The sequence below is a fragment of the Astyanax mexicanus genome, chromosome 15 (genome assembly GCF_023375975.1).
Source record: "Astyanax mexicanus isolate ESR-SI-001 chromosome 15, AstMex3_surface, whole genome shotgun sequence".
NCBI lineage: Eukaryota > Metazoa > Chordata > Actinopteri > Characiformes > Acestrorhamphidae > Astyanax > Astyanax mexicanus.
The window spans coordinates 46,409,977-46,525,291 of NC_064422.1; the positions used below are offsets into that span (position 1 = coordinate 46,409,977).

A 115,315-nucleotide genomic window follows, 5' to 3' on the forward strand; every position below is an offset into this window, starting at 1 on the left:
GAAAGAGAGAAAGAAAGACATACACAGATTGAGAGAGAGAGAGACAGAAATAGAGAGACAGAAAGAGACATACATATAATCAGAGACAGTGAGACAGACAAAGATAGAGACAGACAGACAGACAGAGAGAGAGAGTTTAATGGTCAGTATTGTGTGTATAGATGTATGTATATACAGTGTATGTTTATTTGTTATATATATATATAATTCAGTACTGGACAGTTTTGTGATGGTAAACACTGGTGTGTGTGATTGAGTCGTGTGTGTGTGTGTGTGAGTTTGTGTGTGTGTGAGTGTGTGTGATTGAGTCGTGTGTGATGGTGTATCAACCGTGGATCTGGTGAGGCCGTAGTTTGGCTGCAGGGCTTTTTAATTACAGTTAAATAAATAGGGCATCCACCCTGCCCTCACGCCAGCCTGTCCTATATATCCCTGACCAATCAGAGCGCAGAGATCAGATATAACATCACATACATCAGATTTTACTCCTGCTGCTGTCTGACCGGTCCGTGGTCCATCTATTCACACTGCAGAGGGTTTATATATTTAATAATACACTGGAAACTCAGGCCTGATTTAATATAACACTTCATCTGATCATGTGACTCACGCTCAGTATTGATTGGTCAGCGCAGATCTGCTCGTGACAGTATTGATCGATGTTCAGTAGCGTGATACAGTAACCCACAATCTCTACTGTAGATCAATCACTCGCTCGATCTGCAGGGTGAGAGAATGGGTATTATTATTTATTATAATAATAATAACATTTCACTATATAAACTAATCTTACACTTAAAAAATATTACTTTAATAATTTAAATATATAAATATAAATATATTTATATAATAGTATGTTACAGTATCATAGATAACTGTTGTCAGGGGGAAATTATTTACAATTTATACACAATTTATATAAACCTGCAACTTTTCTTTACTACAAGTTTATTAAACTGGGATCAGAGAAAGACAGAGAGAGAAAGAGAGACACACAAAGATAGACAGAGAGAGACAGACAGATAGACAGAGAGACATACAGATAGACAGATAGGCAAAAAGAGAAAGACAGATAGACAGAGAGAGAGAGACATACACAAAGATAGAGAGAGACAGACAGATGGAGAGAGACATACAGATAGACGGATAGACAAAGAGAGGAAGACAGATACAGAGAGAGAGAAAGAGAGACATACACACAGATAGACAGATAGACAAAGAGAGTAAGACAGATAGACAGAGAGAGAGAAAGAGAGACACACAGATAGACAGAGAGAGACGGACATATAGAGAGAGAGACAGATAGACAGAGAGAAAGAGACATACACAAAGATAAACAGAGAGAGAGAGACAGACATATAGAGAGAGAGAAAGAGAGACACACACAGATAGACAGAGAGAGACGGACATATAGAGAGAGAGACAGATAGACAGAGAGAAAGAGACATACACAAAGATAAACAGAGAGAGAGAGAAAGAGGTACAGACAGATGGAAAAAGACAAACATACAGAGAGAGAGAGAGAGAGAGAGAGAGAGAGAGACAGACATAAAGACAGAAAGCGACATACAGATAATCCGAGACAGAGAGACAGACAAAGAGAGAAACAGAAATACAGATAATCAGAGAGAGAGAGAGAGACAGACAGACAGATACAGAAGAGAAAGAGAGACAGAGAGAGAGAGTTTAATGTTCAGTACTGTGCGTATAGATGTATGTATATACAGAATGTTTATTTGTTATATATATGATTTTGTAAAAATCTTTATTTTAGTCTTTACTTTAATTTTTGATCATTTTGCTCACAACTGTCACTTATTTTGTAATTAGATGGCAATAGTGTTGTAACTTCACATATAACAATAATATATTCTTTTAATCTTGAGAGACAGACAGACAGCGAGATGGACAGACAGACTATCCTATTCTATAAAGAATATATTTTATAGAACTCTATTATTTCTATTTTAGAGAGTCCTATTTTTTGGCAAAATTTTACAGACACTAAACAAGCTGTTTGTATTTGTGTATATTTTACACAGTGTGCCACATATTTTGGAATTAGGGTTTTATATATTTTTATATTAGTAGTCGTAGAACTTATTCTAAATTTCATAATACTCTATAACATTCTATAGCAGTACTGTATACTCTCTACCTCAGTACCTGCTGTGTTTATGTATGTTATAATCTGACACTGCGTATATATATATATATATATATATATATATATATATATATATATATATATATATATATATATATATATATATCATAGCATGTTAATATCTTAACTTTACATGTTGCAAAAACTTTTTAGCCCACAAGAGGGCAGTGCTGTATTAATTCACACTCTTTACATCTATCCTTTCATCTGCCTGTGCTTCATTTTTTCTTTTCTTTTCCTCCCTGTCTTTCTCCTCTTTACTCTTTGATATGTCTGATAAATGATAATCAACAGTGCACTAAAAACCTTAAATCTGAGTGAACATTAATCAGAGATATCACAGCAGCCTGTACAGATACCATAGCAACCCACACAGATACCAAAGCAAACTAATATACAGATATCACAGCAACCCACACAGACACCACAGCAACCCATATACAGATACCACAGCAACCCACACAGATACCACAGTAAACCATATACAGATACCACAGCAACACACACAGATACCATAGCAACCCATATACAGATACCACAGCAACCCACACAGATACCACAGTAAACCATATACAGATACCACAGCAACCCACACAGATACCATAGCAACCCATATACAGATACCACAGCAACCCACACAGATACCACAGTAAACCATATACAGATACCACAGCAACCCACACAGATACCACAGTAAACCATATACAGATACCACAGCAACCCACACAGATACCACAGTAAACCATATACAGATACCACAGCAACCCACACAGATACCACAGCAACCCATATACAGATACCACAGCAACCCACACAGATACCACAGTAAACCATATACAGATACCACAGCAACCCACACAGATACCACAGCAACTCACACAGATACCACAGCCACTCATACAGACACCACAGTAACCCTTACAGATACCACATAAACCCCTACAGATACCACAGTAACCCATACAAATACCACAGGAACCCACGCAGATTCCACATCAACCTATACTACAGATGCCACAGCAGCCCATACATATACCACAGCAGCTCATACAGATAACACAGCAACCTATACAGACATCACAATAACCCATACAGATAGCACAGTAACCCACACAGATACCACAGTAACCCACACAGATACCACAGCAACTCACACAGATACCACAGCCACTCATACAGACACCACAGTAACCCTTACAGATACCACATAAACCCCTACAGATACCACAGTAACCCATACAAATACCACAGGAACCCACGCAGATTCCACAGCAACCCATATACAGATACCACAGCAGCCCATACAGATACCACAGCCACTCATACAGATACCACAGCAACCCATACAGATACCACAGAAACCACTACAGATACCACAGGAACCCATACAAATACCATAGGAACCCACACAGATTCCACATCAACCCATACTACAGATACCACAGCAGCCCATACAGATAACTCAGCAACCTATACATATAGCATAGTAGCCCATACAGACATCACAATAACCCATACAGATACCTCAGCAACCCACACACTCTTTATCATGTTTTACTACAACAAAAGACCATTTTGCACCGGAGTTCTCCTTTAATAACGATGATTCTGTACTGGAAATCACTGCATTAATAACAGAAACCCCCGTCATCTGTCACTTAAAGTACTTTGCACTAGGTACATTTTTATACATATTTTTGATGATGCTGTTTTGTCAAATACACCATGTACCATGTACTGGAAGAAGAACAGAGAAAACACTACTGTCACGACTACTTTCACACTGTTGTTCTTTGTTAGGAGCTTCTAAACAAGAACTAATGGGACAGAAAGCTGCGGGAGAGCGGAGGTGAGTCAAAAGTCAATTTTACACCAGAGTTCTCCTTTAATAACAGACTGTACTGATTCTGTACTGAAATCACTGCATTAATAACAGAAACCCCCGACATCTTCTTAGCTTTTCAGGTAATTCAGGTTGTAATTAAGCATCTGAAAGCAGTGAGTTATGAGTCCTGTGAGATGTCATCATGGATCCGGGTCTCTGCTGCTGTACTGGATTCAGAACCGAGCTCCCTGAAGTCCTGCTGAACTCCCTGAACCCGGCTCTAATAGATCAGCCTCATTACCCAGCACACAGAGAGGAGCAGGACCCGTCTGCTGGAGATACGTGTTGTTCACTGCAGTGACAGGAAGTGTGTAAATTGATAGTAAATTGTCCAGATCAAAGACGACACAAGTCGAGTCACAAGTTCACGTAGAGATCCCGCTACAGAGAGGAAAAACAGCAGAGGTGTCGTACAGGTCGAGATGATCAGTAACAAACACACAGCGGTCTGATTAACACACACAAACACACACACACACACCTGCAACTACACACCTGAACCTACACACCTTGGGAAAGGAGTGAACAGAGTAATAGACAGCATGGTGAAGGTGTGTGATGGATGAGGGCTGGGAAAACAACTGCAAATTGACCTGATAGGTTTACATTCAGCACTCAGAACTGTCTGTCTAAAATCGTCTATTCTTGTTTTTATGTGAAATACAGCGGGTCTCTCTGAGTTGTTTATGATGCTGCACATGATCAAACTCTTCGTCTTCCTCATTCTCTGCAGCAGCTAGTAAAAGAAAATATTCAGAAAAAACGAGTCGATCAGGAAAAGCACCGTGTCTACATCAACCTGTCAATTAGTATTCATGGCCCCGCCCACATCGTCTCGGGACCGCCCACAGACGGAGCTGAAGCCGGGCGGCGACGCCGTCTCGTCAGATAGGAGATAACTAACAGCGCTAGGAACAGCATGCAGTTCATTCCTGTGTTATTTGTGTGAATAACACATCAGTGTTTATATACTTTACCCAGTAATTCAGAGCTAAGAAACAAATGATTAGAATTAGTCTATGGAGGAAAAACACCACCAGCCAAGTACAGTTGAGATAGATAGGTGTTTAGATGTTTAGAACAGTTCTGTTTACACTAGTTAAAACTTTCTGAACCTGGACTCTACCCACCTCTGTGTGTAACTATAGGTTTAAATAGGATCTCCGGTGGATTTGGTGTTTTACAGAGACTCTAAGACTAGGTCAGTGGCTGAACTGCACTTAGCAGGCCATTATTACACATGTTGTAAAGTAACGCAAAGTATCGCAAAGACTGTTATTAGTGTAAAAATGTCTTTATTTTTTATTCGTTTGTCTTGCTGCCTCGCAGTGCTATTAGCCAATCAGAAGTGATATGTGTGCATGTATGAATATTTATGAGCAAGAATTGAAATCCTATCTTTTCTCCTCGCCCACTCCTCCACCGGACTAAAGCAGTGTTATACCGGATCACCGGAGCACTTTCTTTCACAAAAAAACAACCAGGCATCACATGGCATTCATTCATACTAGAGACACAACTATACATTTTAAAATGAATAAAACAAATAGGTTGGATGCGGAAAAAGATAGCAAAATTAATTCTGTAGAAATATTATAATATGAATTATAATATGAGATATTCTCAGCAACAATTTTGCAAACTGAGCTTTCAGTCCTTAAATATCACAGTATAACTGGTGTCATTTAATTATAAAGAGTTAAAACACAATCTTCTTCTGGTCAATGATAGTTATTGTCATAACAGTAGTTATAACAGCACATTACTTTCCTACTTTCCTTTAACTGAATGATAATGGAATTAATGTATAGAATTATAATGAAATGCGTTTTTAGTTTTTTTAATGTAAAAAGTTGTCTCAATTTTAAACAAAAGGAAAGAATAACTTCGAATTTCTAACTTTCTTCTAAAGAGAAGGAATTATTTGTTGGAAGTTCTTAGTTATTTAATTAAAAACAGTCTTTTTTATTTTTCTTGAGCACCTTCTCTGGACTGAATAGGATTAATCAGAACAGATAAAATCTGAACTGTACTTATTTCAGCACTTCAGGCTCTCGGCACTCGGCTGAAGCAGTATTAAAAATTCTAAATAATCAGAGGTTCAGAAAGCTTTCAGCAGCTCGGCTCGTACAGAGGAACAGAAGCTGAGTGTGATTTATGAGATTATCCTGACAGAGTTCGGCTGGGTTGCGAGGAAAGACATGCAGAGTAACTTCCCCTCCATAAATAAAGAGAAGAGAATGCATGATTACAGTCAGTAAAAATGTGTCCGGGTCGGGAACAGAACCGTGGAATAAATGTTTGGCCGTACAGAAACGATCCGCCGTCTCTTTTGTTTGGAGATGAAATGTTTGGACTTTGCTTTAGAGTCGTAGTGGAGATGTTTTTCTATATAAATGAACGACGATGTGGAAATTCTGCTGTTTGATTAAAGACCTTCAGTGAACGGGCTAATATGAGAGTAATGCTAATGCTAACATGAGGAAAAACAAGATAAAGATTTGGATCAGTCAAGAGTTCAGTGGTTTTTCATTAGTTGTTCTGCATTGTAGATTATTGTTAAAGTCATCCAAACTACTATAATTTATCTACAAGGTTTGGAGAATGAAACTGAAACACCTGGTTTTAGAGCACAGTAATTGATTGTGGTGACGGACAGTTCTGGTGGAAACAGGAGAGTTGAGGTGCACATTGAATTCTGCGTGATTTGATCAGCCGTGGTTTTATGTTTTTTATTGGATACAATCCGGGTTAGCACCCGAACATCCCTTTCAGACAGCTTCCTCTTACAGCGTCCACAGTTAATCCTGTTGGATGTGGTTGGTGGTTCTTGGTGGTATGCTGACATTACCCTGGATACCGTGGCTCTTGATGCATCACAAAGACTTGCTGTCTTGGTCACAGATGCTCCAGCAAGACGTGCACCAACAATTTGTCCTCTTTTGAACTCTGGTATGTCTCCCATAATGTTGTGTGCATTGTAATATTTTGAGCAGAACTGTGCTCTTACCCTGCTAACTGAACCTTCACACTCTGCTCTTACTGGTGCAATGTGCAATTAATGAAGATTGAACACCAGGCTGCTCCAATTTAGCCATGAAACCTAAAATCCCACAATAAAATGATGACAGGTGTCGCAGTTTCATTGTCCAACCCCTGTACATTGTAGCCTCAAAGGTATAATATTGGTCTTCACAGGGTCAGATATGATCCTCTTTAAAGTACAAAGTCTTTAATCAGCTTGCTGGTTTTGCGGATGAGAGTCAGCGGGCTAGAGAGATAGTAAGGAAGCCCCTTAGGACTAATATTTATTAATATTTCTTTCAAAAATTTGTTTTAGTGTATCATAAAAGGTACAATTTAGAAACAAGTAAATGGTTTACATTTTTACATTATTACATAAAATCCATTGTTGACGTACTGTTTTGCTTACTTTATTGAGGCATGGATTACTGATATATATCTGAATATATCTGGTCCATGTGTTTATTAAGTGTTATTGGTGCTTAGGAGTCAGTTATGTGTAAATGATTAATAATGGCAGTATTTGTTCTTATAGAGCACAATAAACAGTTATGTCAGCACCCTGTTTTTAACAGATTAGATTATTAAGCATTATTAACTATTAGCTAATTCTACACGTTATTAGTGTAGAATTATCCACAGTTTGATCTATGTGAGTTTGGTAAGGTTATGGCTGTGCTGGAGTTTATTAATATTGAGTTAATAAGGGGTTAATAAATCACTAATAGACGTGAAAGATGTGCACCATTGATTCTGTTCACCACTGATTAGAGGCTAAAAAGAACAGAATAAATATTTAATCAATCACAGACCCCTAACTAAGCACCAATAACACTTAATAATACAGAATAAAGCCTAATAATAAGTAGTGAATAAATCATTTACAAACGTCTAATTAAGGCTTTATTAAGAAAATAATAAGACATTAATAATATATGTAGGAATATCCACAGCATTTCTCTGCATCAGATTTTGATCATCTAATTGTAGTGTGTAAGTTGTTCACAGGTGGTTATTTAAGATTTCCTGTAAACCTGTCTTAAAATGTAAGAGATATTGAACCTCGGTTAGGCTGGTGGGACGGCTCGAAGCGGGCGGCGGAAAATTTCCCTTATTTTTAAATCCAAAACTTGACAGGTATGATATAAGATACAGCCCCAGTGACAAGCTTTACCTACAAGCTTTAACTACAAATCTGTACCTATTTTTCTTAGTTTGTTTGCGGCTGAAAAGCAGCTAATCCTTCCATTGTGTTGTGGGTTTTTTTTTATATATATTTTTATTTCAATTTTTTTCCATTTTCTCCCCAATTTATATGGCCAATTACCCAACCCACTCATTAGGACCCCCCCTATCACTAGTGATGCCCCAACACACCAGGAGGGTGAAGACTAACACATGCTTCCTCTGATACATGTGAAGTCAGACACCGCTTCTTTTCGAGCTGCTGCTGATGCAGCATTGCCGAGCAGCATCACAGCGCTAACGCTCGGAGGAAAGCGCAGCGACTCGGTTCTGATACATCAGCTCACAGACTCGCTGTGCTGCAGACGAGAGCGCCATCTACCCACCCGGAGGGAGCAGGGCCAATTGTGCTCCCTCTGAGCCCCGGCAGCTTGATGGTAAAGCTTCATGAGCGGGATTCGAACCTGCGACCTCCCGATCATAGTGGCAGCACTTTAGACCACTGGACCACTCGGCGCCCCCTTGTTTTTTTTGCGAATATATAACGATAAGTGCAGTGATTGGCTGATACTGTAGATGCTGAGGACGCTGGATGGACGCTGTGTCAGAGGTTAAAGACGGTGAATAAATTGAATGTGATCCAATAATAATAAAGCTTGCATAACTGCCACATATACCTAAACACACACACACACACACACACACACACACGGCAGGTGAAATAACACTGATATCCTCTCAGTAGCTGTACTGTGATTAATGGTGAGAATTATGGCATATGATGGGAGGAGGGGAAGTCTTTGCTGCCTGGGTTTTGTGTGTTTGGTGTGGAGGAAGACCAGCTCAGAGCCAGATTATAAAACTAACACCATATTGGTTCAATATATAATAAATACATGGTGAAGCATGAAGTAACTTAAAAGTGTTAAATAAACCAAAATACTCTGTGAAGAAGTATTTAGATGCTCTTATCTGTGGAGCTGTTTGTTAACTTGTGGTTTCTGAGGCTGATAACTGAGGCATTAAGTACTGCTTAAAGTGCTCCTTAGTGAAGTTTTTTTTTCAGTAGCATTAAGGTGTACACAATATGTTCATCAATATGCAAAATAGTACATTTACAATTTCATACTTCAAGTGTATTTAAAAATGTATTTAAAAAACACATACTTAAATCTACTTAAGTTTGCAGAAGTTGTATATTTAAATATAGCTTAATTACAACTGAAATATACTTGAATTGCCAAAAGTAGTTCCAAAATATTATGTATTTAAATACATATTTGAATTTTAATTTGCATGTTACATTTAAAAAATATACGTAATGCACTTTTCTTTTACAAAGGTTCTCTGATTGATTACTTCTAGAATAAAGAAAACTGGTGGATTTTTAAAAATATTTTAATCCAACCCATTGCACTGACAGTGTTAACTATGAAAGGATGTGTTGTTTAGCATCTACATATACAGCTAAGTAGTTTATTTTTTTTTCTTCTATTATCTATTGTTATCTTTTGTTATCTATAGTTATCTTTTGTTATCTAATGTTATATATATATGTGTTTTTCTGCTTTCTATAAGCTGGAGTTATTCCTCCTGTTGTAATGAGAGCAGACAGACATACACTGGCTATACTTAGTCCAATTTACATTCAGCTCACAGCCTGATGGAGTTCAGATACTCAAACCCCCAGAGCCAAATTAACCCCTGAATTGCTCCATAAATAACACCAGAGCTCGGTTAGAGGAACCGTTTGCTAATTAGTGCAATTATCCTGCATGAAGCCGTTTATGGTATCAGAAATGTGCACTTCTAGTAGAGATGTGCTGAAATAATTGGTGGAAAAAGGACAATAAATACTGAATACATAGTTTTAACCTCAACATTGGACGTCATATGTAGTTAGCTACCTTGAAAAACACAGCAAATGCTAAAACTAAGTTAGCTCAGCTGATATTACAATCCTAGTCCTGTACAGCTCATATTAGCCACGGTTGTGAACATTCAGCGAGCAGTGATGCCCTCTGTGAGTCATTTTGTTTGTGCTGGCACCATTGGCAGACGGCTGCAGGACATTAGGATGACTGGCATTAGCACCACATCAACCTCGCCAAAGACTGCAGTGATGTTGTGCTGGACTGTTATGTAGAGACTCACAATTGCAGTGGGTCATCTTCAGTAACGAGTCTAGTTTTTGTCATGTTGGAGACAACCAACGAATCTGTGTTTGGAGGCACCTTGTTCAGCACCAAGATCAACGATTTGTTTTTTTACTAATTACACATCCAGAAGGTCTGGTATCATGGCGTTATTTTTATTATATAATATTTTTATTGTACAATAATAAACAGCCCAATGCTACGTTAACGCCCTCTCAAAACACTATGCTAATATATTATAGAAAATGTGTGGGATGCTATTGGACGCTCCATCAAAACTCCTATGCCCCTACCGCACAATCTGCAGGAACTGTGTTAAGAAAATATTGGAGTTATTATGGGATGGATTTTCACAGGAGGAACATGAGGAACCTCTACAACTCTACAACTACATGCTGGCATGTTGTAATATCAATAAATATTGTCTTTATCAGTCTGAATTTATAATCTTTTATTGTTTCTAATACCTGTTATCTTCCTTCTGAATGCAACTATTTTTTGTATTTTTTGCACTTATAATATAAGCTGCACTTAAAACACTTAAAAAATGTGAAGTTTCTTCAGCAGTATTAGCATTAGCCGCTAACAGCTCTAAGCACTAGCTCTTTCGCCATTCAGAGGTGCGTATTATCAGACTGTAGCCTGCTGCTAACCCCAGCTAGCACCACTGGAGCAGTATTAGCATTACCTGCTAACCATGTTAAGCACTAGCTCATTCGCCGTTAAGTGGTGAGTATTATCGGACTGTTGCATGCATGTTTACTGTTTTAAAACAAGCTACGTGGGACGAAATCTGTGAATCTAAGCTTACTGTAAATAAACAGAAGCGCTTTACTCACCCAATTAAACACTTTTCAGGACAGAAATCTGTGTAGAGTAACATCCAGCTCTCGTTTTTTGTGTAAGAATTACAATTTTGTTTACGTAACTTAGCTTAGATTTACAGGTCTTGGCACCCTACGGCGAGACCTGCTGAATTAGAAAGAAAACATGGCGACACCCCTGTTCCTTACTAGTGTCACATAATGTGTCTTATAATCCAGTGGAGATTGGGTTTTTATTATCGAAATAGGACCTGCCTGCATTTTGCTGCACGAAAATTACTTGTTCAAGCTACATTTTTAAGTGTTTTAGATTATGGGGACATTATTTATATGCATGCTGACTCCTCCTTACTTCGCCGGTTAGATCCATTGTACCACAGTTCTTTACGTTTTATATCTAATTCATTGTTCCGCACACATCATTGTGTACTTTATGATTTAGTGTCATGGCCTTCTCTGAGCTTGAGGAGACAACACCACTGGTACATTTTTATTTATAAAGCTCTGTTGGGTAAACTTCCTTCCTACTTGTGTAATTTGCTGTCACGTTTTACCAGTTCTTATGATTCTCGCTCTTCCAGAAGGCTGCTTTTGAAGGTCCCCAAAATTAGCTTAGAACTGGGCAAAAAAGCTTTCTCCTATTTTGCACCGTGGTCTTGGAATAACCTTCAAAGCAAATTACATCTTAATGATTTGGTCTCCTTCAGTAATTTTAAAACTTTGTTAACAAATTCTGTGGCAGAAACATGTAACTGTTATTCCTAAGCTGCATTTGTGTCTGATTTCGAAATTCTATGTAACTGGTTGTTTTTTGTCTATGTTGAATGCCATTATGCGAACTGTCTGATTGTACTTTGTCTGTAACTGGAAATGGTGTGCCACCTTGGCCAGGTCTCCCTCGAAAAAGAGATATTAATCTCAAGGGATTTCCTGGTTAAATAAAGGATAAATAAAAATAAATAAAATCCAGTGTGCCTTATAGTGCAAAAAATACGGCAGATCCTGTAAGTCCTGCAAATTGTGAGATAGACGGAGTTCTGATCCAGTCGTCTAGAACATCTCAGTTCAGTTCCTGTAAAATTGGCTTAGATTCTTAATTTTTTCTTCTTTTCATTCAGTTGCTGGCTGTTCACTCTCATGGTCAGTCATGCTGTCAGTCTGTCTGTTCAAGAACTCTTCAAGAACTGTTTTATAGAGACTTAATTTCCCAACACCAAACTTCCCTGTCTCCCTGACCACATGACGCTATGGTGTTCCCACTCTCCAAGTTACTAATTGGCTCCACCTGTCCTCCCTAGTATATATACCCCTCTTTTTGCTGAGTTCATTGCTGAGTATTGAATCTAGTTTTCCTAGCTCTTCTACGATGCGTTTCATTGTTTTGCCTACTTCGTTTTTAACCATTTTTGTATTACTGTTTATCCTATTTTGCCTTGCCCATTCTATTGATTACCTGTTTCTGACTGTTTTCGTGTTTTTGGACCTTTCTTTTGCCTTCTCCGTTGTTTTGGATTTACTGTGTATGACCCTGCTTGCCTGACTACTCTGTAATCAGGGTTTATACATGTTTTAACCAGTTAATTTCCATTATTTTTTCATGACTTTTCACATCATCAGTGCAGACATGAACAATAAAACAAAAAATCAACTAGAACTATAATTTAAATTGATTATAGTAGGCCTAAAATAAATCTGATAAAAATAATGACATCATTTTTAATAATAAAATGTGTGTCAGATACTGAGAGCTCCACTGTGTAGAGTTAAATTACTGAATTAACTCTGGGCTGACGTATTTATTAACTTAAAATAGATTTTATCCATCGATAAACTGAAACAGGAACATTTGTAGACCAAATTTCCATGACTTTTCCAAAACGTTCTGGGTATTTTTATTTCTCCAAAACTTATCCAGGCCTGGACATAACTATTTTCAAATTTCATGACTTTTCCAGTTTTTTTTATGACCGTACGAACCCTGTGTAATAATCTCAGTCATTTATATCTGCAAGTGTCTGTCCTTAATCTGGCCTGCGTGAGATAATAAATCTTTTTCATTAATTTAAATATATTCTAGGGAGAACTGCAGCACCATCTTTTCATCTAATTCTCACATCCAGCAGCTGATAATTGCCGGTAACACTGATCTTTGTTGAAACATGTTGCTAATCAACAGTCACGGATAATTGCGGGTGTATGTGTGTGTGTGTGTGTGTGTGTGTGTATAGGTGGAGGGTACATATATACATCTCATTAGAAACTGAGGACCCCTGGGCTTAGTCCGGGGCATGCCTGTGCATTAACCGGCCTGTGATTATCCATTACTCTCTTAGTGATGTTACAGCCTGAACTGTGGCCAATATTCTGTCTGTTGTTATAGAGCTGAAAACACGTAACCGAGTCTCTGTACGTTTAATTTGGTTCAATTAGACCCTGATTTACTATAAATACACTGCTGTGGCTGTTGTCATGCAAAAATACTGATAAACAGACAAAATATCCACACACACACACACACACCAAAAAAACCTCAGACTACAGGCATGTTTATCTACATTCTAAACAAAAGGCTTCAGTATAGTAATTAAATATTTTTTTTGCTGCTAAATAAACACACAGTGCTTTTACAGACTGTATTGCTTCAGTTCTTTAGTTTTATAGAACAGCCACAATGCAATAATGTCAATTCTATATGTTTATTGATTGGATTTAGTGTGTTCTTACTAATAAGAGGGACTTGCACTTGCACCTGTTTTTTCTTGCCTGTAGAAGTGAATATAAAATTGATTTGAGGCGGCAAAATAATAGTAAAGTATAATATTATTAAACTAATAAGACTCAAATAATAAAATCTGCTCTGTGGTGGATCTATCCTGTGGGGTACTGTGCTAGAGCTCATATCAGGCCCAAAGATTCAGATCCGACCCGGCCCGAGCCCGTGCACGTTCTGCCCTAGTCTGATCCGACCCATATACTGTCAATATGAGCCTAAGCCTGATTTAAACCAGACATTATTTTAGTAAGTAGAGCGTTTATAAAACTGAGCTTTTTAAAAATATATTTTAGGGCTGTTTGAATGAGCAAATTCTGTTCAGAATGATGATAATGATAAACATTGCAACACTGAAGAAGCATAGACCTGTTATTTAATAAAAACACAGCGCTGCAAGTGAAGTGCGTAATGTGGACAGGGCTGTTTTTTTTTTACTTACTGCAGAGAATAATAAACTAACTGAGTATATTTAAAAACATATATTTACTCTACTTGTTCCTTATGATTCTTAACATTTTGATTGCAGATTTTACTACTTTATTTCACTACCAATAATGATTGGCCCCTTTATGATTATTGTGACCCTTTATTTAGAAAAATCCCAGATCTGACAATGGTCCTGAGTATTAAAGAACAGGGTGAAAGGAGGAGAATATTAAAGTACAGAACAACAGTCTGTACAGATTATATTATACAAATAAAGAGTGAATTATATGATCAAGAGTGTATACATTTATAATATATTTCATATTCACTGAATTGTTTTTCATTGTCTTTATGATTTCTTGCTTTCCATCCAGGCTTTCACTCATTCAGCCCATTCTTACTTCTTTAATCTATGGAAGTCATCTGTCTCTCTCTCTCCCCGTCTCTCTCTCTCTCTCTCTCTCTCTCTCTCTCCTCCTCCTCTCAGCTCGCTCGTCTCTCTCCTCTCTCACTCTCTGGCTGGCCGGCTGCAGTGATGTTCCTGCTGTTCGCGTTCCTTCGCTTTTTGTCCCTCTCTTCATCCTCCTCCTCTTCCTCCTGCAGGACTCCTGGACTCGGGATCGGGCGATAGGGCTCTGGACCGGGTCCAGCCGGCAGATGGGGACCAGCGTCCAGCCCTGAGGGTAAGAGAGAAGTTATATATTCTATATATATTCTATAACAGCAGATAAAGATATCAAGTTTCTTTGATTTTACCAAATTGAAAACCTCTGGAATATAATCAAGAGGAAGATGGATGATCACAAGCCATCAAACCACCAAACTGAACTGCTTGAATTTTTACACCAGGAGTAAAGCAGCATAAAGTTATCCAAAAGCAGTGTGTAAGACTGGTGGAGGAGAACATGATGCCAAGATGCATAAAAAAAAACGTGATTAAAAACCATCAGGGTTATTCCACCAAATATTGATTATTTCTGAACTCTTAAAACTTTATGAATATAAACTTGTTTTCTTTGCATTATTTGAGGTCTGAAAGCTCTGCATCTTTTTTTTTGTTATTTCAGACATTTCTCATTTTCTGCAAACAAAAATGCTCTACATGAGAATATTATATACTATATAAAATCTATATATACTATATATTATAAATATTATACATAAGCTAAACAGACCCAGTGCGACTAAATGTAATGCAATTAAAAGCATGCATATGTTTCTGACTGGTAAAATGATATGTACATATTATATATTATAGTAAATGCAACTTTATATTTGTTTTAAACATGTTTACCAATAGGGAGGGGATGTGCAGAAAATAGCATACTATAAACGTAACACAGACAATATACAATTTCAAAATACAAATATTACTAAAGACCCGTCAGAAAAGAGCATTTAAATCAGATAACTCATCAAGAATCTACAAAATCCTGAAAAAACTCATATAATTTCTCCCAGTTACTGATTGTTAAAAATTTAGCTTTGTTAATTTTAGCTGTTAAATATTCCATTCTGACTATATTTTGAGAGCTAGAGATCCAGAAATTCATAACTGAAAGCTGAGGAGAAATCTAAAGCTGCAGGATCGTTTTCTTGGTGGCTGTAAAACCTGCAAAGAAAATCTTATATTTTTATTAAAGGTAACTGAAGGTGTAAATTATTTTTAATAGAACTTTCTCGAATTAAAGATCAGGGACCACTTTGCCTAAATTGTGCATCACTCCATGAATTTCTCTCGCAGTCAGACTGTCTGTCCAAATATTTGTGCTCAGCAGCAGAGCTGTTTACTTTACAGAGGCACGTCCGTTAATTGTACATCATTTTATTCTGCTTTTGACAACTCCAACAATGAGCTCTTAAAGTACCTGACTGTAAGAGCAAACACGCTCAGACACTGCAGTATAACTTAATATTAATATATAACTGTAGAAAAGTGTACACAGATTATTAATGTTATTCACGAGCTTCATTAAGACAAATCCAAAATTATATTCAATTATTTAAAAAAACTGTTTTAATCCACTCTCTAAAAACTGTATATGCAGATTAAATAGATTAAACAGTCATATTTAGTTGATTTTTGGTTAGAATGTAGTTTTTATGTAGATTATTTGCCTGTTTGAATGGTTCCACATATTGGTGTAAAACCTGTGTGGTTAAATCTTTTTAAAAACAAAACTTTTGAGTTTTTTTATTAGAGTGTAAATCTGTGGACTGTATAAATTTTGCTGGATTGGTGGAAAACATTTTTAAGATGTCTGTTATAAGGAACCTTTTACAATAAAGTGGACCAAACGATAAATTACATTTAAAAAATTCACCAAAAATGAGGGTTTACACAATATCAGTATTATATTGACGTTTCTGTTTAGTTTACCCTCATCGTTTTTTGCCTGTGGTATATATGATATTTTAGAAATATCATTATTTGAATTGGTGGAAAACCTTGTTAAGATGGGACAATAATGGCTCAAACTGGGTTTAAAGAAAATATTTTTCAGAATTATAAAGAACAATTTCACTTAGAGTGTTGCCCGTTAAAAATATAAAAATAAATAAATTGTTCTTTCTTATATTTATTTAAATAAGCTAACTAGTGGACCAACACACTTAGCTAACTAGCGATATAATGTTACGTTATAATATGATGCTACACCAAACTGATCACATTATTGATTAAATATCTTCAGATAACTAAATCTATATAAATGTACTGTACACTACACTAACATACGACCACTAAGCTAATAGCCTAGCTTAGCATTAAAAAGACAAGCTTAGCCTTTGCACACTGAGGTAACCACCACTAGCATATGACCACTAAGCTAAAAGACAAGCTTAGCATTAGCACGCTAATGTAACCACCACTAGCATATGACCACTAAGGTAAAAGACTAGCTTAGCATTAACACGCTGAGGTAACCACCACTAGCATACGACCACTAAGCTAAAAGACTAGCTTAGCATTAACACGCTGAGGTAACCACCACTAGCATACGACCACTAAGCTAAAAGACTAGCTTAGCATTAGCACGCTGAGGTAACCCACCACTAGCATACAACCGCTAAGCTAAAAGACTAGCTGCCTTTCTTTACAATTTCTTCACAATCCACTGTAGCTTTCTGTGTTTATATACAGTTATGGAGGATATATAGATTATCTAACCTGCTGTAGCTTTTTATGTTTATATACAGTTATGGAGGATATATACTGTAGAGTGCAGAGCTTTTAGACAGATGAAAGCGACTTTTTTGGGTCATTTTGACATTTGGCTCATTCAGCTTGATCTGAAATATTTGTTGTTCTGAGGGTTAAAACAACGAGAACTTTTATTTCTGGAGGTTGATTTATTACCCATGATCCCTTTTGCCCCTTTATTTTTATCCTGCAACCAAAAGGCTTTAAAAACACACAGACCTCCCTGCAGTGATTTGTGCTGAAACTCGGGCTGCTATTGGACGGCAGCGTCCGTCTCCTGTGTTATGTTGTGTTAATGGCCTGCTAACGGACGGCAGGAAGCCCAGAGGTCACCTTTGGGGAAGTTGGGAACCTTTACTCCTTCAGCTTTTGGGATTTTGTGCTGAGCTTCTTGGAAAACATGCGTCTTGTTTTTCGGGCCTTTATGTAATCTACATTAAGTACTGCACATGTTTTAGACACACAGGAAAATCATTATAACCATTTAAAAGGTCTTCATTTGCTTTAAAAAAATGAATACATGCATGGAAACAAATGAGGATGCCCTTATTATACTAGCAAAATATAGTTAAAGCAGGAGTCTGTAAGTTTGTGACATTTGTAGACCTCTCTGGTGAAAATGTATAATTGCACAGAGCATGAGTATTGTGAAGAGTACTTTTAATGCAGGTTAATTTTGTTGTAGTAAAACATGATAAAAAGTTCTTATCTTTGATTAATAGCACACTTCCGTTCTCCCACAGCGTTCAGAGATCCAGAAATTTTAACAGCTAGCTTCAGCTCTGAGCGCCGCCATCACTGTACTGATAATAATACAGCCATATATATACATAGACTCCACATAACCTGCTTCGGCTCCTACGAAGTCTGTGTATATATATGTCTATGTTATTATCAGTACAGTGATGGCGGAGCTCGGAGCTGAAGCTAGTAGTGTTATAGGATGTAAACAGTGGTGTTTAATAAGCTTCTTCTGCACTTTTTAAGTTATTAATGCCTCGTTTTAAATATCAGGGCTCTCTGGATTCTAGTAAGGAGGTGTGGAGCTACTTTTAGCTGGATAACGGTGTAAAAAGTGATTTATCAGGGTAAATTATGCCCCGTATCTCCCAGTCTGAAGGGTGTTTTTTTGGAGAAACTGTTAAAATTTCTGGATCTCTGAACGCTGTGGGAGAACGGAGGTGTGCTATTCATCAAAGATAAGAACTTTTTATCATGTTTTACTACAACAAAAGTACATTTTACACCAGAGTTCTCCTTTAATGTAAGTAAACTTCTGTGTGTAATATCTGTACTTTTAAGTTTTTAAGTTTGTTCATCAACATAGAGAGTAATTCCCTCCAATTACTTGTTTGTGTTTTGGATCATTGTCCTGCGAACCCAAGTACGCCTGAGCTTAAGGTCACAAACAGATGGCCAGATATTCTCCTTCAGGATTTTCTGGAGGAGAGCAGAATTCATGGTTCTATCTATTACCGCAAGTCATCCAGGTCCACCATGTTTTACGTGGTTTAGTATGATGTTCTTTTTCTGAAATTGTTAGTTGTGTTAGCTTTACTTCAGATGTAACGGGACACACACCTTCCAAAAAGTTCTAATTTTGTCTTGTCAGTCTAAAGAATATTTACCCAAAGCTCTGGAGATCATTAGAACGTTAGTTGGTAAATGTGAGCCAGGTGGTTGTGTTCTTTTTGGTCAGCAGTGTTTTTTTTTAACTGGAATTCTCCCATGGAGAGTAAATGTTGTTCTGGGTTCTTTTTAATGGACCTCCTGGATGAGTTCTTCATGCCCTTTTGGAGTAATTTTGTTCGGTCGGCCGGTCACTCCTGGGAAGGTTCACCAGTGTTCCATTTGTGTTTTCTCCATTAGTGAATAATAGTGAATCACTGTGGTTCTCTGGAGTCCCAAAGCTTTAGAAATAAATGACTTTCTTACCTTTTCCAGACTGATAGATGATCAACAACTTTGTTTTCTCATCTCTTGTTGAGTTTCTTCAGATGGGGGTTTAATAATAATGTGCTGCTTTTTGAGATCTTTTATCTGCTTCATGTTGTCAGACAGATTCTATTTAAGTGATTTTTGATTCTACAGGTCTTGCAGTAATCAGGCCTGATTGTGGTTAGTAGTGAAATTGAACTCAGCTTTATAAAAAGTGTTATTAATCACAGTTCATTTATAATTTGTGTAGCTAAAGGGATTTCTGTAAGGGTTTTAAAGAGATCTCAGGATCCCCAGGTGCAGAACCAGGCGTATACTGTATACGTCTGTCAGTGGTTCAGGAAACCCGGTGTTATCTATAGTTGTGATCCAGCAGCTGGTTTGGCTAATCAGTGATGTATTGAGGTGAATCAGGAGCTGCTGCTGCTGGTAGAACCACAGTAATGTATATAGTGTTTATCAGTGCTTATCTTTATTAAACATAACTGTTATATAATAAACTATGACATCCTTTTGGATGCTTAAGTGTTTCTTCTTTCTGGAGAGGAGTAATAATCCGTATAATCCTGTTTAGATTTATAATCCGAGTTAAAATCCTGCTGAGTTATTAAAGTTCCCACATGCTGACTGATGCTCCGTTGAGTTAAGAGGACGGTTCATCATACAGGATGTATTCAGGATGTCAGCATGTCATCAGAGCTCAGCGCCTGGCCCACAGTCTTTGAAGGACGAGAACGATGTTTTCTTAAAGTTCATGGGTTCAGATGTGGAGCCCCATGCCTGAGGGCATCCAGGCAGCTATTCAAACAGGAAACCAGCATCTCCAACATGATCAGATCAGTGGGAAAATCAGTTCAAAGAGAGTTTTGGGGAACTGGATGGTCAGGCATTGGAGAGAAATCCCCTCAGTATGCCGTAAATAGCTCACCTTCAGCTGCCAGAGCCCCGAGAGAGCACAATAGGGCCTTGCTCTGTGGGTGGGTACAGTAGATGACGGTCTTTTCCCTGTGGATGTGGATCAGCACAAGGCTGCGTCTGTGAGCTGATGTATCAGAACCGAGTCGCTGCGCTTTCCTCAGAGTATTAGCACTGTGATGCTATGCGGTAATGCGGCATCAGCAGCAGCTCAAAAAGAGGCGGAGTTTGACTTCACATGTGTCGGAGGAGGCGTGTGCTAGTCCTCACCCTCCTGTTGTTGATGTATGACAAGTGATGTGGGATATGCAGCTGAGTAGCAGATGAATGTGTGAAACAATCAGCCAAATAAGTAAAAAGTAAGTTAAAAAATTTAAGAAAAATGGGAAAAAAAGTAAACATACTATATTATGTATTGTATACTATATTTAGTCCAGTTTAGTCATCTTCGCCTACATATGTGAGCAGAGTCTCCCTATACTTTACACTAATTAGTCTGTAGGACATTGTTAGGTTGGATTTGCTTTTTCAGATGTGGTAAGAGAGAGATCTCAGCACAACATCTCTTCTTTTTCTTCTTTTATTGTTTAATGGATGATAATAGCCTGACTCTATAAATTCTGAAAAGTCTGAATCGACCAAAAAGTGATTCACGCCGCAAACATTGCTGTTCCCATAAATGAGCTGCTGGAGCTCCTTCACAGTGTGAACGAGCAGCTCAGTTTCCTCTGCTGAGACAGACAAAAGCGTTGCGTTGTTTAAATACGAAGGCGCCAAAGTCAGAGCTCCCCTGGCTCTTAAAGGGAATGATGAGCAACTGGCACACTGATTGGTTTATTTCACGTTAAGCCCAAAATTAACCACACCCATGATTAATTAATAGAATTAATACATGCATTTTGCGTGTTTCGCAAGGTATACTTTTTCTGTCGTTACGATAGCAAAGACACACTGACACTCCCCAAACCCAGCTGCACAATCCGCAATTTAACAGTGCGCTATAGATCGCTAAAATATGGCCCTAAGAAATTCTGATTAGATTGATTTAGGCCGAACTATTCTGATTGAGACGTCTCTACTTTACCTCATAGATCATTTACACAGTTGGGATCTGCTCTGGTACCACACTATACTGGAGCATGTATCACTCATACTGATCTGTTCAGCCTGTAATGATGAGATCAAAGCATCACGCCGCCACCACTCACAATACACTGGAAACGGATATGAACCGGTATGAATAGCACCCTGTCTCAGATTGCTCGCCGTGCGGTTATACCGCTTCACGCTGTGAGTAACCACTGCTATTGTTCTGATCTGAACAGACTCATCTGTGGCCTGTCGGGTCCGGTCTGTCGGGCCGTTTGGGACGAGGCCAGAAGGAGCCCGCCATCCACTCTATCTTTAGTCCCTCGGTTCTTAATAATTCATGATGGAGCATAACACCTGAAACAATACCCATGCTCAAGGGCACCGGCATAACTTCACCATCACATCAATACAATAGGAGAACAGAAAAAGAGGAAAGGTTTGGTTAGAAAGAGACAATGAAACTGAAACAACTGTCATCATTTTAGTGTGGGATTTTAGGTTTCATGGCTAAATTGGAGCAGCCTGGTGTTCAATCTTCATTAATTACACATTGCACCAGTAAGAGCAGAGTGTGAAGGTTCAATTAGCAGGGTAAGAGCACAGTTCTGCTCTAAATATTGCAATGCACACAACATTATGGGAGACATACCAGAGTTCAAAAGAGGACAAATAGTTGGTGCACGTCTTGCTGGAGCATCTGTGACCAAGACAGCAAGTCTTTGTGATGCATCAAGAGCCACGGTATCCAGGGTAATGTCAGCATACCACCAAGAAGGACCAACCACATCCAACAGGATTAACTGTGGACGCTGTAAGAGGAAACTGTCTGAAAGGGATGTTCGGGTGCTAACCCGGATTGTATCTAAAAAACATAAAACCACGGCTGATCAAATCACGCAGAATTCAATGTGCACCTCAACTCTCCTGTTTCCACCAGAACTGTCCGTCACCACAATCAATTATTGTGATCTAAAACCAGGTGTTTCAGTTTCAGTGTCCAACACCTGTATTTTGGCATGTGATTATGCTTGTAGAAACTCTTATAACTGCATTATAATAGAGGCAAATAAAGAGAATTACAGTGCCAGTGAAAAGTCTGGACACATCTTCTCATTCAATGTTTTTTATTCTTACTAGGGGTGGGCGATATGACCCTAAAATAATATCATGATATTTCATTTTCACTCTTGGCGATATGACAAAATACCGATGTAATGATGTAGGTTACCCCTACCTATTACAAATACATATTTGTATATATACTTACCTGTTACTGCATACCACTGTTTATACTTACCTTCAGGGTCCTAAAAGAGTACCAGTGGATTAACTTGTGCCTTATACTTACCTGGGTGAGTCCAACCTCTGTAGAAGGGGAGGGGAAGGAAAAGACCTGAAACTGAACATGTATAGTAATAGTTATGTATATAATTATGCATTATTATTATTATTGTTAATATTCTTGTTATTGAATAAGTATGCCATTCCTGTTTATGTATTTAATGCTTTCGGTGATTTCGAAAGTATTTCAATTGCTTGTTTTACCTGTAATTGTTATTGGTATATTCTGGGGCGGGGCTACCTGTATATATACCCTCTTAAAATGGAGGTAAGGGGTCTTCTTCCCTAGATACGCTGAAGTAAGCAAAACCTGGTTGAAGGGATGTACATGGTTTATACTAGACTTTAGACTTCGCAGTCTGGGTCTTATTCCTCTGTTGAGAGGCTGTTTACTTTTGTGTTTTTCTTGTTAATTTAATTTATTTTTTTTTTTGTACGTATCTGCGCGCTGTAAATATTTTTTTTTTCTCTTCGTGGTGGCTGGCAATAAAAAGGTGACGGGACTAAAGAAAAATCTTCGCTTTCCTGCTGTTTTAATCTGGTGTTCCAGACCAATCGCCCAACGCTACCCATAAAGAGTGTCTTATACTACTTTTTGTAGTTGTGGGATAACGCTTTATCACAAATGGTGGCAGTGAACTTTGTTTTTTTTTAACTCACGGGGCGTGTGGATGGCAGTGAGGCTATGGCTCCCAAGAAACCCCCAGTCACCCAAACGCAACCGGATACCTGCGAGAAAGAGGAAGATGCACCGTCCTCAGCGCAGGGACCTGACCAGAGTGCAGCGGAGATTGCTAGCCTCCGGCACATGCTTCAACGCTTCATAGACGTCCAGCAGCGGAAGGACGACGAGCTGCGGAGAGAAGCGACAAGGCAGGACCAGAGGTGGCGCTCGCTACAGCACCAGTTCGGGCTTCTGCAGGAGGAAGTCAGGAAAGGTCAGAGGGGCGCGCAGCATGATCCGGAAGCGCAGCGCTCCACAACAACAACAACTGCGGCGGCAGAGCGGACAAGAATATACAGACCTGTTGCAGTAGCAGAGTCGATGAGTGTGACGGAGGGAGAGCACACGAGGTCAGCGCCGGTAGCGTGGCCGAGGCTCCCACAACTTAAAGACACAGACGATATAGAGCATTACTTTGTGATGTTCGAGCGGCTAGCACTAGCGGCTAGGTGGCCGAGAGCGGACTGGGCTTACCAGCTTGTCCCTTTGCTGGAGGGAAAAGCTAGGGCGGCCTATGTCGCTATGGACATGGCTGACATAAATGACTTTGAAACTGTTAAGGAGGCTATTCTCAAGAAGTTTGAGATTAACCCGGAGACATACAGGCAGCGTTTTCGCAAGGACAGTGTTTTAAAAGACGAAACGCCGAAAGAACTTTTCACGCGGCTCTCTGGACTCTATGAGAGGTGGATGCGTCCGACTGGGAAAACGAAGGAGCAGATCGGACAAACCGTCGTCCTCGAGCAGTTCCTGGACATGATTAACCCAGAACTGAGGAGCTGGATCATGGAACGCAACCCGGCTTCCCCCCAGCAGGCGGTCGAGATGGCTGAAGCCTTCATCACAGCACGGCGAGCGGAGAGAGACTTCCACCTTGGACGATCGTTCTCCAACAGACAATCCAGTAAGTTTGAGAGGCGTGATAATTGCAGTGGTTTGGGTCAGCATAGATCTAATGCACAGTGGCGTGGTAGCACTAAAGCTCCAACTGAAAAACCTAAAATCAGATGTTTTAGTTGCACCCAAGTAGGGCATAAAAGTAGTGAGTGTCCAAACCCGCCTACTAGCTCTAACCAACTCTGCTATATACCCAGGAAAGACAATCCGCTCATTACAACTGACAGCTGTAATGAAACTACTGTACATGTTAATATACAAGGCAAGCAGTACAGGGCTTTAGTAGATACAGGGGCGAGCCAGACTTTAGTTACCCATGCATGTCTTGAACATCTTGACTATAATCTGACAGGGAAACTAAAGGTTAGATGTATTCATGGGGATGAACAGGTCTATCCTACTACCGAAATTCACCTTTCAATCCAGGGACAAACTTACCTGGTTAATGTGGGAGTCGTTCAGAATGCTCCATATTCTGTTATACTAGGTAGAGATATTCCTATTTTGATTGATTTACTAAACACAAAACAAACTGGCACAGCTGAGGTTATGGTAGTAACCAGGCAGCAAGCTAAACGCACAGCTGAAGAGACCGCTAGTCTGCTAAATGAGCTACCCTATGCTGCAAAACCCAAAAACAAAAAGTCTAAAATGCAAAAAAGACAGGACAAAGTCAAAGGCACTAAAGTGAGTGAGAAGCTAGGGCAGCCTGCTATTGACATTAGCCTGCCGGCTAACTTTGAACAGCTACAGAGTGACGATGAAACACTTAAACCGCTTTTTGCTAAAAGTGTAGCATACGGTGACAACCGTGAGGAAGGCTGCCACTTGGCTGTAAAAGATAATAAGCTGTACAGAGTCGCTGATCAGGGAGAGCAGCTGGTACTCCCATTAAGTCTAAGAGGGGAGGTCCTTAAAATGGGTCATTCAGATCCCTGGGCAGGTCATTTTGGCCAAGCAAAAACGTTTAGCCGTATAGCGTACAGGTTCTACTGGCCAGGCCAGTACGCGGACGTGGTTAAATTCTGTAACAACTGCCCAGAATGTCAGCTCACATCAGCTCTAAAGAAGTCAGACAGGGTACCTATGGTGAACATGCCTATAATTGACGTTCCATTTTCTCGTATAGCTATGGATGTGGTGGGTCCGTTACCTAGAACCAAAAATGGCAACCGCTATATTTTAGTCATCCTAGACTATGCCACAAAATATCCTGAGGCATTCCCTCTCAAAAAAGTAAAAACTCGCCAGATTGTCAATGCTTTAGTTCAGCTTATCTCCAGGGTAGGCATCCCGAAAGAAGTCTTGACAGATCAGGGCACGAACTTTACTTCAAAGCAGATAAAGGAAGTGTATAGTCTGTTAGGCATTAAAGCTATCCATACCACTGCATGGCACCCTCAAACTGATGGATTGACTGAGCGCTTCAACAAGACCCTGAAACAGGCTCTGAAAAAGCTCACGAACAGCAATGGAACAGACTGGGACACGTGGCTACCCTATGTTCTGTTTGGGTACCGTGAGGTCCCGCAAGCTTCCACCGGCTTTTCTCCATTTGAGCTGCTTTACGGACGACAGGTGAGAGGCCCTCTGGACGTCCTGAAAGAAGCCTGGGAGGGAGACAACAGAGAGCAGAAGCTGAACATTTTAACCTATGTTCTAAAGATGAGAGACAAGTTGAGCCAACTGACTGAGAGTGTTCGTGCTAGCATGGAGAAAGCACAAGAACTGCAGAAACACTGGTACGACAAGGCGGCAAGGGAACGAGTGCTACGGCCTGGACAGAAAGCGCTTGTCCTCCTTCCCACCAGTGACACTGGACTTTTAGCCAAGTGGCAGGGTCCATATGTGGTGCACAAACGCATTGGGGAGACCACATATGAACTGCACACCCCAGAGCGGAAGAAGAAATTCATGCGCTTCCATATCAACATGCTGAGGCTGTGGCGTGAACCAGAGGCCACATGCTCAGACCAGCTGTGGATAAGGGCGGTGGAAGATGAAGAGGAAGTGATGGAGCAGTACTTCCCCACTGAGAGTGCAGGAGCAGTTCTTCCTGTGGTGTCTCATCTGCATGCGCAGCAGCTGGAGGAGTTACTACAGGTAATTCCAATAGGGCTCTTCTCCGTGGAACCAGGACGGGCCACGGTGACCCAGCACCACATCAGACTCACCAAGGACGAGCCGATTTGTCAAACCACCTGCAGGGTGCCAGCACGACTCGTTCCTAACCTGAAACGGGAGGTTGAGGAGATGCTGAGGATGGGGGTCATCGAACCTTCAGACAGCGAATGGTGCAGCCCGGTCGTCCTAGTCCCAAAGAAGGATGGAGGGCTAAGGTTCTGTGTTGACTTCTCCAAGCTAAATGCTGTGTCGGCATTTGACCCCTACCCGATGCCAAGGGCAGATGAACTAATAGAGCGGTTGGGTAAGGCCAAGTTTTTATCTACCCTTGACCTTTGTAAAGGATACTGGCAGGTGCCACTCAGCCAGTCATCCAGGAAGGTGACAGCATTCAGAACACCATCTGGGCTGTACCATTTCCTGACGATGCCTTTTGGTCTGCATGGCGCTGCAGCAACCTTTCAGAGGATGATGGACAAGGTTCTCAAGGGCACGGAAGACTTTACAGCAGCTTATATAGACGATGTCGTCATTTACAGTTCGTCCTGGACAGAACATCTGGAACATCTGCGCATTGTCTTCAACAAGATTGCTGAAGCTGGTCTCACTGCTAACCCTGCAAAGTGTCATCTTGCTCGACAGGAGGTCTCATACCTGGGCTACATCCTGGGTGGAGGGCGAATACGACCTCAAGTGGACAAAGTGGAGGCTGTGCAGGTGACACCACAGCCTACGACAAAAAGGAGGGTGCGCTCTTTTTTAGGTCTTGTGGGATGGTATCGCAGATTCATCCCCCATTTTTCTGACAGGGCAGCTCCACTGACGGACTTAACCAAAAAAGACATGCCACAAAGGGTTAAGTGGACTGAGAGCTGCGAACTTGCTTTTGCGGACCTTAAACGTGCCATCTGTTCGGAACCAGTTTTAACCAGCCCAGACTTTGATAAGCCCTTTGTTGTTCAGACTGATGCATCCGGCTTGGGCTTGGGCGCTGTGTTATTGCAGGGTGAAGGCGAGGATCGAAGGCCTGTCCTGTATATAAGCAGGAAACTGTTCCCAAGAGAGGTACGTTATTCTACAATTGAGAAGGAGGCTCTTGCCATCAAATGGGCCCTTGACTCTTTGAGGTACTATTTGCTTGAGAATGACTTTGTTTTAGAGACTGATCACAGGGCGTTGCAATGGATCAGACGGATGAAAGACTCCAATGCTAGAATCGCGCGGTGGTATCTGTCACTGCAGCCTTTTCGTTTTAGTATAGTGTATACTAAGGGCTCCCAGAATGTGACTGCTGATTTTTTGTCTCGCCACTGGGATGGTGTCGAGCTTGGGGAGGGGGGTGTGTAATGATGTAGGTTACCCCTACCTATTACAAATACATATTTGTATATATACTTACCTGTTACTGCATACCACTGTTTATACTTACCTTCAGGGTCCTAAAAGAGTACCAGTGGATTAACTTGTGCCTTATACTTACCTGGGTGAGTCCAACCTCTGTAGAAGGGGAGGGGAAGGAAAAGACCTGAAACTGAACATGTATAGTAATAGTTATGTATATAATTATGCATTATTATTATTATTGTTAATATTCTTGTTATTGAATAAGTATGGCATTCCTGTTTATGTATTTAATGCTTTCGGTGATTTCGAAAGTATTTCAATTGTTTGTTTTACCTGTAATTGTTATTGGTATATTCTGGGGCGGGGCTACCTGTATATATACCCTCTTAAAATGGAGGTAAGGGGTCTTCTTCCCTAGATACGCTGAAGTAAGCAAAACCTGGTTGAAGGGATGTACATGGTTTATACTAGACTTTAGACTTCGCAGTCTGGGTCTTATTCCTCTGTTGAGAGGCTGTTTACTTTTGTGTTTTTCTTGTTAATTTAATTTATTTATTTTTTTGTACGTATCTGCGCGCTGTAAATATTTTTTTTTCTCTTCGTGGTGGCTGGCAATAAAAAGGTGACGGGACTAAAGAAAAATCTTCGCTTTCCTGCTGTTTTAATCTGGTGTTCCAGACCAATCGCCCAACACTACCCATAAAGAGTGTCTTATACTACTTTTTGTAGTTGTGGGATAACGCTTTATCACAACCGAATTGCAAAAATTAAAAAAAAATTGCAGTTAAAGGGAAACATGTAAAGAAAATGTTATATAACCACAGTTTTTTGGTTTCAGCCTCTAAAAGAACAGTCCAGTAATCAGTATTGTGAATACACTGTATCAGCCTGTGTATGATCAGCACAGGACCCTGCTCACATTTTTACTGTGGTCCCAAGCAGGTAATAACAGCTCAAGGGCATATTCAGTGTCTAGCGGTGCCTGACTGATCAGCTCAGTCTCTGATCAATCAATCGATGGCCATTCTCATGACGACTCAAGGTGACACATCTTTTACTGAGTCTGTTAATCATGTTTCTCTTTTATGCCAATTTATGGATTATATTCACTGTTAAAAAATAATTAGCTTAGCAAGTAATATTATCTAATTCAAGTCATTTCTTTCTGTCTCACTAAGCATTGTGTAAAGGTGAGATTATTTTGCTTATTATAGGAATAATGATCTTAATCAGTCTTGCATAGAATTTTCACCTTATTTTAAGTCATTTAACCAGTCGAGTTATTCTTAGCTGGAAGTTAAGACAAGAAATCAGCTTTTTTTTGCTTGATTTAAGTCTTACTTTGCTCATTTTGAGATTTTAGATTATCATATTTTAAGAAAAATATATTTTTCAGATTATTGACATTGCACATAGGTCTTATATATCGATTTACATACATACATAATATTTTATTCTAGTTTTTGCCAATGATTTTTTTCAGTGCACCTATAAAAAGCGCTAATGTTTAATTATTATTTTTAGATTACCATATACAGCTCATTTACAGTTCCCCAGTGTTGAGAACTGGGAGAGTCAGGAGAACCAGTCTATTCAGCCTCAGTGGAATTACTGTAATCTTCTCGCCCAGACCTGCAGGGCACAATTATAACAGCAATTATAGCAGCAATTATAAGGTGACAGTAGAAGGATGGGTGTTCTGTCCGCTTCTGCTCCTCCGTGTGAATCTGCCACCCAAGCAATAATAAACCCCAGTGATCCCAGTGCTCTCCTCCAGCAGTACTGGTGTTTCTGCTCGTAAATCCCGCTGAGATATTGTCTTTGTGTCAGTGGGAGAGAATGAATAGCCTTTCTATTCGGTTCAGTTCAATTTTAACGACTCCTGTTCTGTGCTATAATCACCCACCCTCAACCAGCACTACAGCTTTAATCCTGAATCCAACAACTGCAGGATCAACCAGTGCCTTACTGAGCTTTTCTGATGGTTTTTAAACGTACACTATAAAACAATCCTTGTAAATGTTATAGTTAGTTTCATTCTCCAGTAAAAAATATTCTCCAGTAAAATGACAGTAAATCCCAATGGAGAAGGGTTACAGCACATTACTGTATAATAACAGCAGTAATTTACCTTTTTAGAGTAACTTTTAGCCTTAAATCTTTAATTACCAATGAAGTACTTTTAAATTATAGCTATTTATACATGATAAAGAACTTCACTGTATATGAGCAGTAAAACACTTGCAGCAGAGACTCTGCAATTTGCGCAGAAATGGTAACTTGCTCTTATAGCCTACAACACTGTAGCGAGGAAGTCATCTACTACAAGTATATTGCCCTGGTAAGCAAGACTTCACACTGATGGTTAGTTAAGGGTGGTGGGAGGTGAGATGTACCTTTTTATTACATACTAATAAATGGTTTTAGCGATTTTAGACATTTTTAGTGGGTTTTAGCTTTTGAATTTACATAATATTTACTCAAAATATGGGTGACTTTATCCAAATAAAGTGAAAACACACTGTTCCCTTAAATGTATACTTCTACAGACTATTATTGGGTAAAATTTCAGAAGCTTCTGCATGTAGTAGTATAGGGACACTATTTTAGACTATATAGCTATAGGTCTAGAGCTATAGAGTCATACATCGTGCACCGTGCAGCTTGATTTAGGGGCGTCAGTGTGTCTTTGCTATCGTAGCGACAGGAAAAGTACACAAGGCATGTAGGCTACGTAATTCTCTTAATTAATTATGGGTTTGGTTTAGGTGCAACATGAAGTATAGTAAAGTTGTGTAGTCGTTCAGTCACTAAACTGCAGTGTGAAACCAAAACTAACCGTAATAAATGCAGTACAGAATACAACGTTTGGTTCACTACTCTTTATACAGGTTCTGTTTATACTGGTGCATTCATTCCCTCTTTAATCCCCCCTCCATTACTATTGTTCTGTGTCTTTTTCTCATGTGTATATATATACACATATAAATATCTGTGTCCTTGTTTTATTGTACAGCACTGTGTAAAGGTTTTAAGCACCAAAGCAAAGTACACTAATCCATTTATCTCAGCAATATGAGTGTTTTTACCTCAAAAAAGCAGCACATATGATTTAAACAGCTGCAAATAAACATAAATACAGTAAAACGTAAGAAGGAATAATTCTCATTTTTAACTATAAGTATGTTTTATATATCCTGTGAGCCGAGCTGAAGAACAAAGTGTAGAGACTCCAGATTTCTCCTGGATGCTCCTCAGCCAGCATGCGTTTATTATGTTCAGTTCCGTCAGCAGCTCACCTGATTTACCACATTTACCAATTTATTAATTTACCAAACCAGGTGTTGATTAATATGATGAGAAATAGAAATACAGTAACTCTATTAAACTCAGATTAAGAGGAGGAAAGATTATGAGATGTTGTTTTAAGGAAAACTTTTAGCTTTTTGTAAAATTTTGTAGGCTGTTTGTATTTATTGTAATGCTGTAATGTGTTTTACTGAGATAATAAATAAACACTTACTGCACAGATAAGAAGCTTTTTCTTTACTGAAATTCACACAGGTGCCTAAAACATTTGCACAATACTGTACATTTAGTGTCTGTCTTTTTTAATATTTATATTTTTATCTTGCTGTAATTGTTGTGACTTTGGGAAGAAGAGTAATGTAATATCAATACTCTGTAATTCCTGTACATATGCAGTATTGACAATAAAACTACATGACTTAAATCAGTCCAGACCTTCAGGTGTGAAAACTCCCCAGTTACAATAAAAGAAGGCGTGGCAGTGAGGAGGTGATTCGCTGCAGCAGATTTCCTCCGGTGTTAAAATGAGATAACGGGAGGCGGAGCATCATTTACTGCTGTTTTCCTTTACTGGGTCAGAGCTGAAAGCAAACAACCAGACTTAATGTATGACGTCCATACCGTCCAGCAGGAGGGGGCAAACGAGGGAACGAGGTTAGAAAGAGAGAGAGAGAGAAGATAAGTGCAAACAAAAGACCAGGTCCAGGTCATCTAGGTTCATCTGCTGCTGTGATCTTGTCTCTGAGGGAGCGATGCTCCTCCGTCAGGTCAGGCTCTGTTCTGACAGCGGCGTCGTGGCCGTATGTAAAGAGCATGTAATGACCATTCTAAAGTCATTAGATTTTTCCACTCTGCTCTTTATTTCCCACGTATCCAGGTGGATGTGACGTAAAATCATATTTGCTTTTGGTGTTGTATCTGCTGGTTCTTGGATAACCTGATCTAACCGATAAAATATATACAGGGCCATCTAAAAAAAATAGAATATCTTTGAAAAGTTACTTTATTTCAGTAATTCAGTTGAAAATGTGAAACTCGTATATTATATAGATGTATTAAACACAGAGTGATTTATTTTAAGCGTTTATTTCTTTTATTGTTGATGATTATGAAGCTTACAGACAATGAAAACCCAAAATCAGTGTCTCAGAAAATTACAATATTATATAATAAGACCAATTGATACTTTTGGCAGTGTGGGCAGTGTGCGAAGTCCTGCTGGAAAATGAAATCTGCATCTCCATATAAGTTGTTATCAGCAGAGGGAAGCTGTAAGATATGAAGTGCTGTAAGATTTTGTGGGAAAACAAAACTGCACTGACTTGACTCTCCAAACTATCACTGATCATCAGTAAATTTTACATTTAATTTAAAGGAAATTAAGGGAGCAGAGTCTGGAGGAAAAGTGGAGAGACACACTGTCCAAACTGCTCAAGTTCTAGTGTGAAGTTTCCTCCAATCAGTGATGGTTTGGAGAGTCATGTCTGTCATCTGCTGGTGTTGATCCACTGTGTTTTATTATCAAGTCTAAAGTCAGTGCAGTTTTCTAATTCTAATTCAAATTTTCTGAGACACTGATTTTTGTAAGCCAAAATCATCAACAATAAAAGAAATAATATATGAGTTTTACATTTTTTAACTGAATTACTGAAATAAAGTACCTTTTCAAAGATATTCTAATTTTTTGAGATGGCTCTGTATTTTAAAAGGATAATACTTGTAGTTGTAGTGATGTAGTCAAGAATGCTAGAGATGAATCCCAAAAAAAACTTTAAGCCAGTGGTCTCAAACTCATTTTATCTGGGGGCAGCTGGAGGTAGAGGCTGGACCGCATCAGGACAAGAACTCACTGAACACATTTTCTTCAACACATTCTGCCATGCCAGGCGTTCTGTCGAGTTATGCTACCCACCCATATGTGCTTTCCAAAGACACTGCGCATGCTAACGCTAACCTACATTTTTATTATTATTTCTCATGTGTTTTATAATAATTCTGTTTTTCTAGTATTTTTGTGCATTTAACAACCTGAACTCACCGTCATAACACTGTAAAAGTAATTATACAAATATTATCTAAAAAATATACAAAAACAGTTCTCCGCCGTGATTGAAAGGCACCTGTTCTTTGTGTGTGAAGTCGCAGCCTGCTTTTCTCTGATTGGCTGGACGCAGCGCGGTGGCTGGATTCATTTGAATAAAGTTGAGCTCTGCTGAACTTTTTGCCAGCGGGCGGAGTTGCGCTCAATGCAACACAACCCTTCATGCAGCGGCTGTGGGTTGGTAGACACGTACTGTGACGGGGAGAGCACTGACACTAAAATAATTTAATTTCAAATCGCGGGTCACAAAATATCGTTCTGCAGGCCACGGGTTTGAGACGCCTGCTGTAAGTGCTTAAATAGTATAGTCTAAACTACACTTCATTTGTTGTAGTGTTGATGTAGTGTTAAATACGTAAATACGTTCAATAATTCAGTTCAATTTTAATGCTTTTAAAAGGTTTAACTGGCACTTACAGCGCCAGCCTTATCACACCTCTCTTAATAATTAAATTATTCTCCTTATCTTAAATCTAGTCAACCCTCAAACTGTATTGTGAAGATTTGGAACACCAAGGCGCATTGTGTTGCTCATTGCAATTTTACACCAAGCCAACAGTCAATTTTCACTTGTTTAAACAGCAGCAGAGCTTCTGAATGTATCTACACTGATGGGCGTGGTGTTCTGGAAATGAGGTGTGTTCAGGTACATTTCTGGAGTTTTATCTTGTTTATCTTGGTAACAGAAAACACAGGAGCTCCACTGACTGAATACAACCTAGACAGACGCCAACAGTCAGACGTTCATCGCTATCTCGGTAACACAAGCGCTGTGCCGAGCCGAGCATACACCCCCACTTATTACACACACATGAACACACAGCAGCACAAACCCAACTTTTACATCAACAATAAACAGAATAGTAAATAAAATAACATTGCTGTTCCCGTAAATGAGCTGCTGGAGCTCCTTCACAGCGTCAACCAGCAGCTCAGTTTCCTCTGCTGAGAAGAGTTTGTTGGACACGTCCAGGTAGCTGCACCGTTACAATAGCAATCCACCAAAGACAGAGCTCACCTGATCTACTCTTAAAGAGAATGATGAGCTCTTAAAGTGACACTCTGATTGGTTTATTTTACGTTACGCCCAAAATTAACCACACCCATGATTAATTAAGAGAATTAGTACATGACTTTTGCACGTTTCAAGACAGTCCTGTCTCCTGTCTGTACAGGAGGATCTGAAGGGCCATGGTCAGCTGGCATAATGGCACGGTGCCCACCCACCAGGAGGAGGAAGAGAGGGCGGACGAGTACCAGAAGTCTGAGTGTGTACTCGGATACATCCCCGTCATCTACTACAGCACCCTCCTGTGTGTGGGAGTTCCAGGTTAGTACCACTGATAAATCAGAATCAGAATCACAAAAGAATTTAATATGATATTCAAAAGTATGAAAAGTATCTCCATTCATTATTCTGTAGGTAGAAGTATAGATATTAGGGTTTAATAAAACATATTTCTGTAGAAGTTGAAGAAAAATCAACTCAAGCTTTTTACTCTTTAAGTAAAAGTGTTTTAAAAAGTACTGGTTTTAAATCTACTTTTAAAGTATAAAAGTAAAAGTAATGTAAGGGAAAAAAATCAATAAAGCCATTAAGAACAAAAGCTTAGGCCACGCCCACAGAGTCCTATAGTGCACTCCACCCCCACCCCCCCCACCCCCAAAACACATTTTACCAAAAGCCATAATGTCTATAATAATGTTAAAATATTAAAATATTAATGTTGATAATATAATTTGGGATTTTGTCCTAGACTGTTCTCTAGTGTTTCAGCTGCATATAAAATTATATTCAAACATTACATAAAAAGCTTTCATGATTGATAAGGAACATTACTAAAAAATCATAATTGTAATTGTATTAGAAAATATAAAAAAATAGTAAAAAGTAAATCTGCTAATGTCAAAATATAATGAATTAAATCATAAAACTGTCTCTTTCCTGAACTTCATTTTTAAATCAATATTTTCCTTAATACAGTTTGTGTCTCCAAACCTTTAGTTTCATTATGTTTGTCTAGTTTTTATGTCTTTATTTTCAAACCTGCAGAATTTGGGTTGATTCCTGATTGATTGTTACTGATCTGGAATTATTAAGTGGAGTAGAGAGAAAACAGGAGCTTCTCCAAGTGTCCTGTAGGAGATTTCTAACCCTCAAGTTATTTTACTGCAGAGAATAAGGATTTTGTATCACCTACACCTGTAGCCTGTATACGGAACAAAGCATGTTAAGGGTTTAAATGGAATTTAAAAAAAAATGTATATACTGTATGTTCAAACAAGATAAAGGATTTAATAGGATATCTCCTATATAGTGGGTAATACATAGAGTCTAACACTGAAAACTATCTTGCCTTGTAGTAGGCCGGTCTAGATAATTACATTTATTAAACTTATTATACAATGTACAGTATGGACATAACCTAAATGATTTTATAGTTATAGTTTTATTATGTAGGATATTTAAAAATATATATATTACAATGTCTGAAAATATACAATGTCATTAATTAAAAGTGCAGGGCTGTTTGAAAGGGTGTAAATGCATTATACTTGCATTATACTCTTTTATTATCATTATATCAGTGGCATGTAATAGTCTTAAAATTAAAATACTATTCCAATTTGAAAAGGAGGGATGTGCATCTTGATTCACACCCTATTAACTCTTACTGCTGCTCCTGCTGACCCACATCACCACACAGTTTCAGGTATTCCATGACTTCCATGATACCTGATCCAGTTCCTGAAGGGTCTGATGATCAGCTGATGATCAAATTACATGTAGATGTGATGGAGGACCACAGTAGTTTGTGGGGCCCCCAGTTCTATATGTTACCTGATAAATTTTAAGATTTAAGAAAAGCTTGCAGTCTCAAAAGGTGCAGGTAGCAGGACTCGAGCTAGGGATATACATGCTGTTTGGCTATGAATTTGTGTAGACAGTCTACAGCAGTGGTTTTTAACCCCCAGGGGGCTGTAGGCCAAAGTTATTTTGCTTCTATTTTGCAAAGTAAAAATTGTTAAAAAATATATAAAATAGATCAGCAAATGTAATTTAAGATGCGAAGCAATTAATAAAATGATAAGAATTTATTTATTTGCAAAATAAAGCATGTTTTGGTCAAGCTATAGTTAATTGGTTTGGCACAGTTAAAACTAAAGCTCCACACAGCTAAAATTAAAGCCCCGGACAGCAAAAATGAAAGCTTTACACAGCAAAAATTAAAGCTCCCCACAGCTAAAATTAAGGTTCTGCACAGCTAAAATTAAGGTTCTGCACAGCTAAAATTAAGGTTCTGCACAGCTAAAATTAAAGTTCCCCATGACTAAAATTAAATCTCCACTCAGCTAACATTAAAACTCTGTGCAGCTGAAATTAAAGTTCTGCACAGCTAAAATTAAAGCTCCCCTTGGCTAAAATTAAAACTCTGCACAGCTAAAATGAAAGCTCTGCACGGCTAAAAATAAAGCTCTGCGGCAGCTGAAATTAATGTGCTATAATCGGTTACTTATACTACATATATTTTCATACATCCAATGTCTCTTAAATTTGTGTAATATAGTTTTTGTTTAATTCATGTTATTTATTGTATGTCTTCCGCCCTAAAGATTGATGCTCGGTTTCGTTGTACACTGTAAAATGACAATAAAGGTATCTTATTTAATATGCCAATGCTTAATAAACTCGTGTTGATGCTGTTGGGTCTTGATAGTAGTTTATCTTTTGTCAGCTAATTTTCTTCTCAAACATTCTCCTTTTCTAGTGAACATCCTGACGCTGGTAGCCCTGTCCCGATTGGCCGCCCGCACCCAGAAGGCCCTGTACGTCTACCTGCTGGCCTTGACCGGCTCAGACATCCTCAGCCAGCTCTTCATCATCTTTGTGGGCTTCCTGCTGGAGACGGCGGTGTTCCACCGGGACGTTCCCGTGGTGCTGCTGCGTTCTGTCAGCGCCCTGGAGTTTGCCGCCAACCACGCGTCCATCTGGGCCACCATTCCACTGACGGTTGACCGGTACGTCGCCCTGTGCCATCCGTTGCTCCATCGGCAGATCAGTTACCCGGCCCGGGCGCGCCGCATTATTAGCGTCGTCCTGACACTGGCGCTGGCGTCGGGCGTACCCTTCTTCTGGTGGTCAGATGTGTGGAGGGTCAGCAGGCCACCGGATTCCCTTGACTCTGCCCTCATCTGGACCCACGTGACCATTATCTACTTCTTGCCATGCAGTGTGTTCCTGGTGCTAAACTCGCTAATTTTCCTGCGGCTCCAGAGGCGCCAGCGCGAGCAGCGGTGCCAGGAGGAGAGCCGGCAGCAGCGGACAGTGGCGGGAAGGCTGGGCAAAACCACAGCCATGCTGTTGGCCGTCACCTCGGTGTTCACAGTGCTTTGGGCACCACGGACGGCCGTGGTCCTGTACCATCTTTACGTGTCGTCGGTCCACAGGGACTGGCGGGTGCACTTAGCGTACGACCTGGCGAACATGCTAGCCATGCTGAACACCGCCGTGAACTTCTTTCTCTACTGTTTTGTCAGTAAGCCCTTCAGAGGGGCGGTGAGGGACGTGCTGCTGCTGAGGGGGGCACCGCTGCACCCACCACGGTCCTTTAACCACCGCCACGCCTCCACCAACATCTCCAACTCATCCCTGTCCAGCGGCACCAAGCGCTCCCACAGAGATGCCACCCCGCTATCAGCTCTTAGTGCAGATATCATTGCGTAGCGACACCAGAATTGGAACTATGGACCGTTTTTCTACCTCGCATCTGACTTACTGAGGGATTGGAACTGCAGTGAGACTGTTTCTTGGCCCAAATGAAGTTCCAGACTCAGATCTAAAACTTGGTTTACTGAACATGAGATCTCTCAATTTAAAATCAAAGTCATAGGGAATGAAATTATAGGCGAATAAGAATTGGATTTCACGTGTTTTTGTCAAACAAATAAAAAAATAAATCTAGATACAATTTAAATATGATCAAAAACTAATTTCTAAACGTAGCCTGAGATTTCTTAAAGAGGACATATTATACCACTTCTTACACAAGTTAGAACACAGTAGGTCTATGGGCTCTACAAAATGTTAATGTTCATGAAGTTCTTTACACAAAAAAAAATCATTCTCACATAGTGCTGGGAGGTATGACCAAAAATGCATATCACTGTACTTTTTTTTTATTCTGACGGTTTCACTGTGTATCATGGTATTTATACATATATATATATATATATATATTATATATATTTTTTTTCTTGCATGACTTGGCTTTTAAATAGGTCTGTGACTTACTGTTGCTGTTAGGAGTACATATAATATAAAGCACTAAGGCTTTAAATTTAGGCTTTGATTACTATTGAATTTACTTTGTCTTTAAATTGCCCCACGGTATACCAAATAAACCAGTATACCGCCAAGCACTACTCTCACATAAAGATAAAGAGATCTCACCAGCTCTATTCTTACCAGTTTCAGTCCCTTTCTCAAGGAGCTGTTTAAAGGCTCTGCCACTTTTTTGCTGGCCACGCCCCATGTTTATGCTGAACAAGCTAGAACAAGCTACTTTATGCTAGATTATTTGAAAGTACTTACATCATTTACTTCCTCATCTGCTGACTCGCTGCAGACGGTACAGTAGGTACAGATCCCTCCCTCAAACGAAGTCTGCTGGCTAATCCTGGAAACACAAGTGGAAATACAAAGGCATACAAAAAGTGAGATTTGCATAGTATGTCCTATTTTGGAAGGCTACATTATGCTTGTAGCCAAAGTGTAAAACAAAGGAAACAGCACTGAAGTTTTGGATAAGTACCTTAAATAACGTACGATTGTATTTTTGTCCAAAAGGGAAAAATGGTTGATTTATGGTTATTAGATGAAAGGCTTCATTTTCATATTAAAACACATAAAACATTTGTTCTGTCAGTTAATTATTATTATCATCTGATTAATGCTTTAATCAGAATCCAGGCTTTTATCTCTAAATACAAAATCAAATTTATATCCAGTAAATTTTGACTCTGAATCTTTGTAATGTAAATTATTACACCAAAATTACTCTACACCTAGTCCCTGCCTGTTGCCAAAACATTTTCATTAGAACCTTTTCATGGACTCCAAAAGCATGGTGTTGATGGACAGCTGTCAATCATTCTGTTTTATCTCTGGTCAGTCATTGGTCAGTGTGTTTACCTGTACAGTCTGGCTGTTGTTTATGATGTTCGTACCTCAGAGTAAAGTATTTATTGTGACGTGTTCAGACTTCCATAAACGGCTGAGACTAAATCTGTTAATGATTCTGGGTTGTTTTTTGTGTGAATTTCCTCAGGCAATGTTTATTAAACATATGGAAATCTGATATATGGAAATATATGGACATATACCATTAAGTATTGGGTGTATATTTCAAAATATATGTGCATTTATGTTGTAAGTATCATACATTCATACAGTATTGGACACATGCATAATATATGGAACGTATATATTAATACACTACTGGTCAAAAGTTTTAGAACACCTCTAAAGTTTAATAGTCCAGTATCAAATTTATTATTTAGTTAACGCATGTGCACATACATGTATTAAATAATAAATATTAAGTATAGTATATTATAGTGTATGATATACACTGTACATCTATTATCCATCTTTTCAGCTTCACTGATCATACAGGATACTTCTGAATATATCTACACTGATGGGCGTGGTGTTCTGGAAATGAGGTGTGTTCAGGTACATTTCTGGAGTTTTGCTTGTTTATCTTGGTAACAGAAAACACAGGAGCTCCACTGACTGAATACAACCTAGACAGACGCCAACAGTCAGACGTTCATCGCTATCTCGGTAACACGGGCGCTGTGCCGAGCCGAGCGTACACCCCCACTTATTACACACACATGAACACACAGCAGCACAAACCCAACTTTTACATCAACAATAAACAGAATAGTAAATAAAATAACATTGCTGTTCCCGTAAATGAGCTGCTGGAGCTCCTTCACAGCGTCAACCAGCAGCTCAGTTTCCTCTGCTGAGAAGAGTTTGTTGAACACGTCCAGGTAGCTGCATCGTTAAAATAGCATTCTGCCAAAGACAGAGCTCACCTGACTCTTAAAGGAAATGATGAGCAAGCGACACTCACGCTACACCCAAAATTAACCACACCCATGATTAATTAAGATAATTTATACATGCCTTTTGTGCGTTTTGTTTTCACGTTGTTACGATAGCAAAGACACACAGACACACCCTAAATCAAGCTGCCTGATGCACGGTTGACTATGGTGTTTTCTGCAGGGCTAAATTATGTAACTGAAGGAGTTTAGAAAGCGTGGTCAGTGAAGCAGAGAGAGATGATCCAGCGTTTTCCTCCATCAGCAAACTGCGGCGCTGTTTACTCACCCTGAAACTGGACCCGGTCAGGCTTTCAGTGGGGGGATGTGTTCTGGACCGTCAGGCCCACTCTGCAAACACTCTGTATACCTGTCTAACACACACACACACACACACACACACACGTATACACACTGATTTTCCATCAGATGGAAGCCATTAAGATCACTGACAAACAGGTCATGCTAACACTGTATAGTAATATCATAAATTACTACAATAATGTCATAAACAGCAAATAGCATATCATCACAGCACTGTCACACACTCAACCGTCAAAATAACACATTTTACTCTCCCAGACATTAGTGCACTAAACTATATTATGATCATTTTAAGACTAAGATGTTTTATACCACAGAAACAATGATAATATAAAAGCATAATAAAGCAATTACGCTGTTTTAAAAGCACAATAAAGAGCTTTCAACAGTTTTAAATGATTATGAAAATTCCAAGCTGGGATTCTAAGGTTTAATCACAGTTGATTTAACATAATTTCGTGGTTAAAATCAATGCTGAATTATGTTTTAATTATGAAACATGAATTTTCACATCTGTCACACAGGCCAGACAGAAGGCAGACAAACGCCAATGATAAACACAGTGAGGGTAAGACAAGGTCAAAAACAGAAAGGCAGCGTACATAAAAAAAACAACATGCCAATTGGTAACAGGCAATCAATATAATAGACAAGGCAAGAGGGATATTCAAGAAAACAAAACAGATCAGTACCAAAAAAAGAAATGATAGAATCGTTGGTAGAAGAGCTAGGAAATTGCATTCAATACTCGGCAAGGATAATGAGAAAGTGAGGGGTATATATACAGAGGTGAACAGGTGTTTGTAATCGGTAGCTGGGTGAGCTGGAACACCGATTTGTCATGTGATCAGAAGAATGTGACAAGAATGTGTAAGTTTAGAATCCCTGCTCTTCCAGGGTTTAGTAAAGACAATAAAAAGATGAGTAAAAACTTAAATTCAGAGTAAAATGGACGGAAAAACCTTCTGTCCGATTCACGAACACTTCCTAAACAGGTGATTTACTAGTAGAACATGTTAATGAATATCAATGGTTTCCAAAATGAGCATGTTCCGTGCATGTTAATTCATAATTAGTTATAGAATTATCAAACAGCAGAAACTCTCTAAATGTGCAGAAAAAGAAAAAATATATTTAAATGCAGAAATCAATGTTTTATTGCGTGAACTTTAATATGTTTTATTGTCCAATGTTTACGATTGTAAAAATGCAGTGTCCTCTGTAACTAGAACTGTCCTGAATCAAGAGGGAATGGTTCGAAATAAAACTCAAATCCAAAATAATAAAAACTGCATTTTTGGTGAAACCTCTTTGTTAGGTATTATTTATATATATGAACCCCCAGATAATAATTTCATCTCATTTTATTTTGTAATGCATTATATACTATTTAATAATTTGTTAATAAGCTACTAGAATAAAAAAAAAAACAGTGAAAAGACATTTGTAGTTAATTCACACTTTACACATGGTCAGTGGCAGTAATATTGTTAGTACCTACGAACGTTTTAAGACAACAAAATTGTTAATGAATGTGGGCATTGGGCATTAATGGAAAATAGCCCTTAGCTAAGGATCTACGCATGATTTCATTCTGCTCGTATTTTATGAATGAGGCCAAGTGACTCTTTACAGAACCCTCAACAATCAAACACCTCAAACACTTATTTTTAACACATACATTTAGATATTGGAAGTGTTCTTAAGATCAATAAAACATCAAAATGCAATGTAGCCATACTAGTTCATTCACATTAACAGAATCTGCTAACTGAGTTACAATAATGCGTAATATTGTGGCAAAAATATAGTGATTGCTTTCACATACTGTATGATAAGTTGATAATGTAATCAATGAGACAGGTTTACACTTACAATAAAGAATAAAATGTTTAATAACATTAAATAAGTGTTCCTTTCATTATCATTTCATTAAGGTTTCTATTGATAGACATAAAAAAAATCTAAATCTAATCTCAACCCAATCACAAAGCTGATAGATTAGGAGATTATAGTGGTGGGAGAAGACGCTGATCAATGGCAGGACCTTCACTTCATCTCCAATGACAAACCGATTTAATTAGACTGAATCGATTCACTGTTTTCTGACAAATTAGTCTGTGTAAAGGAGTGTGTTCCCACCTAAACCAGCACTACAGAAATTAGATTTTCATGTGAGCCAAACACGGGTGAAAATGGTTTATTAAATAAGGACTTTAACAGATAAGAATAGTCAAAGGCAGGCAGAACAATGAGCACAATGGCAGCGTAAAAAAACAATATACCAGAGTGATACATGCAGGAGGTCATACAGAGGAGATCCAAAACAGAGCACAAGTGCAAGGTAAAGGGCATGGTCAAAGAAAACAACAGGTCAGGTCACTACCAATAAAAAGCTAACAAAAGAGTGATCTAAGGCAAAAAGGGTCAGCAACAAAAAAGAAAAAGTTCAATAACAGGCAAGGAACTAGTGAGAGTGGGAACTTTTTATAGTGCTGAGTCCAGGTGTGTGTAATCAGTAGGAGGGCGAAGCGGAACCCCAATGAGTCATGCGATTATGGGACATGTCTAGAGAGTTAAAGGCAGGAGTATAATGGGAAATGGAGTTTGTTTCTGAAGTATTAGAGGCCGTGGCAGGCAGACAGACAGTGACAGAACTGACACAGATATATGAAAATATATAAGGACGTATGTCATGAAGAATTGGGCACACATTTAATATATATAATATAATAATATAGTAATAAATAAATAGTAGTGCTCCAAAATGACTTTTTTTTTTTAAATCAAGACGTTTTTTCCTCCTCATGTAAAGGTTATATCTTTTTGCAGATAGGAGGTTTTTGCATTAAAAAGATAATCAGTGTGTACGTGTGTTTTATCACTTATTCACCTGTGAGTGAGCTCAGGTACAGACTGTGCCCCGCGAATGACCCCTCCTTGAACTCTCAGTACCTGATCTCTCTCTCTCCCTCGTTTTCTCTCTCTCTCGTTTCGTTCTTTCTGTCTCTCTTTCTCTCGTTTTCTCTCTCTCTCGTTCTCTCACTCTCTACACTTCTCTCTCTCTCTCTGTCTCTCTCTCTCTCTCTCGCGCGCGCTGATGTTATCATATGGTGTCTGTTTGAAGACGCCTCCCGCTGTACAGCAAACACAGACAGCAGGCCGAGAGCACATCAATCACTGAGCTCTTAATCAGCAGAGTCTCAGACTGGATTTTCCTCACAGGCTAATGGAGCCGTGCTGCTTCAATCACTCACACATCTGCAGGACTGAGGGCACAGATCTTCACCACAGTCAGAACAGGTGTTCTGGATCTGAATCAACTGAACCATGGTCCGGTTGGGTTCCACAATGATTCAGGCCTCTATTTTAGTGATCTATAGGCGGGCCGTGCACCATACAGCCTGATTTAGGGCATGTCAGTGTGTCTTGGCTTTCATAATGATGGGAAAAGTACACCTTGTGCAACTCGAAATGAGAAAAAGTCATGTACTAATCCTTTTAGTTAATTTTAGTTAAGGGGGATAGTTAGGTGAGCTCTGTCTTTGGTGGATTGCTATTGTAACGGTGCAGCTACCTGGACGTGTTCAACAAACTCTTCTCAGCAGAGGAAACTGAGCTGCTGGTTGACGCTGTGAAGGAGCTCCAGAAGCTCATTTACGGGAACAGCAATGTTATTTTATTTACTATTCTGTTTATTGTTGATGTAAAAGTTGGGTTTGAGCTGCTGTGCCTGTGTTACCGTAAATGAGCTGCCGGAGCTCCTCACAGCGTGAACCAGCGTTGGACACATCCAGGTAGCTGCACCGTTAAAATAGCAATCCACAAAAGTCAGAACTCACCGGACTCTTAAAGAGAATGATGAGCAAGAGACACTCTGATTGGTTTATTTCACGTTACACTCAAAATTAACCACACCTGTGATTAATTAAGAGAATTAGTACATGGGTGAGTTTTGTTATTGAAATGCAGTCAATTTATTTACTAGTTTAGGGTTAGTAACTTTGTAACTAAAATTGTCATATGGTGTGGTGTCATTGTGTATTAAATTAAAAAGGGATCTAATGTGATAATTTATCTTGATTCTTTATCATTACTATATAAAAGTATAGCATTGCTCACATGCATATATGTTACCTTTTGCATTATTTTACATTATCTACACACAAAGATTCAATTATTCACTAATACACTAATACACTGTATTTATTAAATGTTGCACTTTTTATTTTAGTCTGCTGAATGTTAGCTATATGAATTCTAATAATCTTTGTAAATCATTGAACCTTTGTAGAGCTATTTTGTCTGGCATAGGCTACTGGGTGCAGCATAATAAAAGAGCAGGTCACTACTGGTCCTGCTGGGTGCATTTTCCGCTGTAAGGGGATTGCTGTTAGTATTAGTGCTGTTTTTATTGTTATTATTATGTTGTATTATGTGTTAGATTAACTGATCAGCTGTAATGTTGCATTTCTCATTAATTTTTCTACCTCAGATGGTCTTAATGACTGAAAAATGAAATATTTCACCCCAGTATTGGTGTGTTTGCTTGCCATTTGTGCGCTGACCCACTTCCAGTGTTCTGCACTTTACGCAGTCATTACTCTGTACTATAATGTTTAAACACACATCCGCCACGTAATAAAATGACCCGCTGAGCGCAGTGTGATGCTCTATCTGTGAGGAATAAAACTCGGCCGCTGCAAAGATGTCTACGTTTTGACGTGTTACGTGTGTTTATTCACAGCACAGATCCTTATGACGCTAATGCACTGATTTAAATGGAAAGAGATGTTGTATTTTATGTAAATAAATATATAAATATATAAATTTATGTAAATATAATATATATATATATATACAGAGTACCAGTCAAAAGTTTAAGTGTGAAGTGATCTATCAGATTATAAAGGAACACATAATGAATCATGTAGTAACTTAAAAACAGTGTTAAACAAACTAAAATACTCTGTGAAGTATTTAGATACTCTTATCTGGGGAGCTGTTTGTTAACTTGTGGTTTCTGAGGCTGGCAATGAACTTATATGATTATATATGGATAAAAACATTAAAACATCAAACAATTCACTGTATACCTGTAACTCTACCTTTTCACTACTTTACTTTAACTGATGCTCTCAAACACAATAAGAGACAAGAAATTCAAGTTATTAACTCTTGATGAGTTCAGCACAGCTGTTAACTGAAAGCCTGAATTCCAGGAGACTCTACCTCATAAAACTGACTGAGAAAATCCAGCAGAGATGTTCAAAACTGATCTAAGAAAGAAAATTTGAAGAATAATTTGAAGAATTAAAATATAAAACAAATTCTGTTTTTTTAACACATTCTTTTTTGTTTATTAAATAGTTTCATATGTTTTTCATCATAGTTAAGGTGAGTTTAGTATTAACCTACAATGCAGTACGTTCTAAAATAATGAAAAAACACTGAATTTGAGGAGAGTACAAACATATACTGGTACTGTATATTCCACAAGACTTTCCACAGAGCGACAGACAAATATTTAACTGGGAGTCATTCTTAAAAAAAACACACTGAAATATAATGCCAGTTAAATATCTTAAATATTATTTTGTGCAAATAAGCAAGTTATCGTTCTCAAAACACTGATTCTGTAGCACGTCCTCAAAAATACGCCACAGATGGAGAGAAATACTGTGGGAAGATTTTTGCAAAGAATCTGGAGTCAAAATAGCCTGACTTTTAATATTTACAATTTATATAAACTTTATGTTTTCATCCAAAACTAATAAAGGGGATGAAGCCTTTTGCTCCAAGAACGCTGCTGCTCCTATTCACCACCAGGTGGCGCTGTATACTCATTTATATTAAATATATAATTTATGGCCAAATAAATACACCTGTTCACCCAGGGTTTCTTTGAAATCTGGAGGTGAGGTCAGGTTCTGATGTTAGATGTTAAGTTCTAACAATTTATTAAATGTATAAGTAAGTTATATGTATTAAACTACACATTAATTATAAGATTTCCCAGCTTAATCTCTTTTTATTTACACTTTTAATTACTTTCCACGTCAAAGAAAACTGTATAAACTGTCTAAAAAATTTAAGTAAACGTTAATTTTCCACTACATGTGTAATACTGTGTTCAGAGTAAATATTGATAAATACAACTCCAAATAAAAAAAAGAGAGCATTTTCTCTGATTTTACTATTTATAGATTTATGTTTAAGTAAAATTAACATTTTACTTATGTTTTTATTCTATAAACTACAGACAACATTTCTCCCAAATATCAAATAAAAATATTGTCATTTAGAGCATTTATTTACAGAATAATTATTGAATTTTCAAAACAAGAAAAAAATGCAGAGCTTTCAGATCTTAAATAATGCAAACAAAAAAGTTCATATTCATTTAGAAATAATCATACTAACATTTTAAGAGTCAATCAATATTTGGTGGAATAACTAATTAATAAATAATTTTTAGTCACAACTTTCTTATGTCTTGGTATGCTCTCCTTCACCTGTCTTACACACTGCTTTTGGGTGACCTTATGCCAACAAAAAGCAGTGTGTAAGACTGGTGGAGGAGAGCATGCCAAGACACATAAAAGAGGTGATTAAAAATCAGGGTTATTCCACCAAATATTGATTTCTGAACTCTTTAAAAATTAGCATTGTTGTTTCACATTTTCTGCAAATAAATGCTCTAAATGACCGTATTTTTACTTGGAATTTGGAAGAAATGTTGTCTGTAGTTTATAGAATAAAAGAATAATGTTAATTTTACCTAAACATTTACCTATAAATAGTAAAATCAGAAAAACTGATCATTTTGAAGTGAGGTCTTTTATTTATATTGTCCAAAGCTGTATATTTGTATACAGTGTTTACATAAAGTTTAAACAACTATGGTGTAAAAATATATAGCCATATTTTTGCATGGGTAACTCAGCTATCTTTAGCATTGTGATCTGTTAGTTGGGAGCATTAGCTAAAAGCGCTGTATATTTGTGAATACTGGGGTGAATGGAGGTGGGCTATTCAACAAAAGTTCATACACGACATCATATTTCACTACAACTCAACTCTTTTTTACACTGAATTTATACTTATACTATGATTTCTGTGTTGCCTGAAATCTAATAAATATGATAAATAGGGTAAAACGGTTTATAAAGTCTTAAATCATTTGTTTTGAGTTAAGATTAAAGGGCTAGAAGGCACAGCTTATGCTGGTAATGATCCAGCTGTGAGTAATATGAACAGGAACAAGGTCTAATTTCCCCAAAAAACAGGACTGCAGTGAGTTTTACTGAACAATGAAAGAGAAACAAGGCGCTGGGGGGAAGCAGATTAGTTTCCTTGATAAAATTCTTTTCAGCAGAATTACAGCAGAACTAATGCAAACACTCTGTTGCATTACACAGCAGCCATGCACAGCCTGCTTCCCTTTTATAATATTTGATATTAAAATTGTATTGCAGTATTGTGCTTCGTACCTTTTCGCTGGAGTTAGGTGGGAGGAGGGTTGCTGGGATACTGGATTTATTATCTTCATATCTTCCTTCCTTTCAGCAGAATTTCAGCACACCTGTAGCTGCGGTGGAAAACAGCCCATCAGCACTGTGTTAGTGTATTCTCATTATCAGCAGTTTACACATCATCCCCGCTCCCACTGACGCCCTGAGTCTCTTCATCTGCTCATCTGAACCTTCCCTCTCTGAAAAGCAGATAGTTTATCTCTGTTTCCGGAGATTTAGTTCAGGTATTTCAGCAGAAAGTGCCAGATTGGATATCAGAGGAGTGAATGAGAGCATTACGTGGATTACTGTGTACTACAGGTCTATCAGAAACTAGATAAAGAGTCATTCTAAGAATATGAGCCACTTCCACACTGCAGTTTTCAACTTTTTAAATCAAGAGTAAACACTTTTTAATTTTTAATCAAGAAAGTGAAGGAATTGCATATTTCAACAAGCAAAAGCTAAACCACATACTGTACCTAATTTAATGTTTTTTCTTTATTAAAATGGCAAGATTCAACATATAATACTGATCCCTCCAAAAGTATTGGATCAGTGAAGCCAATCCTTTTGTTTCTGCTGTAAATTGCTTTAAACATTTAGGTCTGACATGAAAAGATGGATACAAGACAAAATACAATATTTGTCAGGCCAACAAAGCACCTTTGAATTCGAGAGCTGTAGCCACCAGAGGTGTCAAGTACAAACACTTGGTTTATATTGGTTATCTTTACTTTAGTAATTATTTTTACACTTTTGCACAATTATCTGTACTTGCTGCTCCTTACACTTTTAAATTGTGCTCGTTACTTGTATAAGTAGTATAAACATATACCATTTCAACTCCCTATAGGTTTATACATTACATTCAATTCATAGGTACTAAATTACATGTATTTTCGATGGGCATATATGCAGCTAAAACAGAGAGCCTAGTGCATCCCAAATTTATCAACATTAACATTTTAATATAACATACAGTCAAAATGTGTTTTGTTCTTTAAGTAGTTTTAAAACCAGTACATTTTATTTACACTTTTACCTAAAGAGTAAAAAGCTTGAGTTGACACTACAGAAGTATTTTAAGAGAGAGAGAAAGAGAGAGAGAGGTAGAGAATGAGTGAGATGTAGAGAGAGAGGAAGAGAGGTAAAGGGAGAGAGAATGAGTGAGAGAGAAAGAGGGTGAGTGAAAGAGAGAGACAGATAGAGAGAAAGAGAGAGAGAGTGAGCTGCAGTAAGGTAAACTGTTAGATTAGCGTTCTGTATGTTTACCTCAGAGAAACAGAAGTAGCCAGTTTACAGATTTATCGCTGCAGTTTAGCAGCTTAAACACTAAACCCGCTGTTTAAAGTCCAGGTTCGGATCCGGGACACTGATTTAATCAGAACTCGGGCTGTTTGGATCAGAACTCGGCGGCGATGTGCAGCAGATTCTCCCCCGCGGATCGGACTCGGAGTGGGGGCCGCTGATCGGAGCGGGACCGCGGTAAATTACCTCACAGCAGCGACAACACGGTCAGTCACAGTTTATCAGCTATTATTTAACACTTATTATCGATTTAAAATCGAATAAATGTGTCCTGTGGAACAACTTACCTCAGATTTGCTTTAAAACTCAGTTTGGGGAAGGTTTTATTGAACTAAAACTTCTTAATTCGGTGTTATTTCTGCTTATGGTTAGCTGACAGGCTAGTAACCAGGTTAACTAACTAATTTCCCGCCGTTTTCTCCTGTGTGTTTTTAGGTTAGTTAGCATAACTAGCTAACTAACGTTACTTCACCTGTGCGGGTGTGCTCAGATTTCTTGAAGACCCACCTCCGCTCGTATCCTATTGGCTTAGCTCGCTGAGCTTGGGACGTGATTGGTCCAAACGTCTGTCAGTAATGATATGTTTGAGGCTTTTAAAGAAATCAGTAGGAATGAAAATATTAAATTAATGGTGTAAATCGATTAAAAAAATAATCGCAACAGAAATCTGTGATTAATCACGATTAATCACACCTTTTGTTCCTTTTAGAAAATAGTTTTAAACATTTTTTTATTGTATTATTGGTAAAAATCTATTAACAAAAATAATTTTAAGTGACAAAATCATAGATTTATTGTATAATAATATCTCAGGGTAACATTAGTTTTACTATATTATAATATCTCAGGGGAGATTTACTGTATTACAATATCTCAGGGTAATTTTGCTGTATTATAATATCTTGGAGTAGTCGTACAGTATTAAAATATCTTGGGGTAGATTTAGTGTTTAAGAATATCTCAGGATATATTTACTGAATTATAATATCTCAGAGTAGTTTTATTGTATTATAATATCTCAGATAGTTTCCTGTATTATAAAATCTCTGGGTAGATTAATTCTATTATGATATCTTAAGGTAGTTTAACTGTATTATAATATATCAGGGTCGTTTTACTTTATTAATATATCTTTTGGTAGTTTTGCTGCTTTTTAAACTAAAATATTGTCATGGTCTGAGTTACTAAGTCTAACTGAGCGTTTTATTTGAGAAAATTAACACTAGTGTAGCTCCATATTCCTCACTCAACAGCTCAAAAAGAGGAAACAGGGAAAGAAACAGAGCAAATCTAGCAAAAAATGTGATTTGTAGCCTTTAAAAGTTCACTAGTTTTATTTATTTATTAAGTTTATTTACTTAACACTTTATATAATCATGGATATGTTAATGCTATGAGATAAGATAGAACTTTATTTGTCCCGAAGGAAATTGTTTTGCCAGAGTTATACAAATACAATTACATACACATAAAGATTAAAAATAACTGGTAGATTAACAGTACATATAAAAAAACATAGAAAAACGAGAACTACATTCACCACCTCCTGATAAGTTTTCTAAAATAGTAGTCTAAAATGTTTGTATCCATTCTATAGGCGTGATAATGCATCTACTCTAAAAATGAATTACTGCACATTGTGTACTATACAAAGTGTATTATTTAACCTCCAAACTGTCCCTTTAAGAACGTCCTTGGAGTGTTTATTGATAGTGAATATATCCCCCGTATTTGCTGTGCTGTATTATTGGCTGCGTGTTGTATGCACTGTTATTAAAGCGCAATATGGAAACAGTTTTGAATAAACAAGCAAAGCTTTATAAGCATTACAGCTGCAACGGCAAACACGGATTTGCATATCTATGTAAAGAGCATCAGGAACCTGATCACAGCGTTAGTTTTGGGACTGGTCTCTCAGGTTCTGGAGCGAGTGTGATCCTGATTAATGACGTTAAATGTGAACGGTACTAGTTGACGTCTGTGTGAAGCTGTCACTGTGTTTGGTTTTTAAATTCCAGAAGGTGAATAACCAGATCCTGAGGCCGTTATTCAGCGGTGCTGTGTTTTCTCAGGCCTGTCTGTAACTGATTATTGAGGGGGAATGTGAACTTCTCACGCAGCTCAGATAGTGGGAGATACGTGGATTTATCATTAACAGGGTGGGCTGCTAAATGTGTTTTTTAGCCTCTGAACAGAACCCTCAGGTTGGTCGGGGTTAAGTTTGGGCCAGGCTTCAGTTGGGAGAGCACTATAATTACATTTGCATTTATGGCATTTGGATGACGCACCTACGGGAACAACAAACCAAAATAAATGCTGTAAAAGTCCTGCAAAACTACAGTATGAACCAAAAAAAAAAAAAAAAATTGGTCTGACCAAAAGAGTTGTTCTTGGCCCAGATCAGCTAATTTATGGTCTGGTTGGTTTACAGTGGGAAACACTTCTTTGGACTTGGTTGGACTTTTAAACCAGTTATAGAAAGCTCCTCATATAAAATTAGGACTCCTAATATAAAAGTGGAAGAAAATAAAATGAAGCTAGAATTATATATTAAACATAAAAAAAGACATTAACTATGCAAATATTTAGTTAAATTAATGGAATCTGCCGTTAACCACCAACACTAAACACCAGACCTGGATGGATTAAGCCTTGATTATGTCTATAGACTATTTTTTTTTTTTTTCAATGGAAAATTTAAATTCAAAACGCTGTGTAATCCAAGACTAGGCTTTATTTTTTGTTGTTTTCCATGGAAACAAATAGAAAATCTATGAAAGATCTATTGTCATACACATTGTGAATCATGATGTTATATTTTTGACGCAAGGCCTCGCCTAGTTTCCACTCCCTCGATTGTTCCCTAAACTGCAGGAGTGTGGAGCAGGCAGAACGGGAAAAAAATTGCCCATAAACGGATTCATCTAAATAAGGTTGCTATATTTGCGTAAGTGTGTGTATTGGGGTTGAGATACCTGGAGGATGAATAATTCTGTGTAACAGTAACAGTGGGCGTGTCTCTTTGTGTCTGTTAAAATGTTGGAAAACATTTCAGACCACATCTGATGCTTTTCCCCTTTTATTAAGCTTTTGTCTCGACACCTGTCCCAAACAGGGACTCTCCCTCGCCGTCTTCAGTCCGGAATGGCACCGAAACCAGTGGTGAAAAGAGTCAATATTGTTTGGGCGTCTCGTAAATGATTGACAGAGTTGGTGGGAAAAGATCCAGGCTTAGACATTTGTCTTGTTTTCAGGAACCAGTGTGAGACCCTCAGTCTGTTATTAAGCAAACTCATACGTTGTTTGGAAAAACAACTTAAAATACACAATAAAAATGCACAAATCATCCTACAGAACACAATCACATCAGCAACAGTTTGCAGTCAACAGGTACATAAAGTGTAATTTTTTATAATGTACAAATAGGCTGACTTCCTATTATTGTAGATTTACATACTTACAATATTGCAGATTTTATAGTATTTGGCCAGCTGTTTGGCTCTAATCTTTTAGAAACCAAACATGCCTATAATAACTAGAGATGCAGCGCTCAGGGTTTTTGTGGGCTGAAAGATGCGCTCTGGAGAGAGGAATCCAGTTAGTGAAGCTAATAGAGTTGCACGGTGTACCGAAGGTTCGATTCTTTTTCGATACTACGTCATCACAAACGATTCGGTTCTTTAGCGTTCGATGCTTTCGATACTGTGTATAGCCCAGTCACTAGCTTCAAATGAGTCAAATTAGTAGGCGCGATTTGATTCAGTTCATAAGAAAACTGATTCACACCGCAGCAGTCGGTGTGGCAGGATTCAGATAAACTTAGTGTTCTGAACAAATGAATCGATTCACGCGCAAGCCAGCAGAGCAGCAGCGAGTGTAGAATGGCGACGGCTAAAATAACAGATGTCTCTCGTCCGCGACTTGTGGACAAAACGGGCGCGAGGAGTGAAGTGTGGGAAAATAGTCTGAGATGTAGGCATCTGTTTTTTATTGATATTTTTATTTTTTAATAAAATAACGAAAACTGAAAGTGAAACTAAACTACTTTATTAGCGCTGTTTTCACTCCCGCAGTTGTACAGCGGGGGGTGTTGTGCCGATTCTGTCGGATTCAGTAGCGGATTCGGCACAAGGGCGGCGGCACCTCGCGCTCCGCGGTGTTAGTTGTAAGCGCTCGCGCTAGCCGCAAAATACGACAGAAAACACTGAGGGAGCTGCAGAATTATGTATGGGACTAGAATATGAGCACGAGGAGATCAAAGAGAACCTTTACCTGTGAGTAGCTCACATCAGAACACGCAAATCTCTCTCTCTCTCACTCTCGCTCTCTCACTCTCTCACTCTTTCTCTGTGTCTCTCTCTCTCGCACGTGAACGCCTCCGCGTTTGACCTGCAGCACTGTGTTTAGCTGTTCTTAAAAATCATTTTAATTAAATAATAGTTCTATGCTTCTATGTTACAGTGTTATTTAACATAATTCTGATCATATTTCGCTCATTCATTTAGCAGACAAGCACCCTGATCTCTACAAAGAGCTGAGAAGTCGACAGGTTAGTGGAGTTAGTCAAGATACACTCTGTCTGTAGCTTTACTAAGATTTACTAGCGACTGCTAGTAAATCACGTTAACATGGAGAGGAGTGTGCAGGAGTTTTGTTTTGGACCCGTGGTTTTCTCTATTTCTCCATTATCCCATTGGCTGTGAAACATGAACTCAAGATGTTCACGTTTTCGCGTTTCCATCGCAAATCTGTGGTCAGGCACGTAGCCTGCTTGCTCGTTACACTGAACATGGGCTTATTAAAAACGGTAAACGGTTGATTAATAAAACGGAGCAGTGAGTGTTAAAATGAACATAACATTGTAATGTTCTTCTGTCTCTTTATTTTCCTTATTCAGAACTTAACTTCTGCCCGCCCATCAGGTTCACATAGTCAGGCTACCATTACCTCTGGTTTTAGTTTTAGTTTTTAGGAAGTGTTTAGATAATTATGTTATAGTTAAGGTTATAATAACGAAACTTGTTTTTTGTTCAAATGTTTCATTTTAGAATAAAAACGTTTGCACCGATTGTTCAGTGTTCAATCCAGTTCAGTCAAAAATAAACATTTTATGTTCAGATATTTTTATTGTTTTTTTTTTCTTCCAAGTATCGTTTTGGTATCGAGAATCGTGATACTACAGTTGGTATCGGTATCGAAGTCAAAATTTTGGTATCGTGACAACCCTAGAAGCTAAACATCCTTATTCTCTTTCCTCCACAACACACATAAGTCTTACACATTCTACACATATAAGTTTGAGTCTGAAACAGCAAGAAGGAATGGAAGACTGACTACACAGAGATAATAAGTGATTCCTGAGTTATCAACCTGAGAAACAACAAGGTGCACTGCACTTTCAAAAGCTCGTAAACGCATTGTGCGACATTAAAAGTAACCCTTGCAAAATACCATGCTCTAAGATTTACAGTTAAATAAACAAGAACAAGACATTTTTTTAAAGATTTTTTGTAATCAGGGTACTCTAATTACTCAAGTAATAGTTACACCCCTAAACCAGAGTAAAATTACAAGAAGAATTACTGATACCATGTACAAGTGGCTGATTCTTCAAAATCTTAGTATTGTAAGCCTCTTTTAATGAAGAGTTAAAACAACAGTTTATTTCTATAAAAAAAAAAAACACTTTAATACTTTGTTTTACACTCTTTACCTGCGTGTTCCACTGGTGGTATGCAAAGCAACCCAAGATGGTATACTACTAAATGTTTTTAATGTATTAAAAACAAAAGATTACACAAGCAAATGCATGTGGGTACCAGGGAAATGTTCAAATATCTGGTTCTTCAGAATTTGCCTAGTTTCATTGGAGGAAATGACATGTTCCTGTTGGATAAAACATAACTTTCTCCAAATGTCATGACTTCAAAAGGTCATATAGCAGCATTTCTATTGGAATTTGGACATGTGTTGTATGCATTATTTTATGTCCAATTCCAATAGAAATGCTGCTAAATGAGTTTCTGAAGTTGGTTGGAGAAAATTATGTTTTTATCCAACAGCGACAACAGTTTGCTTACATATGTTCCTGTGGATTACTTGTAGGTGGTACTTTAATTCTTAGTTTGATTGTTTGTTTGGGACATGGTCTAAAATGTTTGCGAAACCACTGTTCTAACATATAGAACAGATATCGTGCAGAAGTCACATATAAATGATTGGCAGTGGGAGTTGGTGGGATCAGTTCCAAGATTGGAAATATATCTGTTTTGTTTCAATAACCAGTGTGAGGTGAGACCTTCAGGCTGTTCCTAAACACACAACACACACACATCACAGAGGCATTTGGGAGGGAAACTGTTGGGAGCGTGTAGAAGCTTGTAACATTTTAACGGCGGTGATATCACTGCTGTGGTTTCGTTAGCATCGGCGCTCCCACCCTGGGTGTGTTATTATTTGATACCGCTGTAAAGATGATGACGTGAGGCTCACCGCTCACCTACCTCTGCTTCATAAAGCTCAGTCACAGCTCCTGCTTCTACTGCTTCTACTGCTTAGTCTGATTTTTGTAATACTAACCTTATATTTATAATATTTCTCATTACAGGAGATTACAAACATGGATGGTCTCCCCCAGAGATTGCGGACCCTCCTCCTGCCACTGGCGGTGCCAGTTTTCTCGATGTTGGACACTACTGTGGTCAGTGCAGCCCCTCAGGGTTGCGGCTCAAATGTGAGCTCTCTGTACTATAACCTGTGTGACCTTAGCGTGGTCTGGGGCATCGTACTGGAAGCGTTCGCCTCTGCCGGAGCGCTGGCCTGCCTGATCCTACTGATGGTGCTGCTGGCCAGCTTGCCATTTGTGGCGGATCGAAAGCGGCGAAGTATGGTAGGGTTGGACACCTTCTTTTTGATCTGTACCCTTGGATTGTTCGGCCTGACGTTCGCCTTCATCGTGGGGAAGGACTTCGCCACATGCGCCTCGCGCCGCTACCTGTTCGGCGTGCTTTTCGCCGGCTGCTTTTCGTGCCTTCTTGTAAAGGCAGTGAACCTAAACCTACTGTCCAGAAGAGACTCTGGACCAAGCGGATGGCTGCTGTGTCTTGGAGCATTGGCGTTCTGGTTGGTAGAGGTGGTCATCAACACGGAATGGTTGATTATCACTATAGTGCGGTACCCCATCACTTCCGTTCCCCTCGGTAACTCCACCGTCATGCCCGTGCCCTGCAACATCGCCAACCAGGACTTCGTCATGGCTCTGATCTACGTGCTGACCCTGCTCCTGGCCGTCATCATGGCATCCCTTCCAATTCTGTGCGGCAAGCACAAGCGTTGGCACAAGGACAGCATCTTTATCTTGCTGATTGGGCTGCTGTCTGCTGGGATCTGGGTGGCTTGGATCGTCATGTACACCTACGGCAACACCAAATACGGTGGCCCAACCTGGGACGACCCTACTCTGGCTATAGCGCTGGTGGCCAGCGCCTGGGTGTTCGTGCTGCTCTACACAATACCGGAGCTGTGCTTCCTGACCGAGGAGGATGAGGCGGAATCAAGTTTCGGAGAAGACCTGTACCCAAGCCGGGGTTACGAAACCATCCTGAAGGAGCAGAGCTCCCAGAATATATTTGTGGAGAATAAGGCCTTCTCCATGGACGAACCCAACCCAGGTTAGTTAACTTTTCATTGTCTTTCATTTGTACCAAAGCTTCTTGTTCTCGAGTGTCAACCTTACTTTAGGAAGCATCTTTTTCCTTTGGGTTGAACTCCTTCACCTAAAAGAAATGGGACAACCCAGTGCCAGGGCTCCGCCCCGCAGGTCATGCACTGTGCATAGGGCACCAAAAATCCTCGAAAGCATCTCGTGAAAAAAATCCTCTTAATAATACTAATCATAATAATGACATTTTAAAATAGTAGTATGTACAGCATGTTTGGTAATAGATAAAAGCAATACAAAAGTAACATATTTTCTGTAGAAAAATATGAATCTGTGTGAAAGTTGTGGAGTGTCTAAACCGTGCATTACGATAGCCGCTTGCACAGCGGAGCTGGGGGTGAAGCTGCTCACTACAAATCATTTGTGCTTAGAGCACCCAAATGGCTAGGATCTGCCCTGCGACAAACCGTCAAGAACATGAAACGGCATCAAAATACATAAGATAGCAGTGTTCTGTAGAGGGCAACAACAGTCTGTTGTAATGCTTTACACCAATTCCTTACTGATAAAAACTAAAATGTGATGTTTTCTAGCTTGTTTAAATTTTCGCATTCCACCTTAAATAATGCAGCAGCCTCAGATGACAGAATGTAACCACTGTAAGTAACCTTTAAGGTGGAACAAGAAATTTAGCTAGCTAGCTACCGAAACTTACTACTAGTGATTCTTTATGCTTGTTCAGAATAAAAAGAGAGAGGGTTATAATACCAGTACATTGAAACTACAATAAGGATTAGAATTAGGATAATCCCTTTGAAAAATCTTCGTTTTTAGGACATATATTCCCGATGCATCACCCTACCTCTAGGTGTAACCATGTAAAACAGAAGTGTAGGGTTTATCGATAGGGCTAAGGGTTGAAATGGGATTGGGCCTTTGTCTTTTCTGGTAATTACGTATCTCTAATATTACAGGGCATGCTTTAACATGTTGAAGAGAGATGTTCTTTAAGCTGGTCATTCAGGAATGGCAGGGTAATCTGGAGAACACAATCTCCTTTAGAAACAACGTCCTGAAGCTTGTGGAGCGTTTATAATTGAGTTTAAAATTAAGCTAATGTTTAACTAACTGCTAAAACACACCATTAAACCTATTACCACAGTAATACATTCACACTGTTAAACTACAGGACAAATTTACTGCAGTCAGATATTTTTAGAAAAGAAGAGGCTAGAATCGGTTAAATTGCTTTATCATATTTGGAGCTGTTAACTTGTGGATTCTGAGGTTGATCTTGCACAACAGAGGTAACATTGCTCTTCCTGATGAGGGCCAGTTTCATCATGATTATTTTGATGGTCTTTGTGACTTACTTGCATTAATGTAGCTGTTTATCTTTATTTAGTTGAGTAGTTGTTTCTTCTCATAATCTGGATTCGAACATTCACTATTCACTGTATACCTGTAACTCTACCTCTTCACTACTTTACTTTAACTGATGCTCTCAAACACATTAAGAGACAAGAAATTCAAGTAATTAACTCTTGATGAGTTCAGCACAGCTGTTAACTGAACGCCTGAATTCCAGGTGACTCTACCTCATAAAACTGACTGAGAAAATCCAGCAGAGATGTTCAAAACTGATCATCTAAACAAGAGGAGATACTTTGAAGAATGTAAAATATAAAACATATTCTGGTCTGTTAAACAATTTGTATTTAATAAACAATTCCATATGTTTTTCTTCATAATTTGAATGACTTTAGTATAAAAGGAAGGAGTTTCTGGAGGTGCTGAACAATAGCTGCTGCTTTTCCTTCACGCTGTGAAGCTCCAGCTCATCCCAATTAAATCCCCTCAAATCACCATCTCAGTTCATCAGATTTAGATCAGGGGATTAATGTGGAGGAATAACACTTTATTTTACAGTTTACTACATGTGTAATTCCATATGTGTCTCTTAACTGTTTTCATCTCTTTAATATTAATCTACAATGTAGAAAATACATTGAATAAAAAAAGAAAAACTCTAATTGAGAAGGTGTGTCCAAACATTGGCTGGTGCCGTTTCACCCAGCGCACACCTTGCATTAGTCAAAGAGGAGAAAGATAAAATGGAAAAATCCCATTTCTCAATCTTCAAAGCACAGCCTTTCATTCTCCACATCACACCGGCTCAGCAAACACTGAGACACACTGATTCATTGTTCGTTCTGAGCTGTAGATACGCTGCTCTTCTGATGCTGCTAATGAATACAGAGCAAATATTTACCCTAGAATATTATTACCACACTGTCTCCATTAGCGCACAGCTACATGGGCAGGGTAGAAAGAGAGAGAACGATCGAGAACAGCAGAGAAAAAAGGATGTGAGGAGAGAGAGAGAGAGAGAGAGAGAGGGAAGAACAGAGGTTGGGTATCAGAGGAACATTATGTTCTACGGATTCCCGTCCCGCAGATCTGCGACGAACTGCACTCAAACAGCAGCGTATCAAATTCAGTAGAGTAAGCAGCCGCAGCGTCTGCAAAATCCTCCACCGTCCTGCATGTTCACCTCCTGTATCTCATGTTCTGTTAAAGAGACCAAACTCTCATTTTTCCTGCACTTTTCTGCCTTTTGCAGCACTTACGAGGTTTTACCAGAGGGTACACCAAAAGCAGTCATAACTGAGCCCTTCCAATAATTAACCATAAGCATAAGCAGTATAACTATTCCCCTTTTTGGGAGAAATCAGTTATTTTCTGTACTATTGTAAGGTATTTCATTTTAAATGCTTTCATTAATGCAGACATATACAGTACAGGCCAACAGGCCAAAAGTTTGGACACACCTTCTCTTTTTCAATGTGTTTTCTTTATTTTCATGACTATTTACATTGTAGATTCTCACTGAAGCATCAAAACTATGAATGTAAATATCGTGTATCGCAATAATTTCTGGGACAATATATCGTCCACAATAAAAAATCTTATTGTAAAAGGCCTATGTGTGTCCGAACTATTACTGGTATATATCAAGGTTTGTACGGTCATAAAAAAAAACTTGAAAAAGTCATGGAAATTGAAAATGGCAATAATTTCCAGGTCTGGATAAGTTTGGAAATAAAAAACATTTTTATCAGATTCATTTTAGGCCTACTATAATCACTGATGTTTTAAAATCCTATTGTATGGTCATTAAAAGTTGCCTTGAAGGCATGGAAAAGTCATAAAAAACATGAAAATGTATTGGTTAAAAAGTGTGTGAACCCTGATATATGTGTATATATATTTTTTATTGCTATTATTAGACCTGTCACAATAATTACGTTATCGATTTATCGTTCAATAAATGAACATGACCTCAATTATTTTAATAATTGGGATATCGTCTATTGTGTTTACACTCACAAAATGCACTTACATATATTATGATTGTAGGCGTGACTGCAGTGACCCAGTAGCGCAGAAGCACAGAAAGACACAGACACAGGAAGTAAATGTACTCAAAATGTACCCTTATTATGGAAAATAGAAAAATCAACACCCAAAACTAACTTAAATGTGTATATTTATATATATATATATATATATATATATATATTATTTATAACTATAACCTACCTTGGTTTAAGCTGGTTTGTTTCGGGTTCCAAAATTAGGTGCGTGAACAGGAATGGAAAGTTTATTGTCTTTAAAAGAATTCCTTTGTTATGATATTATGCTATTATTATATTAGTGCCCTTTAATGCTCTTAAAATGCCAACAATATCGTTTATTGCAATAATTTCTGGGACAGTATATTGTTTGCAAATAATTGTTATCCTGACAGGCCTAGCTATTATTATTATGACGTATTGGCCAGTCCTGTGCAGGATGTGAGAGATGTATATATGTATATATGTATGTATGAAGGTGAGATGAGTATTCCTCGTTACTCGTTAGTAAAGGAGTGTGTGTACGGACCCGGCCCTCAGTAACTGGAGTAAACACAGCGCCGGCGCTCGCTCGGTCCGATCTGTTCCTCAGAACACTCTGACTCTGTTTACTGTAGATCTCCTCCATGGAGACTAAGGTGTGGCAACAGTATCAGGAAAGTCAGGTATTTCACACAGGAGGACGACCCTCCCCCCCCTCCACCACCGCTCCCACAGTTCCCACCGGTCTTCCTCCTGGCCCCTCCCACTCCCACAGTTTCAGAGTGTGTTAGATATATACTGTGTGTGTGTGTGTGTGTGTGGAGAAGGTGCGGCTGAAGATACACACTGCACTGTTTGTTTGGCAGCAGTGATTTGCTATAAGGAACAGTTGGCACAGCAAATGTGACACAGTGAATTCAGTCAAATCCTCACAGCAAAGTGGGTCCAGAATCTAGTACAAGTCTTTCTTGGACAGTAGAGACAGTTACTCCAGCAACAGCAGGATAAACTCATAAAACTATGAACATTGTTGTTTTATTCTATAAACTACAGACAACATTTCTCCCAAATTACAAATAAAAATATTCTCATTTAGAGCATTTATTTACAGAAAATGAGAAATGTCTGAAATAAAAAAAAATATGCAGAAATAATCAATATTTGGTGGAATAACCCTGGTGGTTTTTAATCACAGTTTTTTTTTTATGCATCTTAGCATCATGTTCTCCTCCACCAGTCTTACACACTGCTTTTGGATAACTTTGTGCTGCTTCACTCCTGATGCAAAAATTCAAGCAGTTCTCAGTCCATTTTAAGTTTATTATATGATTGTATGTATGATTTACATTACTCTTGTCACTGAATAGAACTGTATATATATTGATGTAATGTTTTCTTTGTGTTTTATTTTAGCAGCTAATAAGCCGGTGTCTCCATACAGTAACTACAACGGTCAGCTCCGCAGCTCTGTGTACCAGCCCACCGAGCTCGCCCTCATCACCAAGGGGTTAGGAAGTGTAAGTACAGATATTTATACATATATTTAGATATGTTTTATCATAAATGTTTTGCCTATGCAGATGCACCCGCGGTGAGAGGTGCTGCTGGTCTGTTTTACTGTTTATTTGCTTTCCATCTGTAACAGTATGCAAAAGCCCTGCTTTAAAGTCTGCAGCTGATGTGTTTGTTTTGTAAATGTTTATGGTCGGGTGTGAGCTCTCTATACTGCACCTTTCAAACCCACATTTCCCCGTTTCCTGCTTTTTGGCCCGGCAGCAGCTGGACGTGTCGTATGAAACGGCGATCCCGCGAGCCTCCCTCGGCTCCCCCCACCACCAGAGCAGCGGCGGCAGCAGCAGCCCCTCCCCTCGACCCGACGACTCGCCGCACGGACAGAACCGAGCCACCAACGTACGCAGCCAGACCACTTCCTCTCTGTTCCGCCTCTCATCATCCTCACCCTTCATATCTGATCTTCATCATCATTATCATCGCCGTCTCTGACCCGCTGTTTTTCCGGCCTGTCCTCTAAACTGTCCTGGTTTTGTTCCTCTTGGCTTAAACAGGGTTTAGTGTACACTCACTGTCAGGAAGAATTACTGCTCACATAGATTTTTAGCAAAAAAATATATATATCTACTAGGGGTGGGCGATATGGCTCTAAAATAATATCACGATATTTCAGGGTATTTTTGCGATAACGATATACTTGGCGATATAGGAAAACTAAAATAATTCATTAATTTCAGGAATATAGTATAATAGTATAACAGTATAATCATAATGCAGCAAAATAAATAATATAGCATAAAATAATACAATGCAGCAAATAATATTGCAGAATATTTAGTGCATGCATATAAACTGCAAACTAAAACAATTATACAATAAATACACCTAAAGCTTCACAGTAAATAATAGACTACTTTTAAGACAGAACAGCCCTATTATCACGATATGGATTTTTAATATCATGATATTTCTGTGTCACAATATATTGTATACGATATAATATTGCCCACCCCTAATATCTACTAGAGACAGATTATATCTGTCCAGTATCATTTATTTTACTTTAATCCTGGATATATGGAGATATTTAGAGTGCATTATTATTATTATTAATAGTCATAATTAATATTATGACTAAAAATTCTGGATCATTCATGGACTTCTGTTACAAATCTGATAAAATTCTTGTATTTTTTTATTTCTACCAGTTAGGGGTGTGTCATATCATATCATATCGTATGAAATAATAACATTTAATTTCTGTTTTATTGCAGTAGTGTTTTCTTGAAATAACTTCTTGTCATATCGCCAAGAGTAATGTTGTCGCAAAAATACCATAAAATATGCGTCCATGGATATGCGACATGAATGTGAACGGTCAAATCAGAATTTATGCGTCTTTTCGCTTTTACGTATTAGCATTAGCATTAGCGCTACGTGCTTCTTTTCTCTCATACCCACACTTTATCTCTTGGTGCAGCTGTGCAGCTATAGCTGCAAAAAAACAGCAAAAGCAAACCGCCTGTCCTTTTTTCACCTCCTGGAGCTGAGCATGAACTTCAGAGCAGCTGTTTACTCTCCACTCCAGCAAAAGATGCTCCACATATGAGCTGCTAACTCATCCATTTCCCTTTATAAAGCTACGAGTCTCTCCTCTCTCTAATATGAGGGTTTTTGTTGTTGGTGAAGAAGGAGGCGTTTATACAGGTATCAATGTGCAGCATGTGAGACGGTGTTTCAGGAACAGATTCTGTGTTCACATTACACACAGATATAGATCACTTACATTTACAGTGAATGTGAACTGACAAGATAGATAAATCTGATCTGAGCAACCATGGTACAGTTCATTTTTTGGCCAGTTTCAGACCCATTACAAGTAGTTCAGTCAGCCTATGGTCGCCCTTTAAACAATAGAACTCAACTCAGCTCAACTTTTATATTTATAAAGCACTTTAAAAACAACAACAGGCGAAACAAAGTGCTATACGTTGATAATGATGAGATTTGAGCAGTTCTTTTAGACTGTGAGTGTTCATACACACATTACCTAGTATATACAAGTATCACAAGTATACTATATAGATTTAAATACTGACAAATGTGCATATTCAAGCCTTTTCTCTATACCCTGGAAGTTGTTCTTGTCGTGAAGAATCTACCTCTCCTTTCATCATCATCATCATCGTCATCTTTCTCTTGCATCTTCTCATATCTTCTCGTGTTGGGAAATTGTGTTTCAGATATCTTTGCTATACTATATGGACAAAAGTATTGGAACACTTACAGAAGCTAATGTGAATTTAGTGAGCTCTGTACATAGAGAGCATTTTTTGACGTCATGGGATGAGCTTCCCTGAAAAGTATGACTAATGCCTGATTCGCTTAACACGATTCTAGCCCCCTTTTTCAGTAGCCGACTGTTTTTTGTTGATTGCGACAGAACTCTCTGCTCTGAGGCAAATTAGCAATCACATCCACTTATAAAATTATGCCGTGTGGACTGCTGAAAAAACGCTTGCCGAGCCATAGCCGACCAGACACTGATAGATCTCTAGCATGTTTAATATCTGAACCAGTCGGCAACTGGGAGCAGTGGCTACCTACAACCAATGGGTTTGTTTAGAAAGAGAGAACCATGGGTGCAAACTGAGCCCTAGCTGGTAAATTACAAAATCAAGAGAACATAACATTTGTCCCATTATGACTTTTAATACGATACGTGTCTAAATATCTTAATACTGATACTGAAACCACTCACAACTGATAGAATGGTGGAATATATATCTAGGAAGGAAGAAATTTCACCAGCTGAATGGTTGTAGTATTGGAGTTCCACACTGGAGTTAGGTCAGTTCTGTAGAACCACTAAAAAAACAGAGATTAAGAGACTGCTTCCAGTCTTTTCGTCCATATAGTGTATCTCTTTTATTGCAAAAAGCGTTCTTCACCTCCTCTCTCTCCTTCACTCATTCCTCACCTCATCACTCACTCACTCTCGCTGGATCAGGTTCCATTCCTGGAATGCAGTCGCTTCACTGTCCTCTTGTCTGCTTGTTTGTGATTGTGTGCTTTACGACTGATCCAGGGCCAGTTTCTGTATGCTTTTGAGAAAGCAGAAGATGTTCATGTAAACTGGGGGTAACTGATCAGAAGACAGTATTGATTCTTAATCAGGTTGTCTGTAGCTTTCTAAAAAGTCTTAAATTTGTTTACCTTAAAGTCCCAAGTCATGCTGCTTCTCCATCAGCAGCCAGAGTCCGAGAGAGTATAGTAGGTCATGCTGCTTTACTATCAGCAGCTGGAGTCTGAGAGAGAGAGAGAGAGAGAGAGAGTACAGTAGATCATGCTGCTTCTCCATCAGCAGCCAGAGTCTGAGAGACAGAGAGAGAGAGAGAGAGAGAGAGAGAGTACAGTAGATCATGCTGCTGTTTCTCCATCAGCAGCCAGAGTCTGAGAGAGAGAGAGAGAGAGAGAGAGTACAGTAGATCATGCTGTTTCTCCATCAGCAGCCGGAGTCTGAGAGAGAGAGAGAGAGAGAGTACAGTAGATCATGCTGTTTCTCCATCAGCAGCCGGAGTCTGAGAGAGAGAGAGAGAGAGAGAGAGAGAGAGTACAGTAGATCATGCTGTTTCTCCATCAGCAGCCGGAGTCTGAGAGAGAGAGAGAGAGAGTACAGTAGATCATGCTGCTTCTCCATCAGCAGCCAGAGTCAGAGAGAGAGAGAGAGAGAGAGAGTACAGTAGATCATGCTGCTGTTTCTCCATCAGCAGCCGGAGTCTGAGAGACAGAGAGAGAGAGAGAGAGTACAGTAGGTCATGCTGTTTCTCCATCAGCAGCCGGAGTCTGAGAGACAGAGAGAGAGAGAGAGAGAGAGAGTACAGTAGATCATGCTGCTGTTTCTCCATCAGCAGCCGGAGTCTGAGAGAGAGAGAGTACAGTAGATCATGCTGTTTCTCCATCAGCAGCCGGAGTCTGAGAGAGAGAGAGTACAGTAGATCATGCTGTTTCTCCATCAGCAGCCGGAGTCTGAGAGAGAGAGAGAGAGAGAGTACAGTAGGTCATGCTGTTTCTCCATCAGCAGCCAGAGTCTGAGAGAGAGAGAGAGAGTACAGTAGATCATGCTGCTGTTTCTCCATCAGCAGCCGGAGTCTGAGAGAGAGAGAGAGTACAGTAGATCATGCTGTTTCTCCATCAGCAGCCAGAGTCTGAGAGAGAGAGAGAGAGAGAGTACAGTAGATCATGCTGCTGTTTCTCCATCAGCAGCCGGAGTCTGAGAGAGAGAGAGAGTACAGTAGATCATGCTGTTTCTCCATCAGCAGCCGGAGTCTGAGAGAGAGAGAGTACAGTAGATCATGCTGTTTCTCCATCAGCAGCCGGAGTCTGAGAGAGAGAGAGAGTACAGTAGATCATGCTGCTTCTCCATCAGCAGCCAGAGTCTGAGAGAGTATAATAGGCCATGCTGCTCCTCCATCAGCAGCCGGAGTCTGAGAGAGAGAAGAGTAGGTGATGTCTCTGGGTGGGTACAATAGATTTACTGTCTCTCCTCATCACTCCCATTGTGATGCTGGTCGTTACAGGCGTCTGTTAGCCGATGTATTAGAGCTGAGGATCTGGCGCATTCCTCCAAATGCACTGTGATGCTGAATAGTTATGCTATTTGATGATTTTTCATTTAACAGAATAGTTTTCTTCTGATTCTCTCTGCAGGGTAATGGACTACACTGGAAGCCTCAGTGGTCAGGCTAGCCACGCCCCCCTGCTTTGATATCGTTTCCTCAACAAACTTTTGATATGGTTCTGTTTGCCCGCGGATCGTTTCTCCTCCAGAGAGATTTATAGCCTTAATCTTGGAGTGCCTGGGTGCCCGCTTTGCCTATTAAAGAGACGGCGCACTGGGACTTCCCTCACAGCCCACGCCCTCACTCAACAGGAAAATCTACACCGACAATCAGACGAGACCTGACCTGCAGCCGGACACGCGACGTGGACCACGCTAACCCAGTATCTACCGGTTGCGTGAGCTACGGTAATCCTGTGCATTTACATGTACCGCAGAGAGATGATGGACCAGTGGAACTTTGATGCTTTGATGATGATGATGATGGCGTTTGATCAATCAGTGCGTTATCGGACGCTCTACGCCAGCGCTGCCAACAGGCCGACTGACTCTGACTGCTGTACTGGGCTGGTTCAGCCAGCTGCTGCGTTCACATTACCAAACCGAAGTGACTCAAATCGGATTATTTACAGGACTGTGTGTGTGCATGACTATTCAGACTATTCTGATCTTTTCAGGCTTAAATGTTCAGACTGCAGGCAAGTTGGATTTGTTCTTAGATCAGATCTGTGATCTTGTGATTCAGTCGGATTTGCCTGTCTTGACATCACACACATATCTGTTTATGTGGGTTGCTGTGGTATGGAGGTCTGCACTCTACTGGGATTACCACAATTCCATCACTCTGGATTTGATGAGGATGTCGTTTGTCGTGTTGAGATTGACGCAAAATGTCCAAATCTGATTTATAATCACATTTCAATTTACCTTCAAATATGGTTTAGATATGATTTGCAAATATCAGATTTGACTGTCCACACAATCAAAAATCAGTCTGGATACAATCTATGTTAAGGCTGCAACTAAGGCTTATTTTGGTAGTCGACTAAGCTTTTGATTATTTTTACATTTAGTCGATTAATCAACTATTATTTATGCCACGTCCTCCATCTCTACTTCATGTGGGTGTGGCTGATGTTACGATGCATGTTTAACTGAACATTGGTAAAAAATCTGAATCAGGCTTGTGGTGTGAATGTGGCCTTTATGTGTGCTCCTAAATCAGACACATGTCTGAGGGTGCTTTCACACCTGTAACTTGATTTCTCTGGTCTGAATCAGTTGATGAGTTTAATTGGTGCTTTTCCCCCATCGGTTTGGTTTGTTTTCACACAGGCACAAACCTAAATGCACCAACATGCACCCCAATCTGAATGAGTCAGATTACTGATTTCACACTTGCTGAAACGAACCGCACCAAGAGTACAAACCAACCAGAGTCCAATTCGATTTAATGTGTCTTATTTATTATTTTATTTGCTTTACTTTATGAATGCTTAATTGTTTTAGTGCTGTTGTTGTAAGCGGCACATAATATGCATTAACACATCAATATGTGCATGATCGTGCCATTTCAGGGATAGATTTTTCACCTTACAGAACAATACAGAATATAATCACTTACTGTACATTTATTAATGTAATCTGATCTAAGCAAACAAACAGCAGAAACAGTTCAGAATGGGATTTAAATGCCTTTTAAATGTGGAATTTAGTGAATAAACGTGTAATCTGTTGCGTTTGGGCACTTTTGGAGGCTGGAGAACTGTTTCTCTCTCCAGCACTTTCTGTAGTGCAGTGCACTAACTGTTATAAATGTGGACAGTCAAGATAGCCAAATCCGATTTGAGTAAAAAATCTGAATTATCAGATTAATGAGGTTTATGAATTGTGATTCCCTGAAATTATATTATTATTTTGCACAGTTTTGCGCAGAAATTTTCAGTTACAGCTGAATTTACGCTTTTAATCCCAGAAAAACAAACACTCTTATTTACCTTTTATAAAGCCATTTAAATGCCTGATTAAAGGAGCTGACTCAGCTCTTGATTGGTCCGGACCTGAGACAGTGGGCAGGTGGGGGCGGGGCTGGTGATGTCATCGGCCCTGCATTGTTTAATAGCACGATATATATATCGTTGAAAAAAGAACTGAACATGGTATTGGGTATTGGGAGCCTCTTGTCTGTTTTTAGTGTTAGGATAACTCTGACGTCTTTTTGTCACTGTTTTTTGGCTGAATATTACTGGTTGCCAAATATTTTCAGTTGCCAAATATTCTGAGCATTTCTACTTCTCTAATGTGAGCGCACCTGTAAACAGCAACATGTCGGTTAAAGTGAAAGTGCATGTAAGCATGCACCAGCCTGGAGTTTGCACTTATATAAGAGCTAGCCTGCAGCGTCAGTCATTTCTGCACCATAACGAAGCTTCCTCCTGCTGTATCATAGCGAGTGTCTGATTATTTAATTTCATGTCGGTCTTTCATCGTTATCCTGAAGTTAAAGTGTGTTCAGTATTGAAACACATTTTTCAAGCCTTACCGTTCCTCTCCTCATAAACACACCCAGCACATCCACTCCGCACATATATATATATATTTACGCTTCTAATTCTGTGTAATTCAGCTGATAAACTGATGACTGAATGATTCATGGTTTCAAATATTGTATATTATTTACAAAATAAATATCTTATTATAATCTCATAATTCAGCTTCATTACATTTATTGTTCTGCTTCTGTGTTTGTCTTATTATTAGTTTACTGTATTTTTCGCACTATTATAAGGCGCACCGGATTATAAGGCTGCCATCAATAAACCTCTATTTTCTGGTCTATTTTAATATGAGGTGCAGCAGATTATAAATTGCGTTTTAAGCAACACTATTAAGGAACAGGGGTGTCACCATTTTTCCATCTAATTCAACAGGTCTCACCGCTGGGTGGTGGTGGGGGGTAGGTTAACTAAGTTAGGTAAAGCTAAGCTAAGTAATATATATAAGGCTGATAATACTCCACTCTGAACAGGGAAAGAGCTAGTGCTTAGTGCGGTTAGTGACTAATGCTGATAATGCTCCAGTCTGGGTGCTGGAGAACTAAACTGAAACTCCTGTATAACTCTGTACTTCAGTGGAGTGGCTTTACTGCTCCTTAATACCTGACTGATAGAATTCATACATAAGGAGCCAACCAGACTCTGTAAGTTTTTCCGAGGCGGCCGCGACCAACGCTCGCGAGAACTGCGACCTGCTTTCCGACCTTTAGTTCTAACAGTTCTACTGGTTCATTCTTTACAAACTAACATACAGACACTCTGGCAGAAGCTGGAAAGAGACCGAATATGTCTGTGAAAGCCAGAAAACGAGAAAGAGAAACTAATCCGCCTGAAACATTTATTACACTCTACAACTGTAGGGGGAGCCCACGAGCACAAAATCTCAATCCTACCTAGTGGAGCTTTAAGTGCACCTTATAGTGTGAAAAATGCGGTAAACGTAAATATTGGTGTCAGAAGTGGTTGAGCACTAAAGAACAGTAAACTTTTCATTTATTTAGATTTAATAAATGTGATTTTATAAAATGTGTTTTTATACAATGAATATGAGTTTTTCTATAATTTGATTTAAACAATCACAATAAATCGCCATACTTACAGTATCACAGTATATAGTGATTTATTGTGATATACTGAATGGTATTCAGGTCCTCAGCATTAGGCAGCTCTGGTGTGAAGGCGTCGGCCTGGTGAAGAGGATAAAGATCACTAATGGAAAATTAGTCTGCCGGAGCCACCGCCCTCCACATTTCCATATCCTGTGTAGATAAGACTCACCTGAGGGCTCGGCTCCATCATCAGAGCAGGTGCGTTCCAGCACACGCAGCCATTGCATCATAAACACATCCAGCAGCGTCAGATCACACTGAGGGCTTTGTTTTTGTTTGTGGGTTTGGAGTTTATGAAAATGATGCTCCCATAATGGCGTAATAATGAGCATCATTAATGTATTAAAGGTCATCGAGATACATACATGCTTATTTATTAAAACCTGCAGCTTTTTAAAACAGTACTGTGTTCAAATAATTCAACTTTGGGTTCATCGGTCCAAAACACACTGTTCCAGAAGTCCTGATTCTCTGGTAAACTTAATTCTTGCAGGACTGTTTGTAAATATATTTAAGAATTTGGACATTTATCAATCAACCAACATTTATTTTCACTCGGAAATACAATGCAGCCGAGCATTTACAGTTTAAAAGGGATTGAAATAATAATTTTAAAAGAAATTAGAAGTAATAAGGAAACAAAATTTAGTAATTTAATATAGATGAATAAAATATGTACGTAAAAAGGATATAAAACCGAAAATTCTAAAACAGACCATGAAAAAATTTACATAAAAAGTAATAAGATTTTATAAAACATAAATATAAGAAAAGATCATTATAATAGTAAAAGTGAAGTAAACTAATACAATAAATGATAAAATGAATAATAATGAACTAAGAAATCAAAATTAAAACATTTAAAAACTTTATTTTAACATTACTGAGATATAGAGCTAATATATCTTAACAAATATAGAAGAAATTAGTTTTAAACATAAGTTGTTAAACGTAAATGTAATAAGCAGCCTGTGTGTCTGGTTAAATGTTCCTTTAACAATTCTATTGGGTTTAACACTCCCATTTTCTTTTCCCCCTATTATTTGTGCCATTTAAGCTCTTTAGGTCCAGTAAATAAACAGAAATGGTACAAAATCTAGGGCCTAAAATGAACTAAAAATGGATTAAAAAAAGATTACATTTTCAAAGTCTTGATCTCTGGTAAAGCAGTGCTAAAAACTAGAAAAAGACACAGAAACACAAAGAACTCTGTAACTATTAAAAGTAGAAGTTCTTTCTTTTCTTTAGAGAAATACAGATACAGAAGTCAGAGAGCGGTGAGTACTGTTTCCTACACCTTCAAATAAAGACTCTTAGAAACTGGAGACGTCTGGCTGACCCACATGGAAACAGCAGCTTTAGCCTTTAGCTCAGTTTTAGCAGTGAAGAGAAGAATTAGAGGTCTGGCTTTGACTGGTAGTGTATATATTATTTAATAGTTGTCTAAAATGTCTTTTTCATAGCTCTGTAATTATTTACAGGGGTTGGACAGTAAAACTAAAACACCTGTCATTATTTTAGTGTGAGATTTTAGGTTTCATGGCTAAATTGGAGCAGCCTGGTGTTCAATCTTCATTAATTGCACATTGCACCAGTAAGAGCAGAGTGTGAAGGTTCAATTAGCAGGGTAAGAGCACAGTTCTGCTCTAAATATTACAATGAACACAACATTATGGGAGACATACCAGAGTTCAAAAGAGGACAAATTGTTGGTGCACGTCTTGCTGGAGCATCTGTGACCAAGACAGCAAGTCTTTGTGATGCATCAAGAGCCACGGTATCCAGGGTAATGTCAGCATACCACCAAGAAGCACCAACCACATCCAACAGGATTAACTGTGGACGCTGTAAGAGGAAGCTGTCTGAAAGGGATGTTCGGGTGCTAACCCGGATTGTATCCAAAAAACATAAAACCACGGCTGATCAAATCACACAGAATTCAATGTGCACCTCAACTCTCCTGTTTCCACCAGAACTGTCCGTCACCACAATCAATTATTGTGCTCTAAAACCAGGAGTTTCAGTTTCATTCTCCAAACCCTGTATACTCTCGTAAACAGGCAGGATCAGTTGGTTATAGAATGCAGTCTGATTCTGAGCTGGGCTGGAGTCTGATATGACGAGGCTGCGGAGTTTCCAGCATGTTCTGAGATAACCTTCAGCAGCAGGGCATCAGATGTTGAGCTCTGCTGGTAAAGCGAGGAAACTGAAACTGTGGGTAATATAATAAGTGGATCGTTACAGAACTGCAGGAGAATGAGAGACTGGGGTTCTGCTGGATCCTGCATGTTAATCCTTCTTCATTACTGTACAAGCAGAAAATATTTATATACCGCAGTTCATAAACCTGCCCGTCCAGGGTGGCATATGAACAGGATGGCAGGATTAGGGAAGTGTATCAGTTCCTCTTCACCTTCACACCCACAGCGGAGGGATTACACAACACTAAAAATCCTCCAGCTCCAGTTTTTCACACTCCTTCAAGCAGAATTCTTTCAGCTGGGTGATGATCTGGGGTTTTCTTGCTGTACAGCCTGTTTCAGATCACACCACAGCATCTCAACAGGGTTAAAGACTCGCTCTCAGCCTTTGACTCTGTTGTTCCAGAACTCCCCAAAAATTCTCCAGCTTTACCTGAACACATTAATTCGCTCATTCCTCATTCAAATCAGAGTCGTGGTACGTTATTGTTACAAAAATGTTATACACAGATTTTTTAGCTTTTACTGGATGTCTGTACCTGCTATACTAAACCAAATGTATTTATCTGTGTATTGTCTTGCATTAGTATATTATTGAAATTAGTAAGATAAAATGTTCACCTAGAATATTACTATTACAAAAATACCATTTGTGACATTTTGTGATATTATTTTAGAACCATATCGCCCTCCCCTAGTATAAAGATATTTTTTGTTTGTTTGTTTGTTTTTTTATAAAGTCTGTTAACATCTGACCTTTTTTAATCTTTTGATTAGGGTTGGTTGTTAGAAAATATCTATATCTTATTGTATTGTGATATTTTGCTTTACAATACTGTTTGATTTTAAATTATTAATTTAGATGTAAAGATTGGTGTCAGAAGTGGTGGCTGCCATGCGTTAGTGATTCCACTGTTCTGATTGGATAAAAAGTTAATCTTTCTTTTATTTAAAATTGATCAATCAAGCGTCCAAACACAAACCATGTAGCTTGATTTAGGACGTGTCAGTGTGTCTTTGCTATCGTAACAACGGGAAAAGTATGCAGATTTAGTTTTTTGTGAATAGAGATTTTGGTATTATATTAAATTAAATTGTAAAATATAAAAATGATCAATATATTCTAGTGGTTTATTAGACATGCTGTTGGAATAAATTAAATAAATTATATTTTTAAATGTTAAAAGAATATGTAAATGGCTCGTGTTTGGTTTTTAGTCTTATATAAAGGCTTCCTGTGAGCTGAACTCCAGCTGAACTCCAGCTGCTGTTGACGAACACGTTCTCACCATTAAACTGGTCACCAATAAACCCCGTTCACCACAGTACCACAGTACCCCCCTGTTACCTGCACCAGGTGACTCACACAGGAGCAGCGTGAACTCAACAGCCTTTAATACACACCTGTGCCTCACCACCATGACCGTGACCTTGGGATGACCTCAGCATTCTGATCCTCCTGACGTCAGGGTTCAGTGTTTGGATCAACACAGGAATCTGAACATCAGCAGGACTGAAGGTAAACAGGACTGTTTACACCAAAACCTGCACCAGCTCCTGTCCTCCCGAGGAGCTGCGGTGAAACCCCGCCGGACAAAGCGTCATTCACTGTGTTCCCTGTAAACAACATGTGCAATTATGTGTTTTATGTAAATACTGACATATACACACACAAATATACACACACTCTAAAAAGTGACTTTGTGTTTTAGTCAGAAGAACTAATATTATGAAGTAGAGTGAACTTTACTGACCTGTACAACTCAATAAAATGAGTTCAGAGAATTTCAACTTAAAAAACTTAAACATTCTTATTCAGCCAATGAAACAAATGTGATTTCAACTAACTTCTAGTACTGTATACTACACATGCCAATGCTGTTTCCACAGTGTTGGTTCATAAAGCTTTCCTATAGGCCCCTGGCACCATATATTTGCATATTGGGTGTGGCCTCTCCTTTACTTACCATCTTTGTGTTACCTTATCCTTATCGTGCTTTAGTATAATATATGTGTTGATTATCAGGCCTCATGTTGAAGGCTGTAAGAGCAAGTCACCTTTATTCTGTGTTCATAGTGATCAATCACAGCATGTTGGCTTGGAGCTACAGTGTTCACTCTTGTGCTGCCCCAGTATTATACTGTCAGTGTTGGCAGTTCTACAAAAATATGCTAAATATGCGGAGAATATATATATATATATATTAAATAAACTAAATTATTTAAGCCCACAAAACTTAAAATTAAACTATTGTAGTGTGAACAAAACTCAGTTAAGCTGAATAAACTTAAAATGTTATATATTTACAACTTAACTGAGTCAAATCAAAATGATGACTAGACTGAGTTAAGTTAAGTCAATACATATATTTTAAGTTAAAGAAAGGTGAACAATGGAACCACTATCGTGAAGCAGCCACCATCTACCTTTACATCTAAACCAATAATTAATCATTAAAAATCAATACAGTATTGTAAAGCAAAATCTCACAATGTGACATGATACTGATATTTTATAACAACCATAATCAATAGAAAAAAAGTGTCTAAAATGGAGTTAGAAAAAAATATGAATAAGGTGTAAATCAGATGATATTAGACTTTATTAAAAAAAACTTATACGAGGGGTGGGATGGAATATGGTTCTAATCAGGATGTTTTTTAATAATATAATAAAGCAAGAAAAAACAGAAAAATACATTTGATTTAGTATAGCACAAAGAAATCTTTGTATAAAAGTTTTGTCTATTTTATGTCTATGTTGAATAAAACAGTGTCTTACCAAGATTCTGATATTGTATAAAATAATAATGTAACCAAATGACATAACATTAAATGTCATTAATCAATTATACACAGATACATAGTAAATAATAAAAAACTAACAAAAACAAAATAGACTGCTTTCAACACAGAATACCATTATTATTAGATGATTTGTTTTATTACTTTTTTTTACTTATATTTAATTTCAATCAATCAATCATCCTTTATTTTCAATTGGGAAAAACATTGAGTATTGAGTATGCCCTCTATTTACAATGTTGCCGAGCATTTATAACATCAAAGGGATTGAACACATTTAATAATCATTTAGAAATAATAAGAAATGAAATAGTAAAAAATAATAAAAAAATAAAAAAGTACTAATTCTAAATGAACATTTAATACATATAAATAAAATGTATATGTAAAACAGAAAATTCTAAAAATACCATAAAAAAAAACAAATTTGACACATAAAAAGTAAAGAATGTATAAAATATAAAATATTTTATACATTTAAAAAAAAAGAATATTTAAAAAGATGATAGTAAAAGTAAAGTAAAATGTTAAAAATTATAAGAAGTGATTAAATGAATAATAGAACTAAGAACAAGAATGAAAATATAAAACATTAAAATAAAAAAATAAAAGTAATAATAAATAAACAAAAATAAATTAAATAAATTAAAATAAGAAAAAAAAAGATAAACAATTTGTAATATTTCAAATCAAATCAAATCAAATTTATTTGTATAGCGCTTTTTACAACTGGTGTTGGCACAAAGCAGCTTTACAGAAACATGATTACAGGACAAAGAATCAGGCAAAACATTAAACATAGAAAATACAGAATACAGAACCCCCAGTGAAAAACTCCCTCAGAGCTGCAGGAGGAGGAAGAAACCTCGGGAGGACCAAGACTCACATTAAAGGGGGGACCATCCTACCACTGGTCAAACGGCTTTTAAATAGAAATTTAAAAAGTCTTTTATACATCTATATAGGTTTTATGTACTCAGGAGTGTAATAGCGCCACTAATGGCTTGGATGTAATCAGTAGTGGAGAGTAAGATGGTCGATGAGCAGCTGATCTGTGGTGGTGGTGGAGAAGAGCTGACTTCAGAAACTTCCATCAGTCTGGCCGGACAGGAGACGCGAGAGCCTGAGGGTCCAACATCGGTATCGGGTCAGACAGGTGGGCAGTCAGTAACTCGGAGGAAGGCAGAGAGATGGAATTAGTTTTGACTGGATTTATGCAAAACTGAGAATATTAAAACATTATCAGAGTGTGGCAAATGACTCCGGCAGAACTGAATAAAAACAGCCTAACTAAAGGCAGAGAGCCAGAAGGTAACATAGACATGGAGGCTCCCTGAAACACCAGCATCCACCCACTCCACCCTCCACAAACCTGAGTGACCGTGTGCAGTGGGAGAACAGCAGCACCAGCATCTCAGTTTACCACAATTTCCTCTGTCCATGAACCCCTGAATCTGCAGCCTTATCTAAAGGGAAAAACATTAATTACCAAAAGCTAAACTAAACAAGTAAGTTTTCAGTCTAGACTTAAAGATTGAGACTGTGTCTGAGTCCCGAACATATTCGGGGAGATTATTCCAGAGTTGAGGCGCTTTATAAGAGAAAGCTCTTCCTCCTGCAGAGCTCCTCTGAATTTTAGGCACTACTAATAAACCAGCACCCTGAGATCTGAGTAATCGCGGTGGTTCATAACAGGAGATGAGGTCTTGTAAATACTCAGGAGCGAGTCCGTGTAGGGCTTTATACGTTAACAGGAGAATTTTATAGTCTATGCGGAATTTGACTGGAAGCCAGTGCAGTGCTGATAGTACTGGACTAATATGGTCAAATTTTCTAGTTTTAGTAAGGACCCTGGCTGCAGCATTTTGAACTAGCTGAAGTTTATTTAAGTTACTGCCGGAACATCCAGACAGTAGCGCATTACAATAATCTAGCCTTGAGGTAATAAAGGCATGTACTAATTTTTCTGCGTCATGCAGTGATAGGGCATTTCTTAGCTTGGCAATATTACGGAGGTGTAGAAAAGCTGTTCTAGTAACATTAGATATGTGTTTATCGAATGCTAGATCTGAATCTATGATAACTCCAAGGTTTTTAGCTGCTGAACCAGGGGTGGCTGAGAAGTCAGCCAGATTTAGCATTAAGTCTGATCATTTATTTCTAGCAGCTTTGGGGCCTAATAGGAGAACTTCTGTTTTATCACTATTTAATAGGAGGAAGTTGTGCGACATCCATGATTTTACATCTTCTACACAATCCTCGATTTTCTTTAATCTCACTCTGTCATCAGGTTTGGCTGATATGAAGAGCTGCGTGTCATCCGCATAACAATGAAAATTCACATTGTGTTTTCTAATAACTTTGCCCAGTGGGAGCATATATAATGTAAATAATAACGGTCCTAATATAGAGCCTTGTGGAATTCCATATCTTACCTTGGTATAACTGGAAGACATATCATTTATCCTCACAAACTGATAGCGATCGGTTAAGTACGATTTAAACCATGCTAAGGCAGTTCCGGTTACACCGACCATGTTCTCTAGTCTTTCTAAAAGGATAGTATGATCTATTGTATCAAAGGCTGCGCTCAGATCGAGAAGTACGAGTAAGGAAACACAGCCTTGGTCGGCGGCTATAAGTAGATCGTTTGTTATTCTAACTAAAGCTGTCTCAGTGCTATGATAAGGCCTAAATCCAGATTGAAATTTTTCATAGATCTGGTTTCTTTGCAGGTAAGAGCAAAGTTGTTGGGCTACAGCTTTTTCTAAAATCTTAGAAATAAAGGGTAAGTTTGAAATAGGTCTATAGTTAGACAGTACACTAGGATCAAGATTTGGTTTCTTGATCAGAGGTTTAATTACAGCTGTTTTAAAGGCTTTGGGTACATGGCCCAGGGCGAGCGATGCGTTTACTATCATTAACAGAGGTTTAATTATATCTGGCAGTACCTGTTTTAATAATTTTGTGGGAACAGCATCAAGTGTGCAGGTTGTGCTGTTTGAAGAGGAGATAATTTTCTCTAGTTCTAGCTGTGGAAGTGGGTTAAAGACTTCCAACCTAACTTCAGTAACAGGGTTTTGTTCTAGATCAGCCAGACCAGATGACAGAGAGGATGTAATATTTATCTGTTTAATTTTATCCCGAATGTTTTCAATTTTACTATTGAAGAAGTCCATAAAATCGTTGCTGGTGTAAATGGCTGGAATCTGAGGTTCAGTACCTGCCTGGTTTTTAGTTAATTTGGAAATAACACTAAAGAGAACTCTAGGATTATTTTTATTTATCTCGATCTGTGAGGTCAGATATGCTGAGCGGGCTTTATTAAGTTCTTTTCTATATTTAACAAGACTGTCTTTCCACGCAGAGTGAAACACTTCCAGTTTAGTTGATCGATATTTACGATATCGATCAACTAATCAACTAATATTTATATTTATAATCCACACAAACACAGTGCAGTGTATGTTCAGGGCTCCTGCTGTAAAGCTGAACACAGCCGATCCCATCAGGACATCAGGAGACGCTCTGCTGTTCCTGCTAGTTGTTAATTGGGGCGTTCGCATGGCGCCGTGTTCGTGTTTAGCTGGTTGGTTGCTAGTTAGAGTCCCTGAGGGGAGGGGTTCTGTTGTACCTACGATTCACCATTACACACAACGGCCTCGCACCACAGGAAACGACACGGCAATTACTGCTCACTGAACATCAACACACCCAATCAGAGTCACACTGATCACATCCAGATCACCTGCTCAGTGTAGCGTAGCATTACCACACACTCATTACTCACCACCAGCTACCGCACCAGACAGTGCACTTATTATAAAATATCCTACATAGTAAATGAATAGTAAAGTGATCTATCAGATTATGAAGGAACACATAATGAATCATGTAGTAACTTAAAAACTGTGTTAAACAAACTAAAATACTCTGTGAAGTATTTAGATACTCTTATCTGGGGAGCTGTTTGTTAACTTGTGGTTTCTGAGGCTGGAAACTCTGATAAACTCATCCTGTACAACAGAGGAAACTCTCGCTCTTCTATCCTTTCCTGGTGCGCTCCTGATGAGTGCCAGTTCCATCAGTATACTGTTTTTGATGGTCTCTGCAGTGACTGCACATGAGGAGACTTTCAAACTTCTTGAACTTGAACTTCTTATTTGCATGTTTTTTTTATATATTTATTCTTTATTTAGTTGAGTAGTTGTTGCTTATCATAACCTGGATTCGAACATTACTGAAATATTCACTATTCACTGTATACCTGCAACTCTACCTCTTCACTACTTTACTTTAACTGATGCTCTCAAACACTTTATTAAGAGACAAGAAATTCAAGTAATTAACTCTTGACAAGGGTTCAATACATTATATATTGAATTACATTTAAAAACATTACATTATATACATTAAGTTATATAATATATATTTAGTGGTAAAAAAGGAGCAAAATAAAATGAAAATCAGCAAGAAAAAAAAATTATATTCAGCTGGATTCAGTTTAGGCTTCAGCCCAAAAGTTTCATTTCGGTGCATCTCTACAGTCTACCTCTAGCTAACTGTGTAACTCTACACAACTCTATGTAACTCTATTTAACTTTGTATCACTATATAACTCCTTAAAACTATGAAGCTTTTTAGAACTCTATGTAACTCTGTGTAACTATGTAACTCTTTATAACTCTGTGTAATGTTATATAACTCTAACTTTGTGTAATTATTACTCTTTAAAACTTTATGTAACTCTTTATAGCTCTGTGTAACTCTATTTTCCTCTGTGTAACTTTATATAACGCTATAACTTTGTGTAACTATGTAACTCTTTAAAACTGCTCAATGGCTGAGTGTGTTGTTCAGGTGTTGTTCAGGTGTTACTCTGGAGTCTGCAGTCTGGTGTAGCAGATGAACAGTGAGCTCCTTGTGGGAGAAGCACAAAGCTGGAGCTGTGTGAGATCAGTTCATCCTGCACTGTGGAGAAAAGAGGCAGGAGAGTCCGAGCAGAGCCTTCACCCCCCCTCACCTGTCCCCCCTCACCTGTTCACCTACTGACTCACCTGCACACCCCCTTACACCCCCCTCACCCTCTCACACACTCTCACACCTGCTCTCACATTTTTAGCCGGTTGCCTTAAAAAAATGAAGTAATGGTCGATGAAAACTTAAGTAAACAAGCATAACTTAAACATCGAGTTATTACTTAAATAAAAAGCAACTTTTTTATTATTGTTATACTATTATTTATTATTATTTAGTTTAGTTAAATTGTAAGGTTTTTTGTTATATCAATTGCTTTGCATTATTATTGTACTTTGAATGTTATGATTTGTATTAAATCTTCTCTTTGAGTTAATTTTAGTAAAATACTGATTTAAAACACTGTAAAGAAAATGCTATATAGAGACAGTATAGCATTCAGCCACAGAGAATTATCAGCACAGAGAACAACAATACAACAATAGCTCTATCCAGACAGGATTCATTTCTCAAGGGGGCTACTGTGTAAAATATTATAAAAAAACAGGAGGATCAGTGAGTTTTTAGGCTTTTTTCTCGGTCACATGACATCATCACGGCGTTCAGTAGCTCCTCCATTTCCACTCACTGTTGTGTTTTTAACGTGGATCTCCGTGGAAACCGAGGCGCACCCAAAGTGTAATTACGGTGCGCAGCAGTGGACAAATATCTATTTTATTAAAGGCGAGGAGACGAAACTCAGAGATGTGCGTCCGGACGGGACTAAAATTACCGGAGGAGCACGGAGTTCAGAGAAAAACAGTAGATAATTCAGCCTGTAATTTTCTCAGAGGACGTCTGAGAAAAACACCTACATGATCGTTCTGGACGAGAATAAAATCACAGAGGATAAAAAAACATAATGTATGATCTTCTGTACAAGTTTACCTAAGATAGCCCAGGGGGGAATGATTACTCACTGATGGTGAGTGTCACAAACTGGAGGACACACCTAGTATGCATATAGATTGTGCCAGAAGCCAATGGAACTTTGCATAAGTTGATTTAACCGAAAGATCTCAGTTTAATATCAGCTGTAAATGGGTTTAGGGTGTATCCGGCTCGGGCCGGAGTCGGGCGGTGTTGGTGAGGCGTGTGAGGGTGGTGCTGGTGGTGTGACGGTCAGCAGGGCGGGGGGCAGGGCAGGGTGGGGGTATTAGTGAATGGGGGCAGGAATGTGCCGGCGTGTCAGAAAGTGGTGCAGCCAGAGAGCGAGGGGATTAATGTCTTAAACCGGTTCGGGCCGGGGTGAACGGGACGCTGTTGTCCCGCCGCTAAACCCGCTAAAGCCCCAAACTCAACAGCCTTACCCACCTCCAGCCTGTCTGCCCCACGGCCCTCTGGGAAATACCTGCCTGAGGTAAGCTGAGGCTGGTTACCAGGGAAACGGCTGGTGGGAGAAACCCAATCCAGTGAGGGGCCAAAGACTGCTGTGTGTGTGTGTGTGTAGTGTGTGGATATAGAGTGTGTGTGTGTGTGTGTGTGTGTATGTGTGTGTAGTGTGTGACAGAGATTTCAGCCAGATTTTAGACACACACACACACACACACACACACACACATGCCATGCATAGTTACTGATTCACACACACTTTTTCTCAGAGGCTCAGTGATCTCCAGAGTGTTTGTTATGTTTATTTTAACAGAGACAGACAGAACATCAACACCAAATGCAGAACAAAACATTCAATAAACTATATAAATTAATTTGTATTCGATTAGAAGAAATAAGTATTTGATCCTCAAGCAAAACGTGATTTACAACTGGGGTAAGAAAACTCTTGCTGGTAAGAACAAAGGCGATTTTAGCTTCACTCCTCTTTACAGAAAATCTCTATAAGCTGATAGGTTCAAGAATATTGCTTGCCAATTTGAAGTTTGAGCTTCTGTTGGATTAGGATTTTCTATAGGATTAAAGCATAAATTAGCTTTTTCTCCTCCTTTGTTGACTTGGCCGTATGTTTTGGGTCATTGTCATGCTGGAAGACCCATCAAAGGTACTCCATCCATGTACTCCAAAGCATGTTTGACAGTAGGGTTCATAATGGGAGTTCTTGGGGTCATAACTTGCATTTGTCTGCCTCCAAACACAGAGAGTTAAACTGATGTCGGTAACACTTTATAATAACTTTCATGGGTCAAAGTTGTTTTTTTTTTTGCTTTGGGAATGTTATTTTATCATTTTCATTATGTTAGCATTCGGTTAGCTGGAAATGTTATGTGAGAAATGTTCAAGTAACGTTTTGAGATTTAATTTCTTATTTTTAGTATTTTTTTAGATTTGAGAAAAAAAGCTAATTTGAGAGAGACGCTGGGGTTTCTGGGTCACTGTGATGCTGAACTCTTCAGTAAAGCTGTAATTGGTGGATGTTAATAAGCTGCTGCTGCTGCTGAGCGACTGCTCTCCTACACAAACATCAGCAGATCTACGACAACGACCTCTGACCAAACTTCAGAAACTAAAGTGGGATAATGTTTAAATTGGGGGCTGGTAAAATCCAGCCAATCAGAAGCACACGTGATCCACGGTCTGGGGAACTCGGCCTTGTTTAGGATAAAACCCTACAGAAACACCGGGCCTGGATTACACTGAACACCCTGTTTAAATTCTAATTACACTGTGTGAATACAGGAGTATTAATAAAAAACACTATACACTACAGTTAAATACAGGTTTGTTGCAGTATAAGTCATGTTAAATAATCATGTCTGCTGTATTTATTGTTTTTATTGTAGTGTTTTATTTCTATGTTGCATGACTTGTTTAACAGTTTGCACTTCGTGTTGTCTATATTGTGCTGTTTGTTCTTCTTTGTTCTTTGTAACTTCAGTGATTCACGAGCTACTGTTTCCTTTACATTTAATTTCTTATTTTTAGTATTTTTTTAGATTTGAGAAAACACTTAAAATCTAATTTTTGATTTTTGAGCATCATTTACAGACAGATTTGTACAGATTTACGGATACCACTTTAAAATAAGACTACCCCTATAAATGGTTTATAAAGGGTTTATAAATGCTTTATAAACTAAATTATTAAGTATGATTGATTAGGTTGTAAATGCCCTAAAAACCATGAATTACCAGTTACAACACATCAATTAAATTAAGCAACAGTGATCCGTTGTTTGCTGAGTCATTTAATTCAACTTAGTCATTTAATTTATAGTAAATAGTTAAACATACTTACAAATATATTAATATAACCGGTTTAATGCTGATTGATGGAAAACACAAAGTAAGATCAGGTTTGACAGTAGAAATGAGTGTAGAATCACTACTTTGCCAATTTTTAACTCACTGTTGCCATTTCTATCCTTGTTGTTATTTATTTATTAACTGCTTATTAATGAGTTTTTACAGTATTTGCAGCCTAATTAATAACCATTAGTAATCTCCTTTATAAACCATTCATAACCCCTTTATAAAGGTAGAACCAACACTAAACCTGTTTAAATCCAGGCCGAAAAGCTACATGTTTGATCAGGCTTTCAGCTCAGTTTAAAACACTGCAGCTCCGCCCACTTCAGTTTAAAACACTGCAGCTCCGCCCACTTCAGTTAAAACACTGCAGCTCCGCCCACTTCAGTTTAAAACACTGCAGCTCCGCCACTTCAGTTTAAAACACTGCAGCTCCGCCCACTTCAGTTTAAAACACTGCAGCTCCGCCCACTTCAGTTGAAACACTGCAGCTCCGCCCACTTTTATTCTGAAACGGTATTTTTGTATCATGTTTTATTCAAGCTTTATTCTTATTTCATTTTTATTTGTTTTATTTCCAATTCTTTGTTGTTATTTTACTGTCACGTCCTGGCCCTGTCTCATGTCTCTGTGTGTTTTCCCCAAGTGACCTGTGCTCCTCTGTGACTCCTGTCTCAGTAGTTTACCACCACGTGTCTCATTTGTAGCTCCGCCCCTTCCCCAGGTGTTTCCTATTCTTGTGTGTTTCCTGTTTCTTTTAATAGATCCCCTGTGCCACTTGTCCCTCGTCGGTCTTTGCACTAACCCCTGTTGTTTTGTCGATCTCGTGTTCTCTAGCCTAGCCCTCATTTTCATAGCCTTAGCCCTTGTCCTTTGTTCTTTGTTTATCTTCTTGTTTATTTCTAGTTCCCTGTTTATTTCCATTGTTTTCTCCCTTGCCCTGCTTAGTTTAGTTTTCCTTGTCTTGTTTAGCTTCTTGTTTATTTCCCTGTATATACCCTGCTTTGTGTTTATTTCTAGTTTAGCTCCTTTTATATATTCCCTGTTTGTTTATCATTATTATTATCTCTAGTTTGTTTATGTTCTCTAGTCTCCCTCGTTTATTTTGGTTTATTATCTTTGTTACGTGTTTACTTGTTTCTTTGTTCATCTTTGTTATTTATTTATTAAATTATTATTTATTTCGCCCTACCGTCTCCTCGTCTCCCTGCCTGGGTCACTTCGTGACATTTACATATTTTTTTTATTTTACTTCTCTTTATTTTAATCATGTTTAAATCAATGATGCTTTACTCTTATTTTAGTTTTTATTTTCATTTTTACTGTTATTCTTTTACATGTGTTTTTAATTTGATGTCTCTGTGTATTTTCTAATTTGTAAAGCACTTTGAATGACCGTTGTGTATAAAAGGTGCTGTATAAATAAACTTGCCTTGCTATATTTTAAGGTGGTACTGATTTTAGTCTAAGTTTAGATGCTTTGGCCCCTTAAATCAGGTTTTAACATGAACATGAAGCTAATGGACCGTGTTTAATACCAGGCCTGAGCTAGAGGAGTATAAAGCCTCAGTACTGAAACACTGTGAAGCAAATCCTCACAGCAATATTTCTACTGCAGAATCTAGTATAAAGTTTTTACTGTCTTTGGACAGTAGAGACAGTTACTCCAACAAAAGCTGGGTAAACTCTATACAATACTCTTAATTACCTTTAATTTCAGAAGAAACTCTGAGTGAACAGCTGTCCCAACACTGTCTTTAGTGTTTAGTTTTTTAAGCTGGCTGGTTTTAAGTCAGGGTGCTGCTAAAGGATATAGATATATATATATATAACATATATATATATAAACTGTATATATAATCAGGCTGAAAATGCTGAGCTCACAGCACCAATCACTGCAGCAGAATCAGAACCCGGTGTGGGCGGAGCCTGTGGGTCTCCCAAGATACAAGGTTTTGTTTCTATGGACATGAATCCACACACCTGTGGGAGTTACCACACACACACACACACTCACTCACTGCGCCGTCACGCTTCACTGAGGGGTTAACAGTGCGGATAAACGAATGCGGACACTCCAGAGAACCTTAAAATCTACAATACTGTTACTCAGACTATTGTTCTATTGTTCAGGCTTTTAGTATTTTAGTATAATAAACATCATAACAATATTTATGCAATCTTTAAGTTTTATATTTTATTACATTTATTACAGTTTCTCTATGAGACTAGCACAGTTTCTGAATTAACTTTAAACCTGTTAAGAAGAGAATGTTAATCCAGAGAACTGTAATAATGCAGATTTTAGATAATACACATTAAAGTACATTAGTACATTTAGTGCAATAAGAATAATCCATACAGTATTATTAAATCAGATTATGTTTAAGATAGCCTAAAGACAGAAACATGAATGATACAATGTTTTACAGTTTAACAGGGTTTACTTGATGTGTAAAGTTACGTCATTTATGTAACAAACTAATAATTTCAGAGCAAGCAAGCAAAAAAATAGGAACAGCTAGGTTGCTGCTATGGTGTTGCTAATGGGTTTTATGGTATCTTAGGTGGTTACTGTGCTGCTGCTAAGTGGAGTGGATGCTAGATGGTTGTTAAGCGGTTGCTATGGCTGCGTTTTTTATACAGCACTGTACAAACAATACAAACAAGATATATTACACATACATACAAACAATACAAATGAGATATTACACATATTTTATGTAAATAAAGTTTAATACAAACCACACACACAAAACCGTAACGCTGAATCAAAATAAAATCGATGTGCACAAATAAATCAGTTCTGACTTCTGAGATCAACGTGGCTTAACATTTATGTATCTATTTATTTATTTATTTATTTATTTAACAGGGAGAATGCACATTGATCGACAGTTTCAGTTTCTACATCAGTGTAAATTAGCCAGATTTAGCTAAAAAGCTAATTTGAGAGAGACGCTGGGGTTTCTGGGTCACTGTGATGCTGAACTCTTCAGTAAAGCTGTAATTGGTGGATGTTAATAAGCTGCTGCTGCTGCTGCTGAGCGACTGCTCTCCTACACAAACATCAGCAGATCTACGACAACGACCTCTGACCAAACTTCAGAAACTAAAGTGGGATAATGTTTAAATTGGGGGCTGGTAAAATCCAACCAATCAGAAGCACACGTGATCCACGGTCTGGGGAACTCGGCCTTGTTTAGGATAAAACCCTACAGAAACACCGGGCCTGGATTACACTGAACACCCTGTTTAAATTCTATTTACACTGTGTGAATACAGGAGTATTAATAAAAAACACTATACACTACAGTTAAATACAGGTTTGTTGCAGTATAAGTCATGTTAAATAATCTTGTCTGCTGTATTTATTGTTTTTATTGTAGTGTTTTATTTCTATGTTGCATGACTTGTTTCACAGTTTGCACTTCGTGTTGTCTATATTGTGCTGTTTGTTCAGTGTTGTACTGTGTCGCTCCTGAAGAAAAATTATTTTATTGCGTTGTGTTCAGTTGTCCTCAGATGTAAAGACAATAAAAAACTCTTAAATCTTGAGTAATTTACCAACACAGTGCTTATGAGGTATTTCTCCCACTATAATTATTATCTATATATAATTATCTTCTTTATCTTTTTATCATTATCTGGATGAAACATGGAATTAAAATATTTCAACAGCACGTATTTTAGGCCATATAGAAATGTTAATATAAGAAGTATCTACTGAAGGTGATAATACTGTGGGTTTATGGAGGTGTTAATCCTGACAGGTGGAGAATTATTTCCTGGCTCAGATGGACCTCTGCTGTAAAACTCATGTATTGCAGTGTGTTAATAGACAACTTTGATATCATTTGTACATAAATTTAGCAGCAATTTGTTGGGATATATCTCAGTCTAATAAAATGTATGACGTAATTACAAAATCTTTTTTATTGAGGGAGTGAGAAAAGAGGAAAAATAATAATAATAATAAATCAGGAAGGCAGAGAAACTGAACAAATAAAAAAGAAAAAAGCCTAAACAATCCAAAACCAGTATAAGAGCACAGGAATAATAGGTGAAAAAATAAATGTACAAAACTAAATAAAAAGACCCAACACAGAGTTTAGTGTTTTTCCTGTTTTTTCCCCTTCCTCTCCTGCCCTTCATCCTAATTTAGTATATTTTTTTTTTATCAAAATTTGACCATAATTCATTCACTCAGATGGAATAAATGTATATGTGAAAATCTATACAAAAGTCAGCTAATATCTAATATTAATTTCAATAGTAATATTAATTTTTAATATTAATAATAACTTGTATTTAAGTGTAAATAATAATAATAATAATAATAATAATAATAATAATAATAATAATAATATTCCAAATATTTGGATAATATTTGGATAATATATTCAAAACATTGATTTCTAAACTCTTAAACCTTTATGAATATAAACCTTTATTCTTTGCTGAAATCTATCTATTTATCTAATAATAGGCCTAATTTTAAAACATTAAATCTGGTCTTACAATGCAATAGATTTTCACCCTATACCGAAATATTCGATTATTCGATTAACCGAATCAGTCGGTTGTCAAGAATCGGCTCATTAAACTGAATCGAACAGCCCGGTGGCGGAGCAGGTCACGTGAGCGGCTGTATAACTACGTCACCGCTGTATTAAAGATGGAGGCGCCCTTCTGCCCTCAGTGTTCCTGCAGCTCTAGCCCGGAGACAAACAGCGCCTGAGCCGCGGAACCGCCGCCCGGACCCGCGGGGAGCGGCTCTGCAGGTCCTGCTGGTTCTGTTGAGGGTTCGGGATGTCTGTGAGGAGCGCCGCGCTCTGTTTATACAGGGTGGGTTACAGAACCGGCTAACGGCTAACAACCGCTAACACACACAGAGGGCGCGTCCCAACTCACACACATGCTGCCTACTGAGGGAGCACACTGAGACGCTGTGAAATAGTATAAAAATATGCTACTTATTTTGGTAGACCTTAGGCCTGTTAAAATAATATATATATATTTTATTTTAATAATTGTAATTTTAGAATAGCAATTATACACTTTTAAATACAACGAACTTGGAATTAATGATTGTTTGGGGAATAAATACTTATTTCTGATCCTACTGCAGAATTTCACACTGTGTTTATGGAGTCACAGTTATGAAGACACTGATCGTTAATTTAGCATTTAGCAATTTAGCACTGTTTGCTGTTATATACATCTCTGGGAAAAAATAAGAGAGCATTTAAAATGATGAGTTTCTTTGATTTTACCAAATTAAAAACCTCTGGAATATAATCAAGAGGAAGATGGATGATCACTTGATTTTTTGCACCAGGAGTAAAGCAGCATAAAGTTATCCAAAAGCAGTGTGTAAGACTGGTGGAGGAGAACATGATGCCAAGATAAAAAAAAAATAATCTGTACCTAAATTTTAAGAATCAAAAGGAAAAATTAATTACTTTATTATAGTTTGTAATCATTTAAATAACCAAGAATATTTTAAAATATGTATTTGCTATATACATTGTCCTTTTTTTAAAAAACAATTGACTGCAGATTTGATTTTTTGGCACACATTTCACTCTGTAATTGTATTTTATTTGTAAAGCCAATCAGTTCAGTAGGGTTCATTTTACTGCAAATAACAGGGTTCAAACACTTTTTAACCAATACATTTCCATGACTTTTCCATGCTTTCAAGGCGAATTTTCACGACCATATGATTTGTAAAACAGTGAAGACATGATAAAACTATAATTGTAACTGATTATAGTAGGCCTAAAATAAATCTGACACTAAATTAACTATGAGCTGATTGACATATTTGTTAGGGCAAAATAGATTTTCTCAATTAATAAACAGAAACACTGAGATTTGTAGACCAAATTTCCTTGACTTTTCCAAAACTTTCTGGGTATTTTTTTTTTTTCCAAAACTTATCCAGACCTGGAAATTGCTATTTTTAAATTCCATGACTTTTCCAGATTTTTCATGACCGTAACCCTAAAATAAAGAAATCTACGACGCAGTAAAACAGTATGTTATCTCTTTTTCTTCACAGCTGTACGTCTTTAATCTCACCCCCTCAAGAACGAAGCTCTTCACCAGTTCCCTGAGCTCTCAGTGCAGGACTTTACACTGTCCTGCTCCTTTACTCTACAGCAGAAGCTCAGATCCTCCTGATCCTGCATCTCCAGCCTCACCGTTCACCTCAGCAGGTACGTCCTTAAGTTGAGTACTTTTTTTTTTTCCTTTTACTCGAGTAGATTTTTAGATGGGTACTTTTACTTTTACTTGAGTAGATTTTAGCAAAGTAAAGGTACTTTTAATTAATTACAAATTTTCAGTACTTTTTTCACCTCTGCCTCAGGACAAACCGCAGGTAAAGAACCTCCTGCTTCAGAAGCTGCAGGTCCTGCAGGACTTCCAGAAGCTCCGACCTGCTGCTGCATGAGCGGCTGCCATAACTGCGTATGGATCGAATACGCGGAGCAGCTGCTGAAATATTACCGAGACGGTGGAGAGAAAGCTCTCGCTGCCATCGAGGAGAACGTTCAGGACGAGAACCTCAAGACATATCTAAAAATGGAGATCAGACTGCTGAAAAAAACTTAATTCATCCTGTTTAGCTCGTGCAGGAGGACAGGAATGACTGGAATGGTTGGAATGATGCACAGAACTTTTAATTTTAGAGGTCAAAATATCTCAAAAAACGCTGGACTTTGTTTATTTTATTTTATTTTTTTATGATATTTTTACATATTTTTTAATCTGTGACAGCCTATGACCATGTAGCTTTACCAAACATTTTTTGGTAAAAACAATGTTTTGGTATAAAATCCATGACCACATCCAGCCATATTTTTAGTACTAAAATAAGTGAAAAACATCTGCAGTGGAATCTGCCAAAAACTGGTATATACAGCAGTGCTTAAAAGTTTGTGAACTCTTTAGAATTTTCTATATTTCTGCATAAATTAGATCTAAAACATCTTCAGATTTTCACACAATTATACATGCTCATTTATTTATTGAGGAAAATTATCCAATATTACATATTTTTGAGTGAGCTCTGTTTTCAGTATTTGGTGTGACTTCCCTCCTTTACAGTAATAACTGAACTAAATGTTTCCAGTATCTGTAGATCAGTCCTGCATCACTTCAGCTCCGCCCACAACATTTACACTGCATTAAGATCAGGACTTTGACTTGGACCCGTTTCAAAACATTAACTCTATTCTTTGGTAGAGTGACTTGTGTGCTTAGGGTCATTGTCCTGCTGCATGACCCACCTTCTCTTGATATTCAGTTCAGGGACAGATGTCCTGACAGTTTCCTTTAGAATTATCTGATATAATTTAATAATCAGAATTCATTGTTCCATCAATAAAAGCAAACCATAATACTACCACCACCATGTTTCACAGATGGGGTAAAGTTCTTTTGCTGGAATGTTGTGTTTTAATTTCTTTGGACGTAGTGCTGTTTTGATCTCATTTGTCCACAAAAAAATCTTAAAATAGTCTTCTGGTTTGTTCATGTGATCTTTAGTAAACTGCAGATAAGCCAAAATTTTCTTTTTGGAGAACGATTTTTTTTCCTTGCAATTCTGCCATAAACACCATTATACTTTAGTTCGGTGTTTCTCCTGATGGTGAACTCATGAACATTAAACATATTAACCACTGAGAGTGAGGCCTTCAGTTGCTTAGAAGTTACACTGGAGTTCGTTGTGACCTTGCTGACTATTACACTATTACACTCCTTGCTCTTGGAGTGATCTTTTTTTGGTCGAACACTCCTGGGGAGGATGATAATGGTCTTTGAATTGGTATTGCCTCCATTTGTACACTAATCTGTCTGACTGTTGATTGGTGGACGAGTCCAAACTCTTTACAGATGGTTTTACTATATTTTCCAGCCTGATGAACATCAACACATCTTTTTCTAAATCTCCTTTATTCGTGCCGTGATACACAAAATTCCACAAACGTGTGCTGTAAAGATCAGACTTTAATAGATACCTGTTTTTTAAATAAAATTTAAAACAGGCTCCGCCCACTCACACCTGATTGATCATCCCTTTTAATTGACTCTAATTTCACCTTTAAACTTGACTGTTAATCCTAAAGGTTCACATATATATGTATGCCACTCAAAAATGTATAATATTGGATCTTTTCCTCAATGCATAAATAAGCATGTTTTTATCTACTTTTAGGACTTTTAGTTTGAAAATTTGATTGATGGATTTGTTGTGCCAAAAGAAAACAAACATTTAATGAAAAAGATGTTAATGCCAACCTAATAAAATATATGTGTGTGTGTGTGTGTGCTTGCGCGTGTATATTATGAACAGATAAAGAGTGTGTCGGGCGTATATTGCACCCCCGGCTGCAGCCAGTCTAACACTGATAACGAATGCACGGTCATAGGCTGCGTAGATGCACAAGTGTTTTGCACTTTCTGAAAACCTTAAAGCACTCTATTTTTTTACAAATACAGCTCTAAAAAATGAAGAGAGCGCCTCAGTTTCTGAATCAGTTTCTCTGATTTTGCTATTTATAGGTTTATGTTTGAGTAAAATGAACATTGTTGTTTTATTCTATAAACTACAGACAACATTTCTCCCAAATTCCAAATAAAAATATTCTCATTTAGAGCATTTATTTACAGAAAATGAGAAATGACTGAAATAACAAAAAAGATGCAGAGCTTTCAGACCTCAAATAATGCAAAGAAAACAAGTTCATATTCATAAAGTTTTAAGAGTTCAGAAATAATCAATATTTGGTGGAATAACCCTGGTGTTTTTTAATCACAGTTTTTCATGCATCTTGGCATCATGTTCTCCTCCACCAGTCTTACACACTGCTTTTGGATAACTTTATGCTGCTTTACTCCTGGTGTAAAAATTCAAGCAGTTCAGTTTGGTGGTTTGATGGTTTGTGATCATCCATCTTCCTCTTGATTATATTCCAGAGGTTTTTAATTTGGTAAAAATCAAAGAAAATCAATTTTTAAGTGCTCTCTTATTTTTCCAGAGCTGTATATTTATTTAATATTGTATGCTTCACTTCATTGTATTTACTGAACAAAATTGCTTTAGTCAAATGTTTTAAATAAATTATATCAGAGAACCTTAATGCTCTTTTTAAAGGATAATGAAACACACAGTATTTAATGTTGGTTGTATTTATTTAATGTAACTTTGTTGTGGTTTGATGTTTATTAATAAATGACAAGAAATCATATTAAATATATTGTTATACTCTTTATTGGTCAGTGGGGGGAGTCTGTCTTCAGGAAAGAACAGAAAAGCTCAGTGGACTCACCATTATCACACACTGCAGTATATTTCAGAATTATTAAAGAGTTTTCTCTTTAAACCCGAAATCAATAAACATATTGCATATATTCAAATATGAACAGGGATAGAGTTCATGAACGGAATTCGTTTTAATATAACATTTATTTGTTGTATTAAAATATATATGGAATTTATCTGTTTTTGCAAATTAAATATTTAAACCATATATAAATATACAGTACCAGTCAAAAGTTTGGATACACCTTCTCATTTATCATTTTTATTTTATTTCCTACATAGTAAATGAATAGTGAAGTGATGTATCAGATTATGAAGGAACACATAATGAATCATGTAGTAACTTAAAAACAGTGTTAAACAAACTAAAATACTCTGTGAAGTATTTAGATACTCTTATCTGAGGAGCTGTTTGTTAACTTGTGGTTTCTGAGGCTGGTAACTCTGATGATCTTATCCTGTACAACAGAGGACACTCTCGCTCTTCTATCCTTTCCTGGGGCGGTCCTGATGAGAGCCAGTTCTATCATTACTGAACTTTCAAAGTTCTTAAAATTCTTCTTAATTATTTCTTTATTTAGTTGAGTAGTTGTTGCTTCTCATAATCTGGATTCGAACAATACTCAAATATTCACTATTCACTGTATACCTGTAACTCTACCTCTTCACTACTTTACTTTAACTGATGCTCTCAAACACTTTATTAAGAGACAAGAAATTCAAGTAATTAACTCTTGATAAAGCCTGAATTCCAGGAGACTCTACTTCATAAAACTGACTGAGAGAATCCAGCAGAGAAGTTCAAAACTGTAAATCTAAACAATATTCTGGTTTGTTTAACACTTGTTTTGTTTATTAAATAATTCTATAAGTTTTTCTTCATAGTTTGGATGAGTTTAAGGTTTTTGTCCGTTTGACATTCTGTTCATTTTGATTGTTGAATTAAATATTTTAGACTTGGGCTTTTTAATGTGACAGTGCTTTTGTTTGTTAATAAACCAAAAAGTATAGTAAAATTAGTAAGAAAACTGTATTTTTTTTAAAGCAGAGGTGCCAGAAAAGTATAGCTAGTTTATTTAAAGACATTAAACAGTCAGTAGTCTGAAGACTTTACTACTTGTGGCCTGTCACACCCAGATCTTTCCACTGTATGATCCGATTATCTCTGATTAATCCCACTGTACTGCTTTACCTCTCACCACTCTCGTACAGTAAAGATCCCAACATATATTTATGAAGCAATTTTATATATACATATAATAAGAAATTTTAAAGACCCACACTCAAATATTTATCCAGTAATGTAACTCCAACATCAAGCTGATCAAATTAAATATCTAAATATCTAATATCTAACTAAATATCTCCAGATAAGTAAATCTATATAAATGTAATGTATAAATAGAGTATTTAGGTAGTGATTAGTTTAGTAGGTAAGGAAGTTTCTTCTGTCAGTGCAGTGTAGCTAGCATTAGCAGTGTAGTTAGTGTTAGCAGTGTAGCAAGCGTTAGCAGTGTAGCAAGCGTTAGCAGTGTAGTTAGCGTTAGCAGTGTAGCTAGCATTAGCAGTGTAGTTAGTGTTAGCAGTGTAGCAAGCGTTAGCAGTGTAGCAAGCGTTAGCAGTGTAGTTAGCGTTAGCAGTGTAGCTAGCATTAGCAGTGTAGTTAGTGTTAGCAGTGTAGCAAGCGTTAGCAGTATAGTTAGCGTTAGCAGTGTAGCAAGCGTTAGCAGTGTAGCAAGCGTTAGCAGTGTAGTTAGCGTTAGCAGTGTAGCAAGCATTAGCTAAGTAGCAGAGCAGAACTGGAAGCTCCGCGCAGGTTCTAGCGGGAAACTCGAAATCACGCCACTTTTCTCAGCCAATCACCAACTCCCACCTGTCCTTATAAGACCTCCCTCATACCTGTTCTCCCCTGCTTGCAGACGCCGACTGTCGTTTCGCCCTCCTCCTTCCCCACCGCCTCCAGTTCGGTCCCGCCGGTTGCCCAGGGGATTGGCTCCGCCCCCGCCGTACCTATACGGCAGGATCTGCAGGATTCAGACGCTGCAGACCTGGGCTTTCGACGGGGCTTTAGCCAAAGACTATATTTACGCTATTTATAATTGTCATACGTGCTTATTGTAATAAATCTTCTTGCTGCACTTTGTCTCTAGAGTTTTCCTGCTAGAACCACAATAAACACCAAGTTAAAGTTTATTAATAAACTCTACTCTAATAAACTGAATAAATAAAGCTTTTAACTCCACTTTTCCGTCTTCACCCACACAGACTGTTTACTAGGGAGCCCCTAAGGTGACATCATGAAGAGAAAAAAAAAAAGTGTGGCCACTCCTTATTAAGGCGTGGAAAGAGATCCTAAGGCGTTGGAACGAGATAATTAAGACGTGGGAACAAGTTATTTAATTAGAAGCCATTAAGGCGTGGCCAAAAGGTCCTTTAGTTTCACAGGAAAAAAGTGAGCAGCTCTCAGGAGTTGTGCAGAATATGATGCGTAAAGAAGGTAACGGATCTGAATACTGTCTGCGTCTGAGCCAATCAGCTTTCAGTATGAAAATTAAGTTTCTTTTACTTAAAATTATAACATATCTCACTACAAAAGACTCCAAATATTTCCATAATTCATTCAGAGATTAAAATAAAAATAAACCAATTAAATCTCCATTTTCTTACTAAAGATTATTTATTGGATTAAATGAGCTTAAATGTAATATTCAGTTTATTACATTTAAGAGTATTAATTTACAGAAATGCAAGCCTTATTATTCTGCGGCTAGATTGAATTAACTCACTCCCACACTTTAATATCTCGTTCCCACGCCTTAGGATCTTGTTCCCACGCATTTTATTTGATTTGATTTTTTTACATGATGTCAGCTTAGGGGCTCCATAGTTTACCACCTGAAACACACCAGCTGAAAAACACTAGCATAGCATTAGCACACTGAGGTAACACACCACTAGCATACGAGCGCTAGGCTAAAAGGAGATGGCGTTTATGGTGTGAATGGTTTTGTGGATGACAGGCCAGTGCTGATCCGTGTTCTCTGAGTCAGCAGTCTGAGCTGGCTGTGCCGGGTCGGGCCGGGCTGTGCCGGGTCGAGCGGCAGGCAGAGAGCAGGGCTGATTTCAGGGCTGATTTCAGGGATTAGTACTGAGCCGAGTTCCCGCGCTCAGTGACGTGATGCAGAGTGAGGATATAGACTCAGGTGGACAGTAAGTACAGTGGAACACATGATGTCATACACAGCGATTCACTATCGGGTCGGTTCTGTAGCACGTTTTAGAGTTTGTTCTGATTCAGATCAGATAATCAGGTTGTAAGAGGGGTTTTCCTTTGGTTTGGTTCAAAACCAACTGTTCCAAAAACATGTGATCCAATAATGATTATTAGGCCCTACCTGAGGTAAATTTGGTCTTTTGCTTTTTCACATTGCCAGCGGTATATGTCACTTTACCCAAACCAAATCAAACCAACCCAAGCCAAACTCAAATCAAACTCCACCAAATCTAATCAATCCAAATCGAATCAAACTCAACCAAACTCAATCAACCCAAATCTAACTAAACCAAATTAAACCCAACAAAACCTAATCAACCCAAACCAAATCAAACTCAACCAAACCCAATCAACCCAAATTAAACCCAACAAAACCCATATCAAACCCAAACAACCCAAATCAAACTCAACCAAACCAAACCCAAATTAAACCCAACAAAACCCATATCAAACCCAACCAACCCAAATCAAATTAAACCAAACCCAACCAACCCAAACCATATCAACTCAGGTCAAACTGAGTCAATCCAAATTAAACTCAGCTAAACCCATTCAAACTAACCAAACCTAAACCAAACCCAACCACCCCATAATTATCCTCAGAATGATCTTTATTAATTCTGTAATAGTTTTGTCTTGTTGTAAAATGTATGTTGTAACATGTATCTGTTTCAGTGTAGTGAGTTATGCAGTGTGTTTATCAGTGTGTATAGCTGGATTAGTGCTGTCTGGACGACAGGCTGTATTATACAGTGCTCAGGACTGGGGGGGGAGGTGGTTGGGGGGGTTAATGCTACACATCTCGACAGATGGGCGTTACGTAACCAGACGCAGAATGCCACAGAAGAATGAAGAGCTGGAAGCTTCCTGATCTACAGGGGGGATGAGCTGTGGGTCTGGATGTTTCTGTTATTTTGTCTGATATGCTTTTTTGTCTGATTGGCTTATCCTAGCATTACAAGTCTAATCTCTAGTTTAACTCCAGTCCTAGAAATTCTGGAAAGCTTTATATTATATATACAGTGGCATGCAAAAATAAAATAAATGAACAGTACCAGTCCAACGTTTGGACATGCTTTAAATTCAGTGGGATTTTTTCATTATTTTGAAATGTTCTGCATTTTAGATTAATATTAAACTCATTCAAACTATGAAGAAAAAAAAGTAAAGTATCTCCTCTTGTTTAGATGATCAGTTTTGATCATATCTGCTGGATTTTCTCAGTCAGTTTTATGAGGTAGAGTCTCCTGGAATTCAGGCTTTCAGTTAACAGCTGTGCTGAACTCATCAAGAGTTAATTACTTGAATTTCTTGTCTCTTAATAAAGTGTTTGAGAGCATCAGTTAAAGTAAAGTAGTGAAGAGGTAGAGTTACAGGTATACAGTGAATAGTGAATATTTCAGTAATGTTCGAATCCAGATTATGAGAAGAAACAACTACTCAACTAAAGAAAAAAGTAAGGTCAGACAAGAACTTTGAAAGTGCAGACCATCAAACTCATTATAATGATGGAACTGGCACTCATCAGGAAAGGATAGAAGAGCGAGAGTGTCCTCTGTTGTACAGGATGAGTTTATCAGAGTTTTCAGCCTCAGAAACCACAAGTTAACAAACAGCTCCTCAGATAAGAGTATCTAAATACTTCACAGAGTATTTTAGTTTGTTTAACACTGTTTTTAAGTTACTACATGATTCATTATGTGTTCCTTCATAATCTGTTCAGATAACTTGGCTTGCTTCTAAACTTACAAATACATTAGAAGTTTTAATGTGAGGACAAAAGTTGAATATTACAGAAAGATTTGTACATAGGAAAGTCGGAGAAAAATATTAAAAGAATTATAAGGCTAACAATAAACATTAAATTTATAGACATTAGTCAAACCACGGGATTGCCAAAATCGTCTGTGGCAAAGGGACTGGTAAGCCAAGGAAGACCCTCACTGCTGATGTCAGAGGAATCCTCACTAAAATTCAACAATTGTCTATTTTTTTTCTCTTAAAGTTACTTTTTATTCAGAGTTTTTGTCTTCGCCAAAGACTATTATCTGCAGAAGACGTCAAGAACAGTAATACAGAGGCTAAAATGCAAGATGCAAACAACTATACCTAATAACCAGATTATAGTTTGCAAATAAATACTTAAAAGTGCCTGCAGAAATCAGGAAAAAACATGGACTGAGAGGAGGCCCAGGATGTTTTAGATTAATGATAAGACCAAAGTGTGCACTGCCAATGCTCCAAAGTATAGCACCCTCTGTAAAACATGGTGGTGGGGGTGTTAGGGCCTGGACTGGTTTTGCTGGACAGTTTTTGTAGTCACCTGATTTATATCCAGTTTCACATGGTTTCCATATTCCATAACTCTACAAACTGGAGTATGTTTAAACTTAAAATATGGTATAGTCAGTGACATTCTAGAACTCCATGGAATAATACACATCATTCAAAAACTATAGAATACTAAATTCAGGAAAATTCAATAGTAAGTAAAATTCTAAGACTCCGAATTAAAAACAGAATTATAGAACTATATATTAAGTAAAATTCTGGAACTTTATGAACACAAAACAGAATTATATATATGGAATAATAAATAGAACTAGATTGCAGTTCCTGCAGAAACTGCGAGTGTGATTGCAGTGCTGGCTGGTATCTGCTAAGGTGTTGCTAGGTGGTTGCTAAGGTGTTGCTAGGTGGTTGCTAAGGTGTTGCTGTGGTATCCGGGGTGGTTGCTAAGATGTTGCTAGGTGGTTGCTAAGGTATTGCTAGGCGGTTGCTAAGGTGTTGCTATGGTATCCAGGATGGTTGCTAAGGTGTTGCTAGGTGGTTGCTAGGGTGTTGCTAGGCGGTTGCTAAGGTGTTGCTATGGTATCCGGGGTGGTTGCTAAGGTGTTGCTAGGTGGTTGCTAGGGTGTTGCTAGGCGGTTGCTAAGGTGTTGCTATGGTATCCGGGGTGGTTGCTAAGGTGTTGCTAGGTGGTTGCTAGGGTGTTGCTAGGCGGTTGCTAAGGTGTTGCTATGGTATCCGGGGTGGTTGCTAAGGTGTTGCTAGGTGGTTGCTAGGGTGTTGCTAGGCGGTTGCTAAGGTGTTGCTATGGTATCCGGGGTGGTTGCTAAGGTGTTGCTAGGTGGTTGCTAGGTGGTTGCTAGGGTGTTGCTAGGCGGTTGCTAAGGTGTTGCTATGGTATCCGGGGTGGTTGTTAAGGTGTTGCTAGGTGGTTGCTAGGTGGTTGCTAGGGTGTTGCTAGGCGGTTGCTAAGGTGTTGCTATGGTATCCGGGGTGGTTGCTAAGGTGTTGCTAGGTGGTTGCTAGGTGGTTGCTAGGGTGTTGCTAGGCGGTTGCTAAGGTGTTGCTATGGTATCTGGGGTGGTTGCTAAGGTGTTGCTAGATGGTTGCTAGGTGGTTGCTAAGGTGTTGCTATGGTATCCAGGGTGGTTGCTATGGTGTTGCTAAGTGGTTGGTAGGTCACTCCTAAGCAGTTGCTAGGTGGTTGCTAAGGTGTTGCTATGGTATCCGCGGTGGTTGCTATGGTGTTTCTAGGTGGTTGCTAGTTGATGTATATGCATAAATTTGATTAAATGGTGTTTGCACGTTGCTACGCAACGTGCAAATACATCAATCAGCTATGCACGCTAGGTTGCTCTGGCCGTTCGGGGGTGTCCAAACTTTTGACCCGTGGCTCCATTACACACAGTACTGGGGCTCTGGGGTGTCCAAACTTTTGACCCGTGGCTCCATTACACACAGTACTGGGGGGCCGGGGTGTCCAAACTTTTGACCTAATGCTGTTTTATCCCATAGCTGCTCCATTACACACAGTACTGGAGTTCTAGCTACCTGTCCTTCGATCTAGCTGCCGTCCTCCGATTTGCCCCATTCATTCCAATGGGGCCACTTCGTACGACAATCGTACGAAATCCGTACGTCGTAACTTTTCGTAACGCATATTTTCGGAAAGAGCTCAATAAGTTCTACAGGTCCTCAATTGGTTTCATCTTCGTATTTCAAAAATTGCGACGTCCACGGGCGTGCAAAGTTCTGCCCATTCATTTTCAATGGGCAAAAAAACGCGTACTTACGAAGTTTTTACGAAAAACGTAAGTCCGATCGGAAAGCTGTATACAAGCCCACCATTCCCGATATGGACGCACGTTTTCTCTTTTGAACGAAGTCGATATTTCGAAAACTGCGGCACTAGTTAACCGGACAAAAAACAGGTGGAATAATAAGAAGAAGAAGAAGAAGAAGAAGAAGAACTAGATTGCAGTTCCTACAGAAACTGCGAGTGTGATTGCAGTGCTGGCTGGTATCTGCTATGGTGTTGCTAAGGTGTTGCTAAGTGGTTGCTAAGGTGTTGCTATCATATCCAGGGTGGTTGCTAAGGTGTTGCTAAGTGGTTGCTAGGTGGTTGCTAAGGTGTTGCTAGGTGGTTGCTAAGGTGTTGCAATGGTATCCGGGGTGGTTGCTAAGGTGTTGCTAGGTGGTTGCTAGGCGGTTGCTAAGGTGTTGCTATGGTATCCGGGGTGGTTGCTAAGGTGTTGCTAGGTGGTTGCTAAGGTGTTGCTATGGTATATGGGATGGTTGCTAAGGTGTTGCTAGGTGGTTGCTACGGTGTTGCTAGGCGGTTGCTAAGGTGTTGCTATGGTATCCGGGGTGGTTGCTAAGGTGTTGCTAGGTGGTTGCTAGGTGGTGGCTAAGGTGTTGCTAGGTGGTTGCTAAGGTGTTGCTATGGTATCCGGGGTGGTTGCTAAGGTGTTGCTAGGTGGTTGCTAGGTGGTTGCTAAGGTGTTGCTAGGCGGTTGCTAAGGTGTTGCTATGGTATCTGGGGTGGTTGCTAAGGTGTTGCTAGGGTGTTGCTAGGTGGTTGCTAAGGTGTTGCTATGGTATCCGGGGTGGTTGCTAAGGTGTTGCTAGGTGGTTGCTAGGTGGTTGCTAAGGTGTTGCTAGGTGGTTGCTAAGGTGTTGCTAGGCGGTTGCTAAGGTGTTGCTATGGTATCCGGGGTGGTTGCTAAGTTGTTGCTAGGTGGTTGCTAAGGTGTTGCTATGGTATCCGGGGTGGTTGCTAAGGTGTTGCTAGGTGGTTGCTAAGTTGTTGCTAGGCGGTTGCTAAGGTGTTGCTATGGTATCCAGGGTGGTTGCTAAGGTGTTGCTAGGTGGTTGCTAGGTAGTTGCTAAGGTGTTGCTAGGCGGTTGCTAAGGTGTTGCTATGGTATCCGGGGTGGTTGCTAAGGTGTTGCTAGGTGGTTGCTAGGTGGTTGCTAGGGTGTTGGTAGGCGGTTGCTAAGGTGTTGCTATGGTATCCGGGGTGGTTGCTAAGGTGTTGCTAAGTGGTTGGTAGGTGGTTGCTAAGGTGTTGCTAGGCGGTTGCTAAGGTGTTGCTATGGTATCCGGGGTGGTTGCTAAGGTGTTGCTAGGTGGTTGCTAAGGTGTTGCCAGGCGGTTGCTAAGGTGTTGCTATGGTATCCTGGGTGGTTGCTAAGGTGTTGCTAGGTGGTTGCTAGGTGGTTGCTAGGGTGTTGCTAGGCGGTTGCTAAGGTGTTGCTATGGTATTCGGGATGGTTGCTAAGGTGTTGCTAGGTGGTTGCTAGGTGTTTGCTAGGGTGTTGCTAGGCGGTTGCTAAGGTGTTGCTATGGTATCCGGGGTGGTTGCTATGGTGTTTCTAGGTGGTTGCTAGGTGATTTATATGCATAAATTAGATTAAATGGTGTTTGCACGTTGCTACGCAACGTGCAAATACATCAATCAGCTATGCACGCTAGGTTGCTCTGGCCGTTCGGGGGTGTCCAAACTTTTGACCCGTGGCTCCATTACACACAGTACTGGGGGGCCGGGGTGTCCAAACTTTTGACCCATGGCTCCATTACACACAGTACTGGGGGGCCGGGGTGTCCAAACTTTTGACCTAATGCTGTTTTATCCCATAGCTGCTCCATACACTCACAGTACTGGAGTTCTAGCTACCTGTCCTTCGATCTAGCTGCCGTCCTCCGATTGGCCCCATTCATTCCAATGGGGCCACTTCGTACGACAATCGTACGAAATCCGTACGTCGTAACTTTTCGTAACGCATATTTTCGGAAAGAGCTCAATAAGTTCTACAGGTCCTCAATTGGTTTCATCTTCGTATTTTAAAAATTGCGACGTCCACGGGCGTGCAAAGTTCTGCCCATTCATTTTCAATGGGCAAAAAAACGCGTACTTACGAAGTTTTTACGAAAAACGTAAGTCCGATCGGAAAGCTGTATACAAGCCCACCATTCCCGATATGGACGCACGTTTTCTCTTTTGGACGAAGTCGATATTTCGAAAACTGCGGCACTAGTTAACCGGACAAAAAACAGGTGGAATAATAATAATAACTAGATTGCAGTTCCTGCAGAAACTGCGAGTGTGATTGCAGTGCTGGCTGGTATCTGCTAAGGTGTTGCTAGGTGGTTGCTAAGGTGTTGCTAGGCGGTTGCTAAGGTGTTGCTATGGTATCCGGGGTGGTTGCTAAGGTGTTGCTAGGTGGTTGCTAGGTGGTTGCTAGGGTGTTGCTAGGCGGTTGCTAAGGTGTTGCTATGGTATCCGGGGTGGTTGCTAAGGTGTTGCTAGGTGGTTGCTAGGTGGTTGCTAGGGTGTTGCTAGGCGGTTGCTAAGGTGTTGCTATGGTATCCGGGGTGGTTGCTAAGGTGTTGCTAAGTGGTTGCTAGGTGGTTGCTAAGGTGTTGCTAGGCGGTTGCTAAGGTGTTGCTATGGTATCCGGAGTGGTTGCTAAGGTGTTGCTAGGTGGTTGCTAGGTGGTTGCTAGGGTGTTGCTAGGCGGTTGCTAAGGTGTTGCTATGGTATCCGGGGTGGTTGCTAAGGTGTTGCTAGGTGTTTGCTAGGTGGTTGCTAAGGTGTTGCTAGGCGGTTGCTAAGGTGTTGCTATGGTATTTGGGGTGGTTGCTAAGGTGTTGCTAGGTGGTTGCTAGGTGGTTGCTAGGTGGTTGCTAAGGTGTTGCTAGGCGGTTGCTAAGGTGTTGCTATGGTATCCGGGGTGGTTGCTAAGGTGTTGCTAGGTGGTTGCTAGGTGGTTGCTAGGGTGTTGCTAGGCGGTTGCTAAGGTGTTGCTATGGTATCTTGGGTGGTTGCTAAGGTGTTGCTAGGTGGTTGCTAGGTGGTTGCTAGGGTGTTGCTAGGCGGTTGCTAAGGTGTTGCTATGGTATCCGGGGTGGTTGCTAAGGTGTTGCTAGGTGGTTGCTAGGTGGTTGCTAGGGTGTTGCTAGGCGGTTGCTAAGGTGTTGCTATGGTATCCGGGGTGGTTGCTAAGGTGTTGCTAGGTGGTTGCTAGGTGGTTGCTAGGGTGTTGCTAGGCGGTTGCTAAGGTGTTGCTATGGTATCCGGGGTGGTTGCTAAGGTGTTGCTAAGTGGTTGCTAGGTGGTTGCTAAGGTGTTGCTAGGCGGTTGCTAAGGTGTTGCTATGGTATCCGGAGTGGTTGCTAAGGTGTTGCTAGGTGGTTGCTAGGTGGTTGCTAGGGTGTTGCTAGGCGGTTGCTAAGGTGTTGCTATGGTATCCGGGGTGGTTGCTAAGGTGTTGCTAGGTGTTTGCTAGGTGGTTGCTAAGGTGTTGCTAGGCGGTTGCTAAGGTGTTGCTATGGTATTTGGGGTGGTTGCTAAGGTGTTGCTAGGTGGTTGCTAGGTGGTTGCTAGGTGGTTGCTAAGGTGTTGCTAGGCGGTTGCTAAGGTGTTGCTATGGTATCCGGGGTGGTTGCTAAGGTGTTGCTAGGTGGTTGCTAGGTGGTTGCTAGGGTGTTGCTAGGCGGTTGCTAAGGTGTTGCTATGGTATCTTGGGTGGTTGCTAAGGTGTTGCTAGGTGGTTGCTAGGTGGTTGCTAGGGTGTTGCTAGGCGGTTGCTAAGGTGTTGCTATGGTATCCGGGGTGGTTGCTAAGGTGTTGCTAGGTGGTTGCTAGGTGGTTGCTAGGGTGTTGCTAGGCGGTTGCTAAGGTGTTGCTATGGTATCCGGGGTGGTTGCTAAGGTGTTGCTAGGTGGTTGCTAGGTGGTTGCTAGGGTGTTGCTAGGCGGTTGCTAAGGTGTTGCTATGGTATCCGGGGTGGTTGCTAAGGTGTTGCTAAGTGGTTGCTAGGTGGTTGCTAAGGTGTTGCTAGGCGGTTGCTAAGGTGTTGCTATGGTATCCGGAGTGGTTGCTAAGGTGTTGCTAGGTGGTTGCTAGGTGGTTGCTAGGGTGTTGCTAGGCGGTTGCTAAGGTGTTGCTATGGTATCCGGGGTGGTTGCTAAGGTGTTGCTAGGTGTTTGCTAGGTGGTTGCTAAGGTGTTGCTAGGCGGTTGCTAAGGTGTTGCTATGGTATTTGGGGTGGTTGCTAAGGTGTTGCTAGGTGGTTGCTAGGTGGTTGCTAGGTGGTTGCTAAGGTGTTGCTAGGCGGTTGCTAAGGTGTTGCTATGGTATCCGGGGTGGTTGCTAAGGTGTTGCTAGGTGGTTGCTAGGTGGTTGCTAGGGTGTTGCTAGGCGGTTGCTAAGGTGTTGCTATGGTATCTTGGGTGGTTGCTAAGGTGTTGCTAGGTGGTTGCTAGGTGGTTGCTAGGGTGTTGCTAGGCGGTTGCTAAGGTGTTGCTATGGTATCCGGGGTGGTTGCTAAGGTGTTGCTAGGTGGTTGCTAGGGTGTTGCTAGGCGGTTGCTAAGGTGTTGCTATGGTATCCGGGGTGGTTGCTAAGGTGTTGCTAGGTGGTTGCTAAGGTGTTGCTAGGCGGTTGCTAAGGTGTTGCTATGGTATCCGGGGTGGTTGCTAAGGTGTTGCTAGGTGGTTGCTAGGTGGTTGCTAGGGTGTTGCTAGGCGGTTGCTAAGGTGTTGCTATGGTATCCGGGGTGGTTGCTAAGGTGTTGCTAGGTGGTTGCTAGGGTGTTGCTAGGCGGTTGCTAAGGTGTTGCTATGGTATCCGGGGTGGTTGCTAAGGTGTTGCTAGGTGGTTGCTAGGGTGTTGCTAGGCGGTTGCTAAGGTGTTGCTAGGCGGTTGCTAAGGTGTTGCTATGGTATCCGGGGTGGTTGCTAAGGTGTTGCTAGGTGGTTGCTAGGTGGTTGCTAAGGTGTTGCTAGGTGGTTGCTAGGTGATGTATATGCATAAATTAGATTAAATGGTGTTTGCACGTTGCTACGCAACGTGCAAATACATCAATCAGCTATGCACGCTAGGTTGCTCTGGCCGTTCGGGGGTGTCCAAACTTTTGACCCGTGGCTCCATTACACACAGTACTGGGGGGCCGGGGTGTCCAAACTTTTGACCCGTGGCTCCATTACACACAGTACTGGGGGGCCGGGGTGTCCAAACTTTTGACCTAATGCTGTTTTATCCCATAGCTGCTCCATACACTCACAGTACTGGAGTTCTAGCTACCTGTCCTTCGATCTAGCTGCCGTCCTCCGATTGGCCCCATTCATTCCAATGGGGCCACTTCGTACGACAATCGTACGAAATCCGTACGTCGTAACTTTTCGTAACGCATATTTTCGGAAAGAGCTCAATAAGTTCTACAGGTCCTCAATTGGTTTCATCTTCGTATTTCAAAAATTGCGACGTCCACGGGCGTGCAAAGTTCTGCCCATTCATTTTCAATGGGCAAAAAAACGCGTACTTACGAAGTTTTTACGAAAAACGTAAGTCCGATCGGAAAGCTGTATACAAGCCCACCATTCCCAATAAGGACGCACGTTTTCTCTTTTGAACGAAGTCGATATTTCGAAAACTGCGGCACTAGTTAACCGGACAAAAAACAGGTGGAATAATAATAAGAACTAGATTGCAGTTCCTACAGAAACTGCGAGTGTGATTGCAGTGCTGGCTGGTATCTGCTATGGTGTTGCTAAGGTGTTGCTATGGTATCCGGGGTGGTTGCTAAGGTGTTGCTAGGTGGTTGCTAAGGTGTTGCTAGGCGGTTGCTAAGGTGTTGCTATGGTATCCGGGGTGGTTGCTGAGGTGTTGCTAGGTGGTTGCTAGGTGGTTGCTAGGGTGTTGCTAGGCGGTTGCTAAGGTGTTGCTATGGTATCCGGGGTGGTTGCTAAGGTGTTGCTAGGTGGTTGCTAGGTGGTTGCTAGGGTGTTGCTAGGCGGTTGCTAAGGTGTTGCTATGGTATCCGGGGTGGTTGCTAAGGTGTTGCTAGGTGGTTGCTAGGTGGTTGCTAGGGTGTTGCTAGGCGGTTGCTAAGGTGTTGCTATGGTATCCGGGGTGGTTGCTAAGGTGTTGCTAGGTGGTTGCTAGGTGGTTGCTAGGGTGTTGCTAGGCGGTTGCTAAGGTGTTGCTATGGTATCCGGGGTGGTTGCTAAGGTGTTGCTAGGTGGTTGCTAGGTGGTTGCTAGGGTGTTGCTAGGCGGTTGCTAAGGTGTTGCTATGGTATCCGGGGTGGTTGCTAAGGTGTTGCTAGGTGGTTGCTAGGTGGTTGCTAGGGTGTTGCTAGGCGGTTGCTAAGGTGTTGCTATGGTATCCGGGGTGGTTGCTAAGGTGTTGCTAGGTGGTTGCTAGGGTGTTGCTAGGCGGTTGCTAAGGTGTTGCTATGGTATCCGGGGTGGTTGCTAAGGTGTTGCTAGGTGGTTGCTAGGTGGTTGCTAGGGTGTTGCTAGGCGGTTGCTAAGGTGTTGCTATGGTATCCGGGGTGGTTGCTAAGGTGTTGCTAGGTGGTTGCTAGGTGGTTGCTAGGGTGTTGCTAGGCGGTTGCTAAGGTGTTGCTATGGTATCTGGGGTGGTTGCTAAGGTGTTGCTAGATGGTTGCTAGGTGGTTGCTATGGTGTTGCTAGGCGGTTGCTAAGGTGTTGCTATGGTATCCAGGGTGGTTGCTATGGTGTTTCTAGGTGGTTGCTAGGTGATGTATATGCATAAATTTGATTAAATGGTGTTTGCACGTTGCTACGCAACGTGCAAATACATCAATCAGCTATGCACGCTAGGTTGCTCTGGCCGTTCGGGGGTGTCCAAACTTTTGACCCGTGGCTCCATTACACACAGTACTGGGGGGCCGGGGTGTCCAAACTTTTGACCCATGGCTCCATTACACACAGTACTGGGGGGCCGGGGTGTCCAAACTTTTGACCTAATGCTGTTTTATCCCATAGCTGCTCCATACACTCACAGTACTGGAGTTCTAGCTACCTGTCCTTCGATCTAGCTGCCGTCCTCCGATTGGCCCCATTCATTCCAATGGGGCCACTTCGTACGACATTCGTACGAAATCCGTACGTCGTAACTTTTCGTAACGCATATTTTCGGAAAGAGCTCAATAAGTTCTACAGGTCCTCAATTGGTTTCATCTTAGTATTTCAAAAATTGCGACGTCCACGGACGTGCAAAGTTCTGCCCATTCATTTTCTATGGGCAAAAAAACGCGTACTTACGAAGTTTTTACGAAAAACGTAAGTCCGATCGGAAAGCTGTATACAAGCCCACCATTCCCGATATGGACGCACGTTTTCTCTTTTGGACGAAGTCGATATTTCGAAAACTGCGGCACTAGTTAACCGGACAAAAAACAGGTGGAATAATAATAATAATAATAAGAAGAAGAAGAAGAATAAGACTTAAGAAGATCAATACTGTGATTGCATTACTGCAATCACACTAATAAGACTTAAGAATAACAGTACTGTGATTGCATACTGCAATCACACTAACTAGATTGCAGTTCCTACAGAAACTGCGAGTGTGATTGCAGAGCTGACCGGGGTACCCAAACTTTTGACCAGTTGCTCCATTACACACAGTACTGGGGCTCTGGGGTGTCCAAACTTTTGACCCGTGGCTCCATTACACACAGTACTGGGGCTCTGGGGTGTCCAAACTTTTGACCCGCGGCTCCATTACACACAGTACTGGGGCTCTGGGGTGTCCAAACTTTTGACCCGCAGCTCCATTACACACAGTACTGGGGCTCTGGGGTGTCCAAACTTTTGACCCGCGGCTCCATTACACACAGTACTGGGGGGCCGGGGTGTCCAAACTTTTGACCTAATGCTGTTTTATCCCATAGCTGCTCCATACACTCACAGTACTGGAGTTCTAGCTACCTGTCCTTCGATCTAGCTGCCGTCCTCCGATTGGCCCCATTCATTCCAATGGGGCCACTTCGTACGACATTCGTACGAAATCCGTACGTCGTAACTTTTCGTAACGCATATTTTCGGAAAGAGCTCAATAAGTTCAACAGGTCCTCAATTGGTTTCATCTTCGTATTTCAAAAATTGCGACGTCCACGGGCGTGCAAAGTTCTGCCCATTCATTTTCAATGGGCAAAAAAACGCGTACTTACGAAGTTTTTACGAAAAACGTAAGTCCGATCGGAAAGCTGTATACAAGCCCACCATTCCCGATATGGACGCACGTTTTCTCTTTTGAACGAAGTCGATATTTCGAAAACTGCGGCACTAGTTAACCGGACAAAAAACAGGTGGAATAATAAGAAGAAGAAGAAGAAGAAGAAGAAGAACTAGATTGCAGTTCCTACAGAAACTGCGAGTGTGATTGCAGTGCTGGCTGGTATCTGCTATGGTGTTGCTAAGGTGTTGCTATGGTATCCGGGGTGGTTGCTAAGGTGTTGCTAGGTGGTTGCTAAGGTGTTGCTAGGCGGTTGCTAAGGTGTTGCTATGGTATCCGGGGTGGTTGCTAAGGTGTTGCTAGGTGGTTGCTAGGTGGTTGCTAGGGTGTTGCTAGGCGGTTGCTAAGGTGTTGCTATGGTATCCGGGGTGGTTGCTAAGGTGTTGCTAGGTGGTTGCTAGGGTGTTGCTAGGCGGTTGCTAAGGTGTTGCTATGGTATCCGGGGTGGTTGCTAAGGTGTTGCTAGGTGGTTGCTAGGTGGTTGCTAGGGTGTTGCTAGGCGGTTGCTAAGGTGTTGCTATGGTATCCGGGTGGTTGCTAGGTGGTTGCTAGGTGGTTGCTAGGCGGTTGCTAAGGTGTTGCTATGGTATCCAGGGTGGTTGCTATGGTGTTGCTAAGTGGTTGGTAGGTCACTCCTAAGCAGTTGCTAGGTGGTTGCTAAGGTGTTGCTATGGTATCCGGGGTGGTTGCTAAGGTGTTGCTAGGCGGTTGCTAAGGTGTTGCTATGGTATCCGGGGTGGTTGCTAAGGTGTTGCTAGGTGGTTGCTAGGTGGTTGCTAGGGTGTTGCTAGGCGGTTGCTAAGGTGTTGCTATGGTATCCGGGGTGGTTGCTAAGGTGTTGCTAGGGTGTTGCTAGGCGGTTGCTAAGGTGTTGCTATGGTATCCGGGGTGGTTGCTAAGGTGTTGCTAGGTGGTTGCTAGGTGGTTGCTAGGGTGTTGCTAGGCGGTTGCTAAGGTGTTGCTATGGTATCCGGGGTGGTTGCTAAGGTGTTGCTAGGTGGTTGCTAGGTGGTTGCTAGGGTGTTGCTAGGCGGTTGCTAAGGTGTTGCTATGGTATCCAGGGTGGTTGCTATGGTGTTGCTAAGTGGTTGGTAGGTCACTCCTAAGCAGTTGCTAGGTGGTTGCTAAGGTGTTGCTATGGTATCCGGGGTGGTTGCTATGGTGTTTCTAGGTGGTTGCTAGGTGATTTATATGCATAAATTAGATTAAATGGTGTTTGCACGTTGCTACGCAACGTGCAAATACATCAATCAGCTATGCACGCTAGGTTGCTCTGGCCGTTCGGGGGTGTCCAAACTTTTGACCCGTGGCTCCATTACACACAGTAGTGGGGCTCTGGGGTGTCCAAACTTTTGACCCGTGGCTCCATTACACACAGTACTGGGGGGCCGGGGTGTCCAAACTTTTGACCCATGGCTCCATTACACACAGTACTGGGGGGCCGGGGTGTCCAAACTTTTGACCTAATGCTGTTTTATCCCATAGCTGCTCCATTACACACAGTACTGGAGTTCTAGCTACCTGTCCTTCGATCTAGCTGCCGTCCTCCGATTGGCCCCATTCATTCCTATGGGGCCACTTCGTACGACATTCGTACGAAATCCGTACGTCGTAACTTTTCGTAACGCATATTTTCGGAAAGAGCTCAATAAGTTCTACAGGTCCTCAATTGGTTTCATCTTCGTATCTCAAAAATTGCGACGTCCACGGGCGTGCAAAGTTCTGCCCATTCATTTTCAATGCGCGAAAAAACGCGTACTTACGAAGTTTTTACGAAAAACGTAATTCCGATCGGAAAGCTGTATACAAGCCCACCATTCCCGATAAGGACGCACGTTTTCTCTTTTGAACGAAGTCGATATTTCGAAAACTGCGGCACTAGTTAACCGGACAAAAAACAGGTGGAACTAGATTGCAGTTCCTACAGAAACTGCGAGTGTGATTGCAGTGCTGGCTGGTATCTGCTATGGTGTTGCTAAGGTGTTGCTAAGTGGTTGCTAAGGTGTGGCTATGGTATCCGGGGTGGTTGCTAAGGTGTTGCTAAGTGGTTGCTAGGTGGTTGCTAAGGTGTTGCTAGGCGGTTGCTAAGGTGTTGCTATGGTATCTGGGGTGGTTGCTAAGGTGTTGCTAGGTGGTTGCTAAGGTGTTGCTAGGCGGTTGCTAAGGTGTTGCTATGGTATCCAGGGTGGTTGCTAAGGTGTTGCTAGGTGGTTGCTAGGTGGTTGCTAAGGTGTTGCTAGGCGGTTGCTAAGGTGTTGCTATGGTATCTGGGTTGGTTGCTAAGGTGTTGCTAGGTGGTTGCTAGGTGGTTGCTAAGGTGTTGCTAGGCGGTTGCTAAGGTGTTGCTATGGTATCCGGGGTGGTTGCTAAGGTGTTGCTAGGTGGTTGCTAGGGTGTTGCTATGGTATCCGGGGTGGTTGCTAAGGTGTTGCTAGGTGGTTGCTAGGCGGTTGCTAAGGTGTTGCTATGGTATCCGGGGTGGTTGCTAAGGTGTTGCTAGGTGGTTGCTAAGGTGTTGCTATGGTATCCGGGGTGGTTGCTAAGGTGTTGCTAGGTGGTTGCTAGGGTGTTGCTAGGCGGTTGCTAAGGTGTTGCTATGGTATCCGGGGTGGTTGCTAAGGTGTTGCTAGGTGGTTGCTAGGTGGTTGCTAGGGTGTTGCTAGGCGGTTGCTAAGGTGTTGCTATGGTATCCGGGGTGGTTGCTAAGGTGTTGCTAGGTGGTTGCTAGGGTGTTGCTAGGCGGTTGCTAAGGTGTTGCTATGGTATCCGGGGTGGTTGCTAAGGTGTTGCTAGGTGGTTGCTAGGTGGTTGCTAGGGTGTTGCTAGGCGGTTGCTAAGGTGTTGCTATGGTATCCGGGGTGTTTGCTAAGGTGTTGCTAGGTGGTTGCTAAGTGGTTGCTAGGGTGTTGCTAGGCGGTTGCTAAGGTGTTGCTATGGTATCCGGGGTGGTTGCTAAGGTGTTGCTAGGTGGTTGCTAGGTGGTTGCTAGGGTGTTGCTATGGGGTTGCTAAGGTGTTGCTATGGTATCTGGGGTGGTTGCTAAGGTGTTGCTAGATGGTTGCTAGGTGGTTGCTATGGTGTTGCTAGGCGGTTGCTAAGGTGTTGCTATGGTATCCGGGGTGGTTGCTATGGTGTTGCTAGATGGTTGCTAGGTGGTTGCTATGGTGTTGCTAGGCGGTTGCTAAGGTGTTGCTATGGTATCCGGGGTGGTTGCTATGGTGTTTCTAGGTGGTTGCTAGGTGATGTATATGCATAAATTTGATTAAATGGTGTTTGCACGTTGCTACGCAACGTGCAAATACATCAATCAGCTATGCACGCTAGGTTGCTCTGGCCGTTCGGGGGTGTCCAAACTTTTGACCCGTGGCTCCATTACACACAGTACTGGGGGGCCGGGGTGTCCAAACTTTTGACCCGTGGCTCCATTACACACAGTACTGGGGGGCCGGGGTGTCCAAACTTTTGACCTAACGCTGATTTATCCCATAGCTGCTCCATTACACACAGTACTGGAGTTCTAGCTACCTGTCCTTCGATCTAGCTGCCGTCCTCCGATTGGCCCCATTCATTCCAATGGGGCCACTTCGTACGACATTCGTACGAAATCCGTACGTCGTAACTTTTCGTAACGCATATTTTCGGAAAGAGCTCAATAAGTTCTACAGGTCCTCAATTGGTTTCATCTTAGTATTTCAAAAATTGCGACGTCCACGGGCGTGCAAATTTCTGCCCATTCATTTTCAATGGGCAAAAAAACGCGTACTTACGAAGTTTTTACGAAAAACGTAAGTCCGATCGGAAAGCTGTATACAAGCCCACCATTCCCGATATGGACGCACGTTTTCTCTTTTGAACGAAGTCGATATTTCGAAAACTGCGGCACTAGTTAACCGGACAAAAAACAGGTGGAATAATAATAATAATAAGAAGAAGAAGAAGAAGAATAAGACTTAAGAAGAACAATACTGTGATTGCATTACTGCAATCACACTAATAATAATAATAAGAAGAAGAAGAATAAGACTTAAGAAGATCAGTACTGTGATTGCATTACTGCAATCACACTAATAAGAAGAAGAAGAAGAATAAGACTTAAGAAGAACAATACTGTGATTGCATTACTGCAATCACACTAATAATAAGAAGAAGAAGAAGAAGAATAAGACTTAAGAAGAACAATACTGTGATTGCATTACTGCAATCACACTAATAATAATAATAAGAAGAAGAAGAATAAGACTTAAGAAGATCAGTACTGTGATTGCATTACTGCAATCACACTAATAAGACTTAAGAAGAACAATACTGTGATTGCATTACTGCAATCACACTAACTAGATTGCAGTTCCTGCAGAAACTGCGAGTGTGATTGCAGTGCTGCTTCATGGCTGGGTGTTATGGTGTTGCTATGGTTTCCATGGTGGTTGCCAAGCGGTTCTTAAGGTGTTGCTATGGTATCAATTTTATTTTCACATAATTTGGGGAATCTGTGTTTGTACAGTGATGTAGCATTAATTAATTAATTATTAATCATAGAAACATTATGGCTATGATCTATACTAGTACAGGTAGAAGTTTTAATAAAGAGATTACTTACCACTTTCTCCATCAACTTGGCCAAGAACATCACGCATTTTAATAATCACTGTTGTAAAAAAATGATATCCAGTTATGCAGATGTTATATACAGCTCATTAACACAAACACAATTATCTCACAGTATTATATTAAACTCTTGGCCTTAATAGAAATTAAAATGCATAGTAGCTTAACATGTATGTCATGGCAAGTTGTTTTATCAAATTTTAATCTAAGAGTCCTGCAGAATGTTAAACCTGCAATAATTTTTTGATTTATCAGAAATGCTATAAGTCTATAATGCTATAATCAGCACCAAACTACATTACACTACGAGTAGTGTTTAGAGTTTTTCTCAAATAGTTAGCTATTAGAATGTTTTAATCATGATTAGGGAAAAAAAACATATACTATACTGATGCAAATACCTGCCTGTACTGGTTTACACCCCTAGAACCTGGTGAAAAAGAGTGAAGTTATTCAGCTCATAGTATTAATGTGTTATTGTGATGACACAAACGGGGCCTGCTTTTGTTTAAAGCCCACTCACCACGTCAAGGTACAGGCCAAGAGTGGGATGTTAGTATGACACGACAAGGACAAGGTTAGTGTAAACTGACAAACAATACAAACTTTTAGACACGCAGACAACATAGAATTATTGCATAGAACTATTTACAGAAATGAATATTTTTATTTTTTGCCTTCAATTTTTTTGTATGAAATACAAAACTATTTACAAAACTAAACTTTATTTTTGCACATGTGAAGGATTTCACAAGTGATTTTTGGTATGGAACATTTGAAAAAAATGCATAGTAGTATTTACAGAACAATTTTTTGCCTTGCAAAATGAAAGATTTTTTGTATGTAATTTTTTGGAAGAAATGCCTAGAACTATTTACAGAACTGATTTTTTGGGCCTTGCAAAATACAAGATTTTTTATGTAAATTTTGGGGAAAAATGCATAGAACTATTTACAGAACGTTTTTTTTTGGATTTCAACCAGACAACATAATACAGAGCCCAATACATGACATCAATACATTATACTCATTGCCACCAAAACCATATGGATTTTAACCACACAACAGATCCATTTTGGCCTCCCTGGCGACTAAGGCTGTACGGAGCCCCACTGACACCAATAATATGTAGTCAGTGTCGCCAGTTCCAAATGGATTTAACCACACAACAGATCCATTCTGGCCTCCCTGGCAAACTCAGGCTGCACCGAGCCCACTGGCACCGTTTATATATGCATGCTCAGTGTCGCCAGTTCCAAATGGATTTTAACTACAGAACAGATCCATTCTGACCTAATTTTTATTCTCTTGCTTTTAGTTAGGCACAAACCTTAATTGTGTGATTCTTTTATTAATTATTTTACTTGTTTTGGTTTGTTATTTTGTGTTTTAGTTCCTGTTTGTTGTAAGTGTTCATTTGATTCCAGTGAGACTTGTTTGTTGTGAGAGCATTTATAAGTTATACAAATCCTGTGCATGTTCTATTGTGTTGCTGTGGCTGATTACGATTCAATCAGTACGTTCTTCTGTGTAGCTGTGGCCGCTTATGGTTTGCTCCTTTTATTGGTCTTCTGCAATTCCTACATATTGTTCCTCTGATGAAATCACTCCTTGATCACTGCATAGACGGGGTTGTGGTAACTATAATATGAATGCAAAACTCCTGATGATAAGCACTTTTGTGGTTGAGAGGTAAAGATGAGATCCAACAAAGTGTTTTTCTCAGTTGTTGCTCCCTGTATGAGCTGTGTGTATCCTCTTCTTGTGAATAAGTCATAGATGAACTTTGAAGTTGTTGATCTGAGATCTTCATTGAAATCCCCACAGATGATAACATGGTCCTGATCCATTATATCTATGGCATCCAAAAGACTCTTTAGATTTGAAAGAAAATCTGCTGTCTTGTAGTTTGGTGGTTTGTAAATAGCAGCTACAACAGCTTGTACAGGGTCTCTGATTTTGAGGGCCAGAAATTCAATGTCAGTGACGCCCA

General features: G+C 39.4%; 4 protein-coding genes across 11 annotated transcripts; 3 read left to right on the plus strand and 1 right to left on the minus strand.

Annotated features, from left to right (window-relative positions):
• Positions 1-14,662: 14,662 nt before the first annotated feature.
• Positions 14,663-50,184, minus strand: LOC103030702 (RNA-binding protein 25-like). Of its 6 annotated transcripts, none has more exons than XR_007424289.1 (5): positions 49,980-50,183; positions 48,361-48,458; positions 40,833-40,913; positions 39,021-39,105; positions 14,663-15,117 (listed from the first exon to the last, which is right to left on the minus strand). XR_007424289.1 is itself a non-coding variant. In XM_049464323.1 (4 exons), the coding sequence occupies exons 2-4, from the start codon at positions 48,417-48,419 to the stop codon at positions 14,860-14,862; spliced, it is 402 nt and encodes a 133-aa protein (XP_049320280.1). In that variant the 5' UTR covers positions 48,420-48,458; positions 49,980-50,184; the 3' UTR covers positions 14,663-14,859. The 6 variants fall into 6 exon arrangements, 2 of the variants coding, with proteins under 2 accessions (XP_049320280.1, XP_049320281.1); XR_007424287.1 differs by having other exon boundaries at positions 40,833-40,917; positions 49,980-50,179; XR_007424288.1 differs by lacking the exon at positions 49,980-50,183 and adding an exon at positions 49,657-49,746 and having other exon boundaries at positions 40,833-40,917.
• Positions 34,619-38,339, plus strand: gpr142 (G protein-coupled receptor 142). The gene is made up of 2 exons (XM_007236136.4): positions 34,619-34,757; positions 37,198-38,339. Exons 1-2 carry the CDS (start codon positions 34,619-34,621, stop codon positions 38,151-38,153), a joined length of 1,095 nt encoding a protein of 364 aa, XP_007236198.1. The 3' UTR covers positions 38,154-38,339.
• On the plus strand, positions 49,809-69,592 carry gprc5c (G protein-coupled receptor, class C, group 5, member C). 3 transcript variants are annotated; one of them, XM_007236133.4, is made up of 5 exons: positions 49,809-49,898; positions 56,300-57,362; positions 62,164-62,267; positions 62,527-62,661; positions 66,973-69,592. In XM_007236133.4, the coding sequence occupies exons 2-5, from the start codon at positions 56,312-56,314 to the stop codon at positions 67,009-67,011; spliced, it is 1,329 nt and encodes a 442-aa protein (XP_007236195.3). In that variant the 5' UTR covers positions 49,809-49,898; positions 56,300-56,311; the 3' UTR covers positions 67,012-69,592. The 3 variants fall into 3 exon arrangements, with proteins under 3 accessions (XP_007236195.3, XP_007236196.3, XP_007236197.3); XM_007236134.4 differs by having other exon boundaries at positions 62,167-62,267; XM_007236135.4 differs by lacking the exon at positions 62,527-62,661.
• An 18,823-nt stretch (positions 69,593-88,415) lies between these two features.
• On the plus strand, positions 88,416-92,102 carry oxld1 (oxidoreductase-like domain containing 1). Its single transcript, XM_022666564.2, has 3 exons — positions 88,416-88,617; positions 89,837-89,993; positions 90,146-92,102. The coding sequence occupies exons 1-3, from the start codon at positions 88,582-88,584 to the stop codon at positions 90,388-90,390; spliced, it is 438 nt and encodes a 145-aa protein (XP_022522285.1). The 5' UTR covers positions 88,416-88,581; the 3' UTR covers positions 90,391-92,102.
• Positions 92,103-115,315: the final 23,213 nt, after the last annotated feature.

Excerpts from the sequence above, each read along its gene's own strand:
- gpr142 (XM_007236136.4), top strand. The coding sequence starts at position 34,619 with ATGGTCAGCTGGCATAATGGCACGGTGCCCACCCACCAGGAGGAGGAA. Across the intron at positions 34,758-37,197 it reads CCTGTGTGTGGGAGTTCCAG|TGAACATCCTGACGCTGGTA; the intron begins GTTAGTACCACT and ends CTCCTTTTCTAG.
- LOC103030702 (XM_049464323.1), bottom strand. The coding sequence starts at position 48,419 with ATGAAGATAATAAATCCAGTATCCCAGCAACCCTCCTCCCACCTAACT. Across the intron at positions 39,106-48,360 it reads CACCTAACTCCAGCGAAAAG|GATTAGCCAGCAGACTTCGT; the intron begins GTACGAAGCACA and ends TTGTGTTTCCAG. Across the intron at positions 15,118-39,020 it reads CAGATGAGGAAGTAAATGAT|GGCTGGACGCTGGTCCCCAT; the intron begins GTAAGTACTTTC and ends TCTTACCCTCAG.
- gprc5c (XM_007236133.4), top strand. The coding sequence starts at position 56,312 with ATGGATGGTCTCCCCCAGAGATTGCGGACCCTCCTCCTGCCACTGGCG. Across the intron at positions 57,363-62,163 it reads CATGGACGAACCCAACCCAG|CAGCTAATAAGCCGGTGTCT; the intron begins GTTAGTTAACTT and ends GTTTTATTTTAG. Across the intron at positions 62,268-62,526 it reads TCACCAAGGGGTTAGGAAGT|CAGCTGGACGTGTCGTATGA; the intron begins GTAAGTACAGAT and ends TTGGCCCGGCAG.
- oxld1 (XM_022666564.2), top strand. The coding sequence starts at position 88,582 with ATGTCTGTGAGGAGCGCCGCGCTCTGTTTATACAGG. Across the intron at positions 88,618-89,836 it reads CCGCGCTCTGTTTATACAGG|CTGTACGTCTTTAATCTCAC; the intron begins GTGGGTTACAGA and ends TTTTCTTCACAG. Across the intron at positions 89,994-90,145 it reads CTCACCGTTCACCTCAGCAG|GACAAACCGCAGGTAAAGAA; the intron begins GTACGTCCTTAA and ends CCTCTGCCTCAG.